Source organism: Alnus glutinosa, chromosome 4, assembly GCF_958979055.1.
Source record: "Alnus glutinosa chromosome 4, dhAlnGlut1.1, whole genome shotgun sequence".
Taxonomy (NCBI): domain Eukaryota; kingdom Viridiplantae; phylum Streptophyta; class Magnoliopsida; order Fagales; family Betulaceae; genus Alnus; species Alnus glutinosa.
The window spans coordinates 4,895,627-5,039,139 of NC_084889.1; the positions used below are offsets into that span (position 1 = coordinate 4,895,627).

Genomic DNA, 143,513 nt, shown 5'->3' on the forward strand with positions numbered 1-143,513 from the left:
TAATTATTGCGTCATAAATATGTTATAAACAGGTTGATGGGTCTTAAACGTGTCATAAACAAGTTGGTGAGTCATAAACGAGTCATTAACGGGTCATAAACGTGTCACAAACGGGTTAACGGGTTATAAATGAGTTATAGCATAAACCCAAACCCTATATATTCGTGTCGTGTTGGTGTCGAATTCGCGGGTCGTGTTAAAATTGCCAAGCCTAGTTGTAGTGGTTCTTCTTGGGACTGCCTTCCCTATCCTATTTGCCCGCAAGGGCATATATACAAGGATACATGTCCCTTTGAGATTGTTTTTTAGTTTTCTTGCCTCTTCACTTTTCCCTTCTGGATTATGCATGTTGTTGGTTTCTTGATATTGATCACACTCATGTTTATTGCATGAAACAGGCCAAAAAGTAAAATGTTTTTGGGTTAAGCTCTAAGATGTGTGTTAATTCATCTTTGTCAGGGAGATGAACATATGAGAAAGTCTATGGATTTGGCCAAATAACGAAACACCCAATAAAATTGACTTTGCCTTCCTGCTAACTCTCATCCAATTTGAATATTTCGATGGTTGCGATTGCTGTTACGGGAAAATAACCACAATCACAACTAGTTGTACACATCGATCTATATCGTAAAGGGTAAGGGGCATGTGGCATATATAGTCGGGCACTTGGGGACAGAAATAGGCCGTTTTTGCACGCGCCCAAGGGAGTGTGGGAATAGGCTATTAGCTTTACACCAACACGTTGGTTGAGAGGTGTTTGGTCGCCGCGTCATTTTCCGAATTATAAACCCCAATTTGTCTTCTCTTAATCATCCATGGCTGATGGCTAATTATTTAAAGACCTCCGCCACGCCATGCCCAAGTGTACGATTCCGTTTCTTTTAGAGAGAGAGAGAGAGCGGGCACTGGTTTGCAGTGAGTGTGCTGCGAGGAGCCAGAGAGAGAGAGAGAGACAGAGAGAGACAGAGAGTGGTATCCCAACGTCGAAAGCAGAGCCATAAAGGTTGAAAGATCTGTCTCTCTGATACGCCTCTTCTCTTCTCTCTATGCTCCGTTTGAGGATTTAACAACTTCTACTTCCGAGGTAACTGTTTCTACCACACTTCTTTTCTTTCTTTCTACGCTGTGATCCTCAGCTCAACGTGTCTGCCAAATTCTGTGGTTTCTGTATTTCTCCGAGGATTGGATTTCTTTTCTGCATGAGCTTCTAATTAAATATACAACTGCATATTATTCTTGCTCTATCTCTGAATGTAATTATCTGTGTTCAATTGGAAAATAGTTTTCCAAATTTTCACATTTGCTCTCTCTCTCTCTCTCTCTCTCTCTCTCTACGCTGGAATTTAATTTATTTTCCTTGAATTTAAGAAATCAATCCGCTTCTATTTGTTCAGAGTTTCTTGAATTGCGTGAAAATGGAGAGGAATCAAATTTCCATGGTTTTTGTTGTTAACTCGATCAGTTTATTGTTTCATTTTTATATATTTCTATTTTGTTTGCAAGCTGCTAACTGAAAAGAAATACAGTCGAAGCCAACTAGAGTTTCAATCTAAACCTCCACATTTCATGACCGTAATCAACATATTCTATCCGAAATCCTCGCCAACAGTGAAACACTGACCTCTTCCGATTGGTGGAGCTTCCGTGAAATGACCGTTCGATGCTTGAATTGTAATAATTTGGCTACAATCACGAGACGGAAATCGACGGTCGTGTTCTATGGTTTGACCTCCTGCGATGATTGGTCGTTATTTGTTAGAATCAATAGCTTTATTATGTCACCTGATGAATATAGAACGGAAGCTGTCGGTCTGTTCTGTCGTTAGTTATATACACAACGGTTTGTTGCGTCACACGCACCTACAATTGACCTGTTGTTACAACTGGGTCTGATTTTAGATTTAAATAATGTTATTCTTATAGAAAAAAGAAAAACGATCTTTCTTTTATAAATATCAAGTTAACAGTTTCTATTTTTTTGTAAAATTTTTAAGGCAAAGTTGAAAAAATACCCATTATTGTTTCGCCTAAAAAAATCCCCACCATTCCATTTCTTCTCTTCACCCAAAAAAATTCCTATTTTTGCAATCTCATTTACACATATTGCCTAGAGAAATGCTAAAGGTATTAATCTTTATCAAGAGATGGGTACCAAAATGATGTAAAGTTTATTTATTGAAAAAGACCAAAATGATTAATAAAAAAAAAATGTTACGTATACCAATGAATAAAACTGTATATCATTATGGTAAAAGATTTGGTACTCATATCCTTTTTCTATTGCCTATTGGCATGTTCCTCGTTTCCTTTTCTGGGTTTTAAATATTATGGTGTGGTCTATGGCACTTAAACTCTGTTACTTCTTTTTCACTTTAAGAACTTTCAACCCAGGAAGCAATAAAAACGTTTTCACAAAAAATTAGATTTCTATATGCAGTATCCTGCTCATGTAATTAAACCACGAGTTTACCCTCTCAGCCTCTCTCACTTTTCTTTTCTTTTTTTTTTTCTTTTCCCTTTTTGGATACCATTAATTCAATGGTGAGAGCAAAATACAAGTAGAATAATTTCCATGTTAAGCCTTGATTTAGTTTTCTTGTAGGTTTGTCATCAATTTCCTATCTTTTCTACTCTGCCTCACCAACCACAGTCTCCTATAAATAGAGCATGTTACTCAATTGTAATAAACAATTCAATACAATAAAAATGTAGCCGTTAGGGCTCTTATTAGTGGTGGATCTAAGTCTTTAAGGCTGAACTGCTGCAAATCTCGTGTTCTCTTTCTCTATTTGCTTCCACCTTTCTTCTCATATTTTATATTTTACATAAATTTCTACAGTTATAGTGTTTAAGAAAGTTTCATATATTAGAGGTTTGTGAAGTTCTCATGCATCTAAAGTTAGAATAATGCTACATACCATCCTTCTATCCTCCTTTTATCCACTCAAAGTTGATGTGGCTTTTAAAATCATCATTCCACATCAACTTTGGGGATAAAAGGAAGATAAAAGAATGGTATGTAATATTACTCGTAAAGTTAAGCCATCGCATGCTTCCCGTATTGATTAAATTCTTACCTTAAAGCCTCATATATAGCATCCTTCCCACCATTGATTAAAACTCAACACTTATAGCGAAGATCTTAATGGAGTGAAGGAACTATTATAATATGATCTTCCAGGGGTTGTGCAACAATAACTAATGTTGTGGTTGCATCAATTGCAGCATTATAGCTCATTTTGTTTGCAAATATTGCTTACAGAATGTGAAAATGCCTGTCAACGAATAAGGATTGTAGGATTGGAGTAACTTTGACTGCAAGCTTAACCTTAAGTTGCTAAGGTTTAAAACTTACAGTTGTTGTACACAACTCCTTTTGAGTTTGCCAGTTCCAATGACATTGCATTTTCCGCCCAATTCGATACTGTTGGCACACTTTGTTGCTTCACACCACGTTGCCAAGTTTTTCTTTCTCAAGATTATATCTCTGTAATTCTGTAGAATGTGGTCAAGTTTGGAAAAAATTAGAAGTGTTGGTTGAAGATTTTCATTAATCGTTATTGGTTGCCATTGATTAGAAGTAGCTTTATGTCCATATGACTACCACAACTTATCACCATGTTGACATTATCAAGTTAGAACTTAGACAGTAGCAAACATCCTGTCATCAGGGCAGACCCAGAATTTTACCTTTGGGAGCCAAAAACTATCATGAATCGCATATTGTAAGCCTGGAAAAAATTCTCAACTATTTTTTCTATGCTGATCTGGTTGTGTATGGTGCTTCCTAGAGGAGCCTTGGGGGATGCTAATGAGAAATAGATACAAAGATGAAAGAGCCGATGTTGGAAAGATTTTAGCTTATCTCCAAACTCTAGTGAAGCTCTCTTTTTTGTTTCTGTTTTTCCCAAATCAGCATGAGAAGGATCAAGATTTTAGGCATGATGGGATGGACTTGTTTACAAGTCCGCCTCATTGTTTCTTTCTAAAATGTTAGTCTATACTAATTTCAATATGCCATGTCCACTTCACTAAGAAAGTGATCAATAACAGGTGGAAAATCAGTGCTTTCAACATTGGTGAATCGTACCAGCAAACAGGCTAGTGTTAATCCCTCTGTGACACAGGAAAAGAGACATCAGCTTGATTGCAGAAGGTTTGAACACAATGGCAAAAGTTTGTTGGCCATACTTTGATCCTGAATACGAGAACTTCAGCACCAGAATCAATCCTCCAAGGTACTGTTTTATCTCCTATGCTCCTCGTAAGAAAAATAGTTCTCAAGTAAGATAGCATGTTAAATAATCTCAGTAGTTCAATCACCATAACAACATGATCATGATGAAATAAATTAGAAGTTGACTAGTCAAAGCCTGTTTTATTTTCTGATTTATCGATTCCAATAGTACCTACTGACAGCATATGATGAATTCCCCTACATTAGTTGCTGGCGCCATTGAATTGTTTCCATGATGCAACTCTTTTCTGTTTGCAGGGTGTCTGTAGACAACATTAGTTGCCGCGACTGTACTCTAATCAAGGTAAATTCTGATATATTTAACTGTTATGCTTCATTCTGACTGACCACGATAAGCCACAATCAGGTCACTCTTGGTCTTGTAGTGCCATGGGGCATGAGAGAAAGGGTTTCAACATTTCAAATTACAGTTTTACCTTTTACATATAGAAATAATATAAAAATACGAATATGAAGCTACTTATTTGAAGTTACTTTAATTTCCTATTTTTAGGTTGAGTTTGAAATTTGTCAACCAAAGCATCACAAACGCATCTACAAAATTTCAGCCCAAGTTAGTTCATATGACAGGTGGATCATGATTAAACCCTCTTATGTTGCAACAACTTGCCTATGTCTTTCCTCATGTAAAAATTGCTTTAGAAAATTTGACTTCCTAATTACAGCTGAAAATCAATAGAGGCAAATTTTAACCAAAGTGAAATAGAAGGACTCCAAATTACCCAAGGCCAAAAGAATCATCTGAGTTAGTTTACCATATGCAAAATATACAGAATCTGCACAATATCATATCCCTCGATTTTCTTCTTTGCACTTATCTCCTCGATATCATGTAGAGGTTATGGAATGTGATGTGTAGGTTGACAGTGTTAACAAACCAGGAATTCTGTTGGAAGTTGTGCAAATCCTGACAGATCTTGACCTCATCATCACCAAAGCCTACATCTCATCTGACGGTGGATGGTTCATGGATGGTTTGTATATGAATAAATTTTTGCTTGATATATACTTGGGCTATGCTTCCTTTGTATTGTATGAGCACAGTATAATTTGGTTATCTGGCTTCGCCTGAACTCTGAAATATAAATTGGCCAGTCGCCAGACGCAGAGAAGAAATATAAGGAAACGAAAAACCATAAGTTTTCCATTTTAGGCTGGGAGAATCTAACAAAAACTTTGTCGTTCATATGGATTAAAGAAGAGTTCCTAGCAAGGAATCCTGTTTATGTCTCTCTCACTGCGTGCCTGTACACACATACATTTTAAACAATGAGTTGATACACTTGAAACTCTTTTAATGGACAGTATTTCACGTCACGGATCAACAAGGACAGAAGATAACAGATCACAAAACCATCGACTACATAGAGAAGGTACACCTTTTTCTTCTCTCATATCTGCTTTCATGTTTCGCTTAAAAGTCAGGAAGGGGTATGCAATTAAACCACTTGGTCATGTGGATTATTGGCATCCACCATAATTTGAATAACTGCAACAATCATGTGGTTGATGAAAATGTCCACTTTTGGGTCCCATTTGAGCATTCACTCTATTCTCTGAAAATGTTACAAAGCACAGTATGAAGGGATACTAATCATTTCACTAGGATTGAAAGTCCACTTCATTAAGGGAAGGTCCTTCCCTCTCTGGGAGCTGAAAGAACTGAAGAAAATGGGTACTCTGTTGACACCATACAGAGAAATGGAAATATTATCTTCATGTGACTTATCAATAGCTAATTTTTTCAACTATTTTTGCTACAACAGGCTCTAGGACCAAATGGGCACACAAAGGACGGGGTGAAGACTTGGCCAGGAAAAAGAGTTGGGGTGCACTCCATTGGAGATCACACAGCTATTGAGCTCATTGGCAGGGACCGCCCAGGTCTCTTATCAGAGATCTCTGCTGTGCTTGCCAACCTCCACTTTAATGTTGTTGCAGCTGAAGTGTGGACACACAATAGGCGAATAGCATGCGTTGTTTATGTCAATGATAAGACCACAAACCATGCCGTGGATGACCCAAACAGATTATCTGTTATGGAGGAGCAGCTCAAGAATGTCTTACCCGTGTGCGAGGATGACAAGGAAGTGGGCCGCACAAGTTTCTCCATGGGGTTCACCCATGTTGATAGACGGCTCCATCAGATGTTTTTTGCTGATAGGGATTACGAAGGAGGTGGAGTGACAACTGAGGTTGATTATCCTCCCTCTTTCAAACCAAAAATTACAGTTGAGCGTTGTGAGGACAAAGGGTACTTAGTGATCGATGTCCGGTGCAAAGATCGTGCAAAACTGATGTTTGACATTGTGTGCACACTCACAGACATGCAATATATTGTTTTCCATGCCACCATTTCATCAGATGCACCCTACGCATCACAGGTATACGAATACTGCTTTCTTATGAACAATTGAATAAAGTTAATTGCAAAATTTATTTTCAAGCAACATGCAATTAAAAACAAATATTCTGCATGGTTAGCGTAGATGCTTATAACAAACACGATTTTTAACATCAAATGACTTCAAGTTGCCTGTCATATATGTATCTGCAGGGTCAGTGTAGATGCTCATAATCGGAACTAATTATGTGGCATAAGTAAGAGCAATACTTTTAAATGGATAATTTGCGACACTCCAAAAAGTTAGTCTCATACTGGGTGGATGGATTGTCTACATTGATTCATTGAATGAGGGACTATAAAAGTTCTCATGAGTATTAAGTCTCACATTGGTCCTTACTAGGTTAAACTGGACTTTATAAGTGATTCTAAAGACTTCGAATTGTAATTTAAATAGTTATTTTGGATTAATAGCACAGATGTTACTAGCACTTTCCTTGAGTTGTCACATAATCATGCACTTAATCATGTATAAATTATACATTTTCTAAGTGAACTACTCAAGTAGCTTTAGCATTATAATTGCCTTGATGTTTTGAGAAAGTCCACTTTGAGGGTTAAGAAGTGACTTCTCTGCTTACTTTATTATCACTTTCTTTGGTCACTCCAGCATTTTGGACTCAATACCCATTTTGACTCCATTATAGTTGGATTGCCTCTTTCAATGGAAGAGTTCAAGAACATTATGGTCAAATTGCTTTATATTTGGATTGGGGCAAATAATATTTTTCATGTTTCTAACTTTTCTCTGAATTTGTATGTTTCTGTTCTTCTTTTAGCCATTAGTGGGGACTCTATATACATCATGTGTACTAAGGTTGCGCTCATATGCGCTAATTAATGATATGCGTTACTTATATATATATATATATATATATATAATTTTTTTTTTAAAAAAAATCCCTGAAAGGGAGTACATTTACAAATGATGTTTCCATGCCGCCATAGAGGTTTGGTGAGGGTAACTAGACTAACGTGCATATAATTGTAGGAGTACTATATTCGTCACGTGGATGGGTGCACACTCGATACTGAAGCAGAGAAGGACAGAGTCATCAAATGTCTTGAAGCTGCTATTCAAAGAAGAATAAGTGAGGTATGTGAAAAGTCAAACCAAGGTTTTGTGCTCACTGTTCTTTCTTACATAGAGCAGATAGAAGTCATATTCTGGTTAACTTAGGATCTCTTTCACTGTTCTGCAGTTGGCAATTAAGGAAACAGAATAATTTATGTTTAGTCAGATAACCATGCACATAAATTTTTCATATTTCAAGTGTTTTTAACTCTTCTTGCTCTAGTCAGTTGTCACATGATAGACTTGAGAGTAAGAGACTGTGGCCTCAGTTCATCGCTTATCAAGACCTATAGTCAATGTAATTTCATCTATATCCAGCAATCGAAGTCTGTTTTGCTCATGTGCCTTGTGAATTGCTAAAATGGAGTGGAGACCAATACACCTAGAAAGTTTACAGTTCATAAAAATTATTGAGAAAGACATTTTAGACACCATCCTAATTTTTTTTAATTGTGGCTGGCAGCTACACCTCCATTTGTTACAGAAATAATTTCCTGGTAAATTGAAACATTAACACAAGATTGGTTATAAACAGTGAAACCATGCTGATAAATGTGTTTTCCACTGAATCATATAAAAAAAAATAGTAAAATGATTTTCATCTATGAAAGATGTTCTCAACTAAATTACTGGAAATAACCACAATGTTTTATTTCTGGAAAAGCACCAGTGCAAAATTGACCAACTATACAAAGTCTAGAGTCAGAATTTATTTTTTTTATCAGAAAGCTGCCTGAAACATGAAGTCCTGATAGAGGTGCTTTCATGACAAATAAGAAAGATAACAGTAATATGAACTTACAAAGATATATGTCAAGACCATTGAAAATGTTGCTAATTTTTGTAACAGTACATTTGTAGTTTATGATGTCAGGAATATGTTTTGCTGAGTTTTGTTTTAGTTTTTCTTCATTTTTTTTTTAAATTTTTAACCTATGTGATCCTAGTGCAAAAAGGCTGCTGCTTCACTTAGAATAATGCATAATCTGTAACTATCTAGCTGTGTGGATGTAATACTCTGAAGAAGTGCCTATATTCAATGTGGCCCTCCTGCTTTTATATTGAAGCTTAATGACTTACCCCAAGTGAATCATTGCAGTTACTCAACAAAAAAAGTATATGAAGAGGAAAACTTATGCTCTACTTCGAACATTCAACTTGTTTAGGAAAAGGAACTTAAATGCAACATAAGGACCATTTTTTATTAAAAAAAGTACTAGCAAATTAACAATCAAACAATCACTCTATGATCTTGTTCATTGGATCTAAATATTATCAAATCAAATACAAGAAATCATCCTTTGTCTGCTTAGATACCAACGATATGGTTTCAACTGTGGACGCAGGGTCTAAGCCTAGAACTGTGTGCAAAGGATAGAGTAGGGTTACTATCTGAAGTAACAAGGATTTTGCGAGAAAATGGGTTGACAGTCACCAGAGCGGGCGTCACAACAGTTGGGGAGCAAGCAGTGACCGTTTTCTACGTTAGAGATGCTTCGGGGAAGCCGGTGGATATGACAACTATTGAAGCACTTCGCAAAGAAATCGGACACACAATCAAGCTTAATGTGAAGAAGGTCCCAGTAAGTGCAAAGGCACCTGAGGCCAAAACAAGCTTCTTCTTTGGAAACTTGTTGGAAAGGTTCTTTTAGCTTGGAAACTGTCCATATGACTGTAAAAAGACACATTGGATGGAAGCGGACAGAATAATGAAGCTGTTTGTTATCTTTGTAATAAACATTAATGCTTGCAACGTTTTGTTGTTTCTTTCTGTGTTTCTGTTTATGTTTGTGTTTGGTAATCCATCACTGCTTACCACTCTATATGTTAAATTTAATATGCAGCTTTCTTAATCAACAGCCTTCCTAATTAGTAATGTAGATGATTGCTAAACATGGACCATTGATCCAGCTGACCTTCAATTGACTCAAAAGCAACCACGAGAAGGCAGTGGGTGTGTCTTGTTTATATATGTTGATTATAATTTATACACACGTGAATGTAAAAAGCATCAGTTTTACATTGGGAAGATGTCACAAATTTGAGTAACTTAATCATATATTAAGCTAATTGAATATTTCTATGATTATCTTGTATGAATAATTGAACGAATGCTTAAGCAAGGATTGAGTTGAGTTAAAATATTAAACAAGAGGCGTTAAGGTGTTAAAAAATTTTATTTTCAGAGTTGAACTGTTCAAGGAGTTTAGGATACAGCAAGATAGCTGGTTTCCAAAGCAAAATGAAAGGTGAATGAATTCATTCATGTGCCGTGTTACCGCTTTTTCTCTACTGAATGTAGGCAACCATGTGGAAGCATTGTTTACTTATATAAGCAGTAGCATATTATTGACTTTATGATTGTGTCAGCTCTGTTGGTTTGCAGTTGAAAAAACAATTTAGATGAGTCAATATTTGTAATGGAGATTCTGAGGGTGCTTTATTTTTTTATTTTTTTTTATGACCGGTAACCCCTTGTCAGATAAACTCGAAACTCATGCCTCAAACCTCTCTTTGTATGGACCGATTCAGTCAGAGTCTTTGCGAATGAACCCTTGCTCTCTCAACAAGCAGCAAATGAACCCCAAAGTAGCTATTTATAAAGTACAAGAAGTGCCTTCAGCTCCTGGCAGTGGCCTGCCCCCCGGGCCCGGCACACGCCCACTGCGCCAATCACCCAACCAGCAAGGCATGACTGACACCCAAGAGCATGCCTTTGGGCTTTGGCCACTGCAGCAAGGCACTCCATGCAGGCCTTGAAGTAGCTTCAATTAGCTACCGTTAAAATAATCTAGAAAACATTTTCTGAAATTTGTTTCACAGTTGAAATTATTGTATATTTTTAAATGACATGATACCGTGTATACCGACATAATATTACGTATACCGTTAAGTGCAATAATTCAAAATTAATTTAATAACTTAATTAATTCCTTTTTTAATGAAGAAATCAGTAAAAGTTTTAAAAAACTAGAGCCTTCCTATTGATATACGTATATAAACATATATGCATATGAGAAGTGGGGGATTTTTGAAAGGGATATCTAATAAAAAAAAACGATTTCTAACAATTTTTTTTTTTATTTTTCACAAAGGGGTACACTGGTAAACTGTTGAGAGGCAACAGGGGCCACAAGAATAATTAACACTAATTTAATTATCAGTTATTAATTAAGGAAATAACATGTGTAAGCAACACAAGATAATATGGAAATGACAAGCGTAGACGACAAAGTTAGTAGTACTGTTAGTGCCTTTTAAGGATCATATATTATAGGCTATAGCCATAGACTCCCAAGGGGATAAGCTTCTCATGATCAATTATTGTGCAACTGAAAAAATTCAAGAAATTCAGATTCCTCTCACCACATCAATCATGCAACTTCTCTTGGATCATCTTCAACAGAATATGTATCCAGACGAAAAACAGGGCACAATCCATGAGCAATTTGGAAGAGAGGGTAATTTCATTTGGTTCAAAAGGATATAAATTATAATACAGTGGAAAGCCAAAAGGAAAAAGGTAGCTCTTCATGCTATCCATTTGAACCAATCTGGCCCCCCACTACGCATGCATTTTGGGAGCCATCTAGTGATTGTGGACATCTAGTATTATTTTTTATTTTTATTTTTTGGTGAAATTTGTTACTATATGATTGTAGACAGTAAAATAGCGGCTCAGATGCATCCAATTATTATTTGTGATATTCTTTTTTGTTTAGAATGATTTGAGAAAGAGAAAAGTGAGGATAAGATCGATTCCTGACCGTGTCGATGCATGGATATAAAATTATATAGATCAACGATAATTCAATCCATTCAATCCCTCAACATCAATTTTATTTATTATGAATTGGGTTCATGTCGGATATGCAGGTCATGTAAAAAATTGTCTTTATTATATCACGTGTCGGGTTCGAGTCGTGTCGAAACATGTATATAAGATTATATAAATCAATCATAATTCGATCTATTTAATTAAACAAGTCAGACTTGTACTGGGTTAGTATTTAATTTGTAAGTCGTGTAAGAAATTACTAGCCCTGTCTATTCCTGAGCATCAAAAGCATCATTATTTCATAATGTCATTTAAAACGGAAACAGACAAATACGAATTCCAATTTAAAGCTTTTCATACAAATATATGTTCATGTGAAGCCACTTGTTACCCTTATTTTCTTTGATAGAAATGATATTAATTGAGACACTTTTGTTAGCCATGTAGTACAAACAACTTGTCACATTCTATTATAATATCTGCATCAGGAGAAATTGGCAATTTCCGGAGAAGTCGATTGACAAGCAGAGACAGAGAGAGAGAGTGGAGTGAGGAATTGCGTTAATTTGTCCTTGTAAAGAATAAAAATTCCGTCATGATTTCTTATTCCGGTGATTCTCCACTGTCCACCAAGGTTGTCTAATCAAGCTGCGGTTCTTTTAAATTTTAGGCCTATTTTTTAAAAATGGTTAAATAGGTTAACAAATTTTTTTTTTTTTTTTTTTAATAGAAGGTGCTTTTGTTATGAAAAAAGACAGAGATAGTATCTCCATCTATTTTTTCGTTTAAAATTGACAAATTTTCACGTCAGCTACACGTGGCACCATTAAAATTGTGACACATGGCTATCATATATATTTTTCAATTTTTTTTTTTTAACCCTATTAAAAAAGAAAAAGAAAAAGAAAATTGCTATTGGAGAACGGTTCTAAACAATTCCAAATGTTTGATTAAAGCATCAATCACAATTCCACAAGAAATTTAAGACTAACACGCAAGGTTTTAGTTGGCGTGAAGTATTTGAGTCCTCAAGGCACATGATGCCCTGCCCATTATGCACCATTCTTCCACCGCTGGAATTGTGCATCTCTCTTTAACAGGGTGGATTTTTTTAATTTTTTATTATTATTTTTTAATTTTTTTAATGAATAAATGGGGGGCCGTCCGCCGTTTCTTGATTAAAAAAAAAAAAAAAGTCCCTTTAACAGGGGAGATTTTTTTTTTTAATTTTTAATTTTTTTAATGAATAATAGGGGGGCCGTCCGCCGTTTGATGATAAAAAAATAAAAAAAATTTATACTTTGTTGCAGTGTACTGTGCAATAGCAAAATAGCAACAATAATAATTTATATTCCCGGTAAAGGCACAGCTTTGGGTGCGGCTTCGGTTTTCAGCAAATGGAACTTTCGACACACGGCCAGTCCCTTCGCTTGCCCCTTCTTTTCTCTTCCTCCATCAATATCACAACGGGACATCTTCCGCTGTTGCATTTCCTTTTGTTTTTCCTCTTTGGCTTCTTTTCCTTTGCTTTTTCAAATGTAATTCTGATCAAATCAAGACCACTTTACTTGGGACCCACGCCATCCCGGCAGATCCCACGCTCATCAAATGAATCGCCACGTGTCGGAATACGCATCGCTAATCGATCTCCACCGTACTCTTCTCCCTCCTTTTTTTGGTTTCTCTTTGCTTCGGCCTTTGATATATTATAAAATCAAAAAAATAAAGAATGGTGTACTGGTATTACAAAGTCAGAGAGAGCCTCTCATTTTAGCACAAAAAAGGAGCAAAACTGATCAAAGCTAGAAGCTTTGGCTCACCTAGTCACCTTACAAAGGTATATAATCAAAACCCTAATTTTTCTTTGGCAGATTATTTGTTTGTTAGCTGATTTTTTTTTTTTTTTGGTTCATATCATCGACTGGTTTGTCAAATTTTAGTCTTTAATAAATGGGTGTGCATGTGAGTCTTGAAGAGGTATCTAATTCTTATTTTCCTCCTAATGATTTCTTGAAGGAATTCAGAGGTTTTGACCAGAAGGTTTTGGTTTTTGACTGAAAAGTAGTCTTTCTTTCTTTTTCTTTTTTTTTTTTGACATTTTAGCGATCATTTCTCGTTACAATTTGAGCTTCCTCGGCTCAATACCCAGTTTATTTTCAGGTTCTCGAAATGGGTGTTTCTGTTTTTACAGAAAAGAGGGGTTTTTTTTTTTTTTTTTTTTTTTCAATCTTTTATTTGTTTAACATTTTCAGCTCTGTTTGTCATTGAATTTCGCTGCTGTGGTCAATACCAGTTTTGTTGATCGCCACGTACTTGCCTGTGAATAACTTGAGCAAGTACATGTGAATTGTGAAATTTACTCTCTGCGATTTACACGTCTGCCAATCTCTTATGGTGGTGACACATAGGTTTATTGGTTTTCCCAGTTTCTTTGTATGTCGGTTTACTACACGTTTTTTTGTCTCTGAATTCAAGGTCTTGGAATTTGTAGATGCTTATCCATTTCCTGTCTTTTATTTGTTGGCAGAACCGAGGAATTTTGTTGTTATCTATATAAAGCAAGTGAAAGGTGCCCTCAGGCTGAGAGTGAAATGGTCGGTAAAGACAACTTGAAGACTGAGGACTTGAACTTGTGCTTTGAGAAGCTTATGATGCTTGGTGGAAGTGGGATTGGTAAAGGGGGAGTGAAAATGGAAGGTGGTGTCATCAATGAGTGGAAGGATATTCCTATGGAGCTCTTGTTGCAAATTGTTTCGCTTGTTGACGATCAGACGGTGGTCGTGGCATCTGGAGTGTGTCGTGGGTGGAGAGATGCTATTTGCTTGGGTCTTACCCATCTCTCTCTCTCATGGTATATATTTTCATTTGCTTACCCGCACTATCTCTCCCTTAAAGTGTATGTGGTGCTATTTTTTTTCTGGGTTTTGCATCCATATATGGGCTGTGAGTTGTATGGTTTAATTTTTTGTCCTTAAATTATAAGAAATTTGAATAATTGCAGTTGGTTGCACTGGCTTTTTTCTTTTAATTTTTCGTTGGTAGTATATGAGAGAGAGCGTTTCCCTTGCTTGAATTCAACTTTTATTTTCCATCCTTAATTCTTAATGGATTTAACCCGTTGTCCTGAAAGGGGGAAGGGAATTTAGAGAAGGATTTGATACCTATAAGAACTCAGTGCTGCGCAGTTCTGTTGTGGATTCATTAGCTTTGAGGGTGTAAACTCTTACAGCTTGCACTTTGCTTTATTTTGTTTATTATTAGTTTTGGGTCATATTATGTGTTATATGGTTGTTTGTAATTTCTATAGCTATCTTATGGTACGAGGGGAAATTAGGGCTTTTTGGCTTAAATCCATTACATTAAGTGGACAATCCTCTTGCTATCGTTCTCTCTCAGCCCTGCACCACCTTTGACTTCATTTTATTCTTTATGGACCCATAAAAGAATAAAGCTAGCTTTCTAGGTTTCCTTTTGCTCTTTAGATATTCTTCTATACGACCCCATAGACTAGGTTTGTGGTTCATGCTTTATCAAGGCATGAATATGATTATGCATCTATTTAAATTGATCTGATACTATTATAGCTCAAATGACAACTGAATACGTGTGGTTCAGTTTTAACTTTTGTTACCTTACAAGTTTGCTTTGGAAAATTTATGTTTCTGCTGGTTGTTAATGAGGGGCTATCATGAATTGAGTTGGAAACCTCAATTGTGGAGTTGACTTTGGTTTTTTTCGTTGTATTTTTTTTTTCCTAAACTAATCCTGGGGATTTATGTGCATTTTGAGTAGTAACCTATTGTATTCCGAAAGAATACATGTATGAACAAAGTAAATTATTCTTTTGTCATAACTTCGCTTCTCTCTTTTTCTTTATTGCAGTTATTTGGATGATGTAGGCACATGTAAAATCAATTACATTTTGCCTTCCAGTGGATAGCCTTCATGTCCCACATCCATGTGTTCAGATTTGAATGTGTCTATGGAAGGCAGTAGTATGTGAAGAATGTATTTAAGTCGCGTCATTGATACTTTCTTCAAATCCTAATTAATTTGTTGTTTTGGGCCCAATACAATTTCTTTCTCGAGTTTCAAGATTATCAAGCTGGGAAGAAAAAGTCTTTGAAGTTTTGATGCCTTAAATAATTGATACCTCAATATAGTTTATGTTCGAATGAGTACACTTGATTGTATATTTTCATTTCCTTTTCCATTGTTTAAAGTGAGATACTGAAGATATGTAGTTCGTTCTGTTTCTGTTTTACCAAATGGTACATTAGCAAATATTAATGATGTTATGAAGACACTTTCTTTACTCTGATTTTTGATGCCGTAGTTAGGAATTCCTGAGAATACCTTACCTACTTGCTGCCATGAACTTTTTTGCAGGTGCAGCAAGAACATGAACAACTTGGTCCTATCTCTTGCTCCCAAGTTCACGAAATTGCAGAGTCTGATACTGCGCCAAGATAAATCAAAGCTTGAGGATAATGCTGTTGAAACTATTGCAAACTGCTGTCATGATCTGCAGGTCCTGGATCTCAGCAAAAGCTTCAAGCTTAGTGACTGCTCCCTATATGCCCTGGCTCGTGGTTGTCCTAATATTACTGAACTCAACATCAGTGGGTGTTCAGCCTTCAGTGACAGTGCTCTTGCATATCTGCCTCGTTTTTGCAGAAAGTTAAAAGTTTTAAATCTTTGTGGATGTGTCAAAGCTGCATCTGACAGTGCATTGCAGGTATAAATGAGTTACTAAGTACTAAATTGTTCTTTTTAAGTCTATGTCATAAGAAGTTGAGATAATTCTTTCCTGAATGATATGCAGGCTATTGGACGCTACTGCAGTCAGTTGCAACGTTTAAATCTGGGATGGTGTGAGAATGTAAGTGACGTGGGAGTGATGAGTTTGGCGTATGGATGCCCTGATCTCAGAACCCTTGATTTGTGTGGCTGTGTCCTTATAACTGGTATGCATATATAGGGGTAACAACTCTCTTTTTTTCCTTTCTCTTTTTTGATGTTAAAGATTATTTTGTAAGCTAGGAGAGTTAAGGGTTGATGGTTGGGTCTGGTACTCAAATTTCACCAAATTTTAAGTCCTTGATGTATCAGTATAATTACCATATAATTTGTGTCTTGGTTCCTTCTGCAGGCTGAGACCATTTCTACGGGGACTTATAGGATCTTTATTCTTGAGGATGTTCCCCAATATTACTGATCTGTTGTTACCCAGCTCTCTCTCTCTCTCTCTCTCTGTATACCAAAACTTACATGGTGGACCTTTTCACTTTCAACTCACACAATGTCCATTTCATCTCCAACTACCAGATGTCTTTGCTAACCCATTACAATAGGTCAACTAATTGCGTGATCTCTTTGTACTTGGATGCTTACTGTCCCTGGATGCTCTATCCTTCTTCCGCATCTGTACTTGCTGCTCTTGCTTCCAAATTCTCAGAAGGGAGAGATCATATCATAGTTTTATTCATGCAAGCAATCAATGTAACTCCTTGTTCTACAAGTTTGGAGGTGTTTGATGTTGCCGTTGGCAAGTAAAAGATCTAGACAGACTCTGGGGCATGTGAAAGTCTTCTTGGTTTGAAATGATGGAAGTGTGTCAATAATATAGTAGAAGTATGACATTTATGAACGATCAAACATATAAATAGTGGCATACTAATCTTCCTCACATTTATATTTTATATGTGAATATATATGTTTATAAGAGTTTTTATGCTTTTAAGTTAATAATAGTAACGGTAACTTACACTTATCTAGATAAAGAGAGTATGGATGGGTAAGATGATTCATGTGACAAGTTCAATATCAAACTGTCCTAAAACAAGGGGAAACCCATATAAACTGAAGAAAGAGCCCTAAGATTACAGACTTTAATATACTGTATTAACTTCAATGAATGCCTGGAATGGTTGCAACCTCCTCTGTTTTTTCTTTTTCTCTGTCTGTCTCTGTCTCTGTCTCTCTCTCTCTGTATGTGTAATTATTTGGGCGACTTCCTTGTTGGATGTTTGTTTGGCTTGTTATGATTGTAAAAATTATGACTTGTTTATACTTATAATGCAGATGATAGTGTCATTGCTCTTGCAAACAAATGTATTCATCTGAGATCCCTTGGCCTGTACTACTGTCAGAACATCACGGACAGAGCAATGTACTCTTTGGCCCACAGCAGAGTGAAGAACAACAAGACTTCAATTTGGGAATCGCTGAAAGGAATGAATGATGAGGAAGGGCTCAAGAATCTCAACATCGGCCAGTGCACAGCACTCACCCCCCCTGCTGTTCAAGCAGTGTGCGATTCATTTCCTGCGCTCCACACTTGCTCAGGGAGGCATTCACTTATCATGAGCGGCTGCTTGAACTTAATGTCTGTACATTGTGCCTGTGCTGTCCATGCACACCGCACATTCATCCCTTTCCCTCACCCAGCTCATTGAACTCTAGGTTTGCAGCAAAAATCTATGGGAACTCTATCCCTTTGTATGTATGTTTGTGTTAATATTTTGAAAACTTTGGTTGCAAATATGCAGCCATTTGTTGTTGAAAGTTGAAACCTAGTGACAATGAAAAAATTACTTCAACTCTGTGTTTACGTTTTTTTATATGTAAATTCTACAGTTGTGTGGGCTTTCAGAAACTATGTTGTTATATTCTGTTGGCTATGGGCATCATGTTAAGAATATATCTCTCTTTTTAGTGGCTTTGAAAGTCGCATTAACCCAAAAATCTTTTCTTCCTGAGGGATCATTTTCTAGGGTCTCATTTATTTATTTTTTAATTTTGACCATAGGATCCATGTGATGGGAATAAGAGAGTGAAAATTAAATTAATAGCTTTGCTAGATAGTAGATATGTAATTCAATAAATTTCTAGCTTTTGATCGGAGCAATATACCAAAAACAAAAGAAAACCCTGACCATAGAAGGTGGTGGTCCAGTTGGCTCGGCTCACTTTTTACAGATTGATAGCTAGTAGGTCATGGATTGCACGCTTGAGGGCGACATTCTCTTAATTATTGTTATCATAGAAACTGTTCCTGCATATGATCACCACTTTATCCTTATTGGCTTATTGCTCAGAAGAAGAAGAAAAAAAAAAGTCTTGTAAATTAAAAGTTAGATTAGAATCCAATGTTAGATTAGTGGCATTCAAACAAATAAAAGATCAGTTAAATGATTTTTTTTATTATTATTATTATTATTTCCTAACTTTGGAACTAAAATATCTTACAGAAAAGAAGGGAAGAGGAAGTTTAAATAAGAAAAAAAAAAAAAGATATGTATTTCGTTGAAAATTACGTATAAGACAAAGTCAACAAAAACAGATTTTATGAAGAATCTATTATTAAGCATTGGCGTTGGCGTATACGAAAGAGATTGGAATTAATTGGGGCTTTCAAGTATTAAAGATAGAATTTAATTGTGAGACAGATAAAGAAGATGGTAAAAGATGGACGACAAGACTAGGTCCACAATATATGAAAGACATAAAGAGACCTTTTGGGTGACATTAAAGCTTGAGACGGAAATATGCTTAAAGGAAGAGAGAGGGAGAGAAATACACAACACACAAAAATTAAAAATTAAAAAAAAATAATAATTTTTGTTGATGCGTCAGCTCCATATATGATATATTGCCCAAGAAAGTGCTTTTGAGCTCAAGACTCCCCCAACAGAGGCTTGTTGTTAGAGGGCTAAGGAAGCGCTCTCTTATGGACGAACAAGTTCATACGGAGGAAGGTCATTTTTAAATTCTTAACATTGTAATGGCTGAACGCAGTAATTTTTAAATTATACATCTATTGAAGGCTTTGCATGATTAAATTCAAAAAAATTATGCCATGCATATTGTTAGATAAGTGGTTTGAGGGATGAGAACAGTTTAAATTAGGCCACTTGTAATTCCATTTTGCGCTTTATATATATAGTTGAGGTCCCCACTCCATACCCTAGCACTCACTTGTACACATTCCATTGCATTATTTTGTTCAATGGATTGGCATGAGATCTTGGTTTAAGGGATTTCAATAGAAATCCCAACAGTTGAAAGGTAGGAACATGGACTGCAATTCAGAGATTTCTCTTCCAAAATTGTTTGCCTGGTAAAAGATGAACAAGAACAAATAGGAATATATCTCATTATCATAATACTGTTATGTTTGAAATTGCAGATTCACTTGAACACTGATGCACATAGCCGCTTTAAAACCAGATTGGATCAATGGTGCCGTTGAGGTGCTCCTTTTTTTAAATACTCACACAACACAAATTCGTGGCTTGCACCACTGTCTTCAATGGAACAAAACCCTCCATTCAACAAGTGGCCCTTTTGGCACGCTTGTGATTGGACAAGAGAAAAATTTACAGGCATGTTGATGTATATTTTGTACTTGGCCTCATCTGTTGACCTTAATGTAAATACATATCATGATGCATCATTTGCTTTTATACACGATTTCTTCATCATCCACATCAAATGCTGGATTACAGAGGCATCTAAACAGTCTCCCAATACCCTGCCAGATAAGAAAAACCATAGAACCCATCAATAATGTATCATGTATGGCATTCATCTAATATAACAAGTTTCTAAATCAATTCTTTACTGTAAAAGTTTTTCTAGCATGCCTGAGTGAGTAGGGGAGCTCGATATGAAAGTGCTCCTGGTGAGTCATCATCAGAACTGGTATCCGAACTGCTTCCATCATCATCTGTGTCAGCAGCATCTTTCTTCTTTGATGTTCCTCCACTTTGTACATGCTTTTCCTGATGAAAGAAGTATCAGTTTATCAGTTCTCAAGCAGGAAAACATCTTTTTCAGCATCAGCACCATGATTGTAGCTTTATGCCTTTTTAATTTTCTTGTTACTTTTAGTGACCAGGTTGTTCAGTAACTGACTTCAATCCAAGATTTTACCTTATTAGGATGTGCTTATACATAACAGTTGTGAGAGTCATCTTAAAATCTCATTTGATCAAATAGATGAACATTCGTCCCGTCATATTCAATAAAAGCAGTACAAGCTTTCTTCTCATGTAATAAAGAAGATTGAAAATGTAATTCATTCTATTATTGCATAATACAAACACAAGGTTCGTTGCAAAACTTTAATAATCATTTCACCTGAAATATCTTCCCAAGAATTTTAAGAGCCATTGCACGAGCTTTAAGTTCTTCCTTCTTAACATGGCTTTCCCTTAGCACCTGCAAACAAATTTAAATAAATGAATAGCATCTTCTGTAATTGAGATTTGTACTATTTCTTCAATGAAGAATGTGTAAAAGACACGAGTCATATTTCCTAATTTAAACTCAGTTGAACAAAGCAATAGTCCCAACTACCTGACATTGTTAAATTTCATCCAGAGAAAGATACACTATTTCCTTAACATCTATAATGTTGAGTAAGAAACTGCAGTGGGTAAAAAAAATCTGTTTCATGTATAATTTAACAGTAAAGAACAAGAAAGAGCAAATATGAGCAAGCCTTGCTTGATTGGAAGAAACAGAGAAACTCACCATTTGGCACACATGCATTAGGGTTACTTCAATGTCCACTACATTCAACTTCCATAATGAGTTCATCAATGTGTCTTTGTTTAGGCGTATATGTGATTCAACATCATTTTCAGGGCCACTACCGTCCAGTTTAAATTGCCGGTGGATGTCTTCTTGAAGTTTCAGTAATTGAAAAGCACCTGAAATAATTTTCTCATTGCAATAGGTAGCAAAGCCTTAAAAGTTCCAAGCAGAAGGAAGAGGAGAGGTGCGCGCGCACGCACGCGGGGGGAATGCTCATATCAACATACCTTTTGCTGCAGTCATCTGTGACTTCCAGAAATGTCCTTTATTGCGAACCCACTCAGCCAAAAATGGCACTCCCAGATAAATGGCTTTCTTTCCAAGCTCTTGTGCTGCTTGTCTTGAATATGTGTAGCCAATAGTGTGTAATATGTCAACTCCAAAAGCTGCATATTAAGACACTAGAGGTTGTTTAGCAAAATCATTCAAGGTGCACAAGTGGTGGCAGGTTCATACATCAATATGCTGCCAATCACATGTCGAATGCATAAAACATAAATACAAAGACTTAATAAACACATTTACCTATGAAGTAGAAAGATAACTAGACCCTTCTCACTACATTATTTAAATTACTAATTGTTGCCTATAAAATCGGTTGTATATGATGCAAATTATCAGGCTCTCTAACTAGATAGAAAATCTGCCTTTTCCTTAAGATCGTATAAAGATTCTCATGTTAAACAATATATTTCTGTCGTCAAAGCATAAATTATATACAACATTCAGCTTTAGAGTGCACCATCATCCAAGTTTAGTTGGTATGAAAGTAGTATTTTGCTTAAACTGAATTACAAAAGACACAGAATACAATAGGGGAAAAGATTTCTGCACTAAAAACAGAAGTAGGAAACATAACCGACCCATACTCTGAAGAAAACCAAGAAACAAATATCAAACCAAAAGATTTAGGAACCAAGGTGTATTTAAGTTCCAACAAATAAATTCTTAGAAGTTGAGACTGATTAATTGGTCAAAATGTAAGATGTCATATTCCCCTTTTCCTTATCCCTTTCTTTCTTTTTCTCTTGTCAACTCTTATATACTTGGCCAAGTCCCTTTATATAGTGTGTGTGTGTGTGTGTGTGTAACAAGAAAATTAACATGATATATATATATATATAGAATTAAGTATATGAAAAATTAAATAAAGAAATTGAAGAGGTTTGAATTCATTAGGGTGACAGATGAAATTGAGCTCAGAGTTTTAGGATATAATACAGCTGATATCTCAGAAATTTGACTTTACATTGTTCATTTCCTGTGAAATGTGAAACTGCTTGAAAAAATACCTATTCTATGTAAACTTTTGTTTTAGGGTAATTTTAGCAAGTCAGACAAACAGATAAGAATAATGCCAGCAAGACGAAATTATTCATTTTCTTCGAATTAATAAGCTATTGCCTCTATATCAGAAACAACTATAGCAAGGTTGGAAAGTCATCTAATATACAGAATAAACAAGACAAAATCATAATCGATATAGCAGCAATATCTACTAAGTTGAGAGAAAATGTGACTTTCAATTTTAATTTTGTCAGGACTGTAGAACAATGGACAGCACCAATGAGCTAGATCTTTCATTTGAATTTTGAAGTTAGAGATCTCCCCTGCTGTTTAGAAGGAAAAGAATTAAACACATAATATATAAGCAGAAGGCAACCTTTTTACTGTCAACATTATGTTCAACTGCTTAAAAAAAAAATTGTAATTAGAAAAGGCAGGAGGAAGCTAAACAAACCTGTATCAGAAAGCCGTCTGACTTCAGATTCTGCATGCTGTAAGAATCCCTCTTTGTCACCTTGAACATATTGATTAAGAAAACTTTTCAGTAATCTTGCTAGCTTTTCTTCTCTTTCTTTCTGGACAGCCTACACATTAAATAGACACCAAGAAGTTTCTGGTGTAGGTTAGGGGAATGCATTGTAGAAACCACTTTGTTATTAATGAATTTGCTAGAAGAAGTAAATAACAGTAGCTATAAAGAAGGGACTCACATTTCACTCTCCTATACTAATTCATGAGGGTATTCGGCTGATGGTTGCAGCCAGCTAATGATTTGAATTCTCCATTTAAGTTTGTTTTTCATAATTCAAATCGCCACAGGAACAATACACATACAAGAAATAGAATGGAATTCTGAATGTAGCTGTATACTGACATTTCTAAACATGGAAGTATCAGAAATATTCGGATCAAGCATCTCTGCTATAATTTTTATTATTGATTTTGATTTACTAACATGGAGGAATATGCTAAAGAGTTGAATACTTAATTTTGGAACACAATGAATTTTGGATTAACTGAACTTGCCTTCAATCTTTCATGTAGTTTCTCAGGATTGTCGCTCTCCCCTACTAATTCAGAAGAAGCCATTGATGCCACGGCTAGATGTCCTATGTAGTCCTCAAATAACTCACTTCCAAAGAGCAGAGCAAAGACAGCCATGGGGTCAAGCATGGTTTCTCTGGAATAGAGAACAAAAAATTATTAGGAGTATAGCAGAAAACCTTCAAGGAAGAACATTATGCAGAAAAGTATCAGCCTCTTTTGAATGTAAGTTTGCATCTTGCAGAAATCAAGTAGCTTAAATTTATAAACTTAACATATTGTTCTACTTTCAGTATTTCCATTCACTTTTTTTTTTTAATATGCAAATTTTAAGACAATTCCATGCCGTATTTGCAGAAATGAAGCCAAACTTTGTGTAAAAATTGTTCCATAAAACTATAGGGGAGTAAATGGAATTTAAATAATATATTATTCTGCAGCTAGAATTGTCGTTATTGTTCTTTAATGGTAATACAAAACTCAATAGAGCATTAACAGGACAACTCATATAATGTCTCCATGAGCATAAGCAACAGTACCTAGAAATGCAATTTTTTCCATTTCGATCATACGCATCTCTTTGCACTGGATCACTCAAAACTTGATAAGCTTCACCTAATACCTGAAAACATTGTAAAAAGAAAAGGTAAGCACTATGATCAGGAAAAAGTAAGTAAAGAAGAAGCAATGGACTTGCCTGAAATCTTTCAGCAGCCTGAGGGTCGTTCAGATTTTTATCTGGATGAACTTGCTTTGCCTGCACCAAAATTAGCATTTCCCTCATATATGACACAGTATAAGATCTTAGAGGGAGGGGTGGTTGGGAAAGAGAAACAGTACCAATTGAAAGGCCAAAAATGAAAATCCTACGAACAAGATTAAAATAGAAAAGCCTAATCATGAAATTTACATGGTATTTCATAACTCCCGTTATCAATCCTAGCTAACAATTGGAAAACAGATAGAAGAAAGACAACTCATTTAATAGCCTATGAACTATGAAGATCGATCTAGCTCCCGATAGACAGAGAAAAAGAAAAAGAACAACAATGAATAAAATCACCAAGCAGTATGATCTAGATTTAAAAAATATAGTAAATTACATTATATGCAAGACATATATATATATATATATATATATATATATATCGTCTCTTCTATACGATCATTGCAAGAAACAACAAGAATATGGGATGTGAAACATTAGAAACATCATTAATATGCTATCCAAAACATCATCAGCAAGTTATTCATACGATCATAACCTGCGCGCTTTAGTAAGTATATATCACCCACCCACTAGCTAAGACAACAACCTTAACACGTACGGTCACGTACAAGAACAAATTAAGAATCAAACATACATATATATAAGACCCAATCCCGATACCTTAAGATAATAAGCCTTGCGAATTGTCCCCTCCGAAGCCGAGGGACTAACGCCAAGAACATCATAGTACTCGGTTTCCTTCACCATTCTCGATCCCGTCCCGATCGCAAAACTCGAGCTTCTCCGATGGCTCCTCATAGAGCTTGAGAATTATGCAAAGAAAGATAAGAATAGAGAAAGAAGAATGTGAAAAAAGTGAAAGAAAGAAAGGAAGATGGACAGTGTTGTTGAGCCCCACGAGCCGCACTTGCCTTTCCAGTTCTCCACCCGAATAAACTAATACCTGAAACTGCTTTTTCGCGGGAGGAAACAGTTTATTTTAACTGCCACCATGGTGGCGCTGATGATGATCATTAATCGTACGCATACCAGTTTTTTGAATTGCTTTTCAAGGTCTGCTGAGCTGTTGATGGGCTGGGTTTGGGCTTGTCATGGCCCAATCTAGTACTCTTTTTGGGGTTTAACATGTGGGCTCTTTGAGGGTGGGGTTTGATTTGGTGCCCACTAGTTTTAAGTAGGGTACGTGGCACGTGGATGTGGCTGGATGTTTGGGGGAAATTGGGAATGGTCATCTCTTCTCAGTTGTTTCACTCATTCCTTATAAAGCAGGATTTTAGAATAATCTGTCTTGTCATTAATGAATTAAGTAGAAAAACGGAAACAAATAAGGTTGCAAACAGGATGTCATTGCTGATTAGTACAAAAAAATAAAAAATAAAAATAAAATGGGTCGGTTTGAGATTACGTTAAAGAGCTTATTTGGAATTGCGTTAAAGAGTTTAAAAAATATTTTTAGTACATAAAAAACTGTGCCATGAAAAGATGGGTCGGTTTGATATATAAATAAATAAAATTCAAAAACATTTCTTTGACTTTTTTGTTCTAAAAAAATAAATAAATTATGTTTTAGAAAGAGCTTAAAAATAAGACATTTTCTATTGACAAAAACTATATTTGCTGATGCAATCTCAAATACATATAAGAATGTATAGGTCTCTTCAAAGCATAATATACTATAGAAAATAGAGCACATGTAGAAAGATGAAAACTCATTTTATTTCTTTTTGCAAAAATAAAAGGAAGGAAAAATAGTTCTTGGCCCTAATCGTAGTTTTCAAGGCATTGTGATGAGGTGTTTAAAAAATTAATTCTATCTATTGATGTTGTAGCCAATAATTTTGGATATCTTTTTCAATATTTGTTTATAACTTGTCGCTATGTAAAAGTATGTTTATTTTGTTTGATTGTTTCATTAATTCCGTTCTTCCATGATCAAGTAATGAACTCATTGTACACAACAATGATAAGATCAGGAAAAATTACACTTTACCCTTCAATGTTTCACCACTTTTTCAATCTTATTTTCAAAGTGAAAAAAATTGCAATACACCCTAACCAAATTTTCTAATTTTGCAATGTAGTCATTTCGTTACTTAAGTCTGTCATTTTTTACAGAAATAGATCCACGTGCGTCCTAAGCGGCAGGAAATTCATTTCTGATTACTACATTAATGCCGTTTAAGAAGCGGCATTAATTAAATAGCACAAAGTGTTTGGTGTCGTTTATATAGCCTAAACAACATTAAAAAAAAAAAAAAAAAGATCCACATATGTAACGTTAAAAGAATTAATAGCCAAATCTTTAAAAGCATTCCCAATAGTTTATACATTTTTATATGTAAAATGGCTAACCAAAACCTACTTTATCTATTTTAATTAATTTGTTTCAAAATGTATCATACATTCGATTATTTATTATTTCACTATATCATTTAAATATTACTTTTTTTTTTTAATTCTTTCTTTAAATTTTAAGATATTTTTTTAACGGAAAGTCTTTTTTTTTTTTTGATAATTATTTACTATAAAGTCAGCAAAATTATTTCTCATCTGAGGTGGCTCGCATAAGTGTAAACTTAAAATGACAAACATAGATTTTGTCATATAGACATACTCTGAAATACAATTTCACAGATTCAGAGATATATTACAATATTGCTATGGGCCTATGGCGTAAATGAGTTTTGGTGAGAGAGGAGGAGAGAGAGAGTGAAAGAAAAAGAAACAAATAAAAAAGAGATGCATGTCATAAATATAATTTGCATAATTAGATGGAGTGATTTTTTAGTAAATTTATTAACTATTTTAGCCTAAAGGTGAAAATAGATAAAAGCCATTAGGAAAATGATTCATGCACTATTAATACACAATAAATGCACAATCCCAAGACACATTGAGTGAGATTTAATGTATAGGTTCCACCCCAATATATTATGGGATTGTGCATTTGTTGTGCACAAGTAGTGTGAAATGATAGAAAAACTTCAAATGCATACCAGCTACACTCCAGCAAGGCACATGAGATGGTCCACACACCAGTTATTGTTGCACTTCAGGTTCCCACCCAATCTGCCTGTTGGGGGAGTGTAGTTGTTGTGCACGTCAAGTGCAACAATCACTCCCCTTTTCCTTGAGGAATATACATCTACTTCTCCCTCTCTCTCTCTTCGATTAGGGTTTTTTCGTTCTCAAATCGTTCGCCCTTTTTTCAAATATTTCTCACTCTCTTATGCTCAGGTGCGATTTCATGATGGAAGATTTTGATGATAGGGTATCGAGAAAAGAGGCTGAAGAGGGTATGCACCGATTTGCTCAGCAGATTTCTCATTGTTCATGGGCTTTTTTGGTCATTCTGGTTTGGGATTACTTTGTATTCTGTACTGTGGCGTTGCAAAATCATGGAGCTGGTTCGTTTTGTGGGTTGCTGTCCAGAATTTGGTGAATTATGGACAATCTTTGAGGAGGGGTAGAAGAGGATACAGGTAAGTGGTGGTTCTTTTTTTTTTTTTTAATTTTAATCTTTGATTATAATTGGGATAATTGGTATTGATAATTTTTTATTACTGGGTTGTGATTTGTCTAGACTCTGGAATTTGATAGTGTTATTTTTCTTTTTTGATTTTATTGCTGACCCATTCTCCCTAGCTCTAAATTATCATTCTCGCATTGTGGTTTCTCATAGCAAATTACAGCCTTTTAGAATTTTTATGAATCGAGATAGTTTGAAGATGTGTGGATGGTTTTGTGCTGAATATTGGTTCGACTTCAAGGATGATGTAATTTGGACGACCCTAACTTGGTTTGGCAAGAGAGGATTTTTAATGGTTTTGAGTTGGATTTGGTTGAATCCAGAGATGGGTTTTTTCGATTTTGCCCAAATAATTGAGTTAACGGATAGTTGTAGTTAATGTGGGCTAGAATTGGTCGAGTTTAGAGATGTAAATTTTAGTGGGAATGACCTGAGTCTGGAACAGTAGCATATTGTATTATTGTTGAATTCTCTCGATGGGTATTAGTTAACTGTTTTAGGACTTGCACTTCCTGGGTCAGATTTGTAATGACTACTGAGTTGGTTACGAACCTCTGTCTTTGCAGTGACACTTGGTGTTGTGTTGCACATGAGGCTTCCAGATTCATCAACAACTGCCTCTTTCCTTAGTGATTGTTGCTAATCGCATCCACATCCGCACTAAGGAATTTGTCAACCGCATCCACGTCCGCATATACGGATAGCAAGTAGGTGCGTACAATTATTATTCGCCCGCATTTTTATCCTTACTCAGATTATGAAGTCTAACACAAACTAGGCAAAAAAGCCATTATCAAGAATTGCTGTATTTATACCTAATGAATGTGACATTTTCAATTGGTTACATGAAATTCAGATAAAACAAGAGTTTCAATGTTAACACGCAGTGTGTAATTGAGGTTGACTTAGCGTCCAAACATCCGCGAGATATAAGGGAGGGCATTAAGAGGGATAGATGATCGACTGGCTACTTCAATTCGTCAAACAGAGCAATGATGAGGAGGATAATCCTTTTTATTCCTATCTGCCTACTAATCTTCATCTCAACTCCATGCTAGGCGAGGAGACACGGTCCTCAACTCCCACTTATCGTCATCCTCTTGTGTCTCCTCCCAGTCCTCTAATACCTCTACCCCCGTCACTAGCACGCATTAATCCTTCAGTGTCGTCTACCCAACCACCCTCAATACCCAAATGGAGCCATCAACCCGGGACGTTTGCCCAACCACCTCCACCCAAGACGTTTGACCATGGAGTTGTCCTTAAGATCATCCTGATTTCAATAATTGTAATCCTTTTATTGATTTGTCTTTTTTTCATTAGAGGTGCTTTATCTTCTTTGCTTAGTCTCTTGTTTAATGTCATTTTGGTATTTTATTGTTACATTTAACAATAAAAGGATTTTATTGGCATTAAACAAGAGACTAAGCAAAGAAGATAAAGCACCTCTAATGAAAAAAAGACAAATCAATAAAAGGATTACAATTATTGAAATCAGGATGATCCTAAGGACAGCTTCATGGTCAAGCGTCTTGGATGGAGGTGGTTGGGCAAACGTCCCGGGTTGATGGCTCCATGTGGGTATTGAGGGTGGTTGGGCAAACGGCATCGGAGGATTGGTGCGTGCTTGTAGCGGTAGTAGAGGTATCAGAGGACTGGGAGGAGGAGACACAGGAGGATGATGATGACTGGGAGTTGAGGACTGTGTCTCCTCGCCTGCATGGAGTTGAGATGAAGATCAATTGGTAGAGAGGAATAAAGAGGATTATCCTCCTCATCATTGCTTTGTTTGACGAACTTTGAAGTAGCCAGTCGATCATCTATCTCTCCTAATGCCCTCCATTTATATCTCACAGATGCTTGGGCGCTAAGTCAACCTCAATTATTTACACACTGCGTGTTAACATTGAAGCTCTTGTTTTATTTGAATTCCATGAAACCAATTGAAAATGCCTTATTCATTATGTATAAATATAGCAATTATTGAGAATAACTTTTTTGCCTTGTTTGTGTTAGAGTCCAAAACCTGAGTAAAGGTAAAAATGCAGGCGAATAATAACTGTATGCACTCACTCGCTATCTGTATATGTGGATGCAAGTAGCAAATTCCTTAGTGTGGATGCGGTTAGCAACAATCACTAAGGAAAGAGGCGGTTGTTGATGAATCTGGAAGCCTCGAGTGCAAAACAACACCTACTGAAATCAGGATAATCTTAAGGATAGCTTCGTGGTCAGACATCTTAGGTGGAGGTGGTTGGGCAAACGTCTCAGGTTGATGGCTCCATTGAGGGTGGTTGGGCAAACGGCACCAGAGGATTAATGCGTGGCTGTTGTATATATGATAGTTTCAATTGTAAATATATGACTTAATGATATATGACATTTCATAATTACACATTTGTGTTTTATTTATTTACTTTAGAATAAATGCATTTTTGGTACTTATGGTCTGAAATTTTGACAAATTGCTCCCTAAGTTTTAAAAAGTGATTAATTACTCTCTAGGGTTAGCAAAAACAACAAATTAGTCACTGCCGTTAGAAAAGTTGACAGAATCCTGTTAATGTGCAACATTAGTACCAATTAAAATGTGACATGTTTCACTTGCAATAAAAAAAAAAAATTACTAAAAATATTTAAAACGAAATATAAAAACAAAGTCAAAAAGGAAAAACGCCATGACTGGAATAATGGTCTGAGTTTTCTCTGGGAGTAGTCAGATTGAAATTAGTTGGTAAAGCTTTTCCCGAATATGAAATCTAAATGAACACGATTAGATGGGAAATGATGTTGGGTGATAGTTTTTAAAAAAAATAGAGAGGAGAAGAGTTGAGTTTGGAATGGTTCTTAAACATCGTTTATCATTCAGCTTTCTTTTCCTTTTTTATTTATTTTTTTTTTCCTTGTATGGTTTGATTTGAAGGCTCAACCCGATCTTGTGTTTCTTTTTTGTTCTTGTACTTTGTGAGAATTTGACATTGGAAATCGCCATTAACTCATTTGTCAAAATTTGTTATTATAAGCTTTGTGACAATGTAGAGTTGTCTTTGCAAAACTGCATCCCTTAAGGCATCAAAAGCTGAAAGGAGGTGATATAAAAACACTAGATAAACACTTTTTATACACCCACTCTTTCACATGAAGTGAAGTCCATGTGGTGTGGGTCCCACTCTATGTGAGACGGTGAGTGTATAAGGAGTGTATTGGGTGTTTTTTTTTTTTTTTCCCAAAGTTGAATGGTAAAGCCTCCCATCTAATCGTGTAGCTCGTGTTCATTTAGATTTTATATCCTGTAAATACTTCACTAACTCTATCAATTCGACTGTTGTTGGAGAAAACTCTAACCATTATTCCAGCCATGTTGTTTTTCTTTTTATTTTTGCAAGAAAATAAAATTTTCTAAATATAATAAAAACTAATGTAGTAAATGATAATCACGGTTAAGTTCAATTCAATCTTCGCCGAGAAAGGAGGGAGAGAGTGGGGTGCGCGGGTGTCAATATCCACGTATGATGTGATGTGATGTGATGTGATATCATTTCTCATTATTTATAATTTGTCTTTTTGATAAATAAATAATAATAATAATAAAACAACTTTAATAATTTTGTTTTTCACAAAATCTCAACTTCAAATGCATGCAGTTACGATGTACCATCTTTCAAAAGCACATAAACTTAACATAATTAATGGAAATTACAAAAACTCTGTCAATATCTCACCATTGGTGATTAAGAACGTTAAAAGAAACTGAAATGGATGTGAAAATATCATATTACACTCTCAATATTTTAATGATAAGAAGGTTACGATACTTAATTTAGTAATAATTCTTACACAACTTTTGTACAATTTTATTTTAAAAACAACTATTTAATATTTAGGAAAATAAATCTAATGGTTGATCATAAAAACAAAAATAATTAAAATTGTGTAAAAATTATGTAAAAATTTGCAAGAAACATTTATTTACTTAATTAGTTTGTTGCTCTCACGTGGGTACACATGCAAGGGTGGCACGGTGGCACATGAGTACCTCATCCAAAAGTAAGAATTTTACAAAAATTAAAACATAAAGTATATAGTAATTTAACCAAATAATAGATAATCATTCCGTGTGCTCTGACAACCATGTGATCTACAATTATCCCAAATATATCTATATCCATATATATTTACCAAAAAGGCCACAACATACATTTATATAAATTTAGTTGTTTTTAACTTAAAGGTCATTTGCCACTTTTTTTAATGAGCCACTTGTCTCTTTATTATGCATTTTCCCTAATATATATTCTTTATTATATTTAAAATTTACTGAAAATTTTTGTTTTTTGAAATTATGATCGGATGTTTTTAGTGAATTGAGACAAAATTAAAAAAAGTTTCATAAAACTAAAATAAAATTTCTATCCAGCTTCCTGCATCAAATTGTTGAATAAATCAAATGACTGTGACATGTGAAGTTAACTGCTATATACTAAGAGCATTCTCCGATGGATTAACTATTTGTAACTTTAGGCTAAAATAACTAAACAAAAGGTTAAAAAAAACTCCATTGAATTATGTAAACAAAAGCTAGAATACATTTTTCTTAAATCTATAAACAGTGCAACTCTACATCATATATCTATTTTTTTTAATTGTTTATCTCTACCTTCTGCGCTTTTTTTCTTCCTTTTCCCTCTACTTCTACGGATTCGTTTGGGTTTGCGATTTCTAAAAGTGCGATTTAAAATAACGATTTTAAAATGTGCGATTTGAAAAAAGTGATTTTTACAAACGCAGTTAAGCGTTTGGCAAAATCGTAGTTTGGCCTTTAAAATCGCGAATTTACCTTTAAAATTCTGCGTTTTCAAAAAAGCACCATCTTATCTGCGATTTGAAAAAGCAGATTTTCTGTGTTTTCAAATCGCAATTTTTAAAAACGCAGTTTCCAAACGATCAATGTTCTGCGATTTGGTTTAAAATCTCACTTATTGTCTACGAAATCGCAATCCCAAACGCACCATGCAGCAGCAATTGATTTTTTATTTTTATTTTTTTTCTTTTTTGCAAGTGCAGTTGATTGGTTTAGGTCAACTAGTTTTGATTACATAGAAGTCCCATTTAACGTGATATTATGATAGGATCAACCCTTAATGACCGTTAGAAAAATGATCGTTTAAAAATTATTGCATTAGGAAAATGATAGATTTAACAAAACGACTGTTAAAATATATAACTGTTAGAAAAATGGTCGTTTGAGAAAAAATGACCGTAAAAAAAATTGCGTTAGAAAAATGACCGTTTTAACAAAACGACTGTTGACAAATATGACCATTTAAAAAAAAAAAAAAAGACTGTAAAAAAATACGATAATGAAAAAAGTAATAAAAAAAATAAAAAAATAATATAGAGTTAAGAATAAATAATCATTAAAACTCATTAGCTAAACTATATAAAGTGAATTTTGGTTAACTATTTTAGATTGAGATATACATAAGCCATTGAAAGTGCTCTAATAAGAGGGTTGAATACTTACATTAAAAAAAAAAAAAAAAAAAAAAAAAATATTGAAGAACATACCAAAAATTAAAAGTAATTAAGGTCCTAGCGGGAGGCCAGCCCAGACAGCAGGAATAAAAGTCCAGAGTGCTAAACACTAGAGAACACGATGCTTGACAAGCATTTGTAAATGCAGTACATATATACTACGTATTCATGGTGGGACTTTACGAGCAACGTGTAATTTTAGACGTGGGGATGAAGTTATAAAAAAAAAAAAAAAAAAAAAAGCGAGGATAAAAAGTTAATTTTGAAAGAATTATAAAAGTATTTTAAAAAACAATTTGGAAAACATTTTGAAGTGGGAGACAGGGTAGTTGCACCTCTAATGATGATCAGGGACCTCAATTAGTGGTACATTATCCAGAGTTAACAACACAGGGGATAAGGCTAAAGATAAGGCTGGGCACGGGTGGTACGTTATGGATCAAGTCAAGTAGAGCTGAGGATGGTGTGAAGAGGGTCGGTTGAGATTTGTAGGTGCTTTAGGATTTAGGAAGGAAGAAGAAATTTTTAGAGAAGAAGAGAAAAAGGGCGTCAACTGTCAAGCGATTAGGGTTTTTTGAGAAAAAATTGTACTTGTAGGAATTTGAGTCGGGATGGGACGGGTCAAATTTAAAAAATTTTAAAATTTATTACTGCATTTCGAAATGGTTTGCTCAGAATTATAAAAACATATAATACTGCTGATTTTTATTCGTACTAAATCTATACGTTTGAGCCGACTCAAATTGACTGTTGGGTTGGGCGGGTTTTGCCTTCCCCTACTATGGCGGACCCTTTTCAAGATTTGGAAGCCTGCTTTGGACCCAAATATTTTAGAGCATATTCAACATTTAAAAAAAAAAAAAAAAAAAAAAAAAAAAAATCCCTCTGAGTCAAATTTTGCTCTTCTTCTTTCTTTTAAATTATGAAATTCCACTTCCCTTTAATTGTGCCCTTTCCTGATTTCATTATCCTTCTTTTTGTTGTTTCCTTCCTGGATCGAAGAAATCAAACGACTTTATGACGTGTGCGTAATAAATAAGAGGGTTGCATGAGCATACCGAAAATTGAAACTAATATTTACAAAAAAAAACACAAAACGATGAAGGTCCTACCGGGAGTCGAACCCAGGTCGCTGGATTCAAAGTCCAGAGTGCTAACCACTACACCATAGAACCCTATTCCTGATTAGAGCTTCTAAATTAATTTATTATCTAGCATATATTTATCGGTGGGACTTATGCCCAACGTGTAATTTACATTTTAGTTTTCAATTATTTTTGCGAATCTTGACGTGTTATATTATTATTATTATTATTATGATAATTACTCGTACTACTTTTGGTCCTGAGGTTGCCCAAATATTTTATTTATTTAATTTAATTTTTTTTTCCTTAGAGTTGCAACGTACGTACAGTTGGCAATTAATTAAGTGATAGAGTTCTCATACGGACGGCACCATATAATTAATGCAGTAAGCGGAAAAGCAGTTCCCGCGGATCAGGAAGTCTAAATCGATCTAGGCACCTACAAATTCCAGTAATTAATTAAGAAAAAACTACAATTTACCTCCGTGATATTTACACCAATTTGTAATTCTAGTATTAATATTTTGATTACATCAATTGCACTCAAGAAAGTTACAGAAATTTGCAATTGCCCTTCCGTCCAATTGTGCCGACCAAATAGACGGAAGTGACCCTACGTGCCGCGCACATGCCTTTTTTGGATAAAGGTGGACAAAAATGCCCTCATTTAAACGGTACCGTTTTGTTCAAAAAAATTCATCAAAACACTTTAGGCCTCCCCAAACCGTAAGATATGAACATGGAACACGTGTCCCTCCTCATAGCCATCCTCCTCTCTTCGTCTATTTTACGTTTAGAAATAGTTTTATGCTTTCGTGTCATTCGGCCGGAGAAGCTTGAGCTTTTTCAATGGCGTCCCGTTCTCTCTAACAGGTTCATCATCTCCTCCGAGTTGTCTAGCTCAGCGGCGACGTGGAGGAGTGACTGGACTTCAACGGGTTAGAAATCGACTAGGATAGGTCTTTGCCGCTTTTCGACCATCCCCTCGAACATGAAGCTCGTCGTCGTCGGGAAGCTCATTGGATGTCCTTGTTATTAGGGAATATAATAATATACGCATATACTGGTCCTTTATGAAAATCTATGTCTATGTTTATAATTAAACATTCATATAATAGTCGAAGGTATGGAAGACAGGAACTGTCAGGTTTCACTTCGAAATTTCAGCATTGCATGTAAGACAAGCTATGTGTGTCGATGCTGCTATTCCTTAGCTAGAGAATAATGTGATGTCCGGTCCCTACTATGACTCTTTCCCTTAGCTTCAGGTCCTTCTTAAAACTGGACAGAGATGCTTTTGATGCCGCCAATCCTGGAGACTGATTATGCAAAGAAAACACATGGAAATTGAACCGCTTGATGAGCTACAAGTCAATGAAGAAGAATAGGGTAGAGATGGAGAGGGCCTTTGGCGCTTGGTATGCTTGCCTTTAACGATCTCGGCATGATCCTTAGACTTCACGAAATCTTCTTGGCCAAGTCTCCTTGGTACAAGTCTGCAATGTAAACAGACAAATTTATATTCGAAAAAAAAAAAAAAAAAAAAAAAAAAAATACTCTGTTCTCCCCTATTGTACACAACATAAATAGAGGAGGAGAGAAAAAAAGGATAATGCATGTGCAAAGTGCACTAACAAAATGATTTATCATCTATATCTAAAGCAAGCCTCCAGTCCAAGAGAAATTGAGAATAAACTTGGTAGGGATGGACTTCGACGAAGGCAACGCATAGAGGGTCCCGCTGAGCCAGAAGCCCGAATGGTTGGTCCGTGAAGGTTGTGATTCAATGGTCGTCAACTTCAGCATCCAACAGGAAACAAAACTGATTGAAAAATGCACTATTACAGATTATATGAAAAGATTGCTCCTCCAAATAAAAAGGGTGTAAATGGCATGAAGGTACGAATTCAGTTAATGGCTTTGTAAATTACACCATTAAAACATCTTGATATATATCCAAATATTTAGATCGTATTGAAGTGTTGACATTACCGGAAGAGAAGTTAATAATATATTAATTAGCTTCAATCATAAGCAGTAAATGTTTTAAGAATCGGATCAGAATCTCTTACAATTTTTTTATTTTTGTTTTAAATTTGAGACTCTCAAATTATGTAAATTTAGGCCGTTTTATATTTCGAACGTCATGAAAAATGCTACATATTGAAAATGTGACATATTAATAATGAAAATTAAATATATTTTTATTAGATTCTTATAATTTATATCGTATAAAAATTTTGAGCAAAAAACTATGGTTTTGTTTAATAAAGAAAAAACATTTCTTCAAAAGTGAAGAAAAAGTTTTTTGAAATGGTTTTTTTTTTTTCCTTGATAAAATGTCATATCTTTAATATGTAACATTTTCCATGCTAAAAAAGGGTCTGAATCCTTTAAAATTTGATAATCTCAAATTAAATTTTAGAGAAATTATAAGAATCATAGCATATTTAATATTGCATGCTTATATATCGCCGTGGTACACACATGCATATATATAACCTTCGGCAAGATAATGGCAGTCCTATGGCCATGTCGTGGGGATCTCATAATCACATCATGACACTTATATATTAGTTGGCAAGTCATAATTAATAATAATATATTTATATTTTTTAATGTATCTACACTTGTACATTAATTTTACACAGATTTTAATTAATTTGTTCTTATCTTCTTTATCATATCGTTGTAAGCAAAGTGACCAAATCAAGATCTATCTACTACGTATTTAAGGGAGGAAAATTTCCGATAGTTTGGGTACGGTGATCGAATCGGGAAAATCAAACTATGCCCTATATAGATATCCATAGCAATTCATACTAAGGCCGGGAAAGAATAAATAAACAAACTGAAATGTAATCCAATGATATATAGTGGAATCAATCTTAAAATAATAAAAAAAATAATAATAATAAAAAAAAGACAAAGAAGAAGAAGAAGAAGGAGAATTTCACTTATAATTTCTGATCTTTTATCACTTTTGCAATTAAGGTATCCATATTTAAAAAGTGTCAATTGAGGGTAACCATAGTTCAATTTTTTTCAATTTCAATTATTCGTTAGAATTTTTCATCAAATTAACTCTCAAAATACCTCTTTCTTTTTTCTTTTTTTTTTTTTCTTTTTTTTTATTATTTTTTTATAAGGAGAAAAATTGCAAGGATTTAGGTGTTTGTCAGAATTTAATGAAATTTGTAAAAATACCCATGCCTAAATCTTTGAATATTTTTTTTTTTATAAATTTTCTTTTAAAAAAAACATAGGGGTATTTTTTTTTATAGAATTTAACGGAAAATTTCAATTGAGGGTTAAAATTGAAAATAATTGAAAGATTAATACTCTACATTGACACTTTTTAAAGATGGATACCCTAATTACAAAAGTGATGAAAGATCAAAAGTTATAAATAAAGATTTTTTTTAAAAAAAAAAAATAAAAAATAAAAAATAAAAATGAAAGGGCAGGCGTTTTAGTAGTAGCTAAACGTAAACACTCATATGTTTCCTACTTTCCTTGCTCCAATATTTCCCCTTTTTGTCTAAATTTTGTTTTCTGCAGTTGGATGAGTGGGTGCTGTGTAAGATTTATGAAAAATCAAGGAAAAAGAAGGATAATAATGGAGAGAATATAGAGGCCCAAAAAACTGATGACAGAGTGCCAGTTGATCAATGTGAAGGTAATTCAACCTTCAATATTGAACCTGAACCTGAACCGAATTCATTGGAGGCGTATGTAAATTATTCTGAGGCTACGACACCTACATGGCTACATTAACAGGGAAAGATTCACTCACCTTCTATGATGACTATAAATTAAATATCATCAGGGAATGGTCATGAATGAATATTTCACCAATATTCACGCTGTTTCTAACGATGAATTCATGAAAGTGGAAAATATGACTTTCAAGGAGGCTAGGGAAAGGATTGACAAGCAGTACTTTGAAGCTTTGATTAATCTTCAAGCAGCAAAGCAATCATCTTCTTCTCAACTGCCTACTGATCATGTTAGGATCGATCGAGGATAATTAATCAACCGCTTCAAGCACCTGAAAAGCTGGATGATGTGTTTGGTACACTAGAAGACATATTTTTGCAACGATGAAGTTCGATATATCATATATATGCATGATGGCATATATGATGCCTGCGCGCAGTTCAAGCCAACCATGCACAGGAAGTTCTTCAACCCTACTTCAATTCCACGTAGATATTTTTATATTGTTTTGTTATGACTTAAGAATTTTTTTTTTTTTTAACTGTCTTTGGGATTACGATCTTTTGTTGCTTCTTTTTTTTTTTTTTTTTTTTTTTTTTTTTAAATTTCCTTGTTCTCTATTGCTGTTATATATATATATATATTAATGGCATTGCCGGCTGGATGCATTTTAAAGTTTAAGTGAGACATTATATTTTAAACATATATGTATATACTAAATATTTTAATATTAATATTAATATTATAATTTTATTTAAAAATTATTTTTCTCTTTTTAAGAGATGCAAAATTGTTGTCCATTTAAATTCTGATTGGAATTTTGGCTGTTCAATGCTCATCATAAGGCCCAAAAAATTAGGATTGGTAATTTTTGACATGACCTTCAAACTCGGTACAAACACGACACAGGAAAATAGGGTTTGGGTTTAACATAATCGGGTTCGGGTCACAATCGGGTCAACCCGATTATAACCCGGTTATTAAAAAAAAAAAAAACTAGAACTAGAATCACTTAATCAGTAGAATAAAAAATCTAGAAATGGTGTCAATTGAATTCACTCGAAACTCGAAAGAAAGAAACCAGAAGGAAAGGAACCCTAGCCCGTTAGCCGCACCGGCCCGCACGCCCGTCGCCCGCACTTTCGAGTGAAACCAGAAGGAAAGCTGGAAAGGAACCAGAAGGAAGACGAAATTGAAGAGTATTGAAGTTCAACTGGCATCTCTATAGATTTCAGGTGCTAGGGAGTTTGTTGAATCTCTTTCGTGGTTAATTTGTCAAGGAATCTGACTAGTAATCGTGTGCATCTTGCCCCCATATGTAGCTTCAGTCTTCAGGGGAAAAAAGTTAATTTTCCCTGCAAAATTTGCCTTGAATATTTTTTATAACTTTTCTTGAATGTTGCATAAGGGTGAGAATCTGCTAAGCAGATCGTCTTTTACGCTTTTAGTACTGCATTATGTTCCAACCATAAAGACAGTTCAGTTTGTATCTCTCTCAAGTGTTTGTATTTGGGTATTTGGGTTTGACATTTGATTTTGATGATTGGTTTTTGCCACTTCCTTCTTGCTTCTTATCATTTTGAGAGAGCTCGGCAAATTTTACCGAAAAATGGCATATGATGAGCTCGTTAGGAATGCTCTTATACTTCGATGGCCCGTTTAGTTGTCCTATGAAATTCGAGTTGGTTAAATGCATGATGAATAGTGATTGCTCAAAAAAAGAAAAGAAAAGAAAAGAAAGATAGTGTTAATTGTGTAAATCCAGTCTTAATTGTTAATTTGTTACATTGTGCCGTGACCACGATGAATAGGATAACATTGTGATTTAAAGCTTAATGAAATTATTTTAAATTTCACAGAAAATATTTTATTAATTTGTTTATGCTTTTTTCTTATTGGGGCCAATACAACATTTAATCATTATTCCATCTAACTGTAGTTCTGATTATGGGTAAATAACTCAGCACATTTGAGCAAGATTGAATCCGTGATTTACCCTCCATTGCTTATGAGCAGATCAGGAAGTTCTAGGACCATTTGCAGTCATATTGTTAAACATCCTGGATGAGTACAATTTGGTTAGGATTGGGATGGTTCTGCCTCAAGGCCCTTGAGGCCTCGACCAAGAACTAGAACAAGGAGATTAATTAGATGGTTGATTGATCTCTTACGTGTTAAATCATCAATCATTTCAAAAGTTTAAGTTGATAAGAATAGATTTATTTCATTATTTAATTAATATTCTTAAACCATGCTAGAGCCGGAAGAAATGAAAATGTGATTGGGGATGTATGAAAACTTGTGATCATGAAGCTCTAGTCTTGTTATTTTCCTTCTTTTGTTTATTATTCTTGGTTGGATATTGCTTTGTCATCTAGCTAATATTTCGTATCTCATAGAATTTGTTGCTGCTATAATAGAGCTAATTGCTAATACTCTTTTATAATCTATGTAGCTTTTATAGACAAACAAACTAGCATACACAGCTCATCTATTGTGTCCAATCATAAATCAAGATCAAGAGCAGCTTGAGCAGGTAAGATTATTAGCCTTTTAAGTTTCAAGTTGTCTCCGTGAGCTAGATTTTATATACTATCTAATTTGGATTGAAGAACTAATTTACTAATAATGATATGTGCAGATGAGTAATGAAGTACTTTGTGATGATATTGATAGAGACTTTGAGGATGATGTGGTTGAATTGACTACAATAGAAGAAGAAGATGACTCTGTTTGTGTGGAGAAAGAGAAAAAAGGCCACAAGTGTAGGAGGACTTCAACCGTTTGGGAACATTTTGATGTCATTCGTGGTAAGGAGGGTGAGAAGTTAAAGGCAAAATGCAAGTTGTGTGGTACTGTATACTTGGCTCCAAGTACTTATGGAACTAGAAATTTGAAGCGTTACATAGACAACACTCGTGATGTTGGGCAGATACTCTTATCTAGAAGTCAGGGATCTCTGTCTGTAAGTACCTCTAAATTTTGTCCCAAAAAATTTAGAGAACTGTTGGTTGTTTTGGTCATTAAACATGATTTGCCTTTTCGATTTGTTGAGTACGAGGGCATGAGAGAGATGATAAAATACTTGCATCCTGATGCACCTCTTATCTCTAGGAATACCCTTAAGGCTGATTTAAAAAATTTGCATATAAGGGAGAAGCAAAAGGTTAAATTTATGTTGAATGGTTGTCCTGATAGGATTTGTTTAACATCTGATTTGTTGACTTCTTTGACTATAATGATGGATATATGTGTCTCACAGCACATTTTATTGACAAGAATTGGGTCTTAACTAAAAGGGTGTTAAACTTTTCATTCATGCCCCCACCACATAATGGTATATCTTTGTGTGAAAAGACGTATAATATGCTAGAAGAGTGAGGGATTGAGACCAAGGTTTTTAGTATAACATTGGATAATACTTCTTCCAATGATGTTTGTGTTGGTTTATTAAGAAATCAATTGAACATAAAGAAAACTATTCTTTGTGAATGCAAGTTTTTTCACATTCGTTGTTGTGCACACATTCTTAATTTGATAGTTCAAGATGGTTTGAAAGAGATTGATAGTGCTCTCCAAAAGATCCATGACAGTGTGAAGTATGTTAAAGGATCACAAATGAGAAAACAAAATTTCCTTCATGCTGTGAATAAAATGTCATTGGATAGTAGAAATGGGCTAAAACAAGATGTGCCAACCATATGGAATTCTACATATCTTATGCTTGAGACTGCTATTCATTATCGGAGTGCTTTTAGTTATTTAAAGATGATTGATTCAAACTATAAGCATTGCCTTACTGCACTTGAGTGGGAAAAAGCGACTCATATATGTTGTTTTTTGGCTTCCTTTTGCCATGCTACATGTGAGTTTTCTGGTATCAAGTATCCCATAGCCAACCTCTATTTTCCTGTGATTTTTGACATTTATGTAACCTTGAAGGAAGAAGTTAAGAGCGAAGATGAAAATAAGAGATTAATGGCAACACAAAAAAATGCTCTCTAAATTTGAGAAATATTGGTCAAAATTTAGTGTATTGTTGGCTCTTCCAGCTGTGTTGGATTCTCGTTACAAGCTTCAACTTGTAAATTTCTATTATTCGAGGCTTTATGGAGTTAATAATTCTAGAGAGTATTGTCATGTTCGTGATAAATTGCTCTATCTTTTTATGGAGTATGGTGGTTCTTCATCTACATCTTCAAGTGTCATATCTCTTGATACAAGACATGTTAATTCTCAAGTACCCCAACCACAAGTCAAGGCTGTCAAGCGGACTTCCGCAATGATGAAGGTAAAATTATATGTTTATTTTGTGATTTTATGTGTTATTGTTAGTAGCTTAGAATATAATATATATACTTCTAACTAAGTAAATTATGTTCACATTATCTTTTTTTAATTGTAGGCATTTTTTAGTTCTGGCGGGGATGATATTCAAGCAAATAAGAATCAATTAGAACTTTATTTGGATGAACCCAGGCTGATAAATGATGAGGATAGAGATTTTTACATTCTTTCATACTGAAAATGAAATGAATTTCGTCATCCTATAGTAGCTGCTATGGCTTGTGATGTTTTGAGCGTTTCTATTTCTACTGTTTCTTCAGAATCCACTTTTAATGTTGGTGGACGTGTAATTGATCAATATAGGAGTTTGCTCAAACCTGATATTGTTGAGGCACTAGTATGCACTCGGGATTGGTTATATGAAGAGAAATGTAATATTTGTTATTTGTATATTTTTTTTTTATTAACTTATATTTTTTTTATTACACTAATTCCTCTTATCTTTTAATGTAGAATTGACATAAATGAAGTTTGATGAGCCTGAAGAAGATATTTTGACTTTAAATTTCAATTCCAATGATATTCCAAGTTTATCCGGAGCAAATTCTATTAATATTCCTTGACATTGACTTATCTGTGGATGAGTTCTTTTTATGGGGTTTGTTTTAATTATGGGTTTTGTTTTGCCCTTACTAATTAACTGAAGTTGAATTCTGTTTTGCCCTTACTAGTTGTAAAATTTTTAGTTATGTTTAGTTAACTGAAGTTTAATTTGAGAGGAATAGCTTAACATTTTTCTTTTTGTATTCCTCTTAAATTTTAATAGAATAGAAATAAATAAATATTGTCTGTAGAGTGATTTTTTTTTTTTTTTTTGAGGAAGTCCGTAAAGTGATGTTGATTGTTGAGTTGATGGTTGCATATTGGAACTTGGAAGATCTCTAACAATCCTACCTTGATTGTCTAAGTTTTAGAGTTAAGATTATTGCATCAGTGATGACTGATGAGTCTTTAGTGGTTTTATGATAATTAAATGTGATGGGAATCATGGGATTGGAAGAGGGTCTTCCCCCTTACTTTGGTTGCTTTTATTCGGTCAATAGTCGGGCATGTGGAGGAGGGGGCTGTGATAAATGAATGGGGAAAGCTTGGCTTTCCATTAGAAATTAAAAGGGGACCAAATTTGGTATACTATCCATGCATATCTGTACCCAATATGTTGATCAAATAGTGTTGAAATGCCAGGCTTTGTGGCTTGTGTGTGGTTATAGTTCATCTCTAAGTAGACTAGAGCCAAACCAAACACAAAAAACATGCATTAACATTTAACAAACATAGCCTCTAATTCTTGCTCAGACAACAGTTCTTACAACATTTGTATATTGTAGGAGGGTTGAAACATATGAAACTTGAAGGTAAAAAGCAAAACCGAAAAGTGAAAAGGTCGAAAGGCCCTCATACAGCAACCATACTATGAAATTGATGTCGGGTCGGGTTAACAGGTTACACGATTATTAATCGTGTTTATCGGGTTGTGTTCGGGTCACGTGTCACAACCCGATTAATAATCGGGTCGGGTTCGTGTCAGACTCGTTTATGTAATCGGGCCGGTCGGGTTGACACGAGCCCGACCCGTGAACCTGAATTGCCAAGCCTACAAAAAACTAATCTCTACCGTACCCCTATAACCTAATTTAATAGTATTATTATTTTCATTCTCTCTATTAATATTTCCAAGACTACATTTAAAGTGTGGAAATAAGTTTTATTTAAGAATGTCTTTAATATTATTTGATTATCTTATTTAGTGCTATCAATGTTTTAAAACTTAAATCAAGAATGAAATGTTGGAGAATTAAATGATATTAATGCATTTTTATTATAATTAGGAGCCTTAATTAAAGAATATTAACTATAATTAAGCCTTCAAATAATGTTTTTAACTTAGTTATAGGACCACCTGCCATGCATGTACCCTACACGATGCCCCTCTGGACCTCTGGTTGCCGGAGATCTTTGGCTCTCATATGCATTCTCTCTGTCCTCCACTTTTTTCTCTGCCTCTTCATAACAAGTGTCCCATTGTTTTTGTTTGTTCATCTATCTCTCTCTCTTTTCAACGGTATATATATATCTATATATATATATATATATTTTAATTGTACCACTAGTCTTTGGGGTTGGACTAAATTACAAATCACTCCATGTAGTACAAAAAGTTCATGGAGGGTTACTATGGTAAACTATAATTACGAATCACTCCCGAAATCTATTTTCCGTCCATCAAGTTATCCAAGATCCATAGCCACTGCACGCTCCAGCTCCAATCCTACACGGAGCCTCCTTCACCCAAGACCTATATTTTGTGGTTGGCCACACATGAAATAGCAGGGGGTGGCCTCGCAACCACCTCCGGAGACGTGACCACCCTCGAAGCCCATCGGGGGTGGCTTGTGCCACCCCCTGTGCCATATGTGATTGGCCGACCACCCACCGACACCTCAATGGGTGGTCAGCTAGCCACTGTAAAGGGGGTTGGGGTTTCGTTCTTTTTTTTTTTTTTTGAAAACAAAAATTGAAAGAAAATAAAAGTTTTTTTTTTTTTTTTTTCTCTGAAAAATGTAGTCTATTTCAATTGAAATAGTTATTCCTCTTATATTTTAGAGGAAGAAGTATTCCTCTTCGTAAAAGAATAGTTATTCTCAATGAGAATAACTATTCTAAGGAATAGATCCCTACCAAACAAAGGAATGACTATTCCAATCATTCCATTCCAGGAGTCTATTCCGCAAACCAAACGAGGCCTAAGTGAATTTATTATCAATTTAAAAGGAAGTATTAGAAAATTTTGAATTGCATTACAAAAATCTAAAATAATATATATATATATATATAAACATTTAAGTATAAGAAAATGTCTCACTTAAATTTATTGCCATGATCAAACCCTATGAAGCCGGCCTTCACATCTTGACAGGTCACAATGTCACATGATGGTAGGCATAAAATTACAATAGGGATTTGCAAAAATAAGGGAGGCCATCTCTAAATTCTGGGAGATATATAAACATAAAACATGGATGAAAACCTCACATGAGGGAGGATCAGAAAGCAGACAGGCGTTCGGTCATTGATGTTGCAACTCCGAGCAAACTAGAGAGGGTAATAAGCAAACCATCTATCAAGCATGGCGGCACTTTGCTTCTGCTTGTACACTGCAGCTATGTGACCTGCTCCCTGTACCAACAATATATACATACATAGTTCAGTCTTTAGTCTTTAATCGTATTCGTCATCAGAGGGAACTCATTTAAGTGTTTTTCTTGCCTTTATGGTGGCGAAAGTCAGAACATAGTCATTTTCTGAATACTCCTCTGTGTATCTATATGAAACAGGTACGGTGTAAGTAACTGAATCAGCCAATCAGGGCTAGCTCTACTTAATTATCTCAATTAAACTTTATTTACAAAATTTGACAGTACTCACCCTGCAACTTGAGCATCGACGTACCATGGTCGCCACGCATCCATAAGTGTCATATTAAAAGATCTTATCCATCCACGGGTGGCAGTGTGTGGAATAGACATGTCATGATCACCACTGCAGGAATTCAACAACCAGCATAAGATCTGTACGTGAACTGGGAAGGCGTCGGATTTGCAGAATAATGAGCAAAATTAATTTTACCTGTATATCAAAGCTCTTAAGTCTGCCTGAGTGAAATTTCGGTGATAGTTAATGACACTTGAGAGCTCCTGTGTGTAAGATAAGCTGCTGTTGCACATCTTCCATTTGCTCTTTGTTTCCTAATTAGCATTGTCCAGCTATTGTTTAGTGAAGGTTTTGGCAAAGGGATATTATTATCAGTCATGAGTTTCAGTGCTTACCTCTCGAATTTGAAGAGCTTCTCGGACAGTCTTGTCGTTTGCCCAGATGCCACATAGCACGAGTTGATAATTCTGGAAAAATAGAAGATCAAACATATTGACGTAGCACAAACGATGAACAACATGAAATAAATTAAGGCCAACAGAAAATAAGGATAAATCCCATGTTGAACAGGGCCTCACTATCCAACAACGAGATGTTGGCAGCGTCTCATTACCGAAGGGAAGAGGAATCGCACCTCAAGCAGAGATTTATCGTTATTTTGGTGAGACTCTGAATTATTGTAAGATTTATCTATCTCTTTTGTTGTTTTTTGATCTATTTTGTGAAAAATTCATTCCGTCCTGCGTCACATATATGTGAGAATAGAGAGAGAGAGAGAGAGAGAGAGAGAGAGAGAGAGAGATACCCGGCACCAAAATGCAGGACCTTCAGGCTGTGAAAGGAGAAGAGATTTGTACTGCTCTCTTAGAGATCGTCGATTCCTTTTCAATGAACTTGGTTCCCGGGATGTCATTGAGCATGAAGGTTCCAGAACTTGTTGCATATTAATCTCAAGGATCAACTGCATTGTTAAAAGGTCACTTACTGTCCATGCCAAAGCAAGGTTATGATGAAGAGACCAAATGCAAGGCAATTATGGCAGTTAATTTGCTAACCACTTCAATGGTTTGAAGAGCCGTCTCACATTCTTCATTGGTTGAATCCACATTCACAAAGTCTCCATTGCAGCTTTCATTTGCGGTCTGGAATGGCATTAAAAATTAGAGATTTAAAAAAAAAAAAAAAAAAAAACTATAAAATGACACAAATTAAGGCAGTAACATCAAGAAGCAGAACAAGGAAATGGAACAATGTATACATATTTGCTTCAATTGCTGAGATGTTGATAATGGCCAGTGGACTCATACAAGTTTATGGAGAAGAAAAAGACAGTAAAAAGATCTTCATCAACTCACCTCATAGAGTTCTTTTGGAATAAGACCGAGGTGGTAAGCGTAAGGAATTCTTGCATTAGTATCAAGAAAAGTATCCGTCTTTGGGTTCCCAAGCACATAGCCCTGATCCAATTAAAGGAACATCATATAAGATAAGCTGTGAAGTCTTTATACAATTATTCCAACCCTAAACAGAGAAGAAACCAAAGTAACTCATGTTCTAGTATTAGATTACATACTTTCAGATTCATGCGTGGATTGTCTTTAACATCATTGCCTGAAACTCCACAACCATCCAATGAGAGGGCTTAATGAGATTACATTAACAATATTCTATATATAAAGGCTTACTGACTTTAATTGATAGGCACAGTTTACCTTCTAATATTTCTTGAATAATCAATGGGACAGTTATGCCCGAATACGAATCACCACCTATGTAAAGTTGATTTGACTTGAATCCCGGGTGCTCCACCATCCACTGCATTACATTTTGAAGTTTGAACCCAAATAAAAAAGTTAGCTATAGTTTGGATAAAATATATAATCCATCATTTTTTTTCACTGCTTGAAGTTCAATGCTGCAGGTTTTCATTGGTCAGTTGGCCAATCTTTTTGACCCCAAAATACAAAATAAACATGTTTGATGCACCTTCCTCAGAAACTCATAGGTGAGCACTGCTGATTCTATGTCCCCACTGTAGTAGCCTTCTGAAGTGTTTGAGTAAGAGAATCCCGTGCCAACAGGTGCATCCACATATATTATGTTGAGGCCCTGGAAAAATGGTTGCCACCCTTTTTATTTAATACTCTGTGTGGCCATAAAATATTAAAATCGCATAATAGTATAGCTACTGTGTTTCAACTTCATACCTTTGTCCATGTGTATGGGTTCACATGAAGGGACGGCAAGCTCCCATTATAATCAGAATAGGTGAAAGCCAAAGGCCCTGCAAAAAAAATCCAAAGATATTAAGCCTTTAACTTGCAACTCTCTTAATTAACTGTATAGCAAAGTTCATAACGGAACCAGATAAATTGTGGGGCAGTCCAACTTTTTTTTTTGTCAAGTAAATGTTATAAGTGATCTTTCACGTGCTCGAATTCTCTTAAATTTAGATAAATAATTTGAAAAAATCTATCTACATGTAGCGGATGTCAGATAAAGCGATAATGTTAGATTAGATATTAATGTCTTGAATCATGGAACCCACTATCATTGAAATAATTTGAGAAAATCTATCTACCTCCAGAGAAAGCGACAATGTTAGATTAGATATTAATGTCTTGAATCATGGACCCCACTATCATTGAATTCGTGCATTGATTTAAATAGGAGGATATTGTAATAAATCCATTCATTAGTAATTTAGGGAAAGTACCACTCTCATAAAAGAATGCCAAGAGAGTTGAACAGCCAGGGCCTCCGGTGAGCCAAAGCAAAACAGGGTCCTGCGCAGGGCTCCTCTGAGACTCAACGAAATAGTAAAATAGTTGCACATCTTCGCTGTCACCTACACCAATATATCTGCAGCCAACAACTCATCATCATCAACGCAGTTTTCATGGCAACAAACGGAGCCTAGCTGAAGCAACATTACATACAATACTTGAAATGACAGAGAGAAGCAAGAATGAAAAAGCTCACCCAGTTTCAAGCGTGAATGGGAGTTCACCATCATACCCCGGTAGAGTCTTGACAACTGCGCTTGACAAGGCACTTCCTGCGAAAAGAAGCACGAGGAATATGAAGTGCAAATAATGGCTAGGAGGGAAACCACTTGAGTTGGACATCGCTTGATCTGGTGCGTGAATAGTCGGAAAAGACTTGTCGACACATAATGTGGTTCGGGCAATATGGGTGTAAATAAAGGGGGTAGAGAATACAAATTGAAGGATATTTCCAAGTAGTAGTTCTACTTGCCTTTCAAATATGCTCTGTTTAGTTGGGTTTGACTAGCCACTGCACCAAAAAAATAAAACAAAAGTTAGGTGATGTACATTCTGTTGCACATGCTGTGAACAGAAAAGAGGAGATACATGGAAGGCCGATTCAGAGTAAAGGACCTCCATATCACCAAAACAGAGTAAATGCAGATGTGGGACGCCACATTATCAACATCGATATGCGATATCCTCGTCCACCGTCTTCTGTGATATTTGTGTTTTTCGATGAGATCGTCGTCTGTATCTTTGTAGTAAAAGATAAATAAATATAACTAAATAAGAGCCAATGGATAGTTTGTTGGGAGTTAGGCGGCCCAAAATAAGCCCGGTTATAATTAGAAGGGCCAGTCAAGTAAAACCCGCTAGTGATCGGTGCTCATTGATGACAAAGTTACCTGCTGATCGGGGGTTGGATTTAAGCACCCACCATGTTCGCCGTCAAAAAGCCTCTACTAGCTTAGTTTACTACATACTTTTTTCTAAGAGGTTGATTGGACCCGCATTAAAAGATAGTTCTTTGGACTATCTCTCTATTTAATTTCGGCGATCTTAGGGTACGGCTACAATGCACGTTGTGATCTACTGTGCTCACACATGACCAATGTCCTTTCAATCCCTCAAATTGAGGAATGAAAGTATTCTAGTTTACTGAAACGTTGGGCTTGTTTGGCAAAGACGTGTACAGAACATAGTAGTGAGTTGTTAATTTTGAATTAATAAATAGTGATGATGTGATATAAAATAAAAAGAATTTATATAAAAAAAGTGAAATAATTTTGTATTGTAGTGAATTTTTTTATTTGAATAATAATAAAAAATTATTGATGTGATATAAAAAGTAAAAAAGTTTTGATGTTAATTGGTATTAGAAAATACGAAAAAGTTAAAAAAAAAAAAAAAAAAAAAAAAAGTATATGAATCGTAACCGGCACTACTGTGTACCGTTCCAGTGCTAGGCAAACAAAGCCGTTATGTCTGGCCTTGCTAGTACCCTTCCTAGCCTGGAAGCCTAAGGGGTATGGGGGATTAGCCATGATGGTTACAATTAACATACAGTTCTTATATAAATCACACTTGGTCAAGGTATGTTTTCTCTAAATCTAAAAACTTTCTTTTGATTCTTGCCATCTTTTTCCTTTGAACAATACATGACTTAGACATCGAAGGTGTCCCCCGTTGGCATATCCCAACAAACTCTTTGACCTTATCTCTTTATCTTTTGTAGGAATTAGCTCATGTGTGACCGTATTTAAAGCGGCTTAGTCACTAACCAAAAACCGTCTTAACATAGTTCAAGTCAAATAGTTCTACTACTCCACTACAACCACCCTGTCATTGCTTTTAATGGAGAAGTGATTCGTGTACAATCATTTTTGCACAACTCCCATACGATCTAGAAGTATTTGGTGAGATTCATGCATGTGGATCCTACATGTGGGTCTCATCTAATATGCCTAGGTTATATGAAAGTTATACAAAAGAATTATGAAATAATCATTTCACTTTCCCATGAGACGGACAATTTCTCTATTTGTTTTTAAAATTTATAATTAAATCAGTATGTAGGATGAATTTGAAAAAATATGAAGAAAAATAAATAGGAAAAGCCACCAAAATCTGCCGCAAACCAATTACTTCTATTTTTTTTTTAAAAAAAAAAAAAAAGCAAGAAAGACAAAAAGTATTATTACCTTCTTATTTTTTCCAACAAAAAGTGGGTGGCCTGAGATTTTGGATCATGGTGGTGGTGGGGTTACAATTTTCGCTCAAAAATATATATAGATCAGTTTTGGAAGATGATATCCTAGGAAGTAGGAAGTTGCTTTTCTGAAGATTATCAAATCATTGGCGAAAAGAAAATGGGTGACTGGAGCAGCTAAACTTGATGTCGTGAAGAGATTTCCAAGTTAAACTTTGAATTAAAATATGAACAATTAAAAAAACATTTACCTAATAAAGCCAAATCCCAAGAGGAAAAAAGATAGAACTTCCAAACCTAGGATAAAAAAGAATGGAGTCAGAAGGGCCCCCTCTACCTTTCATAGTTGTCACTTGTCAACCTTGTTTCAAGTTTCAACCCCATTAGTCAAGGGTGGAGGCCCACACGTATGGTTGCCACCCGCCCCCACCAGTAAAACTAATATCTAACCTTCAATCAGATCTTCCAGCTGAGTACAATGTTGGAGTGTTGGACACACCAATCCACATGAGTTCTCAGAGCATTACTACCGGATATTCTATTGATGGTTTCTTTTCTTAAATATAGTAAAAAATTAACAAAAAAGGTACAAAAAAAAATCAGATCAGGATTCTTTATAATTTTTAAAAAATTTGAGATTATCAAATTTCTTTTAAATTTAACAGTTTTTTATATCGAAATGACGTGAAAAATGATACATAATAAAGATATAACATGTTAACATTGAAACAAAATATATATATATATATATATATATATATATATATATATATATATATATATATTTCAAAAGGTTTTTTTCTTACACTTTATGTCGTATAAAAGTTTTGAGCAAAAAAATGTCTTTTGATTTAGTAAAAAAGAAGCGTCTTTTCAAAAGTGATGAAAAAACCTTTTGGAATAATTTTTTTTTTTTTTTTTTTGATTTCATTGTTAACATGTCATATCTTTAATATGCATCATTTTTCGCGTCATTTTGATGTAAAAAATTAAAAAGGCTTGACTTCAAAGAAATTTGATAATCTCAAATTTATTTGAAATTGTAAGGGATCCTGATCCTAAAAAATCACTAACATCAATTTCTCTATATTTCTCCTAAACCCTTGGGTAACTACAGTGCTACTCAATAAATTATATAATTATAAAAATGACAAAAAGTAAGAAAAATAATAAAATAAAAATAAAAAAAGAGTATTTAATTGACATAAAGAAATATAAAAGAATTTGTTATAAAATATCTTTTTATAAGAAAATAAAAAATAATTTTATTTCTTAAATTAAAAAAAAAATAAAAAAAAATAAAAAAAAAATAAAATTGCTGCTACTCATGCTCATCCTCAATCGAGAGGTCATGCTCACGTAAAAGGTTGAAGGCCACATATGTTTGCCACAAGTAACACATTTCCCTGATAACTTTTTGGAGGAAACCTCGAGAAAAGGATTGGTGGTGGCATAGGGCCCACGTATAGCTGGAGGTTTTGGCCCATCCTGCTGTCGGATGCTTCTTAGTTCTCAACACATGGGGATGGAACTCTAAAGTTGAGGCAGTAAGCTTTGGACTGCCAATGGTGGGAATTCCACAGTTTTTAGACCAAATAACTAATGCATATTTTTTGTAAACATGCCACAGTATGGTGCTCTTGATCAGAAGTGCTACCTCACATAAGTATTGCATTCATTTTAGATGGTGATGCATACCGAATGGCTTTCAGCATTTGAGCCAAGGATGTTTCATGGAGGAAATGTGTTTTTTGTTAATCTGATTACATGTGTTCTTCCATGGATCGGAACACTGAATTAGACAACTATTATGGGGAATATCTTAACATAATTAGAGTGCTTAACAAATAATGCCAGATTATCAAACTAGAGCCTTTGTAAAACAGCAATTAACAGATGCTGCATATATCTTGGCAACAAGATCTGACAAGATAAGAACATCGTTATAGAAAACTCACTCTGTAACCAACCTGCTTTTCTAGAAACTCAAACAAATGTGTAGCCTTATTTATACATGGTAAAATCCTCAAAAAAAAAGAAGGAACCAACAAGATTTTTAAGAAACAAAATCAAACTCCTCTTCTTAAGATGTTAAGAGCAACTGCATCCCATGCAGGCATGCACAATCCGACTATTCACAAAAACTTTCTTTTGGGCAGTCATTTTTTAGCTAATCGTACAAGAGTTTGAGCACAAGAAGCGGGTTCTCGTCTAGAATAACCAGTCTTCTTACGAAGAGTTTTGACCCAACCATGATTTTATGACTTTGTTTAGTATAATACTATATAGCATCGTAGATGGCAGAGGCAGCAATCATAGACGGCGAATACATGGTAGTGGCAGCATAATCAAAGCCACATTTCTGTGAGGAAGTGGGATTGTCACGGTTTGAGCGTTTGAGATGTGTTTGACACCCAAAATGTGGTCTTTCTGCCACAACCATTATTATTCTTCAGAGAGAGAGTGTGAGAGAGAATCTAAACAGTGAAAAGTTAAAGAGGGAGATTAAACAGACGTTCCACTTCCTCCTAAACGGCGTAAGGAATAAAACATTTGCTTCAGACGTTTGGTTCATAAGTTCCTTGGATTTTACCAAAACGACATAGTTTGGTTTAAAAAAATTATCCAAAACAATCTCAGGCCTCCATTGATTGTACAGCAGATGTACTACAGCACTGATCGCTTAGATATCTAACCTTCAACGAGTCCTTACAGCTGAGTGCCATGTCTCACACCGACACCAATCCTCGTACTCTGTTAGGGAATAGGATTTTCACGTGTGGGATTTCAACTAACATTCTAAATTTACATCAATTCCATAAACCATGAAATAAACAGAATCAATTGTTGTCCAGGACCAACATCTTGGAAACTCAGTTGTTAGCCTGTCACACTAATAAACAGTCTTTTGAAAAGATTAAAAAATGCGCGAAAGAAATTAACTGCTGCTGCTGCTTAACTGGCTTGGGTTCTTTTTAATGATCCTAAATCCTGTAAGATTTCCAAAAAGGAGAGAGTTATCATACAAGTATTCCATAGAAATTATGACAGGCCAGCAAGACCACTGACTGATACCTGAGAATATTAGTGTATCTGCTCAAGATATATCAAACCGAACAACGATACAGGTAATGTTATCTGAACTTCCATGGCCATAAGCTTCTGTTATAAGTCTTCTTGATGCCTCTTCCGCATTTGGTATATCCTGCACCAAAGCCACAGCATCCTGAAAGAAGAAGATACAACATGTAAGACGTTTAGGTGTTCGATCTTTTGAAATCTAAATTCAACTATAATTTACTGTGCGAATTTCGAGGAAAAATGAAGTTGAAAAAAATATTTGGATGATTTGACTTCCTGCGAATACTAATAAATACCAATAGAATTTGTTTTCCAAAAAAAAAAAAAATACCCAAAGAGAAGACAAAACTACCTTAAGGCTAAAGTAAATAATGAAACATGTCAACCAGTAAAAGTAAAAAGGATCCCATCTCAATAACAGAAGAAACCTTTTACAGTGAATGGGCACCCGGAAGATCAAAACCATGCACTAAAAGAAACCCTAGTTTATCTATATTAAAAAAAAAAAAGAAAAGAAACCCAAGTAAAGAGATATCATATCAATGGCCCCACCAATGGCTGTTGGGCTGAGGAAGTACAACAAATACAAAGCAAGTATATGTCCCTTGAAGCAAATCCACTTTCAAGATAACTTTTAACTTCGTGAGGGACATAACAGAGCCAAATCAGCTCCTGGGGAAAAGGAAACATCTCACGAGAACCACAAGTAAAAGGAGATAGTATCATCAAGATAAGGACTACTAACTTTCCAGTTCCAAAGACATACACCGTACACGCACATGTAAAGCGATGTTTTTAACAGTTAATTCTTTGACTTCCAGAAATTCTGTCTGAAGATGAAAGTAAAGAAAGGAACACAGCTTTTTACAGTGATCTTGCCTATGTGTTGTTTTTTTTTTTTTTTTACTAAAGATTTACACCCTACTACCAAACACATGGATTCTACCTCTCCCTCGTCCTCTGCTTCCTACCCTTCCCCTCTCTCCTCCTTTCCCTGAAACATAGTGTACAGGTTCTTTTTGGAGAACTTAATCTTACAGCCAGCTTCAGCAGCTCAGAAACTTAAATGCATGATGCTAGAAGCCATCCTGATCATGTTTCTAAGCAGCCTTAACTGAACCTCCTACAGATAAAATGTAAACTATAAGAGGGACTTCTTTCAAGTGCTGACAAGATCTAATTGATACATTAATATTGCTACTGATCACTTGTTTTCTTGCTTGAAGGCAATGCCTTTTGTGGCTGCTCCCACAACCACCAAAGAAAAATGATCATAAACATTATAATGAAGGATTAGTCATTTTCTAAGAATCTAAATGAATTTGCATGTGTAAATTAAAACATCCACATAGTTTTTAGGAACAAAATATAAAAAGGAAACTGCAAACAATTTCATTAATTGATGGAAGTGTATTTAAAAACTTAACAAACACCCACCTTATTTGATATGACATTCCAAAGTCCGTCACTTGCAATAATTATAAAATCTACACCATCAATTTCTTCTTCCTAGGCATTGGAAAATGATAAAAAAAATGAGTAACAAGTAGAGAAAGTAAAGAGAAGCTCTGTTACAAAATCTGAATATGTTCCAGCAAGGTAAAATGAAATATGTAATAGAAAATTATGTAACTCCAACTGTGCCAGTGCTTTCTATCCTATATTTTTCTCAAATCAAAGCCTGTCCCAAACCCGGAGAAAGGACGAGGCATGCTGTAGGTTAAGGACTAGCTTAATCTCTCAGTCACCTTTCTTGAATGGATGCTTATAAGATAACACCATCAGAATTTACAGAAGGTAATCCAAAACATTAGAGAATAAAAGACTTCGGAGAATGTTAAGAGAGATTAAGAAATAGAAACCACTATGGTTCTATTAGTTTTACCCTTTTCCTTTATTATTTACTTCATATGATTCCAAGAGCTCTCCCCTGCATATATGTTAACATCTCCAGCTCTAACAAAACTTCTATTATGGTTTCCCTTTTGAATGCCACATTTATATGCAAGTGGTCGGATTATAATTTTGGCATTCAAAGGGAAAGGAAAAGGGCAGAGGGGGAGGGGTGGGGCGGGCGGATTCCACCTGTATTTCAGGCTCAGCAACAACATATGGCTTTAGTAGTTTGTCTCCAAATGCACGAGAAACGGCAAGAACACCGCCAACCCGCCATGTTCCTGTGAGAGCAGAGTGACACGTGAGAAGTCTAAAAGAACTCTTACCTAATTACTGACTAGTATCACTTGAGACAGTTTCAGTACTAAAGCTCTATAACCATATAACCATTATTACCTGCTTTTGTTATACTATACAAACAACATTTAGATGTTGGTTCGAGTTAAACTAAGTTAAAGAGTTTACTTAGCTATGCGAAGTCCTAAACCATCTAGTCAGGCGAAGTAATTCTCCAGAGGCTACTGTATTCTTTAGGCAACAAGTATTAAGCGAATAAAAACTTCTCACAGCAGAAGTTTACACCCCAAGCAAACCCAAGCACAACAAATAAATTCATATAAGACAAAGAAGAAGCAACTTACCTGCCCAAATGATGAAACCTCCAGCCTCTTCAATCCGTTGCTTCTCATCAGATCTTTCAGGTTTGTGATCAATAGACAACGGTAAAGCTGCAGCAGGAGACAATAATGATCATCCAATTGAAGAGCTAAGAAATAGAATTGTTGGTAAGATGCTTGTATTATTATACAAATCAAATAAAACCTATAGAAGTCACTCCATTAGTCCAGCTTATAGATGCCATTACAAAAGCAATTTTGTTATGCAAATTATTTACTAAAACGAAATATGAACCATAATTGGTGAGAAAAACTTGATTTCTTGAGATCTTCATTTCCGATTTCATCCTGAATTTACAGGCATGATTCTAATAATGTCCAAATCTTAACAATGAAGGCAGCAACCTGAACCAGCTCTACAGGCAACTACTCTGGAATCACCAACATTTGCAACAAGCAGCCGGTCCCCTAACAGCAAAGCAGTTGATGCAGTTGAACCAGCATCCTTTTGCTGGCCTTTTTCTTCATTGAGGTAATCTGCATCTGTCTGTCTAAATACTTCAACTACAATATAAAAAAGAAAAGAAAAAACTAATAATTAAAATTGTTTCTAGCTCATAATCCAAATAAATAACTTAAATCGCATCCCATAAAAATAATAACACCTAAAGTTCACCAACTTCATACCAATAGCTGTCTTTGTGTCTTTGATGAAATCAGGGTGGCTGCTTAAATTCTTGAAAAGGTTGTTTTTTAGGTATTCAGCAGTTCTTGAACCCCCATGGCCTGAATTGGACCACAACATGCATGTAAACACAAAACAGAGAAGTGGATAAACACAAGGCATCTAGAATGTTCCCAAGTCATAAAGAAAAATATTCAACTTAAGAAGGTAACAAGTCTAGTAGAAAGAACAAGGTATAACCAGCTGTGAATGTTTCTGCTGATAAAAGACACTCAACAAACAAACCATCCCAGAGATAGGTAATGAAAACCTAGGCCGTACCATCAAAAACACCAAAAAAAGCAACCATCTGACCATCAACTTCTGAAATCCTTGTCTCATAGAAATCCTCCATGGAAGCTCTTTTACCCTTGAAAGTAGAATAACCATAGTTGAAACTCCCATTTCGACTTCCAGTAAGCAAGCTAACCAAAAAAATAGAACATTAGGTCAGAAATGTAACTTCAACCACTCTAAGACAAATGTGGGTCTAAATAAACTGCAAGACAGTCTTCCTTTTGTGAAAAATGTCAAGACAAGATTTCAATCAAGCGTATTTTACCAAAGTCATGGCATTCTTCATAAACACATATAAGGGTTGAAGTCCCAAAAAACAACAACAGGACCAAAATCAAACCGATGTAGTCCAATGGGATTAATGTTTAGCTCATAATTTATCAGATCCAGTACATAATAATGCAACTCACCCATTTGGTTTATAAACATCTGTGCCTTGCTAAATAATCAATTAGTGTGATCTGAAATGCAACAAATGAATGGTTTGTAACAGCCCCTAGGCCATGGCATAAGGGAGGCATGCCATGGGACACGAGAAGCGGTTTGAAAAGATGGCAGTAATGAGTTGCTCCCTAGGTGCTAGATGCAAATGCTGAATATTGGATGGCTCAAGCATTGTACTAGCTGCTACAGTACATCACATGTTGTTGGTGCAGCATGCTGCCCTTCTTGATGCAAGGGCATGGCTGAGGGAAGGGCAAGGCCAAGACATTGATGAGCCAAGGCGTGCAAGCTGGCTTGTGTATGGCATGGCACAGTGCTGAGATTGTACATGGCCAACGATGGTGCTAACTTGGATCTCATGCACAAGCTAAGCCCAACATAGAAGTCAGTAGGCCTAGAAGGCTTGGTTGATTCCAAACCATTCATCATCTTGTTGGCTAAACAACTAAATCAAGAGTGAGTAAATTGGTAGATAAAGCTTTATCTACCAAATAGTCCATACAAAATATAGTGTCAAATCCTGACATTTGGAATTCAAGGGTTTCCATATGGATTGACCTTATGACCTATGCCCTTACCCTCAAGTGGTGAAGGCCTTGGACTTTGGTCGCATAACCATCAAGTCTAAGGTTCGAATCCCCTTGGGTACAAACAACTCATTGGGACCATACTGAAAGCCAGATTTAACCGATCTGTGTGGTAGGGGTGCGTTACACAGGTCCGGGGTTTTATTCTTTTGGGGTGGGTACACGAAGCGGCTCTACCTTGGGGGTTCCTGTCATAAAAATAATAATAATTATGTTTTAGCTCAAATCACATCTTCTTTCCTCAAAACAATGGATAGAGGGTGAGGTCATACAATCAATCATGTCTAGGTGTGTGAGTTACATTTATCTCTCACCCACCCAACAAAAAAAAAAAAACCTACTTTAGTCACAAGCCCTCTTTTCTAAAAACCAATTGGAACAAAAGAAAGTTATCAATGAAATAGAACAATCACATTACATACATATAAGCACTTCCTCATTTTCTCTGCAGTTTATTTGACTTGAAAATTTCAATAATCTTTATGCAATATAAAGTGAATAAAGACTGTTCCTGCCGCTAAAAATTCAGGTCTTCCTGTCTGGAAGTGATCTTGGTACCAGTCCATAATAATCAAAGTCTAATCTTGTAAAAATATCGCATTAGATTTCAAAGCATGCAACACTCCATAGCACAAAATAGACTTTGAATTCCAAAACGAATATAAGTCAAGTCAACCTCCATGCAACGACCCCGTCATTTAGGAATATAAGCAACGCCCCTCAAACCCAAGCCCACACACATCTTGCAACCGCTTTATAATGTTATTTAGCATCAACGAAAATAGTTTGGTACGTGCCCCGAAATTCACCAAACCCATACCCAAAAACTCCAACACAAACCCCCTCTCCCCATGGAAGCGGAACCTAAAGGTAAAAACAATAAAACATCCCACAAAAGGAACAGAGAATATCACGAGAACTTACCAAAGAAAAGGATTAAAAAGGCATAATAGTTGGGAGTTGAATCAAGTGAAGTCGCATATCCAGACCACATTTCAAGAAGAATCAATCAAACAGAAATGGGAACCCTCAAAATACAGCATCAAACCAAAGAAATAACATAAATCACAAGTGGGTCACGGAAGGGATCCCAAAAGACAAAACTTTGAAACACGTGAGAGAGAGAGGAACCTGATGCCGCCACCGCTGAAGATGGCATCGGGATCCCTGGAGGACATTATGATGGGTACTTCTGGAGGTGGTGGTGGTGGAGCCTCCTCCTCTGCCTCCGGATCGGCATCGGACGTTGAGTCCGTCAGATTTGTGGGATTGCGGGGATCCGAGGTGGAGGTGGTGGTGGTGGTGGTGGTGCCACAATCTCCTACAGCCGTGTTCATGTTGTGCCGCTCTTTTTTCTTTTCTTTTCTTTTTCTGTTCTTTTTATTATTATTTTATTTTTTAACCTCTGTTATGTAGACAAGTTGGAGTAGCACTACTTAAATCTAATATATATATATATGTGATAATCTCTAATGTTATCACTATCAGTATGATGAATTGAATGGATAAATTGGATATTGTTGGACCCCAATCATGTACCGTACACGACTCCTCTGTGGGTCCCTCTCTACTTACTCTTGGTTAGTTGTTGTGGCCGTGGGGCTCCACTTTGAGGCTTTCAAGAGTGGCTACAGATCCTGGCCCAGACAAGACCATACTTACACGACAAGCTATTGTGTTCGGGGCCATCTTGGCGCGTTCGTTTCTGTTGGGGCCTGTTTATTTGTTGTTTCTTTCTTTCTTTCTTTTTTAAGTGGTTGACATCTGAGTCATATTGTTAGTGCAAAGGATGTACAGTTACTTCAAGACTGTCTTTTAGGAAGGAGTTCTACAAGAAAGAACTAGAAATGATCAGCAGATCTTACCGTTGGGATCTGACGAGGCCACTCCAATGCCCAAGTTATTAAGGATACAAGGAAAGAATATTTTGGCAGAATTTCGTTTAGCGTTGGATCACATAGTTGGGACTCCTTATATAAATTGACGCCCTTCAAGATTTTGAGGGACTCCTACCAAAAACCTGTTTTTTAATGTGAAAATTCTGTAGGCGTTCGGTTAGTTGAGGTGGCAGAAATAGCATCCCTTTGATGAGGGTGCACTCAAATCTTTCCAGTTAGTTAGGCTCATGGGCAGCCAGACTATCGAGTCGTTTGGCCTTCAGACTTCTAGGGTCGGCGATCCTTTGTATTGGCTGGATTTTTTAAGATCCGTTGGTATCTAAACCCTTCAATAACCTCTCAATTTTCTTAGATGATTAGTTTGTAATTCAGTCCACATAAAATTGAGGTGGGTGTTTTAGACTTGTTAGTATGCTTTTCCTGAGCCCATCAGTATCAAGCCCTACTATTATGATTGATGAATATAAGTTGCAATTAATGTAAATGAGTTTGCTTAAAGAAAGAAAAACTTTCTCATTGGAGCAAATCTCACATCAATTAGATGTGATTGATGAAATACGCTTATGAACTTCATGCCTTCTCTTATAATCAATAATTGTTTGGAAATTGAAATTTGTAAATTCTCTGTATTTTTCTCAAAAATATATATTTTTTAAAAATAAAAAATAAAAAAACTTTAAAAAATCCTTACAAATAATTTTTTTTTTTTTTTAATATGAATAAAAGCTTTCGTTGAACAACAAACACTACAACACTTCAGTAAAAACGGGAACACAATCCCAAACAGATTACAACTAACAAAGGCTAAATGAAGCCTACACAACCACCACCAACCCCCTGCTGCCTCACCACAAATCCGTACAGGTATTTTCCGTTAAAATAATCAGTCTTGCGAATTAATCCCTATATATGCTAAAACAAGCAGATAAAACCTACTAATTTTGGGATTGGGCTTGGTCATTATCCTCTCTGTTAGAACAAATGAAAACCAAATTCGCTTCATGACAGAGGCATGGCAGCCCTAAAAAGGGCGGGCGAAGAGAGAACGAAATGGGGTCGATTTGAGAAATACCACTAACATGATTCTAGGAGCCATGATGTGCAGATAGAATAAATTCTGCAATCGTTCTTTACATGGGAGATTGGGTGCAAACGTAACACATGATCTGTAAAGTTACATCAAACGTTACTCTCTGAACTTTATAGTTTCACATCAGATTGAATTACTTGTGAACGTTTTGATCAAACTGGGGAAAAGGAAAATGAAATGCTTGTTGGCGAGAGACACCAGAGAGCAATCACCAAGAGCAACAACCACTAGTGGACGCATCAGATTGTGGAGGCTTTTCTTTGAAGATGTTCTTTTTCACCCCGGCTGAGCTCTCAGCCAAGAGACTAGGTGTATCCAATATCTGCTGATCAACATGGTACCTTCATATCGTTAAAACAATTCATGGATATTCTACAATTTAACAAAACATTTGTGCAGTAAAACAAAACCAGTCATATATATTCTTTGCAATATAATTAATTACCTCTTCCACCACATGAGATCTGGTAAACGGCAAGGATTTATGCCTTCAAATCTTAATAGAAGAAAATGGAACTGTCCAATGACACACTATGTAATTCTAAACATAATACACGCAATTTATTGTACTCAACATGTCACTCTTTCTTAGTAAATAAACATCAGAACAAAAAGTCCAAATTACCATATAATGCCAGTTGATGGCTTCATAGTTCACCTGAACACTAAAAGTTAAAAGGCTTCTGGCATTACTTGAAAAGAACTAATGTGTTGTAGCGGTCCAAACTGTTACACGTGCCAATTCTATGACACCTGTGCAAATCACTGCCATTATCTGTTGATGTGCCTAGCTACATCTTGCACAAATGTCTTACAAACACAGACTATTCTGCTTACACCTCATGACCAAAAAACAGGTACCTAATGCGCCATAACATTTTTGTTTTTTTGTTTTGCTTTCATTATCATTCTTTATATGCTTCCTTAAGTTCATCTTATTACTGATCTAATTATGACTATATACTACATGTTGCATTTTTGTAATTTGTGGTGTCCTTGTACTACAACTTCTAGAGGCCAATGCATAGGAGGCTTTGCACCAGCGTCAAGCACTAAGTTTAACCTAACAAATCAGAGAATGATATCTATCCCAAGAGTTATATAAGCTGAACAGACACCACATCACACATGGGAATGAGCACGGATTCAAGTTGATAACACTGCTAAGAGAAGCAGCTTTTCTATAGAACAGAGTTTGGATTATTTAAGAAAATATAAAATGTACCATGAAATATCAAGCATGATTTCCAAGTTCCCTAAAAGTAAGGGACTGAGTTTGACACCTGGATCCAAACCCATACCTGAACTGGTGCCCAACTTAGGACAAACATATAGAAGTAAATTATCACTGTAGAGAAAAAATATATATATATTTCAGTATTTTGCGTACCTTTAATACGAGCTCCTCAAAGCATTGCTCCACATTGACTCTAGTTTTTGCACTACATTCTAAAAAAAGGCATCCGTATTCTCTAGCAAAGTCAATACCCTCTTTTTTGCTGACAACCCTTTCACTTTCCTGAAAAGAAAGATATCTTCAATATGTATAACCTCAAATTTAAGTAGTAGAAAGAACACGATATCCCAAGAACCATACAACTATAACCTCATAAGACAAGGCAAAGTTTAAAAAACGTAGTCCAATCCCAGTAACTACTAGCATGCTACTAACCTCCCTGCGCACCCTATGACTGCTACTCAGCATTGGTCTCGCTATTGTAGGGTCTTGGCATGGGAGATCTTACTACAATCCTAACCTTCGGACATTTTTTATTAAAAATAGGACGCTCTAAAGAAGCTAAAATAATCATAAATGTAAGTTCATTAAAGGCATACCTTATCGACTTTGTTGCCAACAAGCATCTTGATGCAATCTTGATTTGTTGAGTACAAGTCAATTTCTTTAGCCCATATATCAGACAGATTTGTAAAAGTGTCACGCCTTGTTACATCATATACTGCACCATTTCCCAAAGGCAATTACTTAGGTATACAAAATAATTTACTCAAATTAAGCAATTGCAATTCCCAAAACTAGAGTCGCTCAGAAACGGGTGAGATAAATCATTTTTTTGGCTTTAGTAATAGCTGAAAACCAATGAAGGAGAACACTCAATCATGACAGGTTTGAGTTTTTTTTTTTTTTTTGATAAGTAGGTTGAGATCTATAAGTAAACATTTTTGGAGATTCATTGAGTCTCAAATGACAACATAGATATGAATTTCGTATTAGCTGAGCAAAGACAGGAAAAGATGATGAGAGACATGAAGGAGGTGAATCAACATACCCATTATTATCCCTTGAGCTCCTCTGTAATATGAGCTAGTTAGTGTTCTAAATCTTTCTTGTCCAGCTTCATGATGAGAAAGTAGGAAATTATGTCAGAAACAACACGTAAAATTTGAAATCTAACTTCTCCTTTTATAACATCATGCAAACTTGGAAACAAAGCATAGCAAAAAATGATAACAAAATCCTGTCCTTACCAAGTAAGCGTGTATTAGGGGCTTTTTTTTTCTTTTTGACAAATAATGTGTAATAGGTAATAAGCTACATTAACAATTGTAAGATACATTGAAGAGACGCCACAACCAAAGAATTGGGATTCACAACATACTTATATACCAAATGCATAAGCTTCCAATGGCGAAAATTTTGTATTCTTTCAGTTGAACTTCTCATATTTGTAGAAACCACAAAATTCTCGATGTAATTTAAACCGTAGAGAATTTAGTGTTTACTTTTCCGTAGGAGTATAGGACACAGTACTGCAGAAGCACAAGTCAATCATAATCTAACACTCTCACCCAAATTCGTACATCATTCAAATGACTGGGATCATTGAATCAGATCACCAAATTCAATTTCATTATGCACCGATAATTTAAAGGTACCTCGGAATCTAACAAAACCGGGATTTTCATGGTTAAATGCTCTTTTATTTTTTAACCAATGATGGTAACTTAAGAACACGCAAATGGAACTGATTCATGTTATTTATTATACCCATAATTCAATGTTGGTTCTTCCAACATATTGGCGCATATCCAAAAACAGAGATTTTTTTTTTCCAACATTAACATTAAACGATTGAACGTATGCAAATGAACACACAGATTTCCTTTTGTTTTCATTTCTTCATGATTTTCCTACCTGTGTCCCAAATTGCAAGCTTCAACTTCTTCCCCCCGACTGTAACATGTTTCACCTTAAAATCCACACCTGCAAAGAATTTACAAGAAATTAACACAAAACACCAATCCTAATTATACTGGGAAGAGGAGGGGAATGCTAAGCTCACCGATGGTAGGAGAGAGATCCTCAAAGGTATTGGAAGTGAAGCTCAAGATGAGCGTGCTCTTCCCCACCCCAGAATCCCCGATCAGCAACAACTTGAACAGGTAATCGAACTCCGCCGTATCCATTCTATATAATCCTAAGATTTCTGATAGAGGAGGGTCTCTGTCTATCTATTTATTTATTCTTCTTCTTCGGGAGCTTTCGGGAAAAGTTAAAAGAGTTGCGTTTGCGCTTCGCAGAGAAGCAAAGAAACCTCTAAAGTCTTCCTTCGCTCTGACATGGCCACCGATATTTTCTTTATCAAGTTTTGATCCGGTGCTGCGCGTGTCCCATTGTTGAGTTGCTACACAATTTTCAGCCGTTCGATCAGTGCCACTTGTGGTAATGAATATTACTCGATTGTCGGGTAAGGATGCACAAATTGCGTGCTCAAGGCCTCAGGGCGGAACTAAAATTTTTGGTGCAGGAATGAATAAATATATAAGAATATAAGTATATATAGTTTTTTTATTATTATTTGTGTGTTTGTACGTGTTTATATAAAATAAAATAAAAAAGTCTTAAATTTAATTTTTATATTAAATTATACAAAAATTGCATACCTATAAAATCATCTTAAAAGAAACCAAAAGATAGAATGTGAGGCTCAATTAGAGAGATAGAATCAGGATTTTTTTTTTTTTCTTTGTTTTTGCGCAGAAGGTCCAAATAAATATATAGTCCTTTAATGTGTATGCATGCACGTTTAAAATAAAAGTAGATAAGTTTTAAACTAATTTCATATTAAGTTATAAGTCATAACTATATAGTGTATAAATTTATTTAAAAAAAAAATTAAAAAATTCTCTTTGGAGTAGGAAAGTTTTCTAATTTGTTATAAGTACGTAAAAAATTAAAAAAAAATTAAAAAAAAAAAAAAAAAAAAGAATTTAACATCTCCTTCGATTTATACTTTACGAGTTATATCTTTGCAGTTTTTTTGTCGATATAAAATATTAATATGCCAAAAACTCATTTTTCATTTTAGTACGTAATCTATAATCTAGATTTTAACAAATTTCATAATTACTCGCCGGTTCTTAAATTTCCTTGTGACAAGATCCTCCTGAGCAGATCATGAAATGAATGAAAATCCTCCTGTATAAAAATAAATGATGAGCATTGTCTTTTCAAAAATAAAAAATAAATAAAAAAACCTTAAACTCAATTTCAACTCGGCAGGTTAGAATGAATCATGGATTTGGGTTCAGCCCCAATCTCAATTCCAATATTAATTTTTACCTATGTGGTTGTAAGTTTGTAACTTGGGATGTGTGACAGCTAGAGCGGCCAGCGTTTATGCGCACGTCCATTGTCCAAATGATGTTTTTTCTTTTTTCTTTTTTTTTTTCTTTTTTTTAGTGTTAAAAAAAATACAAAGAAAAGGGAAAGGGAAAAGGAATTAAGAACATTTTTTTAGAAGAAAAAAAAAAAAAAAAAAAGAGTACGGCAACTTACAAAGAGCCCAATAGTACAATGCAATAAAATTCTAAAATATACTCATGCGCCGATCCATTGGATTTCTGCCCACCGACCAAAATAGAGGCGCCTAACAAGCGCGGTTTAAGGGCAATCCAAAGATGATTTTACTTGAAACAACACTTGTTGTAACAATAAACGTACTTAAAAATCACAACGGAGAGATGAGTATCGGTAGTAATTGGATTAGAGACATCTAAGAGAAACACTATATATCATGATGTTCGACAAATGAGCATTGCTGGCTCATCCGCCAGATAAGTTAGGCGGTTGCCTAAGGCCTCAAAATGAAATAAGGATCCGAAAACAAGTTTGTTTGAAAAAAAAAAAAAGAAGAAGAGGGAATAGAAGAAACCAACCATTTCAGCTTTCTGGTCATCCGTACTGACAAGGGGAAAAAAAGGAGGGGAGGGGAGGGGGAAGGGGTTTAATAAACAGGGCCGATCGTCTAAATCTGCGACTAGATTTGGAGTTTTCTATAGCCAAAAGTGTAATAACCCCAACCCCCTTTCAAGGGTAGAATAGTCTTTACCACCTATGAGAATGGATAACTAGACGGGATTAATAAACACCTGATTTTACATATGAATTTTTATTTCTTGATATTAATTCATATTTCTCGATATTAAATAACCACTCTTATATTTTATTAAAACACCTATTTTAAATTTAATAAATTTATATCAATTTAAGTTCCACTTTTATATTTTATATTTATATTAAAATATGAGGATCAGATTTTATATTAAAAATATTAGATATCTGATTTATTATTATTAAAATACCTATTTTAGTATATAAAATCCTAGCAGTCAAAGAATGAAACCCTACACCTTATAAATACGTCCTTTAGCCGTCATTTGCTCATCTCATCTCAAAAAATTTTCATGAAAACCATCTCCCTATTCCTCTCTCGCAAGACGATCCGGCCACAATCTCTTTGTTTCTAGCCAAGAATCACAGCAGGTATATTTTCTTTCCCTTCTACCGACGTCCCCTATCTGTAACTCTCCTATTACTTTTTTTGTTTGTTGATCTCCATATTTCCATATGATTAGACTTTAAAGTTTCTTGTCTTTCCTCTTATTGTTTCTTTTAACATCAAGTACTCACCAACCTCACGACCAAGTACTTCTTGGATTCTTTTTGTTTGGTCTTTTCCTTCTTCCCACCTACTATTTACATTAGGCTTGTTATTTATTAGTTTCTTTTTCTCTTCTAGCAGTGAAACGTAGGAGGTATAGCCTTCAAATTTTTAATCTTCTTTTCTTTTGGTTCTAGTCGGACAGCACATGCTTGATTTTGTCTTCTTGTGTATATCCCCCACTTTTGCTCTTTCTTCTAAACAGCAACGTCCCCTTATTTTGTTTTGTTTTCAGATTATGAGTAGAAAGACCTAGGCAGTCGGAATGGGATCTTGTCTAGCATTAGGACATTGCATCTCAGTTACCTTAATAAGTGCACTTGCACAATAAATTTAGTTTTTCTTTAGAATTTCAATTATTGAATCAAACATAATTGTTCATTTCGAAATAACTGTTTCCGCATTTATTAAAGCTCTGAGTTTTAAAATCTTTATTATTTTTGTTATTAAATTCAGCATATTAGCTAGGTTATCTGGCAGACCTTACGAATCTTTGTAGTTTGGTGTATAAAAATAGACGAACCTAACCCTTAGCGGTTTGGGGGCGTTACAGTTTTGGTATCAGAGCAAAGGTTATAAGGTTCTGTAAACTTTAGGAGCCAGATCATTAAGATAGACTTAGTGGGGTAATGGGGAATCACATTCCGGCCTAGCAGAGTCAGTCCATTTTGTCTTATATTCAGTGCTAGGGAATCATTCCCTAATTTTTTTTACACTAACACTTATAACATCAATTGTATAGATGGCACCCCACACTCGCAACCAAGGGAACCTCCACGAGAACGAGAATAGCGAAAATGTGGGAAACCCGACGCCAAACGGAAACCCCGAGACTTTGACCGCATTGGCTGCTCAACTGGTGGACCTACTGAAGATGGGTGCAAATGCTAACCGAGAGGTGAGACAGAATGAAGAAGAACAACGGGGTTGTAATTTTGAACAATTCAATAAGCAACACCCCCCTAGTTATGAAGGACTTCCGGATGCGGTGGCTGCAGAGAACTGGGTATTGCAGATGGAGAAGCTAATGGAGGTTATGTGTTGTACGAATGAACAGATGGTCAGTTATGCTACTTTCAAGTTAACAGCTGAAGCAGAACGTTGGTGGACATCAAAGAAGGACCACCTGCAACAATAGGTAGGCGAAGGCATACCAATCACCTGGAAGGACTTCAAAGATGCATTCCTGGAACGCTTCTTTCCTCAATCAGTTCGGCTGGCTAAGGCACAAGAATTTACAGACCTGGTGCAAGGGTCGTCGACAGTGGAGCAATATGCAGCAAGGTCCATAGAACTATCACGGTTCGCGCCCTACTTAGTACCCACGGAAGACCTAAAGGCAAGAAAGTTCAAAAGGGGTTTACAGCCAAGGATCATGAATCAGGTGGTTGCATTCGAAATTGGAAATCTAACGGAACTTGTCAACAAAGCGGCGGTGGTGGAGCGGACACTGAATATCAATGCAGAGCACTTCAACCATAGAAAGAGGAGTGCTCCACAAGAGAGTCGTTATGGTGGAAATTCCCATGATCACAACAAAAGAAGATTCAACCCAACGGGTGGAAGAAACACGGCTCATCAGCAGCCCCATCATCAGGGAGGAGGTGGACAACGCCCTATATGCCAGACTTGTGGGAAAATGCATTATGGGAGATGCCGACTCGGACAGCCGGGTTGTTATCGGTGTGGTGGACCAGGACACCTCGCTAAGGATTGCAGGGCCCCTGCCAATAATCCAACCAATCAGAATCGCCCAGTGGAACAACGGAATACTGCGCCTACACGTGTATATGCCCTGACTCTAGGTGATGCTGCTGCGTTAAACGAAGTAGTGACAGGTACACTTTTGATTTCATTCAGCCAGGCTACTGTGCTCTTTGACTCTGGTGCAACGCATTCATTTGTGTCATACTCTTTTTCCCGAGACTGTAATTTGATGTCTGAATGGTTGGATGTAGACCTAGCAATAGCTACCCCTGTAGGGAAAACTGTAGTGTGTACTTCCGTAGTTAGAAACTGCCCTATTTCCGTACAAGGACATGTCATGCCGGCTAACCTTGTTATTTTTGAGATGAGCGGGTTTGACGTGATCCTAGGTATAGATTGGTTTTCCATTTATCATGCTTGTGTCGATTGTTTTTGCAAGGAAGTAGTGTTCAGACCACCAGGAGCAGCAGAATTCAAAATTCAAGGGAATAGGGGTTTTAACTTACCCAAGCTAGTATCAGCAATGCAAGCGACTCGGCTTTTGAAGCAAGGGTGTTCGGGATTCTTGGCGTGTGTGACAAAAGAAGCACCAGAAGCAATGCTCGAGGGGATACCTATCGTGCGGGATTTTATGGATGTGTTTCCGGAGGAACTACCTGGGTTACCTCCCTACAGAGAGATCGAGTTTACAATAGACTTATTACCGGTCACGGGACCTATATCCAAGGCACCGTACCGGATGGCACCACTCGAACTGAGAGAGTTGAAAGAGCAGTTGCAAGAACTCCTAGACAGAGGATTCATTCGCCCAAGTGTATCTCCTTGGGGAGCGCCCGTTTTATTTGTGAAGAAAAAGGATGGATCGATGAGGTTGTGTATCGACTATAGGGAATTGAACAAGATAACCGTCAAGAACAAATACCCGCTACCAAGAATTGATGACCTTTTTGATCAATTACACGGTTCCCAAGTATTCTCTAAGATCGACCTAAGGTCCGGATACCATCAACTCAAGATTAAGGAAAAAGATATCCAAAAAACAGCATTCAGAACGCGTTACGGGCACTACGAGTTCCTGGTGATGCCGTTCGGACTAACCAATGCGCCAGCCGCATTCATGGACATGATGAATCGAACCTTTCGAGAACTCGTTGATAGGTGTGTGGTGGTATTTATTGATGATATATTAATTTATTCGAAGAGTCGAGATATTGAGTATCTTGAGGAAACATAAACTTTTTGCGAAATTCAAGAAGTGTGAATTCTGGTTGGAAGAAGTAACATTCTTGGGGCATGTTATATCAAAGGAAGGAATTTTGGTGGATCCCAGTAAGGTGGAAGCCGTGGTTAATTGGGCAAGGCCTACGAGTGTCCATGAGATACGAAGCTTCTTGGGCCTCGCAGGTTATTATAAAAGATTCGTAGAAGGGTTTTCCAAGCTAGCTGCACCCTTAACCAAACTTACCAAGAAGAATGAGGCGTTCATTGGGGGTGGATTGTTACAAAAAGTGAGGTACTAATTATGAAAATTCAAATGATAAGGAGCAGGGGAGCCAAGATTGTAGCTCCCCGCCTTTACTTAATGAAAGGCGAAAGTGAAATTTTCAATCTCCACTAAGCATTATTATCTCAACCTCAATATCATCAAAGTTTATATATATCTCATAACAGATATATTTTTTTTATTCATTAACCATGCAGTGGAAATATCAGCAATAAACCTTTGCCTTTCGATTGATCTGATAAACTCAACAATAATACATACCAGAGCTTCTATTACATTTTGTAAAGTCATTACAACTCAAATCTTTCTATTTATATATCAACACTACAATATACCACACGTAGCATTAAAACAAATTCTATAAATATCGATTTAACTCAAATCAGAACTTAATGAGTCTAGGGTCCCTGAGTACCTCAAGAAAAGACATCTAAGCATTGCTATGAGACTCCCTCAATCTTCCATACGTGCAAGTTCTACCATAATAACTATGCAATTGTGATCCACAATTACATAGGCGGATTAATGAGTCCACAGTCTCAATAAGTATAAGAAATTACAGAGCATTTTCAAATAGAGCCATTTTTTTAGAAAATGTCTCCAACATGATAATTATAATAACAGCTAAACTAGGTTTACCAAAAATAATCATTTTAAGTAATTCATAGCTGGTAAGATAAGCACTGTAGAGTTGTTTAATAATACATAATAAAATTCACTTATATTTTAAGTGACATTTCTTTAATACGTATGGCTTTATACATTTATACCAATGTACATGTTACTTGCATCTCATAAAATGCATATATATATAAGTATAAAGTAATGAAACAAATCAATAATCACAAAACATATAAATCACATTATTCATTATATGTAATACATTTTTCTCTCACTTTTCTCTAAGAGACTCTTCTAGCTCATCCGACTTTCTAAAGGACTTTAAGTACCTTTCATTTACGGCTATCAGGAGGCACCTTCGGCTCCTCGGTTAACGTCGATAGGAGACACCTTCGGCTCCTCGTTTAACGTCTATAGAAAAAACCTTCGGCTCCTCGTTTAAACATTGTTTATGAAAAACTTTCCAAATTCTTATTTAATCTGGTAGGACCCTTCGGCCTCCACAATTAACATAAGAACACATTCTAACTGTATATTAAGACCTTTTGGTTTCTTATTTAACTTGGAAGGCCCTTTCGGTTTCCACAGTTAACATAGGACAATCTTCTGGCTTCATATTTAACTTAGGAAGATTTTTTGGCTTCCCAGTTTTACTATCTCTTATTCTCATTGTTTAACAATATGCAATAATATGTCTCTCTTAAAATCATTATTTTGTTTTCATAATCATCCTCTTTCGTTTCACAAATTATATCAACACATGTGAAAATAATTCAGAACATATAATCATGTTATTCATAAAACACTAAGGGGCTCATGTAATTTTAATAATCCTACTTCAAAAACTTTATCAAATATTTCAGTAAGTAAAATACTCATAAAAACAGTATCATTTCTCAGTAAGTAGTTATACTTACCACTTCGCAGACGATCTAAAAGCTCTTATTGTCTTTAATAACTCATTGCAATTTATTGCGCCCACGTGCGACAGTATATTAGTTTAAATTTAATTTTATAAAGCTTATATCTAGACGATTGATTATTTCCCTTATACTCTGCCTAAAAATGGACAGCATAACGACATATATCGATCTAAAATGTTGTAATGTCATTCGGACATCATAACGGCTATGTGGCTTTACCATGTATTTTTACAAGGGCATTATTATGGCACTAGTATAATATTTATCTAAAATTTCTAACATTACTTGGGCATTACAACGGCGCGAATATTGTATAATACATAATAATATTAAGGCAACACAACGACGCATTTGTAATATTTAAAAGAATGATTGAATATAATATCATTCCCTGAGATATTCAATCACACTTTCCCGAGCAATTTAGGCATTATATCGACATAATTTAAATTTTAATAACTAGAATTGACATAAACTAAGGGTACGTAAAAGAATTATACCTAGCACTCTCACTTTAATTAGCTCTAAAGCTTATTACTATTCTAAATATTTCTCACTTCTTTTCTTTTCTGGATTTTATTTTTTTTATTACTCCAGCACCCTAGTAAGTAACGTAGAGAGAAAGAGCAAAATTTTGATAAAATTTTAATTTTATAAAAGTTAAGTGGTGAAACAATTATGGAATTTACATGCATTTGCCGAAGGTAGGCGTACGTAAGAACAAATTCTAGAAAACCTTAGAATAAGCTGCAATGTGTGCCAACGTAAGTTCTAGTGAGTTTTCTAGTGTTAACGTGGACGTGCTAAATTGAACTAGAAATAGGTGTGAAAATCTTCAAGACTTTTCTTTCTAGAATTTCATTTGACCTTTGACTAGCCTATTAGAAATGGGCGTGAAAACACTTCCATAAAGTCCTTCAAATTTCACTAGTGTTCATGTGTTTATGCTTAAATGCTAGTGACAACTCTTAAAATATAATATAAATAATATTATGTTATATATTACAATTCTTACAAATTCTCAAAGCTCCAATTTTTTATTTATTTATTTTTTTTTAACCTTGTTCAAACTGTCCACTTCTCAAACTAAACTGAGAAAATAAAATTAGAGATAAAATATATTTGATCTAATCTAATACCAATATTTATACCAAAGTATTTTTAATCATCCTAATAAATTCCTTTGGTGTTACATTCTCCCCTCCTTATTAGAATTTTGTCCTCGAAATTTTAAGTGTAATAAATATATAATGATGCAGGCTTAAAACTTATATATTTATTACGCTCCCATTGAGTTACCTTAATAGACCTCGTGGATTATCAATGCCAAGCATATTATTCCTGCTTTAATTGTCATTTCTAAGTCTTTACACTTGATTCATTGGTACTTATTCTTATGTCTTATATCACTACTTCGACTAGACACTCAACGATTTAAATCATACCTTATCATCTACACTACTTTATCACAACTCCATAAATCACCATATTTCATATGTCCTTACAAGAATCACCTGTCTCATCCTATTTTTCTTTCAATTTCAACTCAAACCACTAAGTTTCTTGAGTCAAATCAATCCCTAATTAGCAAATTGTATATCACAGTCTTTATTTTATTTATTTTTTTTTTCTACTGACTCTTGTCATCCTGTGACCTTATCCTTAATCACCCTTTTATATCACAACCTATATTCTAAGGTTTCCAATTTATCAACTTTTATGCGATTTGCGTTCGACAACTAAAATTCATCGAGCTCTATCATCATAAAGTACTTTGTACTGTGTATCAATGCTAGCTACAATTTTTTAAGTTTGTTTCAATCGCTATGCTTAGATTCCACTATATCTTCTTTTCTATAACAGTCATCCATCAAGATGCCCAATATCACATTTTTCCATCGTCACACCTCAAGAGATTCATCTCCACAAGTCATACTCTCATCATCATCTACAGTCTATACAGTAGCCTTACTATCATACTTCACATTATATTGTATTCATGTTTGGTACCATTAATATTTTATTATCTCATTGTTAAATTGATCATTACATGGTCGTTTATCATTTCTCTCAGGAGTCACTGCACTACATATCATTTGTTCATCAAGGGTTCTAACGATTCTATCTACTAACCACATGATACATCCTATGCGCCTTGATTATAATACTCTTATGCTTACACAATATACCTAAGCTATTAAACCTAGCAGCATTCATTTTCCTTGATATCCATATGTTTCTACGTTGGATATTATCTAACTCTATCTCTTGGTTTCATGGAAACAATATTTACCTTACATCGATGCTTGACCTTAGTACGCCCGTTGGACCACCCTCATGTCACTTCTTAATCCATGTGGAACTAGTTTACTTGAAAGTACCTCGGTCATGGTACTCCCCTCCTTAAGAAGAAACTCATTATTCTGACTTACAACTTAATGATGATCATTCCTATTTTCTTTGTGTCTTAAATTCCAAAATATCATTCTGTATAGATTTCTAAGCTAAACATTATCTCATACCAATCAAATTCTTAGTTGCAGCTGACTTCTTATCTCAAAATTTCAACCAATAAATCTACTCTTTAAGCAACCTCAATGGTATATGATTGTATTATTCATAATACTATAAAAGGCAACCTCCGCGCATTCATATGGTTTGTTTATTCTTTGCAAGTCTCACTATCATTTCTTTTGTCGGGTTCTAATTACATATTGACACAGGTTAAAACACATGATATGCTATCAACCATACTTTTAAAATGTCAAAGCTCACTGCATGGTTTATTAAGTTAAAAATTTACTCAATCATTACTGCACCAATCAATCTAACCACTAATAAGCAAAAAGCGAAATACAATTAAAAGGGTGTAAGAAAATAATCACCTTCTTAAATCTCTTTAATAGGTTGCTCTAGATCCTGTATAGTTGACATATCCAATCTAGCAACCTTTATCTTATTAATCTCTTACCCAATCACCCAAATTTATATAGTACCATGAATTCTTGTTTAGCGTTTGTGCACATATCCATTGTCCAAATGATTATTATTATTTTTTTTTAAGTGTTAAAAAAAAATACAAAGAAAAGGCCAGGGGAAGGGAATAGGAATTAAGAACATTTAAAAAAAAAAAAAAGAGTACGGCAACTTAACAAAGAGCCCAATAGTAAAATGCAATAAAATTCTAAAATCTACTCATGGGCCGATCCATTGGATTTTTGCCCACCGACCAAAATAGAGGCCGCCTAACAAGCGGTTTAAGCCTTTTAAGCGCAATCCAAAGATGATTTTCCTTGAAACAACACTTACTGCAACAATAAACATACTTAAAAATCACAACGTAGAGATGAGCATCGGTAGTAATTGGATTAGAGCCATCTAATTAAGATTAATTCTTTTAAGCTTCTAAATGATCGATGATGGTCCATGGGTCTCTTCTCAAATCAATTTAGAATTCGTTTGGGTTTGTAATTTCAAAACATGTGATTTAAAAATAATAATTTTAAAATGTTTAATTTGAAACTGCGATTTTTAAAAGCGTAGTTAATATTTAGTATAATTGCAGTTTGACCATTAAAATCATAGTTTATCATTTAAAATGGTACGCTTTAAAAAACGCACACACTTGCCCGTGATTAGCCAACACAAATTTTTCTACGTTTTAAATTGTAATATTTTAAAAATGCATTCACAAATGATACATTTTTAACGATTTGATTTAAAATTACATTTTTAGTATGCAAAATTACAATGCCAAACGTATTCTTAATAGATTCTAAATTTGATATTTGGAAATACTATTCTCTTAATTATTGTTTGGTCATCATCTAGGATTCTGAGTAGATCTTGATGGATAATGACTTATCTGTATGCAATAAGTTTAATTGCAATAAGACATAGGTAGAGAAACTAAGGTTATTGAGCACCCCTTAGGTTGAGGTTCGCTTTAGACTGACGCCCTCTTCAAAGACCTACTACTAACCACCCTACTATAGGGGGTCGGTCACTAAATTGTACCGACTCCATCCCGTTGGTACACCGACCACAAGCACCGATCGAATTCTAAGTGGCCGCCAGGTTTATTTGCCTGCAATCCAACAGGATAGGTCGGAATGGTCGGGTCAAGTTGTTTGGGCCGACACGCTGGCACCATAATAGAAACTGATTCCAAACATAGTGACCACATTAAATTCTATTATTATCCTTCTTCTTCATCTTTTTTTTTTTTTTTTAAAAAAAATAATACAAAAAATAAGTTCTATTCTCTTACGTAGCAGATCTTCCCCGATGTATCCAAATATATAGACGTCTGAAAATCAGTTTTCAAATTTGCCATCTAGCTCTCAGCGTGATCATATATAGCCCACCTTGAATTTAAAAGCGAAAAAAAAAGTTGGCTAATTAGCAGTAATTCAAGGGGTGGAATTTTTCAAATTAAGCCTATATACCACGAGGTTTGCAGAAAATTGAATGGCCGAAGCCATAGCTAGGCCACATCCAGATCCAGTGGCTCATTATCTCGGAGTTGGTCACCTGTTTTCCATTTCTTAACCTCAAATTTCCCCGTCTGGCCGGTTCCTAATTATGTTTCTTAATTAATTTTTGCCAACAGACTCCCAGTACGTTCCAAGTCAACGAACCCCATATCATACGTCAAGCTGTTCCAGTAGCTTGATCATCTTGACTTACGATCTATATAAATGGGCTTCGTTGACTTGGATCTACATTTCTGTTCGCCGAAATTAAGAAATATAAATTAACCAACATCGATCTGAAAACTGGTTTACATATAATTGATGAAATTAAGTAAAAAGCACAACATCGATCTGAAAGCATTTACGATCAGTCAAACAAGCTGAACATCCCTGGGCTTCAAAGGAACATACTCGCCTAGATTAACTTCAAGGTGATCCGAAAGGGCCGGCTTGTCGATATTTTCATGGTGGTAGGATTTGCAAACGAGATAGATCACCGTATGAATGACAAGCCCGAAGAGAGTCAACTTGGAAAGCAACAACAAACATATAATCCCAATGGCCACCCTGCTGACCATGCCCGATGACTCACCACGAACAACCAGTTTCTCAAATGCTACTTGTACGAGCCAGACAGAGATATTGAACATCAAAGATATAATCGTGGCCACCCCCGTCTTTCCCTTTATCAGTGCCTTGCTCTTCATCATGGCACGAAATCCACACGTGTCTTCCAACACAGTCACAACGCTCGCCAATTGCCAAACAATGGCCATGTAAACAAGCCCCGCCACGTACACGATCCCCAGAACAATAACTATGGGAACAAGAAATTTGACTGACGCAAGGAAAATTACCAGTGTAATGAAGATCAACATCAAAAGTGATGCCACTATGCTGTAAGCGAAGACGGCGACGAAAGTGGAGACGAAGGTGAGCATAAGCCGCTTCAAGACCTTGGGGACGACGCTCATAACCTTCTCGAAAGTTACTTCACGGCCGGTGTAAATACATGCAATAGTGTAAACCACAGCGGATGTGGAGACGAGGGAGAAGATGAGGACGAAGGTGAAGTATGCAGCCACGAAGAGCCAAAAAGTGATCCGTTCGGATGTGAGGTCTGAGAGCTTGTGGTATTTAGGAGCACCTGCCTGGGTTTGATTAAAGACTATTTCGTTGTGAATGGTGTTTGGGAAGAGGAGCTTGGATGCTTCCATATGAGCCAAGGCGATGAAAGATAGAGGGAGGATTAAGGTCAGGGTGATCTGGGTGAAGACGTTCCTAGGCCTCCATGAGAAAATGATCTTCCAGGCCTCCATGAGAAAATGATCTTCCAGGCCTCTTGGTAGATAGCAAAGAGGCCAAGAAATTGCATATCTTCTTGTTTTCTATCCATGATCCTAATTTCTTGAATGGATTTCCTGTTTTGGGAGAGGGGGAGAATATGGAATGGATCGGAGGAGGATGAGAATGGATCGGAGGAGGAGAATGGATCTATATCTATATATGGACTTTTCTTATAGCAAGCTAATCCTACTTTTCAAATAAGGTCAAGTCAACTTTCGTGTTAATTTTGTACATGGACTTTTCTTATATCAAGCTGCCAAGCCTCCAGGGCTCCAAGCCTCCAACTTTTCAAATAAAATACCTATTTATCACACAGATTAAGGTGACATATTTGAAAGTTACAAATAAAGAAAAAAAAAAAGTCTATGTAGTGTCTTCAACCTATAAAAAAGAAAAAAAAAAATTGGCCTCTGAATAAATTATTTTAAATTTATGACATGAGTTACAGCCGTTTTGACCAAATTTTATACAGTTAAATTTGCCTCATTTCTCACATGACCTACACTAGAGGACCGCAAGGAGTTCAGATCAATTTTGAAATCCTTCAAGGAGCAGTATTGGATGCACATTTAAATTGGACATTATGTAAATCTTTTTTAAAAAAAAATGGAGATTATGTTATATGCGATGAAGTTGTACACGAAGTCCTTTTCACAACAAATCATAGTGAAGGGATTTTGAGCACAAATTTTGCAAAAAAAAAAAAAAAAAAACTGTGTAAATAGCACAAATGGCCTTGATTTGGTTATTGATTTAACTGAAGAAAGTTGTGGGCTTTGACTCTCTGTAGTTAAAGTTTATCTTGCAAAGTATTCGATCTTCTATATTTATGTTATTTCTAATTAATTAAAACATCTAGAAAGGAATCATGAAAAGAGAAAAATGTGAAACTTAAGCTTTAATGATTTTGTAAGGAGAAAGAGACTGCGCTGCGCACGTCTCTAAAAGAAAACAACGTACGGAATTTTCAGACTAAATACTAAAAAAACAAATTAAATATAAAAAATTTTATCAACCAAAGACAAATAGCGACAAAGCATATTTAATTAATTTGTTGTTTTCGGGGGCGGAGGCACGTTGGTAGGCATGGCCCCTCCAATTTTTTTATTTTTTTTTTAAGGGTTAACGTACCGATGACCCCTGCAAAAAATAATTCAACCCCACCTCCAAAAAAAAAAAAAATTATTCTACTAACTACAACACGCACCTGAATCTTAAAAAAAAAAAAAAAAACAGTTGCACGCAGCTAGGGGTGAAAATAACCGTCCGCTAACCGCTAACCGTCCATAACCGCTAACCGTAAAACCGTTAAAACCGCCTAAAAACCGGTAACCGGTAACCGCTAACCGCCCTATAAAGGCGGTTAGCGGTTTTTAGAAATGCGGTTAGCGGTTATAATCGCTAACCGCCTTTATAATATTATTATTTTATATATATATTTATTATTATTTTTTAGATATAAAAACACCAAAATCAAAAACACATCATTTTGAAATTTTAACCTAGTATATATATATATATATATATATATATATATATATATATATATATATATATATATATATATATATATATATATATATATATATATATATATATATATATATATATATATACATACATACATATATTATTTTTTGGATATAAAAACACCAAAACCAAAACACATCGTTTTGGAATTTTAACCTAGACATTAAAAACCCAGAAAAAAACCTAGACTCATCACATTCTCTCTTGTCTCCCTCTCCACGCCACCAGCCCCTCAGTGCCCTCACCTCTCAACTCTCTCATGATTCTCATCTCCATTCTCTCAACTCTCTCATGGTTCTCATCTCTATTCTCTCTCGTCTCCCTCTCCAGTCGTTTAACGCAATCTTCGAAGAGAAGCTCCAGGGTGATGGGGAGGAGATCGAGGGCGGTGGAAGCTCTATTGATGGAACTGGAGAGATCGGAACAATAGAGGAGTTGGAGGACGGTTAGTTGCACTGGAGGGACGATTAGCGGTGGAGCACGTGAGAGTGAAGGTAGATCTGGAGTGGTGGTCGTGGTTGGGTAGATCTGGAGCGGTCGTGGTGGTTGGGTAGATCTGGAGTGGTGGTCGTGGTTGGGTAGATCTGGAGCGGTCGTGGTGGTTGGGTAGATCTGGAGTGGTCATTGTTGTTGGATGAGGACTCATCGGAGTCTGAAGTGGTGGTGGTGGCTCGGTCCACGAAGAGGCAGAGGATGACGTCGGCGGTGGAGGGGTCGATTTCCGCACGGCCAAATGTAAAAAAAAAAAAAAAAAAAAAAAAAAAAGGTTGCCGGTTGCCGGAGGCGGTTTGTGATTTTCAGTAACCGCCTAGGCGGTTACGGTTGGCGGTTTTGGCCAATAACCGCTAACCGCCACCGCCTTTTCACCCCTACACGCAGCAGACCAAAAACAAGAAAAAAAAAAAAAAAAAAAAAAAAAAAAAAACCCAACTCTTAGAGGCTACAAAGCAAACAAGAAAATAATAATAATAATAATATCAGCAATCAGCAGATCCTCTCGAACATGGCAAATCATGTTAATCAAAAATTCACACCGCACAAAAGAAAAGTTGGCAAAATTTGCTTTTCAGTTTTCAACAACTCTCTCAAATTTCTCTCAAAGCCTCAATCTCATCCTTCCAAGTGTCACCCAACCCCAAAAAAAAAAAGAAAAAAAAACGCTTGTAGACGGGAAGTGTGATGCCTACTTATTCATTCCCTATGAGTTTCCTGACCTTCGAGGATTGGATTTTCTCATTTTGGTGGTTGTCCTCGACAACCTTTTCTTCAATCAACTAACAAGTGAGACTTCTCACGTACATCATTTAATATCACAACTGATAAGTTGCTGAAGAGTTGTGTAACCCTTGCTTACATTTTAAGGACAAAAAGCGTGTAGAATTTTCGTAACATCCAGAGAAATCTCAGTTTAATTAGGAGCCCACTAGATTAGCAAAGAAAAAGAGGACTCTGGCCAACATTATCTCAACCATCATTATTGGTGGTTGTCCTCGACAACCTTTTCTTCAGTCAACTAACAAGTGAGACTTCTCATGTACACCATTCAATATTACAACTTGTGTAACCCTTGCTGACATTTTAAAGACAAAAAGCGCGTGGAATTTTCGTAACATCCAGAGAAATCTCAGTTTAGGAGCCCACTAGATTAGCAAAGAAAAAGAGGACTATAAGCCAGTGAAAAGAAACATGCAGCCACAGCCACAGGATACATGATAATAAAGAAAAAGACAGACTATTAAATCTCGATCTTACTCTATTCATCTATTTTATTTTTTGTTTTATTTAATCAATATATATAATGTTTCATCTTATTTATTGACCTTGTACCCTAGGATATCTCTTCAGTTTAATAAAAAGAAGACACAAAAGGAAGCTAGGTATTGAGTTCGATCAACAGCAATTGGAAAAATAAATAAATAAATAATCCTAAGAGAAAAATGTGTCCTTTTTTAATGGAATATATGGAATAGATTCATAGTTTGAACTCAAATATTTTGTAATCTAAATTTTCGCCGCTCTTTATTTTGGGTAGTTTTGGAGGGAGATTTCCAATTAGTGTAAAGTGTAAACCGATGCAAAAGCAATAAAAGTGATTGAAAAGCTGTGTTTTTTAATTCACAAATCAACACAAACATTTATAATGAAAGCGAAATTGTTGTTGAACTAAAAAAAAAAAAATGTCTTTCTCACTACAATCATGATCCTTTTATAACAAGGCAAGAAATTAGCTCTAACCTAATCTAAACCAAATCGCATAAAGATGGAAATTAAGATCACAAAGTGAACCAAATTGAGAAAGAACTCAAAATGGATGGAATTGATTTGTTGCCAAAATTAAAAAGATTGCTCAAATTATTTTGCATCAGATGGATCCGCTCGAACGGACTTCTAGCAAATCATTCTGTCTTGATTTAGCTAGAGCCAACTTCTATCGGACTTTTAACAAACCATTTTGTCCTTACTTGGCTTGAGCCAACTTTTAACAAACTTGTAGCAAAGTTCAAGCTAACTTCTAGTAGAGGGTTCTACACGCCCCATTTGTCCTACAATAGTCTCCTCCACTTCAAAAACGCTCGTCCTCATATTATAATTTGGATAAGGTGGCTTATCCATCTAAAGAAATGTATTGTGGGGAATTTTTGTACTATCTAGAGAAATATATAATAATTGACAAAAACTTTAGTTGTGTTGGGTTTTTAATATTGACAAATTCGGTGTCAAAACTTATTTGTTTTATTCAAGAAAGGAAAGAGCCAAGTAAGAAAGAATATTGCAGAGTATTCCTCAAGAAAAAGGAAAAAGCCAAGAAAGAAAGAATATTACTGAATATTCTTCAAGAAAATGAAAGAACTGAGTAGTGAAAATATTGCAGAATATTAATCAAGAAATGAAAGATATGTGATGTGGAAAATATTCTGCAAAATTAATTGTTCCTAATTGATTGTCATTCATTTTCATAACAGAGATTTCCTTAACAGAGACATCGTAATTTCTAGAGAGCTTCCAGAAGATTATTTGCAGAACATATTTTTCAATATGGAAAGGACTGATCAGAACAAGTAGGGGTGGGCACGGGTTGAGTTTTAGCCTTTTCTTGAACCCGCCCCGTGATGGGTGGGTTCCAGAAAATGGGTCCGAGCCCATATAAAAAAAATCCTTTTCCGTGCGGGTATCGGGTTCTCGGGGCAGGGTGAAAATTGGCTATTTTCGTGCAGGGCGGGGTGTTGCAGGTATCTATTTAAAATCTTGAACATCCCATTTAAACTGAAGAACAAACTACTATAGTTTTGTTTCTCTGTACCTTTTAATGGATCTTAAAACTGAAGAACAAAATACCAAGCACGTTACAAACTTACAAGAAAGATTGAATACCAGTTAACAGTTATTGCATAATATAAACTTAAGTCGGTTGTACTAGTAACAAACGGAGAGAGATAGAGTTTCTAGCCGTATAAGGAGTTTCTAGAACTGGAAGCTAGAGGGTTGGAATTGCAAAAGACTGTATGAGTGTATGACACCAAGCTGGAAGGTTGGAATTGGAAAGTGAAGTGCCTTCTACGGGAGGGGTGCGCTGTTTGGAGTCTTGGAGAAAGAATGCAGAAGGTTAGGGTTTGAAAAAAGTAATTATTTATATCAACGCTAACCTCGGGGCGGGGCGGGTTTGCGGGTAGGGAAAATCAGATTAATGGTGCTCGGTTTTGAAGTAAAATAACCTGTGTGAACTGTATAACATGAGATATCCACAAAATTTCGGGGGGGAGGGGGGGGTGGGGTGGTATGCGGGTTCGGGTGAGTTATGCCCACTCCTAAGAACAAGCATAGTTATGCCCACTCCTAAGAACAAGTATCTACACAAAATATCACTAAGAATGAAAGGTCCTGGTGAAAGAATTATTTCTGGAAATTTTACAGCTCAGAAAGTCGGTTTTCCCTAGATACCATTCGGACGCCCAGTTGCCAGAGTTCGGATGCTCAGCTTAGAGACTCAAAGTCCTATGAAGGTCCGAACATTACAGCAGACGATGAAGTCAGTAGCTCAAGGTTCGAAAGCTGTCCGAACGGGCCCAGCGAACGCTGAAGTCAACAAGTTCCCATCAGCAAGGAGTCCGAACGCTACTTTATGCAACCGTCTGGACGCTAGGGTTTCCAGGTCCGGACGCTTTTCAGAGTTTTATGAAGTTTTAGTCGCAGTTTTGGACGCCTAGAAGCCAGGTCCGGACGCTGCCTATGCAAATTCAAGTTTGAGTAGAATTAGGATTTCAGAAGCTTATTTAAAGATGCTCATAGGTTGTGTAATTTAAAAGCAGAATTCCATAGTAGAATTCTCATTGTTCTAAAAGAGCGTGTTTAGGCATAAATTGTTAGATATACTAACTCTCTTAGAGTTTTATGTTTGTTTTGTTGTAATCAATCTTTTGAAGTCTAACTTAGAGAGGAGTTCTAAGTTAAAAGAATCCATTGAAGAACTGTAACGACCCACCCCCAATGACACAATATTGTTCGCTTTTTGGCTCCCCAAACCAGACTTCCCAGGAGGTCACCCATCCTGAGATTGCTCTCGCAGAAGCACACTTAACTGCGGAGTTTTGATAGGTTCATAACCATCACGGTTTTAAAACGCGTTGTGTCATAAATGGTGCATTTATACATATAAGCACATCCCCATTCCTAGGCAATGTGGGATGTCACAATCACCCCCCCCTTGGGACCCAGCGTCCCTACTGTCGACCCTCATGGGATCACCCCATTCTTGGCATCCCAGCAAGTGCCCGCTGGCGACCCTCATGGGCTTGTGCGCGCTCCCACCATCTCAGGCTGGACAATGGGTCTGATACCATTTGTAACGACCCACCCCCCAATGACACAATATTGTCCGCTTTTTGGCTCCCCAAACCCGACTTCCCAGGAGGTCACCCATTCTGGGATTGCTCTCGCAGAAGCACGCTTAACTGCGGAGTTCTGATAGGTTCATAACCATCACGGCTTTAAAACGCGTTGTGTCATAAATGATGCATTTATACATATAAGCACATCCCCATTCCCAGGCGATGTGGAATGTCACAAGAACTCTTCAGACAGGAGGTCTCGTTGAGAGACGTTCATGTATAGGTACGTGTCAGAGTTAAAGATACGACTACTGCATTGGGTTATGTGAGTACGACTGCTTTGTAACTAGCTATTTATTTTGTTAGTAGATTTCATAGGTTTGGCTGCCCCAGAGTGATTTTTCTCTTTGATACAAAAAGTTTCCACTTCGTAACCAAAATATCTGTGTTTTTTACGTTTTCGCATTTTATATTTTGGTTGCATGTTTAGTTGTGATTACACAAACTTTAGGAGTCATATTTTATTTTCAAGCTGGACTCTTTAGTATCATGTGCAATTTTCATAGCATCCAGAGAAATGTGACCACTTCATGATCCAGAAATAGCCAGGAAAAATAAGACTACAAGACAAAGAAAAGAAGCAGCTAAGAAAAGTCCTCTTATGTTTTGCTGCAGGTTCAAGATGTTAGACAGATATTAATCATCCAAATATCCATTTGCTTGATACTTTACATACATGTCCACCAAACAATAACCATCACAAGCATTCAAACCCAATCCCACCTGAGTAACTTAAAAGATTTCATTTGCTATCCATATATAGGGCAATTCTAGCTACTCACAAGCTGATAAAACTCTGCTTAAAGTAAACCAATATGGCACTTACCCACTCAAAATCATATCTAATTACAAATCTATTGCTTTTCTTGGGTACCCCAATTGCATGAATTAAATTATCATCAAATTCCAACTAACTACATTCTTCTTTGGTATTTTCTCACACATCTTGGAGATGTTTGGGAAGTAATTGTGTAAACACTTGCTTGCCAAACAAGTCCCTTATAAGCCAAAATTTATATCTTGTCATAAGCATATTAATCAATGCATGCATACTTGACACATACATTAGACCCAAAAGCTTTTTATGGTGACTTTAAATATTTAACCATTGTCTTAACATTCTATGCTTCCAAAGCTTTCAAGAAAACAACAGCTAAAACTATTTGTTGGCCTCCACATTCAAAAATACAAGTTTATGAATATCAATAATATTATCTCCAAATGACAAGGATTTGTCAAAGCCTGTATGCCAAATTCACAAGGCAGAGGATATTATTTATTATATACCACTTCAAGCGAGACGATGAGAATTAAATCACATGAACCATGGTAAATATAGGGGTGCAAAGATAGTTACGAATAACGGTTATTGTTTTTAACCACTAACTGTAACCGTCTTAGGCGATTATTCTATTTTTATAACCGCAACTGTCCCGCCTTAGGCCGTTAACCGTTATTTAAATTTATAACCGCACCGTATAACTGCTTTTAAATTTGAGCATTTTGAGCATATTTTTGGGTGTTGGGTCATCATTGGACATCTTTTTGGGGTTTATTTTAGATATTTTTTTTGCCTTTTTTTTTTTTTTTTTTTGCCGAATGTATGGTGTCATTTAAAACTTCATATGAAATGACGTGTTTTGTGTGTGGGCGTGTGTGTGTGTATATATATATATATATATATATATATATATATGTATGTGGTTAGCGGTTACTAACTTCCTCCACCTACCCGTAAACCGTTAACCTCCCCGCCCTAGGCAGTTAACTATTTCTTCCTTCGCTCTAACATGGCCACCGGTTTTTTCTTTATCGAGTTTGGATCCGGTGTTGCACGTGTCCCATTGTTGAGTTGCTACACAATTTTCAGCTGTTCGATCACTGCCACTTGTGGTAATGAATGTCACTTGATATTCGGGTAAGGGTGCCCAAATTGCATGCCCAAAACCAGGATTCGGGTGTTTCAGACAGCCTAGATGAGAAGTTCACTTGTATGGAGCACTTGGCACACCCCTATTTCATTTTAATTTCTTCCTTGACTTTTGGGTTTGCGTGCCTCGAGTAGCCCTATGTGTGAGGCCCATTTGGAGAGATAGAATCAGGATTTTTTTTTTTTTTTGAAGGGAAAGTTTTGTCTTTCCATTAAGAAATATCAGTACAGACAATATCCACAATAGCTGAGGGGCAAACACCTATCCACACATATTGACAGAACTGGGAAACAGCTAGCTTAGCCAAGCAGTGAGCAGCCTTGTTCCCATCACGCCCCACATGCGCAATTTTCCAGTGAGGAAAAGAGGAAAGCAAAACCCGAGTTTCCGAAACTAAATTTTCGTAAGAAACGCAGCAATCCCCTGAGTTCCCCAAAGCCAGAACCACTTCACGAGAATTCCCTTCAATCTCAATTGAGGAGAAGCCCATTTCTCTAGCAAATTCCACCGCCCTCCTAGCCCCAAAGGCTTCAGCCACAGTAGGATTCTGGATATAGGGAAGCGCTGTACACAACGCTGCCTTCACGTCGCCCATATCATTTCTGGCAATGATTCCCACTCCCATACGTTTCTTCCGAACGTCCAAAGCAGCGTCCCAATTTATCTTGATGGATTCGGCAGCTGGTTTACTCCACCGCGAAAGTGCACGAGGACTCCCGTTCTCCCGATTCGCAGCATCCACGGAGGATTTCCGATAATCTCCCAACAGCTCTTTGGCACCTTTCATCAAACAAGAGGGGGATGGAATTGGGCCCCCAAAAACCATCGAATTCCTCCTCAGCCAAATCTTATGGGCTATGATCGCAAAAAGCTCCAACTCGTCCGCGTCCAATCTATCACAAAGATAGCAGAAAATACTGAAAAAATCGTCCTTCATCACCACACTTTTGTTGATTGAACCCCCACAACAACCCCAGACAGCTTGGGCAACGGCACACCACCACAGCGCATGGCCAGTCGTTTCATCATCAACTCCACACATAGGGCAGACAGGTGCCGGAACCACCTTTCTTTTAAATAAATTGTTCTTTGTTGGGAGTACTTCATTACAAGCTCGCCATAGAAATAGAGTTACTGACCGAGGAACCTTAATTTTCCAGAGATGCTGCCAATAAGGGCTGGACTGAGAGGCCAAAGACGAGCATCCCACAATCCGCGAACGGCGTTCCATCTCCAAGTGGTAGGCGCTACGGACTGAGAAGGTTCCCATTTTCGTTCCTGCCCAAACAAGTCTGTCCTCTTGGGATCTGGGACAAATCGGAAGGCTACAGATTTTCTCAACAGTCTCCTGTGGGAAAATTTGCTCAATAAGAGGTATGTTCCACCAGTTTGTGTTCCGATTGATAATTTCTGCAACCTTAGCTTCTGTGGATAGAACCCGAACAGGGTCTTGAATTTTGTGAGTAGAAGAAGTAGGAATCCACCTATCTTTCCAGATTTTAATCTTCTCCCCATTTCTTACTCTCCACATTATGCCTTCCTTTAACAAAGATTTTGTCTGCCAAATGCTTCTCCAAGCAAACGAAGGTCTCTTCCCCAAGTCTGAGTCCATGAAATCAACCCCCGGATAATACTTATCTCTCATAACACAAGCTAACAGAGAGTCAGGAAACTTAAACAATCGCCGACATTGCTTAGCCAACAAAGCAACATTAAAGCAATCAAGTTCCCTGAATCCCAAACCCCCAACATCCTTTTTCCGGCCCATATGCTTCCATGAAACCCAAGAAATCTTATTAAGATTTTCTTTGAAACTCTACCAAAATTTCCTCATCATAGAATTTATTTCTTTGATCAAAGTTTTTGGAAGTCGGAAAACACTCATGGTGTAATTGGGGATAGCTTGGATCACACTTTTCAAGAGGACTTCCTTCCCTGCATGAGTAAGGAATTTCTCCTTCCAACCATTTAGCTTTGTCCAAATTCTACCCTTAATGAAACTGAAGGAAGATTTCCTAGAGCGCCCTATTAAAGCCGGAAGCCCTAAATACTTTTCAAATTGATTAACAGCTGCAACATTCACCTCTTGTAGAAGAGCATCCCTAACCTCTTGCTTAGTATTTTTACTAAAAAAGATTGAAGATTTCTCCTTATTAATCTTTTGACCGGAGGCCATTTCATAAGTTTCCAGAATATCTTGAATACATCTCCATTCTCTCATATTTGCTCTACAAAACAGAATGTTGTCATCCAACTTAATTATATAGTCTTTCTATGTTTGTACACTCACATTTAAAATAAAAGTAGATAAGTTTTAAACTAATTTCATATTAAGTTATAAGTCATAATTGTATATAAAAGTAGGCTTGGCAACTCGGGTTGTTTAGTCAACCCGTTTAGTTAATTTGGTCATAAATGCGTTATAAACAGGTTATCATGTCATAAACGTGTTATAAACGGGTTAACATGTCATAAACGTGTCATAAGTATGTCATAAACGAGTTTGCGGGTCATAACGGATTATAACCTAAACCTAAACCCTATAACTTCGTGTCGAATTCGCGAGTCGTGTCAAAATTGTCAAGCTTATATAAAAGTTACATGTATATAATTTTATTTTTATTTTTTTAAAAAAAAAACATTTCTTTAGAATAAAAAAGTTTTCTAATTTGTTATAGGCATGTAAAAACAAATCAAAAATAGAATTTGACATCTCATTCAAATTACGCTTAACGACGATATTTTACTAAATTTTATTTTTTATCATCTCTGAAGTTAAATCTTTACAATTTTTTTTGTCAATATAAAATACCGATATGCCAGAAACTCATTGTTCATTTTAGTACGTAGTCTATAATCTAGTTTTAACAAATTTCAAAATTACTCGACGGTTCTGAAATCCGTGAGTGACAAGATCCTTATGAGCAGATCCTGAAATAAATGAAAATCCTCCTTTATAAAAATAAATGATGAGCATTATCTTTTATACCAAAAAAAAAAAAAAAAAAAAAAAAAAAAAAAAACTAAACTAAACTGAAACTCTTCCCTTCTTATAATCTTTACCACCTTTTATTTTTTTTCGAGGTAAGTCTATGGTCTAAAAGTCGTTGAAATTATACCAACTCGGCAGGTTACAATGAATATTGGATTTGGGTTCGGCCCCAATCTCAATTCCAATATTAATTTTTACCTATGTGGTTGTAAGTTTGTAACTTGGGAAGTGTGAAAGCCAGCGTTTGTGCACATGTCCATTGTCCAAATGATGTTTTTTATTTTTATTTTTATTTTTTAAGTGTTAAAAAAAAAAAATACAAAGAAAAGGGAAAGGGAAAAGGAATTAAGAACATTTTTTTGATTAAAAAAAAAAAAAAAAAAGAGTACGGCAACTTAACAAAGAGCCCAATAGTACAATGCAATAAAATTCTAAAATCTATTTATGAGCCAATCCAATGGATTTTTGCCCAACAACAAAAATAGAGGCCTCCTAACCGGCGGTTTAAGGGCAATTCAAAGATGATTTTAGAATTAAATATATTTTAACCCCCTAAACTACCATTCTTTTTCTGGATGCCCCTCAAAACTGTCAATGCTTGGATTCTGACCCCCCAAACTACCACTTTTTTTATTTTTTGTCAACATCCGTACATTTATGCCCCGTCATTTCTAACAGAAATTGGGTCATGTGCACGGCATGTGACCCTTTAGCCCAAAAATTCAAAAATATCTCTCCTACAATTCTGAAATTCACACGGTTAAGGGAGGGGTATTTTCGGGTTTTTGGGCTAAAAGGGTTACGTGCCGTGCACATGACCCAATTTCTGTTAGAATTGATGGCATAAATAGACGAATGATGCCAAAAAATCAAAAAGTGGTAATTTGGGGGCTAGAATCTAAGTATTGGTAGTTTGGGGGGCTATTCGGAGAAATTGTAGTAGTTTGGGGAGTTAAAATGTATTTAACCCATAATTTTAATTACTTGAAACAACACTTACCGCAACAATAACATACTTAAAAATCACAACGGAGAGATGAGCATCGGTAGTAATTGGATTAGAGCCATCTAATTAAGAGAAACACTATACATCATGATGCACGGCACGTGACCCTTTAGCCCAAAAATTCAAAAATATCTCTCCTACACTTCTGAAATTCCCACGGTTAAAGGAGGGATATTTTCGAGTTTTTGGGCTAAAAGGGTTACGTGCCATGCACATGACCCAATTTCTTTTTTTTTTGAAAGCTCCGGTTATTTGTTTCCTTCCATAAAGCAACAAAAGAGACAAGTAGGCGCCACTTTCCACACTGTAGCACTCATCGACCTACCCGAGGACCACCATTAAGCAAGCAGATCGAAAACACGTCAAGGCATAACCCATGACATCTCAAAATGACTGAAAAGAGTATTCCATAAAGCAAAAGCCACATTGCAGTGGAGAAGAATATGGTCCATGGACTCCTCAGTCTTCTTACACATGCAACATCTGTTGATCACGATAACGAGGCGCTTCCTGAGATTGTCCAAGGTGAGGATCTTTCCAAGAGCCACCGACCATGTAAAAAAGGCCGCCATTGAAGGAGCTTGAGTCTGCCACACTCTTCTAGGGAAAACGAGTGCCTTCCGAGCAAAAAAAAAAAAAAAGACTGCCATATGCTAAATTTGGAATTCACCACAAATTTCCACCAAGCATCTCTCAATACCATAGCGCCACAACTATTTACCTAGCAGAGCGTGACTAAAAATCCTCAGAGATCAGAGAGCAAACCTCATTCTAGCTAACTAGGTGAAATTTAAATTATTCACCTATCCCTCCCCATAAAAAGTCACATTGGAGCTTCTCAATTCGATTAGCTACACTAGCATGAATGGGGAAGAGGAACAAAAAGTACGTAGGTAGGTTGGATAGAGTGCTCTTTATAAGGGTGACCCTGCCTCTCTTGAACAAATACATTCTTTTCCAACTAGCCAATCGACACTCCATCTTTTCCACTATGCCATCCAAATAGACTTAGCCTTGTAAGAAGCCCCTAGTGGAATGCCAAGATACTTCAAGAGTAAAGAAGAAGTCTTGCAACCCAAGATGCCAGCCAACTCATCCACATTATCCACAATACCCACATGAACCAAAACAGACTTGGCCAGGTTAATCTTTAAATCAGAAACAGCTTCAAAAAATAATAATAGAACATGGAGATAGCGAAGGTGATTAGGGTTGGCCCCATAAAAAATCAAAGTATCATCCACGAACAACAAGTGAGAGATATTAACAGTAGGAGGCCTAGATCCCACAGAGAATCTTGAGAGAAGACCTCGATCAACAGTAGCGGTAATCATTTTGCTCAAAGCCTCCATGACTATAATGAATAGAAAATGAGACAGAGGATCGCCCTGCCTCAACCCGCGAGAGCTACTGAAGAAGCCAGCTGGAGAACCATTAACCAAGACGGAGAAATGTATCGAGGAAATGCAATGCGCTATCCAAGAACACCATTTCTCTTTAAAACCACATCTTTCCAACATGTAAACAAGGAAATTCTAGTTAATATCGTCAAAAGCCTTCTTAATATCCAGCTTGCAAAGCTACCTAGATTCGCCAGACTCGATGCGACTATCCAAACATTCGCTAGCAATGAGAACCAAGTTCAGAATTTGTCTACCTTTACCAAAAGCGTTCCGAGGCTTTGAAATGATCTTCTCCATGACATTACTCATTCTATTAGCAAGGACTTTAGCGATGAGGGCCTTTTTTTAATCTTCAAGACGAGCTTTCACCTTCAAAATTGGGCTTTGATTAGTCACAACGGGTGGGGCCTTCGCCATAAGCTTCGCCAAACAGAACCGACCTGATTCAAAAATTAAACCCTTTCCAGCCCAAAAGAAATCAAGCCCTCATCCACTATCTCAAGAGCCCGGTCCACTTCCCCCTTTAATTTCTCCAGCCGACCTTTTCATTTTCAAAGATTCCCACCGATATCCACCACGCACTCGTACAACGTCGTCTCCTTCTACAGCACAAAAGCAGTGAATGGATGTGCCTGCCAACCTGCCTATAGCAACCTCCTTACACGTATTCATGATTTTTTTTTTTTTTTAAATGTTCTCATTATTTTACTTGATATGAAGTCGCATTAATAGCTAGGTGCCTCCCTTCACAAGAAGAGAAAGATGGAGTATTCAACTATGCCAATAGCTATACATGTCAAACATCTAGAAAATGTCGTCAAGACTTCATAAATGACATGAAATATATAACTCCAATGAGAAACATTTAAAGAACAACCTGGCAAATTAATGATGGAATAACATAACTGCTTCAAAATTCTCATTTCAGGCTATTTTCACAAGACCATGTATATTAATCAGACATAAAATTGTTTTTTTTTTTCCTTCTGAATAATTTTGTAACCAAAGATCCCCTCCCCCCCACCCCTTTTTTTTTTCCTTTCCCCTCTTTGGCATGGGGGGAGAAGATGCCACTTGGAGGGCCATTAGCATAATTTTGTGGAATACAATATATGGAACACAATTTTTTTTTAATGAGTAATTGCAAGTTAATAAAAAAGCGCAAAGGCGCAACCTCAAGTACACAATAAGTATACAAGAGAGACACCTAACTGGAAGAAGATAGAGTACAAATTTGGTTTTGGAATACACTAAAAGAAGAGTTGACCATAAAATACTTGGAACATACCGGTAAGAGTATTTGATTAAGAACATGAGAAACCACCACATCCACAGGCTGAATGTCAGCCAACGCAGCACCAGGTTCACCATGCTGTAAAGAAATGCATGCTTAATATGCCTGATATGTAAATGTGGAACAAGGATCGAATTACTTCAGAAGTAAAAGTAGAACCAAGCAATAGGTAGAGAATACCAGCAAATAATGGCCCGTGAATAGATAAAAAAATAAAAAAAATAAAATTCAACTACAGATAATACCAGCAAATAAAAGCCAGTGAATAGATTAAAAAAAAACAATCAACTAAGGATGCATTCAGCAGAGACAATAAACTCCAGATTTCTACTACACAAACTTATAATTTTAGAAACTGAAAAAAACTACTGCACATCTTATTTGAATGACTGACACACTTCAAAACAGCTTACAATTCCAAGGCCAAGTTCCATTTTTCCTGGACCCAAAAGATCTGATGTACCCTGTCCAGGAAGTGTGCAAACAGATAGCGCAACACCCATTGTTCCAACCATTTCTGATGCACATTTTGCTTCAGCAGCAACTTCAGCAAGGGAAAAACCACCAGCAGCAGCAGCTCCAGCAACCTGTCTTTCACAAAGGGAAAGAATTTATAGGACAAATTTAGTGAAAGAAAAACATTAAAAAAGAATAACCTCGTGATTCTATTGTTTAATTAAATATAACAAGCCATGAGTCCCAAGGGGGAAAGAAGGAATAGTAGAAGAATCTCATTGACAACCGAGACACTATCATGTAATTTTGGTTCCCATTCTGGACACGATGAAATTATAAATCATGATCTCACTGAATGGCAAGAAAGATTCTTGCCCTTCAATCATATGTTGGCGCTGTACTATTATTTTTTTCACTATAAACCCTCGTGCACATTTTAAGATAACTAATCTACAAGTCATTAATTGATTGATGAAAAAAAAATAAAAGAAAATACTGATAAAACAAGGAAGAAGAGAACTAGGAATAGGAAATTTTCTGTAATAAAGGATGAAGCATGAAGGATAAGAGGAGAGAGAGAGAGAGAGGAAATAGAGCCTAGAATCAGTTGAGGGCTCCTGTGTGTTGCTGTTTTTTTTTTTTTTGGGGGGGGGGGGGAAGGTGGGTTGAAGGAGGTGGAGGGAGAGAGAGAGAACCTTATGAACGAGAATAATCCCAGCCTATCCTCTTCGTCCGGCTATACCACAAGGTGGAGATAAAGCACAATCATCCCCAACAATTACGGTCTACAAGGTGCACAAAAAAAATTCTACTAGATTTTTTTGGGCTAGCTATTTATAAGATGCTTTCCTGTGAAAATTTAAAGAAAGCATACCTCCACTTTATAACCTTCAGATTTTGCTTGCTCAGCAGCCAAACCAAAATTTAAACGATCACCAGTATAATTCTGTCAACAACAGATTACAGCACCATGAATCAAGATACAAAGCTAAATGACTCCTATTAATCAGACCATCCTTATCCAGCTTATACACTTCAAGCAATATAGTTTCAAGCATTTTGTAAAGGTGTCACTGCCTACTCTCTCCCTCTCCCAATTCCTTTCTCTCTATCTCTACTCCTTTTTTTTTTCTCTTCTTCTTTAACTGGTTTGGGGGTTATCCAGAACCAACATCACTTTTACAAAAAGAAACGCCATTAGACACACTGAACAAGGACACCACCACATATCATGATATAACAAACTGACAAGTAGTTAACGTATTACTTTAAAAATAATGATACCTTGACAATTAGAAGACATCCCATAGGACCAGTTACAGCACGGATGCCCTAAAAGTAAAGTTGTAGGTTAGGTCAGGGTCATCTAAGAAGAGCAATAATAATTATTGACAGGTATATGCACTTCCAACTACAAGAATAAACGAGAACAAAACCATACAGCTAGAATTGAATCAACTGGTGGAGAGGCAAAAAATCCCCACAAATAGCTGCTGTCAGCATCCCCTCCCCCATAAATCCCGCATGCGCAGGCTCATGACCACTTCCACCTCCTGTATGAGATAGATCAATATAACAGAGGGCTCCCTAGGATGACCAATTTAATTGCAGGGCAGTACCAGAATGTAAGAATCACTATTGTTCAATGCATTACATTGAAAAAGGGGTAATGATAGTGGATCATATTTGGATTGGACACCAAAGCTCCAAAGCCCATAAGCTCCATGTTTCCTCAACAGCATAACGTATTAGACAAAAAAAAGTGTAAGTTTCATATTTCTTTTTATCATATTCGGCGCCCCAATGTAACCAAAGAATCATGTAGATTGCTTTTGGAACCTAGACGGACTGCAAAATTCCTTATATAAATTAAAACCATCTTGCCATTTGGACCATTGCCTCTTCAAACCATTGTATGCCTTCAATTCTTTTGGCCCAAAGTTCTTAACAGAAGCATCAAACTGCAACTCGCTGGAGCACAGATCATCAAACAGTTCTGGTCCAACAGTTTTCGAGTCTCTCTCTAAGACAGTGCCCAGATCGTTACACCTTTTGTGCGGGTCAGAAACGTTGCCATTAGGAACATGCTTCTTCTCAGACACTTTAAAAATCATGATATCAAATTTCTTGTCTTCAAAGACATTTCCCTTCCCTTGATCCATGGTAGAGCACTTGAGTGCAACTGGATGGTATAAACAGAAAGGTTTTGGCTTTTGAGAGGCGCCCCACATATCTTCTCTGTCATCAGCAAGGGATACATCAGGGTCATCATGAAGCTCACAACCAGAATCTGACACGGCCATTTCACTGGCCACCTGCTTGACTTCATCATATCGCAGGTTAAGTTCCTTCTCCAATGAAAATCCACCTGCTTCTTCCATATCAGAATAGCCGTTACGATATTCATGAAGTGTAAGTAGAACAGGAAGAGGAAGAACTGGACCTACAAGAGCATCATCTCGCTGAACTTTCTGTGACCACTTATTGCTACGGCATGAAGGCTTTCTTAAGAAGAAAGGAGGCAATTGAGGTAGGTCTGGAACAACTAGAAATTCCAAAGCTACCTTTTTCTGGTCCACAAGTACTTCAAGGAACTCTGAGTAGTTGGAATAGGCAAGTTGCAATAGTTCCATTGGCAGGCCTGCCCACAATCTCCTCAAAGCAACCTCATGGATGCTTGCTGGCGAGCTGATGCCATTAAAAACAACAGCAACAGCAGGAGATGATCTCAATCGACCAAACCCACAAGCCTTCAACTTCTCGCACAAGATTTCATGAGATTCTGTACTAAAAGAGTTATTCTCTCGAGTACCCTTAAAAGGCTTTTTCATTTTTGAACTTAGGACTTTACTAAGGTTACCATTTAAATATGCCAAGAGGTTATCGAGTTTCAGGTATTTGAATCTTCTGGGAAATCTGTATTCCTCTTCATCCTGAATATAGAGGAAATTATCTTCAAAATGCAACAATTCTCTATGAAATTCTTTCGAATTGTTTACATAATCCCACGAAGCATGATATCTTTGTAATTCAAGCTTCCCTGAAGACATAAGCCTTATCAGTGTAAAACCACCAAATTCATCTGACCCACAAAGCAGCGAAGATAAACCCTTGTTTAGGATGCCAAAACCCAAAACTATTTCTTTCTTCTGCTGCCAATCAATCCATTCAGGAAGATCATCCTTCAAAATCTCCTCTCTGACGAGACAGCTTCCACACCGACAATCACGGCCTGACAATAAGAGATCTGTGGGGAGCTCCCATGCATAAACAGTTTTCAAAGCTTCCAAAACTTCAGAAGCAATGCAATCTCTGGGGACTGGTGAAGTAGGTCCATAGCAAAAGAGATTAAACTCACAATTCCAAAAAGATCCCAATATAATGCAAAAACCCGATTCTGAAGCCCACCTATATGTATCATCCCTCGAGTTTGATCTCAATTCTGTCAATCTAAACACATCAATGTAGCAAGGTTTATCAAGACCATGACCCCATTGCAAAACCGGCACCATCGGCTTCCGCACATCACAAAGAAGCAACAGACTATCCGAAGCCAGCACAAAACAAAAACGATCAGAATCCACCATCGTAAACGTAAGGAACCGTTCGTTTTTAACATTTGCATACAATCTCAACATCTCAACCTTGGCCAAACAACTCACAACACATTCATCAAACCTCAAATCGACCAAAAAAACCGCATTGGACCGCACGACCACCAAAATCCTAGGATGCCAACTGAACTCACAACACAACCATTTATGAGCCCCTGAGGTACCCGAATCATCGTCCCAGGGAACCCGCAACCTAGTCCCTCTAAAACGTGCATTCGAAGCACCAGCTTTCGAACAAGAGTCCAAATCAAACAAGAACAATTCGCCACTCTCCAACAGAACCACACTCTCCTCCAGCAAATGTGGACTCCAACAAGCCCACGCAACAGAGCAACTCTTAAACACCTTACTCCCCAAACAAACCAAACCCGGCCTCTCCGAACTCAAACCAAGCCCATTAACCTTCACAGCAAACCAATGCACAGAATACAACGTAGAAGCCATCACATACCCAACGCTAACAAAGGAACCCGAATTACCTGCCGGAATCGCACCCGAACCGACCGCCGGGTTCACCGAGATCCTGAGAATCCGATACTGGAACCCGGTCCTTTCCCAGAAAACATCGCCGTTTTTATCGACCCGAACATCGAAACCCGACCCCGAACCGTTCACGGACAGCCCCAAGAATCCGACTTGCTCGGAGTTGGCACCGGTTGGGAAGAAGACGAGGAGAGAGTTGGAACAGGGAAGTTGTAGGAAAGAGAGGCGGTTGTGGAGGAGATGGGAAGCGGCGTCGTTTTGGAGGGGGCCGAGGAGGGAAGCGATGGAGGAGGAGGTGGAGTGGGTAAGAGAGGAGGAGGTGAGGAGGAATCTTGGCAAAGAGAGGTGGGGAGGAGGGGGGAGAGAGCGGGGGAAGAGGGAAGGGGAGGAGAATATGACGGTCAGTGTTCGGGGGATAGGGTTGAAGAGGAGAGGGCCGAGAATGGGTTTGGCTGAAGGGCCTGAGAGGAGGAGTGGAGGGGCGAAGACTGTGGAGATTGGGAAGAGGGACTTCCATTCCGACGACAAGTTCATCGTTGGGGAAGAGGAAGACAGCTCTGTTGACAACGCAGAACAGCAAGGGTGGGAAAAAGGAGCATCGGGGGTGGAAATCCAGACGCTCTGTTGACAACGCAGAACGCTGGAGCCTGGAAGAAGAACCTAGAGCTGGGTAAGGGCATACTGCAACGTAGCACCAAGAGAATGGAATAGGATCGTCTCCAGTTGTGTTGAACTGGATACAAGCCGGTTCACGGTTACGATTTTTTTAAAACAATCGAAGGCTATCAATTAGGCACGTCATACGAAAGAAAGTTAACGGGTAAAGAGGCCATTGACGCCATTGTCCCTCCGTTATCCCCTTCTTCTTCAAAACTTTCAAAACGCATTCCTACCTTGCTCGCTCAAAAATGTCTCCTCCCAAAATCTTCGCTCCTCTCTACCCTACCTTGCTCCTCCCTCCCCCACCGTATTCCTTTCGGTTGGCGAATCAGCCACCCCTTCACGCGATGCTAAATCGTGAACGCAAAGCACTGTGCGACCACAGCTCATGAACCACCGTACGCCGCAAGCCCACAAGCACTGTACACCGCCGAGCCCATCTCCACTGTACACAGTCAAAGAACCACCACCGCCGACGAAGGGTAAGCTCTCTCTCTCTCTCTCTCTCTCTCTCTCTCTCTCTCTCTCTATTTTTCCTTTGGATTTTCTCTGGTAGTGTGGCCCCAAATCTGGCTTTTTCTTCCTTTCTCTTGTTTTTATTTTCTTTGCATTTCTCTTTTGAGAATAACTTCTATTCGGTGGTGGCAAAAACCACCACATTTTTGCCCACCAATAAAAAGTTGACATATCAGCATGAAACAAAACAAAACACAAAAAATGTAAGTGTCAGCAAAAACACTGAATCATCTCCTTCCTTCACTCTTTTAGTCTTTAGAAAGAAAAAAAAAAACCAAAAATCCTCCTCCCAGCCACTGCCCCACGCGGCCACGCCGGACCTCGAGATCGGCGGCAACTCCACGGAACTCGAAGGAGAAGACGAACGTGGTGGGTAGTCCCTGTACGGGAAGGAGAAGACGAACGAATCGGCAACTTCTTGGACCCAAAGTTGGCCGGGGGTGGCATTAAGGCCAACCCTAGATCCATCTAGGGCTGGCCCGATGGCCACCCCAGGCCCTGCGCGGCCATCCCCGACCACTGGGGGGTGGCCGCGCCGCTACCCCCGATCCATGGGGCGGCCGCACGGCCACCCCCGAGGTCTGGGGTTGGCCCGAACTTGGGGGTAGCCTTCGGGCCAACCATTCCGTCGGCCGGGTGGACGTCAATCTGTAGGAGGAGCAGCGTTAGTGGCGTGTTCCGACTCGGGAGTTGGCGGCGTGTTCCAGCCTGGGTGGTGCCGGCAGCATCCAGACCCACATCGGAGGAGCAACGTTCTGTGCCGTTGGTTTTGGCCTGGCTGGTGTTCCGACCCGGTCGGTGGCATCGAGTCCATTACGGGCGTTGGCGGCGTGGTCTGGCCTGGGCGGTGCCGGCGGTGTCCGGCCTGGCTGTGGCGAAATGTCTGCTTGGGCAGGGGCGGAATGTCTTTGAGAGGGAAATGGGGCAAAAGATCCGATATTTCAACAACAATTGAAATTTTTGAGTTTTTTTTTTTTTTTTTTTTTTTTTTTTTTTTTTTTCTGAGATGACGTGTCAAAATGTAATTGGATGGCAGAAAACCCTTGTTTTATGCTATGGCCTGACATAAGGGGCTCTCTTTTCTTTTTGGGTTACTTCATATTTTCCCTGTGCTTAGACTAAATTGTTGTTTTCAACATCAAAATGTAGCATCTAATATATTTTTCCTGGAAAAAAGATTCCCAAGTTTTAATGTTTTGTAATATATGCAGTCATTCTCTTGAGGTATTTGTTTGCGTGGCTTTCCTTTTTGTTTTTGATTTTTAGTTTAAGCCATTTAAGCTTTAGATTTGTGTATTTGAAATGATTATTTGTGGGTTGGGGTTGGTTTGGTGTTGTGTGCTAGGTTCTTGATGATCTATCTCGCGCTAACTCATATCAATCTTGGCTTTTGGATTTGTTGGTTTGAAATGATTGTATTACTAGATCCGTGTGTGTGCGTGTGTGATTATGTTGGCCCATGAGCTAGAAGATCTTTAAAGACTACAAAATCACTTATCTTACAAAATTGTGCATTAATACATTGAGAGGATCAATTATCAACGGGTTTTTTTGGTTGCTGTTTTCGTACCTATGTAAGAAATCAAACATGTGAATTTGATCTGGAAACTCATTCCACTTTAACTTGACTAAATTTAACTTTTTGTACATATTCATTTGAAGAGTCCATTAACTGATAAGCTACCAGTTGCCTCATATGAGCAAAACATGGGTTTTATTAATCTTCCTGATCCTTGTAGATTCTTGGTGCATATCATTGGTTTGGGAATTACAATGACATTATTTTGGCTTCAATTTGAAGTTTGTATGATATTCTAATTTCATTTAATAGATGTAACAAGTTGATGGAACACCATGCCTTCTATCTTCAAGCAGTTGCGCTCTTCAGCCTTGGTATGGATGATGATGCAAAGGAAAGTATCAAAAGACGGCACGTCCTTGGAAGCCAAAAACAGTATAGAAACTAAAATTGTATAGCATTATTTTCTTCTTTCACTTGTATCTACCTTTGTTCATTTCTTCTTTGGCATATAAGTTTTGGTTACACCTGAGGTGTTAGTAGGCTAGTAGCTTTATTCAGTTATGTTCACTGTAAGTAACTTCAGTTTTGACTTCAAATTGTTACATTAGTTCAAACACAGTGATGAGTTTCTTAAACTGATGAATGTAGTCCCAAGTTTCTTACTGTAATGAATTCCAATGAAAGTCCAAGATTATTACAAGCAATGAGCAATGATGAATGCCAATGCTAAGCAATTTGCATGTTGATAGTCCTAGTTTCTTTTTGGATTGTTCTGCATTGTTAAGAATGCTAAACTGCCAAACGTTGACAAAGACTAAGAGAATTTAAATTAACTTTGGCCCACAAGATCCCTCCTTATTGCTTAATCTCAAAAACCCATATACAAAATTTTTTTAAGAATAAACCATCTTAACATTACAAACTGGTACAATATCCACCATCATTAAAAAAAAAAAAAAAAAAAAATCAACACATAACCACCAAGTTTCTAGACTAACTTTGGCGTGCATTGAAACCAAAGTCTTTACAAATTCTTTCTATGGAGAGGAAATATTAAGAAGTGGAATTAGAGCAATTGAACTTTTATTATGATGCACAAGAATTGACAGTATTGCAAAATAACTTTATGCGAAGTATCAAGACCATAGTTTGTATTTTGTATTTATGAACAATTACAAAACGAATCTATTACAATTCAAAATTAACAAATGTAATCTTTATTCACGTTTCGCACCTAATTAGGGATAAAATACGCTTCGAATTTAAACACAAGCGCCATCTATATCCCATATCACCAAACGTGGAATTTGAACTTTTGCTTCTGCAGAATTGTTACCTTATCTGTGACACTGAAGTTCAAATATCTGATCTTCATTTTTCGCGAATCATAGTTTTCTACTTGAAATGGTGACCAGCACACGTCTTCTTGCAATTGTCCATGCTGGCAATGCCAATAGGGTAAGACAAAATGACTGCTAAACTACAATACCCCCCTCTTCCGGAGCATATTGAATTTTGTTTTTGCCAAGTCCCCCTTTGTCCTCCAAAATTGATGTGACTTTTAAAATTATAATTAGATAAAAAATAAATCACAATTGAATTTATCAATTTGGGAGGACAATTAGGTAGTATTTATCATTACTCGACATTTAGTTCTCTCACATCATTTTCCTCGTCCTGTTGAAAAAAAAAAATTGACAGAGAAGTCACAAAACTACCTCTTGCTAACTATACAAATCTCAAAGCAACACAACAACAGTAGACATCTAACCTACACCAAACCAGAAAAAAGTGAGAAAAATTGACTACATCAAACCGGGAAGAAGCAGCAGCAGAGGACTACCAAAATACCAGCAAAAAGGGCAATCAGGCAAGACCAAAAAAGCTCCACATTCCAGCAGCAAACTGGATCCAAAGACAACCCAAATACCAACAGTAAACAACCCTAACCTTCTCAAAAAACTACATCCAACCAACCAGAGCTAAAGAAACAACTCAACATCAGCATTAGAACAGCACCAGCAACTCAATAGACCCAGAGCTCACAAACACACAACCCCTTCATAATTTCCTTCCACAAACGGTTACTAAGGCCATACTAGAAAACAGTTCCTTTAGTTGTTTCCTCTTGTAGACAGTATAGTATGTATTAGGAAAACTTTGAAATGAAGAAAATTAGAACGACCCATGAACTACGAAAGTAAAAAATAAAAAATTATTGCCAGCTTAAAAAAATTGAAAAATCTTGCATCAAGTAGAGGAGAAAATAAACAAAATCAAGACAATGATTCCGAAATGAAGAAAATTAGAACGACCCAAAAACTACGAAAGTTAAAAAAAAAAAAAAAAAAATGAAGAACCCGTAATTTTTTTTTTTGTCAGCTTACAAAATAAAAAGATGAGAACTCCCTCCCTAGTCCTTGGTAAGTTTATTAATTGCTTCAGAGATCACTCTGTGCATCGAAGAATTACAATCGTCAATTGCAGATGAGGAACGGCCGTGATTTCTTGTTGAAGCGGTCGTACTCGTTCAGATTCGAACGGATTTTGGCATCGAAGAGGATGGTGTTGGAGCCGGCAACGGAGAGGAAGCTTCTGGAAGACTGGAACAAAAGGCCGTCGCTGTTTGGATCGTTGGATAAGCCAAGGGTTTTCTCGTTCAGGTACTACAGAAGAATAAGTCGTCTTCAGTTGGCTGTCGTCTTCAGGTGGTGTTTTCGGTGGGTCAGGTTGGCTGTCGGTGGCGGAAGCTGAACTTGGGGAAGGGAGGAGGGATGAAAGAGGAGAGGGGGATTTTCTTTTTCTTTCTGAACTCGTAATGTTTTTACACGTGACAAGCACACTGAGCTATATTTTGATCTCGTAAAGGGGGCTCTAATTTGGGCTTGGAACATCCTAGTAGCCAAGCTGCATAGGCATATGCTACAACATAGAGAGGGGTGGAGGATTCTAGATCTTGTGGCCACATTTGGCTGGAATGGAATGCATCATGGGTCCAGCTTGAGTCCGGATTCAGCACTGAGGATCAGCTGGGTTGTTTTACTAGAAAGGGCAGAATTGTTGTTTCAAAGGAAGGGCAAAGATGTCACAACAGTTATACCAGTTCCAGCAAGATTACCTCCAAAAGTAGCCGCCTCACCCTCTTCTTTGACACATAGCAAGAGTGTCCAACTAAACCCATGTGGAAAAGTTGTTGTAAGGTGCAATAATTCCTCAGCTGCCACGTAACAACTGACTGAACTCCACGGCAGTTTCCAGGTTCTTCTACAGCTAGTTCCCGAGGCTGCAATCATGTTCTGATACCACCATACCGCTTCCTCCAATTTCCCAGCATTACAAAACCTTTTAATCAAAGCATTATAACTAGTCACATCCGGGTTAATTCCTTTGCTTCGCATTTCATCAAACAATTTAACTGCGTCAAATATTCTGTTGTTATGAGCCATACACAGAGCAGTACCCTCCCACGAACCCATCTTACAAAATGCTTTGAGAAGACGGATTGCAATTCCTTCAGTGGAGTTGTCCGGGTACTTCTTCTGGGTTTCTACGATTTCTTCTCGCATGGAGAATTTCCCCTCAATCCAACCAGCTTGCTTGCTTTGGTTGACCCATCCATCTATGAAGGTGTCTTTGTCCAGCTCAAAACAGCACCGTACATATAAATCTACTACCTGCCCTTTTAATGTTGCAAAGATGGAAGTTCTCATCCCTTGCTGTTGCACAAATCTTGATGAATTCACCCAGCACTGTTTGTATAAAACTGGTATTGTTACCTCCCCCTTAAAAAGACACACCCTATCAAACAAAACACACCCCTTCTTCCAAGCCCCATGCACCATTGGATTATTGGTTGCCAACTGGTTTGCACCAATGTAAAGAACCATTCTCTCGGGATCCGGATCCTCTCAAGTTCTAATGAACTGGAGAAGCCAGTTCATGATTAGGATCTCTTTAAAGAGATCTAAGGCCAAAAAGGTGTCACATTATCAAACTTAAAAGACAGAAAAGTTAACGCCAATTGTTAACGTTTAGACTGAGTTACATTTCTTTCATTCAATCAGCACCTTGAGGGCAAGGTGCTTAAAAGGGGAAGGTAATATCACAAGTAGTCCAGCGCCAGCTCATGCAGTGATGGCATGGAGGGTATGGGGTGTAAATAGTATTCTGTTAGTTGGTTTTGGTTTCCAAATTCTGTTAGGATGCGAGGCTATTGTGGGAGGGACGGTATTGAGAGAATCTTGTATAAATGGGGAGAAGGGTGAGAGAGAGGGCATTCATCTTGTAATTCAGTCTTAGACTGTAAGGAGGAAGAACACCTCGAATGTTCATGGAGGTCAGGCACCTCGAATGCCTATTTCTATGTTTTCTTAATTTTTCAGTAAAGTGTTCCTTATTCAATTCCATTTTCTTCTTCGCCCTTAATCCAAATTCCGTAACAAGAAACTCACTTGTTACAAATTGACAAGAAATGTTCTGTGATTTCTCTACAACATGCCACCCCGCCATCTCAAATTTCCCGTCGTCGCTCCACTAGCATGCTCCTCTCTTTCTTCCTTCATATAAAACCAAGGGCACCGCTTGTATTCAATCCCTTCACAACCGTTTTGCTATTCTCTACTACCAGTGCTACGCCCACAGTTCCTCTCATCACAGACACGCTATTCAAACAATGCAAGACCTCAGTCCAAGCCAAGCTCCTCCATCAACAGATCTTGGTCCAGGGCCTCACAGTCACAGACATGGCCACAGACCTCATCCACACCTACATAGCCTGCGACGCTCCCGGGCAGGCCGTTTCGTTGCTCGAGCACCTTGCTCCGTTGCATTTCACCGTGTTCTGGTGGAACGTGCTGATACAATGGGGGCCGTGCGTCGTAGGTTTCTTGAGGAGGTGCTTGGTTTGTACAGAAGAATGCAGAGACTTGGGTGGAAGCTTGACCACTACACCTTCCCTTTTGTGCTCAAAGCTTGTGGCGAGCTTCCATCGTTTCGTCGAGGGGCTTCGATCCATGTCGTGGTGTGCGCAAATGGGTTTAAGTCCAATGTATTTGTTTGTAACGTTGTGGTGGCAATGTATGGAAGGTGTGGTGCGTTGGATGAGGCGCGCTGGGTGTTTGATGATTTGTGCGAGAGAGGGATAGGTGATGTGGTTTCATGGAATTCGATTGTGGCTGCTTATGTACAAGGTGGTGATGCTAGGAATGCACTCAAAATGTTCGATAATATGACTGATGATCGTGGAATCTGCCCTGATGCTGTCAGCATTGTGAATATTCTTCCAGCTTGTGCTTCGGTAGGTGCATGGTTGCAGGGTAAGGAGGTTCACGGGTTTGCGTTTAGGAGTGGGTTGGCTGAGGATGTGTTTGTGGGTAATGCTCTAGTGGACATGAATGCCAAATGTGGGATGATGGATGAAGCAAACAAGGTTTTTGACCGGATGATGGTGAAGGATGTGGTTTCTTGGAATGCTATGGTAACTGGATACTCTAAGATTGGTAGATTTGAGGATGTTCTTGCTCTGTTTTAGAAGACGCGGGAGGAGAAGATTCAGTTGGAAGTCATGACTTGGAGTGCGGTGATTGCCGGGTATGCTCAGAGGGGGCATGGTTATGAGTCATTGGATGTGTTTCGGCAAATGCGAGTCTGTGGGTCAGACCCGAATGTTGTTACTCTGGTGTCTCTTCTTTCATGTTGTGCTTCTGTGGGAGCATTGCTTCATAGAAAAGAGATTCATTGTTATGCCACAAAATGTATTCTCAATCGAAAGGGAAGTCATCCCATGGAAGATCTAATGGTAATTAATGGTCTAATTGACATGTATGCTAAGTGCAAAAGTATCGAAGTAGCACGAATGATGTTTGATTCAATAGCACCAGAGGGTAGGGATGTGGTAACTTGGATTGTCATGATTGGTGGGTATGCCCAGCATGGAGAAGCCAATGATGCACTGGAGCTTTTCTCCAAGATGCTTGGACAAGAGAATTTGTTAATGCCAAATGCTTCTACGATAGCTTGTGCTCTGGTCGCTTGTTCTCGCTTGGGTGCCCTGAGGTTTGGTAAACAAATTCATGCTTACGTGTTACGCAATTAGTATGAGTCTATGATGGTGTTTGTAGCTAATTGCCTCGTAGATATGTATTCCAAATCTGGAGACATTGATGCTGCTCGAGTTGTGTTTGATAACATGAAGCAGAGGAATGCCGTTTCTTGGACATCTTTATTGACAGGTTATGGCATGCATGGTCATGGAGAAGAAGCTCTCCAGATTTTTTATGAGATGAGGAGAGTAGGGTGGGAGCCTGATGGCGTGACCTTGGTTGTAGTTCTTTATGCTTGCAGCCATACCGGAATGGTCGAGTGGGGAATGAACTACTTCAATGGCATGACCGAGGAATTTGGGGTTGTTCATGGAGTGGAACACTATGCTTGCATGGTTGACCTTTTGGGTCATGCCGGTCGCCTGGACGAGGCCCTGAAACTTGTCGAAGGCATGCCATTGGAGCCTACCCCGATTGTGTGGGTGGCGTTGCTTAGTGCTTGCAGGATCCATCAAAATGTTAAACTTGCAGAATATGCTGCAAATTGATTGTCAGAATTGGAGTTGGAGAATGATGGGACATATAATTTGCTTTCAAACATATATGCCAATGCCAGGCATTGGAAAGATGTGGCCAGAATAAGATCTTTGATGAAACACATAGGGATCAAGAAGAGGCCTGGTTGTAGTTGGGTCCAAGGAAAGAAAGGCATTGCAACCTTCTTTGTGGGGGACAGGTCTTATCCTCAGTCTCAACAGATATATGAGATCCTTGCAGATGTAATTCAACGTATCAAAGCTATGGGGAATGTTCCTGAGACGAGCTTTGCTCTTCATGATGTGGACGATGAGGAGAAGGGTGTCATTCTTTTTGAACATAGTGAGAAGTTGGTGCTTGCATATGGCATCCTTACATCACCTGCAGGGGCACCTATCCAAATCACCAAGAACTTGTGCGTATGTGGTGATTGCCACACTGCAATTGCCTACATATCCAAGATCTTTGACCATGAAATTATCTTGAGAGACTCAAGCCGCTTCCATCATTTCAGGAAAAGATCCTGCTCCTGCAGAGGCTATTGGTGATAACTGAATTATCATTTTTTATTTATTCTATGGCAATGGAAAGTGGTATTGAGATTAGAGGGCTCTTAGGTGTACAACAATCCTTATGTGTAATGATATTTCAACATTTTTTTAATCATTAACCATATAGTTTGAAAAAAAAAAAAAAAAAAGGGTCTCCTAGACAAAAAAAAAAAAAATCCTAGATTAAAAAAGTCTTCGAGACAAAAAATTTCCAAGTTTGACATGAGTCTCCGAGACAAAAAATTTTCCGAGACTAAAAAAGACTCTGAGACGAAAAAAATTTTGGGACTAAAAAAGTTTTTGAGACGAAAAGTTTTCCAAGTCTGAAAAAAGCCTACGAGACAAAAAAAGTCTCCAAGACAAAAATTTTCGAAACTAAAAAAGTTTCTGAGATGAAAATTTTTCGAAGTAAAAAAAAGTCTCCGAGACAAAAAAATTTCTAAGTTTGAAATAAGTCTTCGAGACAAAATTTTCCGAGACTAAAAAAGTTTTCGAGACGAAAAGTTTTCCAAGTCTGAAAAAGTCACTGAGACAACAAATTTTCCGAGACTAGAAAAGTCTCCAAGACAAAAAATTTTCCGAAACTAAAAAAGTTTCCGAGACGAAAATTTTGCCAAGTCTAAAAAAGTCTCCGAGACAAAAAATTTTCCAAGTTTGAAATAAGTCTTCGAGACAAAAAAATTTCCGAGACTAAAAAGTTTTTGAGACGAAAATTTTTCCAAGTATGAAAAAGTTCCCATGACAAAAAATTTCCTGAGAAAAAAGTTTCTGAGACGAAAAATTTTCCAAGACAAAAAATTTTCCAAGTATGAAATAAGTCTCCGAGACAAATAAAATTTCCGAGACTAAAAAAGTTTTCGAGACGAAAAGTTTTCCAAGTTAGAAAAAGTCTTTGAGACAAAAAAATTTCTGAGACTAAAAAAGTCTCTGAGACAAATTTTTCCGAGACAAAAAATTTCCCGAGACTAAAAAAGTTTCCGAGACGAAAAATTTTCCAAGTCTGAAAAATGCCTCCGAGAAAAAAAGTTTCTGAGACGAAATTTTTTCCAAATCTGAGCAAAATTCTGAGGCAAAAACAGGAAATTTCCCCCGAGGCCGAGATAGCTTGAGTATCCCGAATAGAAGATTGTCAAATAAAAAAGATTGATGTATTGACGCAGCTAGGAGATCTTCCAATTTGTCAACGGCCAGAGAAAGGCTCCATCTGCGAACAGCTTCAAGCATTCAAAATTACTACCACATGCAAAGTGAAATCTTCTACACTTAGTCTCCATTGAGATTTCAAGTACTAAAGTTACAAGCACAAGGGGGTAAAAGCTATGCCGCTTGCTAGACACTTCGACAACCATGGTCTCCACAAGCGTTTGACCATCAACATTAAATCCTCATTATCAACCGACAAAAATAGTCCCATCCGTAGAAGATTCCCAATGCCCGACTAGTTGGACAAATCAGCCAATGGGAATCGGGGGGTATCTGTTGGGGAAATTATCATCCCCTAGGCAAATGGGCCTATACCCGAACCAGGGCCCAGTTGATCTTGCTGGCCCAACTTGACGCTCTCAGTCACTAGAATTTAACAAAATCCTATATAACACTTGAAGGCTATATTTGCAACACATAGGATAAGATACATGATTCAAATATCCTATGAAGAGTAAGTGTCCCACTCTCCCACTCAACCTCTATCTCATCTCACCAAGGGTCCCACTCAGCCATGACATGAAGGTGGAACAATACGGTTGATAACTATGTGTCTATAAATAGGCTGCTACCCTAGGTACAAAATACACTCTGATGATATACAGAAAATATATTAAACTCTCGACTCTCAATGCTCTCCAAAATGACCCACTAACTTAGGCATCGGAGAGGGGACGTCGGGAGACCCCCCCCTCTGACGCATTGTTTGTTCTTCTTTGCAGATTACGAAGAACACGACGAATCAAAGATCTACACGTCACCAGACTAAAAACTGTTCTAACATCACCCAACCCCAAGAAAAAGAAAACAAAAACGCTTGTGGACAATAAGTGTGATGCCTGCTTATTCAATCCCTATGAGTTTCCTAATGATGTGTGTTTTAAATAGTACTCGCAAGTGCACGAATCGTTTTGCAATATAGTGTTATGCAAGTGCGAGGTCGATCCCACAGGGAAATGGTCAAATATTGGTATCTTGCTTAATCAACCTCATTTTAACCTAGTTCCAAAGGTTTGAGACTTGATTCAAGAACAAAAGACTAAATGAAAGAGATGTAATGAAATATGTAAAATAAAATGAACTAAGGTTAAGGAATCCACCAAACCAAATCCTACAACTCACACTCTTGGTTTCCACTTGAACACCCAAAGAATATTAAGCTTAGGGTGTTATTCAAGTTTCTTAACCATAAACCCAAGGACCATTAAATGAATCCAACACATTGACAAATCACAAAGAGTACCGATTGAAATCAAAACATTCAATGTATCATTCAATCACAATGGATATCATCATTCGAACCGATAAAACAATGTATTGGTCGGTTGAAACACATAAAATGTCCTCTAACCACCACTAACCACATTCATTGCAAAAGATGAAGCATTAAATGAATGGAACTTGAACAACTAAAATGATATATCATTAAATGTGCAAGTGGTACAGCAAGGTTGTGAGTGTCATCAATGGAAAGGTTTCATCCTCAACCCTAGTTGAGGTTACTAGCCTTCCATGACTAAGAACACCACAATAAAATGATGAACAACCATGGAAATGAAAGAAAAACTCTACAAAGAGAAAGTATTCTGAAAATAAACTACTGAATTACACTACAATAAGCACGAAATTAAAACTAACTACAGAGTTTCTGCTCTATCCTACTCTCTCCACCACTCTCTCAACAAGGGGATGGCTATGGCTTTTATAGAAGAAAGCCATGGCAAGAAATGACTCATCTACCCTCCTCTAGGGTTCTTCTGCAGCTAGAGACAACCCCAAACACGAAACCAGCGTGTTCTGCAGCGGAAATCAGAGGGAGGACTGCTTTTTGGTTTCTGATTGGGCGTTCTGGCGCGCTCTGCAAAAGCAGTTTCTGAGAAAATTCGATCGATCGACTTTTATTTCGATCGATCGACTTCGGGCAAATATTTGATCGATCGAATTTTAAGTTCGATCGATCGACTTTTTAGGATCTCCGAATTTCCAGCTATTTCCTTATGAAATTTGTCATTCCTCTCTTATTGTCCTACAGAAACAGAAAACACAAAAACTAACCAAAACATTAGAAAAATAACAAGGCTAAAGGTCTAACTAGTGCAAATCAAGGGGTCCAAATACACAATATTTGGCACTCATCACCTAACCTTTGAGGATTGGATTTTCCCATTTTGGCTAACATTATCTCAACCATCATTATTGGTGGTTGTCCTCGACAACATTTTCTTCAATCAATTAACAAGTGAGACTTCTCACGTACACCATTCAATATTACAACTGATAAATTGCTGAAGAGTTGTGTAACCCTTGTTGACATTTCAAAGACAAAAAGCGTGTGGATTTTTCGTAACATCCAGAGAAATCTCAGTTTAGGAGCCCACTAGATTAGCAAAGAAAAAGAGGACTATAAGCCAAAGAAAAGAAGCATGCAGCCACAGGATACATGATAATAAAGAAAAAGGCAGACTATTAAATCTCGATCTTACTCTATTCATCTATTTTATTTTTTGTTTTATTTAATCAATATATATAATGTTTCATCTTATTTATTGACCTTGTACCCTAGGATATCTATTTAGTTTAATAAAAAGAAGCTACAAAAGGAAACTAGGTATTGAGTTCGATCAACAACAATTGGAAAAAAAAAAAAAAAAAAAAAAAATCCTGAGAGAGAAAGGTGTCCTCTTTTAATGGAATATATGGAATAAATTCATAATTTGAGCTCAAATATTTTGTAATCTAAATTTTCGCCGCTCTTTATTTTGGGTAGTTTTGGAGGGAGATTTTCAATTAGTTTAAAGTGTAAACTGATGCAAAAGCAATAAAAGTGATTGAAAAGCTGTGTTATTTAATTCACAAATCAACACAAGCATTTATAATAAAAGCTAAATTGTTGTTGAACTAAAACCAAAAAAAAAAAACCTGCCTTCTCACTACAAGCATGATCCCCTTATAACAATGCTACAAGCTTAAAAAGGCAAGAAATTAGCTCTAACCTAATCTGAACCAAATCGCATAAAGATAAAAATTAAGATCACAAAGTGAACCAAATTGAGAAAGAACTCGAAATGGATGGAATTGATTTGTTGCCAAAATTAAAAGATCGCTCAAATTATTTTGCATCAGATGGATCCGCTCAAACGGACTTCTAGCGAATCATTCTGTCTTGATTTAGCTAGAGCCAACTTCTATCGGACTTTTAGCAAACCATTTTGTCCTTACTTGGCTCGAGCCAACTTTTAACAAACTTTTAGCAGAGTTCAAGCTAACTTCTAGCAGAGGGTTCTACACGCCCCATTTGTCCTACAATGGTCTCTTCCACTTCAAAAAGGCTTGTCCTCAAATTATAATTTGGTTAAGGTGGCCTATCCATCTAGAGAAATGTATTGTGGGGAATTTTCATACTATCTAGAGAAATATATCAGAAATGACAAAAACTTTAGTTGTGTTGGGTATTTAATATTGGCAAATTCGGTGTCAAAACTTATTTGTTTTATTCAAGAAAGGAAAGAGCCAAATAAGAAAGAATATTGCAGAGTATTCCTCAAGAAAAAGGAAAAAGCCAAGAAAGAAAGAATATTACTGAATATTCTTTAAGAAAATGAAAGAGCTGAGTGGTGAAAATATTGCAGAATATTAATCAAGAAATGAAAGATTTGTGATGTGAAAAATATTCTGCATAATTAATTGTTCCTAATTGATTGTAATTCTGTTTTGACAAAAACGCTTCCATATCAGGGATTTTTCATAACAAGGATTTCCTTAATAGAGACACCATAATTTCTAAAGAGCTTCCAGAAGATTATTTGCAGAATATATTTTTCAATATGGAAAGGACTGATCATAACAAGTAGGGGTGGGCATGGGTTGGAGGGGTCGGGTTTCAGCCTTTTGGCTATTTCTGTGTGGGCGGGGCGTTGCAAGTATCTACTTAAAATCTTGAACATTTCATTTAAACTGAAGAACAAACTACTATACTTTTGTTTCTTTGTACCTTTTAATGGATCTTAAAACCAAAGAACAAAATACCAAGCATGTTACAAACTTACAAGAAAGATCGAATACCAGTTAACAATTATTGCATAATATAAACTTAAGTCGGTTGTACTAGTAACAAACGAAGAGAGAGAGAGAGAGAGAGAGAGAGAGAGAGAGAGAGAGAGAGAGAGGTGTGAAGAACCCATTTCAACCGTATAAGGAGTTTCTAGAACTGGAAGCCAAAGGGTTGGAATTGGAAAAGACTGTACGAGTGTATGACACCAAGCTGGAAGGTTGGAATTGGAAAGTGAAGCACCTTCTACGGGAGGGGTGCCCTGTTTGGAGTCTTGGAGAAACAATGCAAAAGGTTAGGGTTTGAGAAAAATAAGCATTTATATCAACGCTAACCTCGGGCCGTGGCGGGTTTGCGGGTAGGGAAAATCAGATTAATTTTCGCAAACCGCCCCGTGGTGCTCGGTTTTGAAGTAAAATAGCTTGTGTGAACTTTATAACATGAGATATCCACAAATTTCGGGGCGGGGCTGGTATGCGGGTTCAGGCGAGTTATGCCCACTCCTAAGAACAAGTATCTACACAAAATATCACTAAGAATGAAAGGTCTTTGTGAAAGAATTATTTCTGGAGATTTTATAGCTCAGAAAGTTGGTTTTCCATAGATACCATTCGGACGCCCAGTTGCTAGATTCCGGACGCTCAACTTAGAGACTTAGAGTCCTATGAAGGTCCGAACATTGCAGCAGACAATGAAGTCAGTAGCTCAAGGTTCGGAAGCCGTCTGGACGGGCCTAGCGAACGCTGAAGTCAATAAGTTCCCATCAGCAAGGAGTCCAAACGCTACTTTATGCAACCGTCCGGACGCTAGGGTTTCCAGGTCTGGACGCGCTTCAGAGTTTTATGAAGTTTTAGTTGCAAGCTTGGACGCCTAGAAGCCATGTCCTGATGCCGCCTATGCAAATTCAAGTTTGAGTAGAATTAGGATTTCAGAAGCCTATTTAAAGATGCTCATAGGTTATGTAATTTAAAAGAAGAATTCCATAGTAGAATTCTCATTGTTCTAAAATAGCGTGTTTAGGCAGAAATTGTTAGATATACTAACTCTCTTAGAGTTTTATATTTGTTGTGTTATAATCAATCGTTTGAAGTCTAACTTAGAGAGGAGCTCTAAGCTAAAAGAATCCATTAAAGAACTCTTCAGACATGAGGTCTGGTTGAAAGGCGTTCACGTATAGGTACGTGTCAGAGTTAAAGGTACGACTACTGCATTGGGTTATGTGAATACGACTGCTTTGTAACTAGCTATTTATTTTGTTAGTGAATTTCCTGGGTTTGGCTGTCCCAGAGTGATTTTTCTCTTTAATACAAAAAATTTTCACTTCGTAACCAAAATATCTGTGTTCTTTACGTTTTCGCATTTTATATTTTGGTTGCATGTTTAGTTGTGATTACACAAACTTTAGGAGTCATATTTTATTTTCAAGCTGGACTCTTTAGTATCATGTGAAATTTTCATAGCATCCAGAGAAATGTGACCACTTCATGATCCACTAGAAATAGCCAGGAAAAATAGGACTACAAGACAAAGAAAAGAAGCAGCTAAGAAAAGTCCTCTTATGTTTTGCTGTAGGTTCAAGATGTTAGACAGGTATTAATCATCCAAATATCCATTTGCTTGATACTTTACATACATGTCCACCAAACAATAACCATCACAAGCATTCAAACCCAATCCCACCCGAGCAACCTAAAAGAATACATTTGCTATCCATATATAGGGCAATTCTAGCTACTCACAAGCTGACAAAACTCCGCTTAAAGTAAACCAATATGGCACTTACCCACTCAAAATCATATTTAATTACAAATCTATTGCCTTTCTTGGGTACCCCAATTGCATGAATTAAATTATCATCGAATTCCAAGTAACTACATTCTTCTCTGGTATTTTCTCACACATCTTGGAGATGTTTGGTAAGTAATTGTGTAAACACTTGCTTGCCAAACTAGTCCCTTATGAGCCAAAATTTATATCTTGTCATAAGCATATTAATCAATGCATGCATACTTGACACATACATTAGACCCAAAAGCTTTTTATGGTGACTTTAAATATTTAATCATTGTCTTAACATTCTATGCTTCCAAAGCTTTCAAGAAAACAACAGCTAAAATTATTTGTTGGCCTCCACATTCAAAAAAAAAAGTTTATGAATATCAACAATATTATCTCCAAATGACAAGGATTTGTCAAAGCCAATATGCCAAATTCACAAGGCAGAGGATGTTATTTATTATATACCACTTCAAGCGAGACAATAAGAATTAAATCACATGAACCATGGTGAATATAGGGGTGAAAAGATAGTTACGAATAGCGGTTATTGTTTTTAACCACTAACTGTAACTGTCTTAGGTGATTATTCTATTTTTATAACTGCCACGCCTTAGGCCGTTAACCGTTATTAAAATTTATAACCGCACCGTATAACCGCTTTTAAATTTGAGCATTTTGAGCCTATTTTTGAGTGTTGGGTCATCATTGGACATCTTTTGGGGTTTATTTTAGATTTTTTTTTGCTTTTTCTTTTTTTGCTGAATGTATGGTGTCATTTAAAACTTCATATGAAATGATGTGTTTTGTGTGTGCGTGTGTATATATATATAGGTATGTGGTTAGCAGTTGCTAACTTCCTCCACCTACCCGTAAACCGCTAACCGCCCCACCCTAGGCAGTTAACTATTTTTTCCAATCACTTACCAAAGCAGTTAGACTGTTAATTAATAGTTAATAAACGATTATTAATCACCTGCCTTTTCACATTTACGAAGCACATGTTCTGTTTTTGGGACATAATCTACTTATATTAGTTTTTGGCCAAGCTCCTCTAATCTTCCTTTTCATTTTTTTTAGTTGATCCATATCTATTCTGGAAGGGTGTTTTTTTTATTTTTTTATTTTATTATTATTTTATATATATATATATATATATATATATATATATATATATATATATATATATAGGATACATATTTGAAAATTATTTATGTTTTGAATTGTTTGTTAAAAATTTAATGAATATATATATATATATATATATATATATATATATATATATATATATATTGGAAAATGTTTTCCAAATTGTTACTAAACAAGACCTTAAGTTGATGAATTACTGTAAATGTTGTTGATATTAAAAAGCCAGAAAGCCTTCCAATTAGAGTACTAGCAGCAACTTCTCTAAATCTTGTTCACTTTTATAAATGTAAGAAAAATTTCTAAAAAGGGGAAATTTCACAAAAGGGTATCAAACTATAGTGTTTTTTCAATTAAGGATACCAATGTTGCAAAACGTTTGATTAAGTGTATGAATTTATCAAAACCGTTCAATGTAGGGTATTTCGTCGCCCTCCGTTCTAAATCGATGACAGAACCCAAAACACGTGCGTTTCAGGTGATTTTTTAAGTGAAACTTTCGATTATGCCCCTCACTCCTTCGCTGGCGTTGTCCGTTTTGTCTGCTATTTTCTTGGCCTTGTTGGGAGCTAGATGAACCAAAGGACACCAAATCTCAGTGAATTACCATAAGTCACAAATTTCACGACGGTGAGCATTATCCTTGGGTGCTCTGCCATGCATCCTCATCCCATATGCAAGCGCTTCGCGGTCATCGCGTCTGCCAAAGAAGGACACCTCACTGGTCGAAGAGAATTCCGATCGAGCACTGGGCCCGACGGAAGCCACGCTCATTCACCGCATGGAAAGAGCTTCCCAGAGACCATGTGGAGGATGACAACGCATGGAGAAACACCAACAATAGTTTCATTGTTAGTGCATTTAACGTTAATTTTTTAATAGGCATGGACTCCTACTTGTTGCTACTGGCGTGGACAATCTGTGTGCATGAAGGTGGTGTCCATGCAGAGCGTCAAGTCCGGCTCAGATTCTTGTTTCTTTGCGGCAAGTCTAGAGCTTGGTTGTTGCAGACGTTAAAGGAAAACTTGATCCTAACAAATCCTTCCCAGATTCGGGTAAAACTGGCATTGGTGATTTTTACAATCTTCCCATCTCCGGTCTCCCCTTTCAAAGCCCTTGTAGGTGGTGACGAAGGGTGCATGAAGCAGTTAACAAAAAGAGAAGAAAAAAAAAATCCTTTGTTTTGGAACATAAAAATAGAGTTGAACAAAGACAATTCTCCTCCTTCCTTTGTTGCTTGGTGGAGTGAAAGAAATCAATACTAGGCTAGGAGAAAACATAGGATTTTTTGTTCCAACTCTATTTTTATGTTCCAAAACAGAGGATTATTTGCTTAGTTCTTTTTCCTTTCCTTTTAGTTTTTTTTTTCTTCTCTTTTTGTTAACTGCTTGATGGGCGTGTACAGCTTCATTTCCTTTTGTTTCTTCCGATACAGGTTGGACGCACTAAGGCCGAGCTTTCCTCTACTACTCGTTGGAGCTAGCATACGAAATCTTCCGTTGAAGCATATCATGCACCCGATACAGAAAATGACAGCGAATTCAGTAAGGGGATAGAAGCATATCCTGCACCCGATATGTCAAAGCAGCTTGAAGCCCTGCAACTCGCGCGTAAGATCGGTGCATGATAATGGTAGTCTTCAGAACTGATGGGAGTAATTGGGATAAAGAAACTAAATATTCACTGAAGCTGGAAAATTAACATGAATGATCCTTATGTTTGATTTAGAACTTGCATTTATCCGAAAAATTTAGTAGTATTCCCCATTCACTGCTTGGAACCTTCATGGAATACTGATGGTGATATTTAAGAACCTTAACTCTATTTTGAGCTGAACAACCTTAACATTGAGGCTTGCTCTGCTGTTTAGTTCAAATACCACGTTTCCCAAACCGTTGTCTTTTCCATTATGGCTCCAAGCTTCATGGTGCATCTCAACGGACCAATCCCTGAAGAGCTTGGCGAGTGCAAGTCTCTTACAAAGATCCGAACTATGAAGAACCAGCTCAACGGGACGATTCCGGTGGGGATTTTCAACTTCACGTTGGTGGAACAGATCGAGGTCAACGACAACCTCTTCTCTGGTGAGCTTTCCTTCGAGTTTTCGGCGAACATGCTCGGAATTTTGACGTTGCTACACTGCCACTTCTCGTCCTCTTGTATTCACCATTTTCACGCAACATGGGAAGCTCAGATGGGGACCAGGCATAATATGCACGTGCTTGCTCTCGTTTCTAGGCTCCTCCGAGTAGTCCTGCCTGGCCACCGGGCATAGCATGGGAAGATTCACAAGACGCAAAGCACGTGGGTGATGAGCTTCAACTAGCTTTCAATTTTGGCTCTTCGATCAAGGATGTGGACCTCGCCGTCGGGGATCAACTGTGTGTGTGGAATCAAGGGTTGGTCACATTAAAACAGGTTGATCACGTTAAACCGGTTGTGTTTAGATGCATGTGGGTGAGAGGGGCAAAACGGTTTGATCACGTTAAAAGAATCACGTGGAAGTCACGTGACTTCACTTCTGTCATCGATTTAGAACGGAGGCTGACGAAATACCCTACATTGCACAGTTTTGATAAATTCATACACTCAATTGAACGTTTTGCTACATCGGTACCCTTAATTGAAAAAGGGCGATAGTTTGATACCCTTATATGAAGTTTCCCCTTCTAAAAATATCCATTGAATTATATTCTTTTATTGTTACCTAAACTAAGAAAATGTTAAGAGAATTAAAAGTTGTACCATAAATCTAGAGAAGTAAAAGTAATTTCCTCAACAAAAGTGGTTAGATCCCCAAAACACCATGAAACATCCATAAAATAATTTTTATTCTTACGGCATCCATAAAATGCGAGTTTGTATAAATCTTCTTTTGATATCTGATGGTCTTCAAGATTACAACATTAGAGTTTATTTCATGCTATCTTCATAAAATAATTTGTAGTGAATCCCTTTGAGGGAAAATAATTTTTTAGAGTTGTGTCATTAAGGAAAGTTAGATTTAAGCGATTCGTGTGATGAGGTGCGTTATACATATTCGAAGTTTATCCTACAAGGATTGGTACACAAAGTGTGCCTTGTGACGTTCTACCATAAAATCAAAATCAAAATCAAAACCAAAACCAGGATATTTTCAATTATAAAGTGAAAATATAAAACAGTTCCAAGAAGTAATATTTTTTAATATTCTATTAAAAATGTTCTCAAAAATAATTAATTGAAAATATTTTTTTTATAGAGATTTGAAAATATTTTTTAAAACATATATATAAATAGTTCAGTTTTGCACCAGCTTTTAATTTTAATTTAAAAAGAAAAAAAAAGTGCTCTTAAAAAAATAGTATTCAAACATGTCCATGTCATCTTTATAATTTTTCTAACCCCTTATTTACTTTGAAATCTTAATTGGTTGTAGGGTGACTAGGGTCAGTTAAGTCGTCGAGTTGTTGGAAACCTTAACGACAAGCAAGAGAGAGAGAGAGAGACAGAGACAGAGAGCGCTTTGGGACAAGGTATACGCGTGGTTGCTGGTAGATGGCAAAAGTCTTGGTCAAAAGTCTACTTGTATTTCTATTTAAAAACCATTTGGTTGTTAACGAGAGATCAGAGAAAAATTGGTGACCAAATTGTGGTATTCTCCTACCTTATGTGGAGTATTGTGGTGTTCTCGATCTTACCTTAACTTGATAACTGTGGTTTCTCCTACACAAAATGAGCTACTCAAATTTCATCTCACGCCATAATCCAACCTCGAGTGCCTATCACTATGAGTAATGAGAAAGTAAACCATAGAACACATAAAGAAGTGTATAAGCCCTAAAAGAAATGTCCACTGAGCATGTTAAGAATCATAATTCAGCTGTTGCATGGAAGACAAAGTGAACAAAAAATGTCCATGAAACTTCTTATGGTGATAGTTCTGCCTGTGTTGTTGGGATCGGAGGAGGGTTTTGGTAGGTCATTTTTTCAATCTTTTGTAAGAAGTTTTAGTATCATTCGACTTGTGAAATCTGATATGGCCGGATGTATAAGTGGATGAATGTATTTATATATGTGAAGATAGTTCAGATGTGAATTTCAAAGCAATGGAAAATGAATACCCTCAATTATCACATTATTCTAAGATGGCACGTGACATATTGGATATTCCTATTACCACAATAGCTTCAGAGTCAACATTTTTAGTGCTAGTAGTAGGACAATTGATCCATACCGTGGATCATTATCAACAGAATTTGACTAAATGTTGCAATGTGGGGCTGATTAGGGGTGAAAATTCGGTTACAGTTACTGGTTATTAGCTAAAACCCGTAACAGTAACTGGGGTAGTTGGTTAATCGATTTTTTAATAACCAGCGATTATCTTGATCGGTAGCTAAAATTTAAAAAAAAAAATTGGCTTTTTGGGCCTAATTTGGGTATTGGACTTACTTTTTGGGTTTAATTCAGACTTTTTTAGCTCTTTAAAAAAATATTTCCACATTTTTGGCCCAAAATGTTGGCCTAAGTTGAAATTGAAGCCAAAGTATAAAACTCTAAATTTTATTATTTTATCCCGGTTACCGATTATAACCGGTTTTAATACTTTCTAAAACCGGTAACCGCTCTGGTAAGATTAATTACCGATTATTTTCAATCGAATACCAAACTGGTTGGTTAGTTACCCGATTATAACCGGCTGGCTTTAGACCCCTAGGACTGATTAGACGTGGACTTCATGGACTCAAAAAGAAAGAAAGAAAAAAAATCAAAAGTATTCTCCTTCCATGTATGTTTCTTCTGTTTTTTCTTCGGCGAGTTCGAACTGGGCCAAATTAACGAGCCAAGCTCGAATAGAGGGCTTAACGAGCTGATTGAATTCATATAAAAACTCCTCGAGCCGAGCTCGAAGAGGCCCAAATTCATTGACCACAAGGCTTACTGAAAACTGAAGGGCCGAAGCATAACCAAACGTGCCCTTAAGTCACATACATGGGCTCATCGTCTCATAGTTGGCCACCTGTTTTCAATTTCCAAAGGTGAAATTTCCCCATCTCCTTCCTAATTAATTAATGTTCCTTAATTTTTGCCACCAAACTCCCATTCCAAGTCAACGAACCCCTATCATACGTCATACGTGTAGTTGGATTCTATTGACCAATGACTAATTCTGATATATATGGGCTTCGTTGACTTGGAATGGGAGCCGGCCGGCCTGTTGGCAAAAATTAAGAAACATTAATTAATTAGGAACGATCGAGATTGGGAAATTTCACCTTTGGAAATGGAAAACAGGCGACCAACTGATCAAAAGGAGCTCACAAAAAAAGAAAAAAAGAAAAAGAAAAAAAGAGCAGAAATATCTGAAAACTGGTGTATAATTGATGCAAGTAAAGTAAAACATGTAACCCCATTCGTTAATTGTATGCATGTCTCCATGTCGAGATTATAATAACGACGACGGCTAGCTAGCGATTACATAAAATACATTTTTCAAACATCAAATTGCTCAAGCTGAACATCCTTGGTCTTCAGAGGAACATAGTCTCCTAGATAAACGTCAAGGTGATCCGAAAGGGCCGACTTGTCGATATTTTCATGGTGGTAGGATTTGCAAACGAGATAGATCACCGTCTGAATGACAAGCCCGAAGAGAATCAACAGGAAAAGCAGCAACAGACATATAATCCCGTAGGAAACCCTGTTGACCATGCCCAATGACTCACCACGAACAACCAGTGTCTTAAATGCGAATTGTATGAGCCAAAAAGAAATGTTGAGCTTCAAAAATATAATTGTGCTTACCCCCGTCTTTCCCTTTATCAGTGCCTTGCTCTTGATCATGGCAGGAATGCCACACGTGTCTTCCAACACAGTCATAACGCTCGCCAAATGCCAAACCATGGTCATGTAAATAAACCCCACAAAGTACAAGATCGCTAGAACATACATGGCAACAATAAATTTGCTTGGCTCAAGGGAAAGTACCAATAGAATGAATATAAAAATTGCCACTATGTTGTAGGCGAGGAAGAAGATGAAAGTACAGACGAAGGTGAGCATAAGCCGCTTCCAGACCTTGGGGACAACGCTCATAACCTTGTCGAAAGTTACTTCACGGCTGGTGTAAATACATGCGACAGTGTAAACGACGGCGGAGGTGGAGAGGAGGGACAAGATGAGGAGGAAGGTGAAGTATGCAGCCTTGAAGAGGTAAAAAGTGACCAATTCGTGCTTGAGGATGTCTGAGAGCTTGTTGTATTTGGGAGTGCCTGCCCGGGTTTCATCGACGGCCATTTCGTTGTGAATGATCTTTGAGAAGAGGAGATCCGATACTTCCATATGAGCCAAGAAGATGAAAGACAGAGGGAGGATTAAGGTCAGGGTGATCTGGGCGAACACCTTCCTCCATGACAAAATGATCTTGCTGGCCTCTCGGTAGATGCCAAAAAACCCAAGAAACTGCATATCTTCTTGTTCTCTATCCATGGTTCCTTTCTTGATCAATGGATTTCTTTGTTGGAAATTAAAGAAGGTGGAGAATATGGAATTTATGGAGGAGCTACAGAAGAATGGGTCTTGAGTCTTGACGTAATAAGGGAGGTAAGAAATGGACTTTGACTTTTCTTATATATAGGAAGCTTCTACTACTTTTCTTGTATTAATTGAGGAAGAAAAAACAGGTATATATATTAAGGGGTGAAGACCCATTATTCCTGAAAGAGGTGCGCCTCACCATAAATTGTCTCCAGCCTCCATATATTCATTGAAAAATACAGGACGGTGTGGCAAATATCTCCTATTAAGTGATCACCGTAATAAGTTACACCCATAGCCTGATATTGATCGGTGTAGTGCCTCAAAAGGATCGGTCGGATGAGGATTTACTTCAATTCTAACTCAAATTACCTAAATTTATGTCATTTTTAATATTGAATAATTTAAAAAATATTACTTACTAAAAATGTGGCATGTTATTAAAGCTTTTTGTTTAAAGTTTTTTAACAACATAAAACGTAATAATATAATGAAAATATACTCAATGCTCATAAATAATGTTACATTTTTTATATGTAGTATTTTTTTACGTGGTTCGATTCAAGCAACGATCTAAATTCACTTAAATTGAGAATTTAAAAAAATTGTATGAAATTTTTATCCGGCTCAAAATATCTCTTAATTGTAATCAAGCTTATGAGTTATAAATGACTTATGACTTATGACATAAGTGTCGTTTCGATTAGTGTGAAACCACTGCATAAATTATCTCTATTTTATCTATATTTATTCAACCAATTGGAGAGCTTTTGCGCGGTTGAATGTCGCTTCAACTAATGTAAATATAAAAATGCCCAGAGAATAATAAAATAAAATAAAAAATTAATGGAAGCTGACATGATTTGGATAAGATTTGTTCTACCTTAAACAAATTTATTTTTTTGGGTTACCTAAAGGCAAAAATACAAACTAGAAACTGCATGCGAACTACAAAATAAGCAAAGGGAAAAATAAATAAAAATAATAATATATTGTTGTTTGGTTTACTGACTCTTAGTATAAATTTTGGACTAATGGGTCTATCAATTAACACCAGCATTAATATCTAATTTTCGGTATGATGAAGGGTTTAGAGGCTCACTGATATCTCCAACCGTGAACAAATTAAGACCAAAGTTAAAGAAAAATCCCAAGGGTTAAAATAAAATAAAATAAAATGAGCGCCTAAATAATATCAAGAACGAACGTATTGATCAGATCGAGTGGCTTCTGTCTTTTTGTTACACCAGACGGACCTTCCAAGGATTAAAGTAACTTGCTTATGTACTAGCTTAATTAGTTTGTTATATTGCAAATTGGCGGAGGTAACAATTTTCTTTGACTTTCTTTTTTTTAAGTTATCTTATTATTATTATTATTATTTATTGCTCCTTTTTTAAATGGGCAATTTATGTATACAATCGTGTGTACCAAACTTACAAATATGAGTGTTATTAAGAGTATTATAATTTGTGAGAAATGTTAGATGTATCAAATTTTTTATCAAGATATGGATATCAAGATAATATGAATATTATTTTTGGAGATAATCAAAACAATTAATAAAAAAAAAGTGCTACGAGTAATTACCAATGAATAAGCTCCACATCATCTAGATACCTATTTCTTAGTAAAAAATTTAGTACATCTAGCATTTCTCATAATTTGTACTATAAATCCTTTACAAATTGGCATGTGTATAGACAATATAGTCATGTGTAACAAACTTACAAATTTGAGTGTTATTATGAATATTATAGTTTTTACTATAAATCCGTTACAAATTGACATGACAATTATAGTACCCTCGATACTTTCTCACAAAATTTTCTATTCGATTTTACATAGAAAAGGGAGGGGGAGATGCCAATTCATCATTTCACTTTTGTTTTGATTCTTAGTTTTATTGTTTTAATCTCCTTTAATTGAAGAGAAACTTTTGATTTCACACTTCTCTTGTCCATCTTTATACTAGAGAGATGTGCATATTCCCCATTGAATTTATCAGATTATATTTGGATTTCACAAATTTAGTTATGAATTTGCAAAAAAAGTATATGCAAGAGAATGACACTAAATATATCTCTAAACAAAAATCGGAACCTACAAATTTTTCTCTCTCTCTCTCTATATATATATTTTATTTTTTGATTTTTATTGTGATCTAAACCTAAGTCAACTTCGTTGGGTTATATATATATATTTTTGATTTTTTTGATTTTTATTGTGATCTAAACCTAAGTCAACTTCGTTAATTGGGTTACTCTGTCGATTTGGTTCGGCACTAGAGATATATTAATATAATTAGAAAAAAAAAAGAAAAAAAAAAAAAAGAGATAGAATGGATATTAATATATTTTTGCATGTATTGTATATAGTAAAAGATCAACAACCTTTAGGACTAGAAAGAGAAAATATAGGCCTAGGCGATATGAGTAATTCTAAACGTCATACCTATGTCCCTCTTGTGTCCCTCTAAAAATGATGTGGCTTTTAAAATCACCATGTGATTAAAATTCAATTTTGATCAATCACAAGCTCAATGGTGATTTTAAAAGCCACCTCATTTTTAGAGGGACACAAGAGGGACATGAGTATGACATGTAGCATTACTCAGGCGATATATGTACTCAAGGAAAGAAGGAATCAATCAACTGGGCGTGGTATACTCCGCGTGAAGACCAAACAAATATGAAAAGTGAGCATCATGTGTCATGCCGCTTATGCGCAAGCCGATACTTTTGATGTAAAACATCAATCACCTTCAATATAATACTTAATTGGTGGGATATGTTCCATGGTTTTTATGTATAAATTGGACACAACGTAACTGATAAGGAAAAATACATTTTGCCATCTCAAAATATAACTCTAGATCATTTTACCCACGTGACAAGTAATATATATATATATATATATATATATATATATATATATATATATATATATATATATATAAAGCCAAGCATTTCTCAAAAAAAAAAAATTGTTGCCACGTGGCAGCTGCATTCCCTCCAGATCTCCCCTCATGGAGCGTGGAATGCACGCGCCAGCGAGTACTTCTCACTCGCCAACGATTGGAGGCCATGTTCCTTCCCCTTTCCTTCCTTCGTTGCTGTTGTTGGCGGATTTTGGCAATCTGCAGAGTCTTTGGCAGAAGAGAGGACATTCCTGCAGTCGATGCTGTGTTGTGTTGTTTATTTTACCACTTTTGTATTTATGGGCTACTTGTTTTATATATCCTCTTTGTTTTCTTTGTAATGGTTACTCAACCGGTGTTCGGGTCCTTTGAGCTTTATCACTTTTTAACCACCTTAACTGGTGGTTTGGATTTTTAGCATCCATGCCAAGACTCATTAGACCCGCGTCTTCGGATGCATTGTCTCCGCCAAGGGCGGAACTAGGTTTTGTTGTGTAGGGGGACGGTACTTAAGATCTTAACAAAGAGAATGATGCACAAATGATTGACGTTTTGGGTTCACTGGCACAATTTAGGTCCAGTTGGGGCATGGCTACGTGGGAAGCTGATTCAACCACAAAGGCTGGGATGTGCTCGCAAGTTGTCCTTAGCGCGAGAGGTTCATGGTGAATCGTCGTTCATCGTTCTCTCTTTCAAACCATTTCTCGCTCGTTTGGTCCTTTGAGATGGAGACTTGGAGAGATTTTGAGACGAGTTTATATGAAAAGTTTAAGATTTGAAAAGTAAAAGAGGAAAATTGGAAAATAAATGTCATAGCCATCAATTCATTGCTTTGCCCCTTCTTGGTCGGTGTGAAAAAAAAGAAAAAAAGAAAAAAAAAAAAGAGAGAGGGCGTGGAATCCCAAATCAAATCAAATTACAAGTTTCACTCTCCCACTTGTAATGAACTTACATTTCATTTTAACTATTTAATACTCTCTGCCTTGAAAAAAATCAAACCACGCCCACGTTTTCAGTTCAAAATGAAAAAGGATACGTCTTTTGTTTTTTTCCTTTCAAAAAGCCTAGCCTTTTATTCTGTTTCTGTGAAGGGGGGACAAAGACAGAAATTGAGGGAGGACGAATACATAAATATTGCAAGCCTTCCATGTCAAAATGGTATCTAAATGAAATTATTAACAAAATTTGGGGGGACAAATACCTAAGTCTGCCCCTGGTTTCCGCGTACTTTCATTCTTCGTGTTTATTTGGGTTGTCTAGCTTTATTATGTTGTAATTTATTGTTTTAGTTTATATTTTATTTTCACTTATCTATAAAATTAAAATAAAAAAATGATCAAATTTATTATTTTTTAGGGTTACATACTTTTATTGCTACTTGAGTTTCAATTTACATCACATGTTACCTCAGTTTTAGAAAAAGACAGAATTGGTACCTCAGTCAAGTTTTTCGTCTAAAAACTAACGGTCCGTCATGTCATTGTCACTTAGCACTACTATGAACACGACATCTGTCCCTTGTGACATATCAGCATCCACATAATTGCCAAATCACCCAAACACTTTTACATCACATACCCACGTCATTTACTGATTTTAGGGAGAAATGACAATTATGTGGATGTTGATATATCGTAAAGGACATGTGTCGTATTTCTAGTGGTGCTAAGCGGCAGCGACGTAGTGGGCCGTTAGTTTTTGGACAGAAAACTTGACTGAGGTATCAATTCGGTCTTTTTCAAAACTGAAGTACAATCTATAATGCAAATTGAAACTCAAATATCAAAAAATAAACTTGTCAAAACTCAAATAAGAATAAAATATTTAATCCTATTTTTTATTATCTTAAACTTTTAGGATGTTAAGCGAAAATTTAACTAGGTATACAAAATAGATACGATCTCGGAAGGTCCCTCTCCTGTTTGAAGAATATTCTCTTGCAAACAGAGCATCCATTTTTTCTCTTTCGCACAAACACTACAAAAAAAAAAAAGGCTTTTTGAGTCGTTTTTGTTGGAGTCGTTTTAACAAAACGGCTCTAATTAGAGCCCTTTTCAACAAAAACGGCTCTAATTCGAGCCGTTTTAAAAACGCGGCTCTAATTAGAGCCGTTTTAAGGAAAACGGTTCTAATTAAAACGGCTCTAATTAGAGCCGTTTTCCTTAAAACGGCTCTAACTAGAGCCGCTTTTTTAAAAGGGCTCTAAATAATTTCGAGCCGTTTTGGTTAAAAGGGCTCTAATTAGAGTCGTTTTGGTTAAAATGGCTCTAATTAGAGTCGTTTTACTTAAAACGGCTCAAATTAGAGCCGCCTTTTTAAAAGGGCTCTAAAAAATTTTGAGCCGTTTTGGTTAAAAGGGTTCTAATTAGAGCCGTTTTGGTTAAAACGGCTTTAATTTGAGCCGTGTTGGTTAAAACGACTCTAATTAGAGCCATTTTGGTTAGAACGGCTTGAAATAATTTTGAGCCGTTTTGATCAAAACGATCAATCACACATGATCATACCACGATCGATCACATAGATCGTACGATGGAACATGATCTTACCACGATGGATCACATAGCGTCCATCACATAGATTATACCACGACCTATCACATTGATCATACGACGACCTATCACATTGATCGTACCATGACCTATCACATAGATCGTACCACGATCGATCACACTTAGATCGTACCATGATTGATCACACTTAGATCGATGATACCACGTTCCATCACATAAATCGTACCACGATCCATCACATTGATCGTATCTCGATCCATCACATTGATCGTACCACGTTCCATCACCTTGATCGTACCACGATCGATCACACTTAGATCGCACCACGATCGATCACACTTAGATCATACCACGGTCGATCACATAGATCGTACAATGATCGATCACATGATCCTACCACAATTGATCGCATAGATTGTACCACGATTGATCACACTTAGATCCTACCACAATCGATCACATTGATCGTACCATGATTGATCACACTTAGATCCTACCACGATCGATTACATAGATCGTACAACTATCGATCACATGATCTTACCACAATCGATCGCATAGATCGTACCACGATCCATCACATTGATCGTATCTCGATCCATCACATTGATCGTACCACGTTCAATCACCTTGATCGTACCACGATATATCACATTGATCGTACCACGATTGATCACACTTAGATCCTACCACAATCGATCACATTGATCGTACCATGATTGATTACACTTAGATCCTACCACGATCGATTACATAGATCGTACAACTATCGATCACATGATCTTACCACAATCGATCGCATAGATCGTACCACGATCGATCGTGGTAATACCAATTGTGTCAATAACCCCCCTCAAACTACCAAAAAATGTTAATATTCACTATAATGATAAAAATACCCTTCATAAAATTGTTAAAATTAATATATATATATATATATATATATATATATATATATATATATATATATATATATATATATATATATATATATATATATATATATATATATAAAAGATAAGAAAAAATTATACAAAAAATAAATAAATAAAAACTTGTTTTAATTTTCTTTCGTTTGTTTATTTAATATTTTTTTTTAAACAAAAAATTGTTTTGATTTTTTTTTTCCTTTTTTCTTTAATTTTTTTTTTTTAAATTGTTTTAGTTGGAGCCCTTTTGGGTGAAAATGACTCTAACTTAGAATCGTTTTCTTACAAAACGACTCTAAGTTAGAGCCGTTTTCTTACAAAACGATTCTAAGTTAGAGTCGTTTTCACCCAAAGGGCTCCAACTTTTATATATATAAGATAAGAAAAAATTATACAAAAAAATAAAAATAAAAACTTGTTTTAATTTTCTTTCGTTTGTTTATTTAATTTTTTTTTAAAACAAAAAATTGTTTTAATTTTTTTTTCCTTTTTTCTTTAATTTTTTTTTTTTAGATTGTTTTAGTTGGAGCCCTTTTGGGTTAAAACGACTCTAAGTTAGAGTCGTTTTATTACAAAACGACTCTAAGTTAGAGTCGTTTTCACCCAAAAGGGCTCCAACTTATATATTTATTTTTTATAATTTTCAGTTTATTTTTAAACAAAAATTTGTTTTTAATTTGTTTTTCCTTTTTTCTTTAATTATTTTTATTTTGTATATATTTTTTATAAATTTTTTATTTTTTTTTTAAATTATTTTTGTTGGAGCCCTTTTAGGCAAAAACGACTCAAATTTAGAGTCGTTTTTTTCCTAAAACGACTCCAACTTGGAGTCGTTTTCTCCCAAAACAACTCCAAGTCGTTTTGGAGGGGGGTGCGCGGGACACGAAAATTTCGTGTCCCGCGCGCCCCTCATCATTTTGTTTTCAAACAGTTTCAAAAATTTTTTATTTCTTTTTCTCTCTTATAAAATGAGTCTGCTGGCACGTCCACACTGCTCTTTTCTCTCTTCTTTCTTTTTCTTCTTTCTTTTTTCTCCTCTTCTCACCTGAACCCAGGGATATGAAAAGAGAGAGTTTGAAAAGAGAGAGTTTGAGAGAGGGTGAGACTGAGAGATGGAGATCGAGAGAGAAAAGAGTCTGAGAGAGGGTGAGACGGAGAAGGAGAGATCGAGAGTGAGGGAGTTCGAGAGAGAGAGCTGGGAGCTAGGAGAAATGCCGCCGGTAGGAGCAAAGAGGAGATCCGGCAAACCCGTGATCCAGATCGGCGAACCCGTCCGTGACCCAGATCGGCCCGTCCGTGACCCAGTCGGCCCGTCCATGACCCAGATGGGCGAACTCGTGACCCAGATCCGGCGAACCCGTGACCCAGATCCGGCGAACTCGTGACCCAGATTCGGCGAACCCGCTGTAGCAGCCGACTCCCTCCCCTTGATTTCCTCCGGATTCTCCTTAGTCTTATTTTTCCTCTTTGTTTCTCTGAATTTGTTTGTTGGTGTTTTTTACTCTGGCCATGGCAGAGTTTTGTTTCTGTGGTGTTTTGTTAACATTTGTTGTTAACTGCGTGTGGTTGTAGTCATTTAGTCCAACTCATTGGTGTTCCTGACTAGAGAGATTTTTCATTGGATGTATATAGTGTACATAAAAGGGGTTTTGATTTTTTTTTTTTTTTTTTTTTGTTTAATTTTTTTATTTAGAGTCGTTTGTCTCTAAAACGGCTCCAAATTTTTTGTAAATTTTTTTTTATTTAGAGCCGTTTTAGGGTTCCTAAAACGGCTCTAAAAAAATTAATGTTTTTTTTTTTAAAAAAAATTTAGAGCCGTTTTAGGGTCCCTAAAACGGCTCTAAAAAAATTAATATTTTTTTTTAAAAAGAAAAATTTAGAGCCGTTTTAGAGTTTTTAAAACGGCTCCAATTATTTAGAGTCGTTTTTGTCAAAAATGGCTCAAACCGATTTGAACCGTTTTTAAAAAAGCGGCTCAAACCGGTTTGAGCCGTTTTTGAAAAAACGACTCTAAATAATTGGAGCCGTTTTAAAAAGCGGCTTAAACTGATTTAAGTCGTTTTTATTAAAACGACTCAAATTAGAGTCGTTTTTATTAAAACGACTCAAATTAGAGTCGTTTTAGTAAAAAACGGCTCAAAACGAGACTTTAATACTTCATCTGTTGAGCTATTTTGAAAACGGCTCAAAAAAAACGGCTCAAAACATTTAGAGCCGTTTTTAGGCCTTAAAACGACTTTAAAAAAAGGGCTCAAAACACCTTTTTTTTTTTTGTAGTGAAAGCCTTGTTTCTGTTGCAAGCTTCTTTTGGTAATATCTTTGTTGGGTTTTTCCTATTGAGTGGTAGTTTCACACATTTTCGATGGTCCGAAAACGTGCTGCCGTTCTCCTCCCGTTGTGTTTTTCGTTGGTCAATGGTCAGACACCACCGTCAGTTACGAACTTACGGTGGTCCTCTTCGTTCAGTTCCGGCCACCATCAGTGTCATCCTCACCGCAAATGCAGTAATCTGTGCTGCAGTTTGGTCGCTCACGGCCATAGTTGCTCACCACCACACAATTCTCTGTCAAGTTCCCTTTGTCGTGCAAGGAAGAAGAAGACCTTCATTCTCTTGTGTGCGAGATAGTAGATATAGCCCATGTTTCAATCTCCCACTCCCAACAATAAAGTTTCTAAACAAGCCCACCTATAGTCCGTCCAAATGGCCCATGCCAGTGGGCATCCGACCCTATTATTGTTCCCAACCTCATGTCGTTTAGCCCAAATTAGCCCCGCAAATAAAAGGAATTAGATTCTCTCAAATTATTTCTTTGTATTTAGGAGAAGAGATATGATACAACTTTTATTTTTTATTTTTTTTTAAAAAAAACCCTAAAACTAGCTAGGAATTACTTTAATATATGAGTAAGGTGGTCAAGAGTTGTATCTTGAGGTGGTAAAAGATCATATCTATTAATAGAATTCGGGCAGGTAATTGTGAGAAACAACTTATAAGATTCACTTGATTAAATAAAAATTGGATTGTTCAACTACTTATCCGATCAAGTTAGTCTTTCACAATTACCTATTCCAATTTAAAAGAATTTGAACAAATAATTCAAGAGGAATATCCTAATCCAATAAAACTTGTTCGTTTCCCCAGTAATCATGTCCAACACTTCTTCCTTTTATTTTATTTTCTATTTCTTTTTGGCCTGATCCACCGCAATGGGCCAATGATATGATGGCACCTAAAACCTTGCGAAAGGAAAGGTAGCACCAACCATAAAAACAAAAAATCCAAACAAAGTCCGTTCAAACAAATTCGAAACTCAAGAAACCAATTTAATCAAAGCTCTTAAGCATAAAATATTAGCCAAAGTACATAGATCATCATCATATAGCAACAAGAGACCATGATTCATCTTTTATTTTTTAGTCACACACTCAAGCCATATCACAGTACCAATATTTTGTAGTCACACTCTAGCCATATATATATATATAGTGCACACACTAGCGAGTAATAATATTACATGATCTAACAGCATCATTAACACTAATTAATAAATATAACTAGTTCTTGGAGGGATAGTCCTCAGCCATAACATTACACCGCCCTAATAGCAATCTTCATTCCAGAACTACAGTGCCCAGCATTGCCGCAGATGAAGTAGTTTTGTCCCTTCCCCAGCTTTATCTGGTCCTTCCCGGAGCTGTACACTGTTGCACCCGCTGGAGTCGTGCAACCGCTGTAGCCGCTACGGTCCACAGCCACAACATTGTGACTTGTTGAATCATAATTGAAGACTGCAACATGCACAAATTATGCAAAGTTATACGTGTAATGCTTTTTACCGGACTGCTATGTATACAATTGAAACGACGTGGCAAAGAAACTTACCGAGCACGTCACCGGCTCTAAAACGCTTTCCTTTGGGCCAACTATCAGTGTTAAAGGTCCAACCGCCCGAGTCTCCAACCGTGTAGGTTGCTGCATGGACGTGTTCCAAGTGAACCAGCAAGCAGAGAAGCACAACCGCCATGACTATGGCTTGAGCTGCACCGCCTCTTCCCCGAGACATTTCAAAGGAAAGTTGGTAACTATTAACTAAGGAAGGCTGAAGCTGAAGAGTGGGAGCTAGGCAAGCTTTTCTTGAGAGTGCAAAGCACTGAGGCTAATGAAACCTTTTTATAAAAGATTAAGCAGTGGAGGTCCCTGCTTGTTTGAAAAAGGGGACAAAGCGGAAGACAAATTGGTGGCTTTTGAGGTTTTTAGTGACTAAAATTGGGCCCAACAACTCCACGATAACTACCATGTTGGAATTTCACCGTTAACTACACGATAAATGCGGGGAACAAATTAAGACAGTGCTGTTTGTGCTTTTCAATGGAAAAATATTATTTGTATATCTCATGTGTACCCGCCTAATAATTTTATAAAAATTAATAAATGTGCTAATTAAATATGATATTATAAGGATCAAAGTAAAAGAGATATTACATAGAATAATTACCGCTATGGTAAAATTGGTAATGATTGCACTGCCAAAAAAAAATTGTTTTAATTATTCACGGGTGCTTAGGTCTAGTTCATGAGGCCACCCGTGAGCTCTAAATGGGCCACATTGCTCTGAGAGACGCTCCTTTCTTATATTCGCCCTTTTTTTTTTTTTTTTTTTAGAGTATTAGCAAAAAGGGGACTGAGCTTAACATGACCTCATAGAACTCATGCCGTGACCGCATATTTTATAAATTTATAATGCCAAAGTTTGGGCAAAATACCATATGCCATATAGCTCAAGTACTCTTTATATATATTGGATAAGAACAGGCTTTGGAACAGTTTTATGGGCCTTGTGGCCTTTTCGGCCCAAATCCTAACACTATGATATCGAGGTGGGCACTTGCTCGAGTACTCTGCAACGTGGTCGGGATGAGAAAAGCCTGCGTGGTGCTCGGGTTCCACCGAGCTGGTAGTGAAGCTCAGGCTCGAGACTATTGTGTATGTTAGGGCCTCGGAAGCTCAGGACCATACAACTTGAGAAGGGAATCGGAATCAAGCACAAAGATCCAGCTTGTTGGGTATTCCGGCGGAAATTACTCTCATGCTTAAGCTAATAGAGAGTATTATGGAGAGAAAATTGTAATGGAGAGTATTAGGGATAAAAAGGGCGTACTTGTTTTTTTTGGGAATTAATGTGAGGCTCCCTAATTAAAGCAGTGTATGATAGAGTGCCTAATTGTATGCTGCTACATGGTGGGCTTGTAACTGTGCAAAAGTTGTCTGATTATTTGTCATTAGTGGCCTGTTTGAGTGGAGCCCAAGTGATTATTGAATATATATTCTCTTGTTTTGCAAGTCGGAATTCCAAATCCATAATAAAATTAGAACTAAAATAAAATAAAATCTATATATGAGTATTATTTTATAAAAGATTTATCCAAGATTTATTCTCTTCTCTTTCTTTTTTCTTTTTCCTTTTTTTTTTTTTGCTGGGAAAGGGGTAGGGATTAATGACGGATTCGCTGTGACTTTCATTTTGGTTGTGGATTCTCCCTACTCTCTCTCTTCTTTTTTTTTCTTTTTTTTTGGGCTATCTGCCGAGGTTACGATCGAGTTTATACTGTTGAAGCATTTGAAGGCAATTCTCTCTTCTCCTTAAACTCCTTTGCCTCTACTATAGACAAGTCACAAGCTAGATTGGATTAACCAAATGAGTTTATCAATTAATTATTACATGGAGATTATGTCATGTAATTAGTTTGTCACGTTACATTTGCCAATATCCTGTTCATGCATGTTTCCCTTTTATGAAAATGAAAAATTTTAGGATTTGGGGCGGACGGGGGGACAAACGTACAGTAGTTGAGAAAAATATTACAATAGAAAATTGTATCTTGTGTTCCATTTATTGGATTTTCTTTTTTCTTCATCTTCTACAGCTCTTTTTCTTCTTTTCTCTCTATTTTTTTTTTCTTCTTCCTATTTTAGGAATATAATAAAAAATTAGTTATTCATTTTTGACATGAAAGGTGATGCATGTGATAGGTTGGATATATATTAGCATGTTATGTAATATAACACGTACATATATATCTATATTTAATGCATATATGTTTGAAATTGTTGTGGGTAATAGAATATTTTATTTCTAAAACATTACCAAAAAGCTCTCTTACTGAAAAGTTATTTAGCTGTTTAGTAACTATATTAACTACATGTTTGAAATGCTTTGAAGCTCTTACGGTACTTGTTAACAGAACTTGAGTCTTTTCCAGACTCGGTCATGGACTCTCTGTATGTGTTGACCAAGGGAGTTTTCCCGATTATTATTTCAATTGAGACTTATGTCTGAATTCAAAAAGGAAAAAGAAAAAGAAAAAAAGAGTTCTTTTAATTAGAAGATGAAAATGACAAAAAAAAAGAAGAAGAAGAAGAAGAAGAAGAAGAAGAAGAAGAAGAAAAAAGGATGCTTAATTTTATTTTATTTTTTATTTTTTATTTTTATAACCTTTTGATATCAAAATGGCCAATATGAATTTTTTTAAATTTTTTGTAGTAGTTTATTTTCGTACTTTTAATTCAAATCATGTAGTAGATGTCCAACATTTTGTATTTTTTGTGCCTTAAAATATATATATATATATATATATATTTTGTAATATATGGTACATTTACATATTAGATCCAGATGATTGATGCTTTTAAATACTGTTCATAATAATAATAATAATCCTTTAATAAGGGCCTTCAAATAAATTGAATAACGTTACTGCCTTTATTTATGAATGTTACGCAATAACTAGTGTCTTCTTAAATTTTCATTCCATAATATAAATAATAGTAGAAATACATGCCCAATAGAATTTTATAAGCACAAAGTAGAAAACAACCCCATTAGCGGGTCATAAGCTAGTAGTGTAGCAATACGGTCAAGAGCTCAATATTATTAATAGCATTTTCATTGGATGTCTCTAATTGAATTGTTGCTTGCTTGACTCTTCTTGTCCTTCCTCATTCTCTATGCTTTCAATAAATAGCAAATCCTCATCATCATCATATGGTTGGAACTCAATTTGATTCTTCTTGTCCTTCCTCGTTCTCCATGCTTTCAGTTAGCAAATCCTCATCAGCATCATATATATATATGGCTGGAACTCAAAAATTTTCAATGCATCACTCCTAATGAAGTTGTGAATAGCCAAAGATGCCACCACAATTTGTACTTGTTTATCATAAGGAAAATTCGGCATGTTATTCAATATCTTCCACCTACTTTTCCAAACTCCAAATATTCTTTCAATAACACATCTAAGAACACTAGCAGCAAACACCTAACCATTTTTTCCTAATTTAGTAAAACTTTAGGGAATCAAACCATTTTTTCTTTCCCTATAAAAATACATTCTACAACAGTTTTCCTTTATCTTTCCCTATACTATTAAAATAATATTTTTACCTTTCACTTTTTTTTAAAAAAAAAAAATTATTCCAAAAGCGTATTTTGTTTTATGTAGAAATGGACTATTGCATGGAAGCCAGAGCGTTAAGACAAAGTTTAGCACTAGGAGATGAAGACGACGCAGCAAGCATTTTTAGATGAACATTTGTGTGCTACCAGTACTGGCGTTCCCAGTAAAGATTTCTCAGTAATCGAGCATCTCGGCACCGTTCCGCCCCAGGTCAGTGATGAACTCGGCGAGGATTTTGTCACCGAACCCAAGATGCGTTTCTAGTTCCATGTAGACCTTGGAGACGAGGGAGAGGAACTCAAGCTTCTTCAAACCTGCGTCTTTGGGAGAGGGAGCTAGCCATTGTTGGAAGATAGAGAAGCAATAGAGCGAGAGAGATTTGTGATTCATGCGTGAAGGATAAAGCCAGAGAGGAGAGAGGAGAGAGAAATTTGTTTTTATTAAAATAAGGGATTGGGAGCCCTAAAATAGGGTAACTGCTGTGACTTGTTTTTTTTTAACTTTTTTCAAATTTTTCTTATTTTAGGGAAGGAAACCACTTGTAGGGTATCTGCTACTAGTGCTCTAAGTGATGAATGTGCATGATTAAAGATTTTCATACATACCCCTCAGTTGGTTTCCGCTACAAAATTTTAGTAGGTGATATCCCTTCACGTGAGGATATCCTGCATCTATCAAGTAATATTTACTTGCATAAAATATATGAAAAATGAATTAAAAAGTAATAGAAAAAACATAAATTTATCACGTATACTTTATAATTGTTATTCTTATTAATTGCAAACCTCTAGGTGGGTGTGGAAATCACAATTCCTCCCTTTGAATAGCTTTCGAAAAATACTTGTATTTAAAATGATTGTTCAAAAAATTACAAACGAGTTTTAAACTTAAAGAAATAGTTTCAATGAATTATTAGTTTGGATTAAAGATCTTATATTTGTTGTTATATAAAAAATAGTGTGTATATATATATAAAATGACAAAACTTTACTAAAAATACAGTTAAAACTTTAGTTTATATCTTGTATATTATTAAAGAATAAAATAAATCATAGTATTAACGACAACATAAATGTTAGTATTAGCGATGGCACTTTTCGTTGCCAATATAGATTTTATATATTGATTTTAATTTTATCTAATCCATTAGCAACGATCAATGTGTCGTTGCTAATATTGATTTCACATATTAATAATACTTTTTTTTTCTAAGCCATTTATGATGATGAAAGTATCGCCGCTAATATAGATTTCAATTAGTTATATTGATTTTATCTAAGACAATAGCAATGACTAACATGTCATCTCTAATATGGATTTTATATATTAATATTGATTTTATCTAAGACATTAGCGATGAACAAAATGTCATCTCTAATGTATTAGTTAGTATTAGTGACAACCAACATATTTTCGCTAACATATTAATAATATGTCATCATTAATATGGATTTCACATATTAATCTTTTTTTCTAAGGCATTTATGGTGATGAAAGTATCGTCGCTAATATAGATTTCAATTAGTAATATTGATTTTATCTAAGAAAATAGCAATGACTAGCTAACATGTCATCTCTAATATGGATTTCATATATTAATATTGATTTTATCTAAGATATTAGCGATGAACAAAATGTCATCTCTAATATATTAGCGACGGCTAACATGTTTTCGCTAACATATTAATAACGTGTCATTACTAATATGGATTTCAGATATTAGTATTAATTTTATTTAAGACATTAGTGACGGCAGATCGAGATGTCTTTGCTAATATGGAGTTCATATATAATATTAATTTTATTCATCTATTAGTGACGATAGACGCGTTGCCGCTAATATTTTCCCGTGACATCTTGCTCCATTGAAAATGAGGAAAAAAAATTCCAGCCAAGATATTAGTATTAGTGGCGATTGCGATCATCACTAGTAGTTATAGTAGGATAGAAAAATGATTTTTACATAATAATATTGTGTACCAATCACTCCTTAACGAAATTTTAGCAACAATAGTTCTTATCGAAGTCATCGCTAATTGTGTCATGAATAGTAAAAAAGTTGATGTTAATGTCTTCCCATGACGTCCTGCATACGAAAAAAAAAGTCTTGCCTAGATATTAGCAACGAGGCATCGCTGATACTATGTTATCCCAAAAAAAAGAGAAAAAAAGAAAAAAAGAATTAAATGTAGTTTTAGCGACAACTAGAAAATGTTGCTGCTTCTTGTAGTGTGGGCCTTCATCGCGAGTAGCTTTGAGCGCACATGTACTCCTTTCGTCTCACACATGTCAAGGGAGAGTAATATAACGATAGAAATTATATTTTTATTTTATAATTATTATATAATGCTCATGTGACAATCTCAATTAATTATTGAATTAAATTTTATAAAAAATAAAAAAATAAGAGTTGGTTGAAGATGGAATGTCAACATCGTAAAATAGTTGTGAAATAAAAATGTGATTTATAGTATCGATCGAATTACACCAAATCTAGCTTAATTGGGGTTGTTCCAAAGAGGTTATTTCCCAGATAAGGTTTTAAATTCTTGACCTATATATTATGTGAAATATTATCAGAGTTCGGCTGGTCATGAGTTGAACTCCCTCTTTATGGTTGAACTTGACATTGCAATTAAGGGAAGTATTCTTTTAATTGAAAGTACGTGAACATATTAATTGTTATAATGAGCCGAGTTCTGCATTATGATAACCCTAGCTTGCATGATTATAGGTAATTTCTATTGGATATATATGACCCTGGTATATATGATTACAAAAAAAAAAAGAAAAAAAAGAAAAAAGTAAATAAACAGAGAGAGAGAAGGGGCGTCAAAGTTGAACAGGATTGCCCATTTCCTTTTTCTTTTATATATATATATACAATCATGGATCAAAACAGGAATTTTTTCTTGCCCTTTCTGACAAGAAAGCGTTTCATATTCAACACATGCAGATCGGGTCTTTTCTTAACGCTTCAATATTCTTCATATTTCAAGTTAAAATTATTGTACGTTACACCAGTTCATCAACAGCCTAGAGACGTACTCTCTCTACTCTTTTGGCATATTCAAATATGGCGGCCATGCATGCATATACATATATGATGCCATGAATATGGCATCAGAAGAAAATCGCAGACATGACTACATGCATGCAAAAGCTTAACATTTCTTGTGTAAGCTAATCGATCTTCTTTAAATTAGTCAAGCAATTGAGCTGCCCATGACAATTAAAAGGCATTAAAGTGGAAAAGAAAATATTAAAAAAAAAAATCCACAAAGAAAACAAAACAAGAGTTGATCGAACGAGTGAGTGCAATACAAAAACTATGGAAACCCTACAGGCTAAAGCAGCCAGAGAATGGATTCGCAGACGGTCTACATATTTTTATCCAAAAATATATATTTCTGCAATATCGTTTTCTTCACTTCAAACGTTTTAGAAGATTATGGGTCATTTGAAACTTTCCATGGAAGTGAGCAGCTATTATTGGTTTACGTTGCCGTGACTTTGTGAAAATGTTGCAGTGTCAGACTCGAAAAAGATTGATACCACACGTCCATTGAGTTGCAGTCTTGGTGTTGCTCTCTTTTTTGGAACGCATTGAATCTTCAAAAAAGTCGTGGGACAATAAAATACCCTTACAGTTATAATGTCAATGTTTGCTACCATGTTTGTAATTGACCGTTTCTTGATTGGGATTCTTAAAAATTCAAAAAAGAAAAAAAAGAAAAGAAGAAGAGGTAGTTGCAACTCAAGAATAATAATGTCACCCATCAAATCCTTTGCTAATGCTTTGGTAAATTACGAAAGATAAGTTTAGGAGGAGAGGTTTTGCAACAGCTATTTTGCCCCCACCAATTAGACAGCTTAAATTGATCATTCAATGACATATATATAGATTCCACAAACACACACCGACATATATATAATATGCCTTTTATGATCAAGACATGCAGGGAGAGCAGCCAAACCTGCATTTGAATCAATTGCATGGAATGGATGCAAGCTTCCCTGTTGCCTTCTTCCTACTCCTCGGCAATATAATGGGCCGACAAAGAGGAATTATCTTCAAACAAGAATAATGACTATTAACCATACTAATTTTATGATCATTGGATCGGGCAATTGACTATCGCATCTGAAATTAATTGGAGTTTAGTAAGAGAAGCCAAAACCTTTTATAGTATTCGAAATCGCACTTTGCAAGACATGTTCTATATATGAGCCATGCATGTGAGCATGGCAGCACTGTTGCACCCCAACAATGATGGACATCTTCATCAATCCCAGCCGAGTAATGTTATAACAAGGCCGGACTTTTGTCCTTCCAAATGTCATATGGGTTTTAAAATCACAATTGGATCAAAATCTAATAATGATCATCTCAAATTCAATGATGATTTTAAAAACTACATGATATTGGGAAAGACACAAGGAGAACTCTAGTACTCCTTATAGCATTACTCATCCTGTCTAGCTGTTATATATGTAACTTTCTAGCTAGAGCAGCTAAACATTTTTGTTTTTTGCATTTTAATTGAGGAAAAACGACATGTGCCAATTGCACCATGTTGAAAGAGCTAGCTAGGTTAATTAATCAAAATCTAGCTACATATTTCCATCAGCTTTCTGTTTTGTCTCCAAAAATTTCTGAATCAGGCCACAAGAATCATTAATATTCTTAATTCCTTCAACTAATTACTAATTTCACTAACTAATTAATAGGGCAAAAAAAATGAAACCAAGAACTTGTACGACTTTTTAGGACAAAATTTTGTATGATCATCTTCAAATTAATCTCTAACCGTACCTAAATGAATTGAAACAGATGCTACTAACATGCTGTAATCTCCATATAGGTGTCACATTCATATATGATGTAATAAATAGAAATGACTACAAAATTGCTAAACCAGCTCATATATATGTGATGCCAACAATATTTAGTGTCCGTCATAAGATGAAGAAGTGAAACTGCAACCATAATTAATATATATAAAAATATTTTAAAAAGTTAAATAAAAAGGCTTTCTTGTGATCAAGAAGAGATTCCCACACCAAGAAAATCAATGAAGGGGATATTATCCTTGTGTTGATCAATAGAGTCATCTCCTTGCTCTTGCTCCGCAGGCAACCTCAACGTCGCTAATGTCGGCGAGTTATCGCAAAAACTCACTAAATCTCTCCGGATCCTTCCATTGGGTTCGTAATCATGATTACCAAGGTTAAGGTAGCCAAAGGGACTTGGGACAACCTTGGTGTAGTTTGGACGTCCAAATGTAGCGGCGGAAACTCGCCGATAGCCGCCGTATACAGAAGCATTTGGATGATACCTACAAAGATCATATTGATCTGATGAACTACTTTTTGAGTACTCCGAAACCCAGTGATTAGAACTGGGTGAGTTGCTTGGCACAGTTGCCATTGATGCAAAGTTCCAAGAAAGCGAACAAGTACTGGAAGGTGAATCCGCGAATATCCTCTCTTTACTGGGGTTTCGGAATTCAAAAAATCTGGCGCTACTCTCACACCCAAGGTTTCTTGAGCTAAATTCTCCTTGAGATGATACTGCTTTCCTTTCGTGGAAATTACTAGAGCTTTTAGAGTCATTATTGTAAACATCTTGATAACTTCTCTTTCCGCATAGCTTGGATTGTTCTCTTTGCTTTCTTGCCATTATCACATGCCAGTGGTTCTTCACGGCGTTATCCGTTCGACCCGGGAATAGCCTCGCTATTAAAGCCCACTTGTTTCCATGAATTCGATGAGCCGCAAGAAGTCTTTCTTCTTCCTCCTCCGTAAACGGCCGTCTGTTTATTCTAGGGTCAAGTTGATTAAACCACCTCAATCTGCAACTCTTCCCTGCATATTTATCCAACAAAAAAAGAAGAAGCAGAAAACCTATTAGAGTACTATCTGACATAGAATTTTCTTCTGGGTCATGATGTAAGAAATTAAAATATCATATATCATATCCTAAATTAATATGATCAGAAAGACGATCAAGCTTGTCCAAGAGAACATTCAGTCTCCGGTCCAAGCGTTGATCGAATCTAATCTAGTAAGATCCAAGATTAAATCATGCATATGCATACCCGATCTTCCTTGAAGCTTCTCTGCAATCGAGTTCCAGTTTTGAGCACCGTACTGTTCCACCAGTTGCCGGAGCTTTTCATCCTCGGCGGGCCTCCAGTGTCCACGTGGACAAGTACTACTCTTGGCATCGTCACTAGAACCGGCTCCAGAATCGTCCATGGAAGAAGAATTAATAGAAGTAACCGATCGAGTTAGAGGTGTGAGAATGAAATGAATTTCTTCTTGGCGACGGACAGGCCAGAAAAACGCAGAGAATTAGAAAGAGAAGTCCAGATGAAGCTAATTTACATAGGGGTAGAAGAAAAGAGCAGCAACAGAATAAGAAAGTGGGGGAGGTTTGGTTTAGGGTTGTGGATGGGAAGTCACTTTTGTTGGTTTTACACGACACATTAAGCCTACATGCATATGTAATGTGTAGACTGTAGAGATAGATCGAGCCAATGCCCCCTTTCGCCTTTCCCTTTATATTGTTAATTTTCTCATTCGCCCCTCAACTTCTCTCTTAATTTCCCAACTGCTCTTTCTCTAAGCCACGGTACTACGTTAAATCAAACCCAGCACCTCTTAGTTTTTATTAAAGGGACATTTCTCCTAGTGCAAAGACGTTTCCTTTTTTTTCTTTCGCTTATTAATTATTGGGGTTTAAGATTAATTAATTAGTCATTATTTGAATTACTTATATGCCGAATTAGAAATTAGTGAATTAAATTTTTTTATGATCAGGTTCGAATTGACCCATTTAATAAACATGTTGATCTAGGGTCAAGTACTCGCTTAATTTATGAGTGACCCGTATAAATGAAATTAGATTTTTTTTTTTTCCAATTGAAAAAATAAAACCCCAAAAAGGCTAAAATTTATATAAATTCATTTTTATATAAAATTGATTTTTTATTTTTATATATATAAAAAAAAAAATCAGATATAGGTTGAAATTAAATGGGTCAAACTGGTCGTGTTTGAGTCAACTAAATCAACAACTTATTTATTAAACGGGTTATGTGTGGTCACCCGTTTATATTAATGGGTCGTATCAAGGTTGAAGGATTTGACTCGTTAATTAAAAAATTCGTGTTTGAAACTGGTCGATGCATAAATAGATCCGGCCCGACATGCCAACATGAATTGCTAACTATATTTTGTGTACAATATATGGCAAGGGATATTGGAGACGCCATGGATACCTCAACACCATATTCTTGGTTGCTATATAATTAATTAACATTAGCTCAATGGGTGCAGGCACCGTATGTTAATTGTCACATGCAGATTCATGACGAAAAGTAAACTTTAATACGTAATATCCCACATAAAAGTTGTATATTTTTCGTCAACGAGGAATATACTCATTTTTGGCACTAGCTAGTTAATATGTCATTAATTAAACTTTGCTGTATTTTGCTCATCATCATGCAATTCTCAGTGGAAGCCGTTTAATTATCTGGCAGATAGACTAATTAGGTATTCCTGCATTAATTAGTCGAAGAAGTTTAGTAATC

At 36.5% G+C, this 143,513-nt stretch overlaps 12 protein-coding genes, 1 non-coding gene and 1 pseudogene across 17 annotated transcripts; 4 read left to right on the top strand and 10 right to left on the bottom strand.

The window, feature by feature from the left end:
* The first annotated feature begins 841 nt into the window (after positions 1-841).
* On the top strand, positions 842-9,505 carry LOC133865965 (ACT domain-containing protein ACR3). 2 transcript variants are annotated; one of them, XM_062302502.1, is made up of 8 exons: positions 842-1,087; positions 4,057-4,241; positions 4,499-4,544; positions 5,121-5,235; positions 5,567-5,634; positions 6,028-6,645; positions 7,657-7,761; positions 9,087-9,505. In XM_062302502.1, the coding sequence occupies exons 2-8, from the start codon at positions 4,171-4,173 to the stop codon at positions 9,390-9,392; spliced, it is 1,329 nt and encodes a 442-aa protein (XP_062158486.1). In that variant the 5' UTR covers positions 842-1,087; positions 4,057-4,170; the 3' UTR covers positions 9,393-9,505. The 2 variants fall into 2 exon arrangements, with proteins under 2 accessions (XP_062158486.1, XP_062158487.1); XM_062302503.1 differs by lacking the exon at positions 842-1,087 and adding an exon at positions 4,755-4,831 and having other exon boundaries at positions 4,151-4,241.
* A 3,632-nt stretch (positions 9,506-13,137) lies between these two features.
* On the top strand, positions 13,138-18,120 carry LOC133865877 (F-box protein SKP2B-like). 3 transcript variants are annotated; one of them, XM_062302383.1, is made up of 5 exons: positions 13,138-13,355; positions 14,046-14,369; positions 15,908-16,256; positions 16,344-16,485; positions 17,603-18,120. In XM_062302383.1, the coding sequence occupies exons 2-5, from the start codon at positions 14,110-14,112 to the stop codon at positions 17,974-17,976; spliced, it is 1,125 nt and encodes a 374-aa protein (XP_062158367.1). In that variant the 5' UTR covers positions 13,138-13,355; positions 14,046-14,109; the 3' UTR covers positions 17,977-18,120. The 3 variants fall into 3 exon arrangements, with proteins under 3 accessions (XP_062158367.1, XP_062158369.1, XP_062158368.1); XM_062302385.1 differs by having other exon boundaries at positions 13,223-13,355; positions 14,098-14,369; XM_062302384.1 differs by having other exon boundaries at positions 13,235-13,355; positions 14,010-14,369.
* Positions 18,121-19,654: 1,534 nt separating this feature from the next.
* Positions 19,655-25,102, bottom strand: LOC133865874 (chaperone protein dnaJ 10). The gene is made up of 10 exons (XM_062302382.1): positions 24,843-25,102; positions 24,150-24,209; positions 23,992-24,074; positions 23,435-23,588; positions 22,863-22,992; positions 21,349-21,507; positions 21,059-21,237; positions 20,663-20,743; positions 20,167-20,304; positions 19,655-20,054 (listed from the first exon to the last, which is right to left on the bottom strand). The coding sequence occupies exons 1-10, from the start codon at positions 24,978-24,980 to the stop codon at positions 19,974-19,976; spliced, it is 1,203 nt and encodes a 400-aa protein (XP_062158366.1). The 5' UTR covers positions 24,981-25,102; the 3' UTR covers positions 19,655-19,973.
* A 9,247-nt stretch (positions 25,103-34,349) lies between these two features.
* TRNAQ-UUG (transfer RNA glutamine (anticodon UUG)) lies at positions 34,350-34,421 on the bottom strand. Its single transcript has one exon. It is a non-coding gene; the product is annotated as a tRNA-Gln (tRNA).
* A 10,895-nt stretch (positions 34,422-45,316) lies between these two features.
* Positions 45,317-49,012, bottom strand: LOC133865344 (serine carboxypeptidase-like 13). The gene is made up of 14 exons (XM_062301736.1): positions 48,813-49,012; positions 48,547-48,692; positions 48,038-48,114; positions 47,817-47,939; positions 47,543-47,645; positions 47,404-47,441; positions 47,186-47,287; positions 46,886-46,972; positions 46,636-46,791; positions 46,226-46,297; positions 46,026-46,144; positions 45,825-45,938; positions 45,666-45,720; positions 45,317-45,575 (listed from the first exon to the last, which is right to left on the bottom strand). The coding sequence occupies exons 1-14, from the start codon at positions 48,956-48,958 to the stop codon at positions 45,492-45,494; spliced, it is 1,422 nt and encodes a 473-aa protein (XP_062157720.1). The 5' UTR covers positions 48,959-49,012; the 3' UTR covers positions 45,317-45,491.
* Positions 49,013-53,602: 4,590 nt separating this feature from the next.
* LOC133866049 (probable protein phosphatase 2C 11) lies at positions 53,603-65,042 on the bottom strand. The gene is made up of 15 exons (XM_062302615.1): positions 64,747-65,042; positions 64,599-64,667; positions 63,733-63,798; positions 63,281-63,402; positions 62,835-62,963; positions 61,656-61,766; positions 59,588-59,841; positions 57,411-57,553; positions 57,092-57,190; positions 56,810-56,968; positions 56,429-56,515; positions 55,977-56,068; positions 55,329-55,400; positions 53,886-54,036; positions 53,603-53,801 (listed from the first exon to the last, which is right to left on the bottom strand). Exons 1-14 carry the CDS (start codon positions 64,868-64,870, stop codon positions 53,908-53,910), a joined length of 1,656 nt encoding a protein of 551 aa, XP_062158599.1. The 5' UTR covers positions 64,871-65,042; the 3' UTR covers positions 53,603-53,801; positions 53,886-53,907.
* A 3,107-nt stretch (positions 65,043-68,149) lies between these two features.
* Positions 68,150-70,348, top strand: LOC133866050 (uncharacterized). Its single transcript, XM_062302616.1, has 2 exons — positions 68,150-68,507; positions 68,619-70,348. Exons 1-2 carry the CDS (start codon positions 68,150-68,152, stop codon positions 70,346-70,348), a joined length of 2,088 nt encoding a protein of 695 aa, XP_062158600.1.
* A 6,660-nt stretch (positions 70,349-77,008) lies between these two features.
* On the bottom strand, positions 77,009-77,956 carry LOC133866051 (uncharacterized). The gene has a single exon (XM_062302617.1). The coding sequence runs from the start codon at positions 77,954-77,956 to the stop codon at positions 77,009-77,011; it is 948 nt and encodes a 315-aa protein (XP_062158601.1).
* Positions 77,957-88,147: 10,191 nt separating this feature from the next.
* On the bottom strand, positions 88,148-88,507 carry LOC133866052 (uncharacterized). Its single transcript, XM_062302618.1, has one exon. The coding sequence runs from the start codon at positions 88,505-88,507 to the stop codon at positions 88,148-88,150; it is 360 nt and encodes a 119-aa protein (XP_062158602.1).
* A 4,036-nt stretch (positions 88,508-92,543) lies between these two features.
* Positions 92,544-98,780, bottom strand: LOC133865820 (uncharacterized). 2 transcript variants are annotated; one of them, XM_062302307.1, is made up of 6 exons: positions 95,137-98,780; positions 94,924-95,035; positions 94,767-94,814; positions 94,357-94,428; positions 93,440-93,613; positions 92,544-93,104 (listed from the first exon to the last, which is right to left on the bottom strand). In XM_062302307.1, exon 1 carries the CDS (start codon positions 98,111-98,113, stop codon positions 95,300-95,302), a length of 2,814 nt encoding a protein of 937 aa, XP_062158291.1. In that variant the 5' UTR covers positions 98,114-98,780; the 3' UTR covers positions 92,544-93,104; positions 93,440-93,613; positions 94,357-94,428; positions 94,767-94,814; positions 94,924-95,035; positions 95,137-95,299. The 2 variants fall into 2 exon arrangements, with proteins under 2 accessions (XP_062158291.1, XP_062158289.1); XM_062302305.1 differs by lacking the exon at positions 92,544-93,104 and having other exon boundaries at positions 93,204-93,613; positions 94,924-98,780.
* A 6,035-nt stretch (positions 98,781-104,815) lies between these two features.
* LOC133865419 (pentatricopeptide repeat-containing protein At5g16860-like) lies at positions 104,816-107,403 on the top strand (annotated as a pseudogene).
* Positions 107,404-121,054: 13,651 nt separating this feature from the next.
* On the bottom strand, positions 121,055-122,050 carry LOC133866053 (uncharacterized). Its single transcript, XM_062302619.1, has one exon. The coding sequence runs from the start codon at positions 122,048-122,050 to the stop codon at positions 121,055-121,057; it is 996 nt and encodes a 331-aa protein (XP_062158603.1).
* A 9,730-nt stretch (positions 122,051-131,780) lies between these two features.
* Positions 131,781-132,611, bottom strand: LOC133866030 (basic blue protein-like). Its single transcript, XM_062302596.1, has 2 exons — positions 132,341-132,611; positions 131,781-132,246 (listed from the first exon to the last, which is right to left on the bottom strand). Exons 1-2 carry the CDS (start codon positions 132,519-132,521, stop codon positions 132,047-132,049), a joined length of 381 nt encoding a protein of 126 aa, XP_062158580.1. The 5' UTR covers positions 132,522-132,611; the 3' UTR covers positions 131,781-132,046.
* Positions 132,612-140,887: 8,276 nt separating this feature from the next.
* LOC133866759 (transcription factor MYB27-like) lies at positions 140,888-142,505 on the bottom strand. The gene is made up of 2 exons (XM_062303390.1): positions 142,014-142,505; positions 140,888-141,780 (listed from the first exon to the last, which is right to left on the bottom strand). The coding sequence occupies exons 1-2, from the start codon at positions 142,171-142,173 to the stop codon at positions 140,957-140,959; spliced, it is 984 nt and encodes a 327-aa protein (XP_062159374.1). The 5' UTR covers positions 142,174-142,505; the 3' UTR covers positions 140,888-140,956.
* Between the last annotated feature and the right edge of the window lie 1,008 nt (positions 142,506-143,513).

Bases quoted from the DNA above. Each gene is read 5' to 3' on its own strand.
- LOC133865965 (XM_062302502.1), top strand. From the start codon at position 4,171: ATGGCAAAAGTTTGTTGGCCATACTTTGATCCTGAATACGAGAACTTC. The intron at 4,242-4,498 runs GTACTGTTTTAT...TTCTGTTTGCAG, and splicing joins ACCAGAATCAATCCTCCAAG to GGTGTCTGTAGACAACATTA. The intron at 5,635-6,027 runs GTACACCTTTTT...TTGCTACAACAG, and splicing joins CCATCGACTACATAGAGAAG to GCTCTAGGACCAAATGGGCA.
- LOC133865877 (XM_062302383.1), top strand. From the start codon at position 14,110: ATGGTCGGTAAAGACAACTTGAAGACTGAGGACTTGAACTTGTGCTTT. The intron at 16,257-16,343 runs GTATAAATGAGT...AATGATATGCAG, and splicing joins CATCTGACAGTGCATTGCAG to GCTATTGGACGCTACTGCAG. The intron at 16,486-17,602 runs GTATGCATATAT...CTTATAATGCAG, and splicing joins TGGCTGTGTCCTTATAACTG to ATGATAGTGTCATTGCTCTT.
- LOC133865874 (XM_062302382.1), bottom strand. From the start codon at position 24,980: ATGAGGAGCCATCGGAGAAGCTCGAGTTTTGCGATCGGGACGGGATCG. The intron at 20,744-21,058 runs GTGAGTTTCTCT...ATTTGTTTGCAG, and splicing joins TAATGCATGTGTGCCAAATG to GTGCTAAGGGAAAGCCATGT. The intron at 20,305-20,662 runs GTGAAATGATTA...TTCTTTCATCAG, and splicing joins TTCTTGGGAAGATATTTCAG to GAAAAGCATGTACAAAGTGG.
- LOC133865344 (XM_062301736.1), bottom strand. From the start codon at position 48,958: ATGTCCAACTCAAGTGGTTTCCCTCCTAGCCATTATTTGCACTTCATA. The intron at 46,298-46,635 runs GTATCTCTCTCT...CTATTTTTCCAG, and splicing joins GTCCTGCATTTTGGTGCCGG to AATTATCAACTCGTGCTATG. The intron at 45,939-46,025 runs GTAAAATTAATT...GAATTCCTGCAG, and splicing joins TTAAGAGCTTTGATATACAG to TGGTGATCATGACATGTCTA.
- LOC133866049 (XM_062302615.1), bottom strand. From the start codon at position 64,870: ATGGATACGGCGGAGTTCGATTACCTGTTCAAGTTGTTGCTGATCGGG. The intron at 57,554-59,587 runs GTTCCTCTCTCT...TTTTTTGGTTAG, and splicing joins TTCAGCGGTGGCGGCATCAG to CTTGCTTACTGGAAGTCGAA. The intron at 54,037-55,328 runs GTGGGTGTTTGT...TTCTTCTTTCAG, and splicing joins GGAATGTCATATCAAATAAG to GATGCTGTGGCTTTGGTGCA.
- LOC133866050 (XM_062302616.1), top strand. From the start codon at position 68,150: ATGGCACCCCACACTCGCAACCAAGGGAACCTCCACGAGAACGAGAAT. The intron at 68,508-68,618 runs GTTGGTGGACAT...TTCCTCAATCAG, and splicing joins GTTAACAGCTGAAGCAGAAC to TTCGGCTGGCTAAGGCACAA.
- LOC133866051 (XM_062302617.1), bottom strand. From the start codon at position 77,956: ATGGAGGCCTGGAAGATCATTTTCTCATGGAGGCCTAGGAACGTCTTC.
- LOC133866052 (XM_062302618.1), bottom strand. From the start codon at position 88,507: ATGGCCTCCGGTCAAAAGATTAATAAGGAGAAATCTTCAATCTTTTTT.
- LOC133865820 (XM_062302307.1), bottom strand. From the start codon at position 98,113: ATGAACTTGTCGTCGGAATGGAAGTCCCTCTTCCCAATCTCCACAGTC.
- LOC133866053 (XM_062302619.1), bottom strand. From the start codon at position 122,050: ATGGATAGAGAACAAGAAGATATGCAGTTTCTTGGGTTTTTTGGCATC.
- LOC133866030 (XM_062302596.1), bottom strand. From the start codon at position 132,521: ATGTCTCGGGGAAGAGGCGGTGCAGCTCAAGCCATAGTCATGGCGGTT. The intron at 132,247-132,340 runs GTAAGTTTCTTT...TGCATGTTGCAG, and splicing joins TAGAGCCGGTGACGTGCTCG to TCTTCAATTATGATTCAACA.
- LOC133866759 (XM_062303390.1), bottom strand. From the start codon at position 142,173: ATGGACGATTCTGGAGCCGGTTCTAGTGACGATGCCAAGAGTAGTACT. The intron at 141,781-142,013 runs GTATGCATATGC...ATAAATATGCAG, and splicing joins GAAGCTTCAAGGAAGATCGG to GGAAGAGTTGCAGATTGAGG.